At 37.2% G+C, this 114,453-nt stretch overlaps 18 protein-coding genes and 1 pseudogene across 24 annotated transcripts; 12 read left to right on the forward strand and 7 right to left on the reverse strand.

The window, feature by feature from the left end:
- Positions 1-413: 413 nt before the first annotated feature.
- LOC132784911 (esterase B1-like) lies at positions 414-2,994 on the reverse strand. Of its 2 annotated transcripts, none has more exons than XM_060790812.1 (3): positions 2,582-2,994; positions 1,893-2,359; positions 414-1,829 (listed from the first exon to the last, which is right to left on the reverse strand). In XM_060790812.1, the coding sequence occupies exons 1-3, from the start codon at positions 2,626-2,628 to the stop codon at positions 643-645; spliced, it is 1,701 nt and encodes a 566-aa protein (XP_060646795.1). In that variant the 5' UTR covers positions 2,629-2,994; the 3' UTR covers positions 414-642. The 2 variants fall into 2 exon arrangements, with proteins under 2 accessions (XP_060646795.1, XP_060646796.1); XM_060790813.1 differs by lacking the exon at positions 2,582-2,994 and adding an exon at positions 2,436-2,550 and having other exon boundaries at positions 415-1,829.
- Positions 2,995-3,813: 819 nt separating this feature from the next.
- LOC132784917 (esterase B1) lies at positions 3,814-5,897 on the forward strand. Of its 2 annotated transcripts, XM_060790819.1 has the most exons (4): positions 3,814-4,041; positions 4,103-4,379; positions 4,435-5,331; positions 5,383-5,897. In XM_060790819.1, exons 1-4 carry the CDS (start codon positions 4,034-4,036, stop codon positions 5,836-5,838), a joined length of 1,638 nt encoding a protein of 545 aa, XP_060646802.1. In that variant the 5' UTR covers positions 3,814-4,033; the 3' UTR covers positions 5,839-5,897. The 2 variants fall into 2 exon arrangements, with proteins under 2 accessions (XP_060646802.1, XP_060646803.1); XM_060790820.1 differs by lacking the exon at positions 3,814-4,041 and having other exon boundaries at positions 4,225-4,366.
- A 796-nt stretch (positions 5,898-6,693) lies between these two features.
- LOC132783960 (uncharacterized) lies at positions 6,694-16,013 on the forward strand. Its single transcript, XM_060789291.1, has 8 exons — positions 6,694-6,801; positions 6,866-7,142; positions 7,203-7,353; positions 7,410-8,577; positions 13,275-13,548; positions 13,609-13,759; positions 14,623-15,356; positions 15,414-16,013. The coding sequence occupies exons 1-8, from the start codon at positions 6,788-6,790 to the stop codon at positions 15,864-15,866; spliced, it is 3,222 nt and encodes a 1,073-aa protein (XP_060645274.1). The 5' UTR covers positions 6,694-6,787; the 3' UTR covers positions 15,867-16,013.
- LOC132784910 (esterase B1-like) lies at positions 8,370-12,537 on the reverse strand. Its single transcript, XM_060790811.1, is given in 5 exon segments — positions 8,370-11,488; positions 11,547-11,592; positions 11,594-12,017; positions 12,086-12,321; positions 12,479-12,537. Coding segments are annotated over 4 exon segments (1,704 nt in total). The 5' UTR covers positions 12,139-12,321; positions 12,479-12,537; the 3' UTR covers positions 8,370-10,307.
- A 52-nt stretch (positions 16,014-16,065) lies between the features above and the next one.
- LOC132784913 (esterase B1-like) lies at positions 16,066-18,534 on the reverse strand. The gene is given in 5 exon segments (XM_060790816.1): positions 16,066-16,742; positions 16,744-17,019; positions 17,021-17,349; positions 17,680-18,146; positions 18,351-18,534. Coding segments are annotated over 5 exon segments (1,692 nt in total). The 5' UTR covers positions 18,398-18,534; the 3' UTR covers positions 16,066-16,169.
- A 1,244-nt stretch (positions 18,535-19,778) lies between these two features.
- LOC132784914 (esterase B1-like) lies at positions 19,779-21,981 on the reverse strand. Its single transcript, XM_060790817.1, has 3 exons — positions 21,845-21,981; positions 21,166-21,632; positions 19,779-21,019 (listed from the first exon to the last, which is right to left on the reverse strand). The coding sequence occupies exons 1-3, from the start codon at positions 21,889-21,891 to the stop codon at positions 19,842-19,844; spliced, it is 1,692 nt and encodes a 563-aa protein (XP_060646800.1). The 5' UTR covers positions 21,892-21,981; the 3' UTR covers positions 19,779-19,841.
- Positions 21,982-24,030: 2,049 nt separating this feature from the next.
- On the reverse strand, positions 24,031-26,307 carry LOC132783961 (esterase B1-like). Its single transcript, XM_060789293.1, has 3 exons — positions 26,261-26,307; positions 25,573-26,039; positions 24,031-25,216 (listed from the first exon to the last, which is right to left on the reverse strand). Exons 1-3 carry the CDS (start codon positions 26,305-26,307, stop codon positions 24,036-24,038), a joined length of 1,695 nt encoding a protein of 564 aa, XP_060645276.1. The 3' UTR covers positions 24,031-24,035.
- A 2,432-nt stretch (positions 26,308-28,739) lies between these two features.
- On the reverse strand, positions 28,740-31,235 carry LOC132784916 (esterase B1-like). Its single transcript, XM_060790818.1, is given in 4 exon segments — positions 28,740-29,470; positions 29,473-30,078; positions 30,435-30,901; positions 31,094-31,235. Coding segments are annotated over 4 exon segments (1,689 nt in total). The 5' UTR covers positions 31,141-31,235; the 3' UTR covers positions 28,740-28,901.
- A 968-nt stretch (positions 31,236-32,203) lies between these two features.
- LOC132784912 (esterase B1-like) lies at positions 32,204-34,163 on the forward strand. Of its 2 annotated transcripts, none has more exons than XM_060790815.1 (3): positions 32,204-32,604; positions 32,666-33,559; positions 33,619-33,770. In XM_060790815.1, exons 1-3 carry the CDS (start codon positions 32,260-32,262, stop codon positions 33,646-33,648), a joined length of 1,269 nt encoding a protein of 422 aa, XP_060646798.1. In that variant the 5' UTR covers positions 32,204-32,259; the 3' UTR covers positions 33,649-33,770. The 2 variants fall into 2 exon arrangements, with proteins under 2 accessions (XP_060646798.1, XP_060646797.1); XM_060790814.1 differs by having other exon boundaries at positions 32,205-32,604; positions 33,611-34,163.
- A 478-nt stretch (positions 34,164-34,641) lies between these two features.
- On the forward strand, positions 34,642-36,760 carry LOC132784909 (esterase B1). 3 transcript variants are annotated; one of them, XM_060790808.1, is made up of 4 exons: positions 34,650-35,061; positions 35,117-35,199; positions 35,281-36,022; positions 36,076-36,760. In XM_060790808.1, exons 1-4 carry the CDS (start codon positions 34,717-34,719, stop codon positions 36,529-36,531), a joined length of 1,626 nt encoding a protein of 541 aa, XP_060646791.1. In that variant the 5' UTR covers positions 34,650-34,716; the 3' UTR covers positions 36,532-36,760. The 3 variants fall into 3 exon arrangements, with proteins under 3 accessions (XP_060646793.1, XP_060646791.1, XP_060646790.1); XM_060790810.1 differs by having other exon boundaries at positions 34,642-35,061; positions 35,117-36,022; positions 36,084-36,286; XM_060790807.1 differs by having other exon boundaries at positions 34,653-35,061; positions 35,117-36,022; positions 36,076-36,759.
- A 906-nt stretch (positions 36,761-37,666) lies between these two features.
- LOC132784907 (esterase B1-like) lies at positions 37,667-42,604 on the forward strand. Its single transcript, XM_060790805.1, has 6 exons — positions 37,667-37,857; positions 40,220-40,532; positions 40,604-40,754; positions 40,813-41,376; positions 41,436-41,599; positions 41,936-42,604. The coding sequence occupies exons 1-6, from the start codon at positions 37,811-37,813 to the stop codon at positions 42,407-42,409; spliced, it is 1,713 nt and encodes a 570-aa protein (XP_060646788.1). The 5' UTR covers positions 37,667-37,810; the 3' UTR covers positions 42,410-42,604.
- Positions 42,605-46,499: 3,895 nt separating this feature from the next.
- LOC132784908 (esterase B1-like) lies at positions 46,500-52,261 on the forward strand. Its single transcript, XM_060790806.1, has 6 exons — positions 46,500-46,644; positions 49,728-50,040; positions 50,106-50,256; positions 50,315-50,878; positions 50,942-51,105; positions 51,788-52,261. Exons 1-6 carry the CDS (start codon positions 46,598-46,600, stop codon positions 52,259-52,261), a joined length of 1,713 nt encoding a protein of 570 aa, XP_060646789.1. The 5' UTR covers positions 46,500-46,597.
- A 190-nt stretch (positions 52,262-52,451) lies between these two features.
- On the forward strand, positions 52,452-53,027 carry LOC132784918 (ubiquitin-conjugating enzyme E2-18 kDa). The gene is given in 2 exon segments (XM_060790822.1): positions 52,452-52,637; positions 52,639-53,027. Coding segments are annotated over 2 exon segments (459 nt in total). The 3' UTR covers positions 52,912-53,027.
- Positions 53,028-55,354: 2,327 nt separating this feature from the next.
- LOC132785746 (esterase B1) lies at positions 55,355-62,469 on the forward strand. The gene is made up of 4 exons (XM_060792009.1): positions 55,355-56,043; positions 60,097-60,409; positions 60,477-61,361; positions 61,430-62,469. Exons 1-4 carry the CDS (start codon positions 55,997-55,999, stop codon positions 61,943-61,945), a joined length of 1,761 nt encoding a protein of 586 aa, XP_060647992.1. The 5' UTR covers positions 55,355-55,996; the 3' UTR covers positions 61,946-62,469.
- Positions 62,470-66,543: 4,074 nt separating this feature from the next.
- Positions 66,544-77,305, forward strand: LOC132784617 (esterase B1). The gene is made up of 5 exons (XM_060790339.1): positions 66,544-67,217; positions 74,419-74,731; positions 74,790-74,940; positions 75,000-75,736; positions 75,806-77,305. The coding sequence occupies exons 1-5, from the start codon at positions 67,174-67,176 to the stop codon at positions 76,268-76,270; spliced, it is 1,710 nt and encodes a 569-aa protein (XP_060646322.1). The 5' UTR covers positions 66,544-67,173; the 3' UTR covers positions 76,271-77,305.
- Positions 70,716-72,065, reverse strand: LOC132786542 (growth hormone-inducible transmembrane protein). The gene has a single exon (XM_060793089.1). The coding sequence runs from the start codon at positions 71,945-71,947 to the stop codon at positions 70,862-70,864; it is 1,086 nt and encodes a 361-aa protein (XP_060649072.1). The 5' UTR covers positions 71,948-72,065; the 3' UTR covers positions 70,716-70,861.
- A 54-nt stretch (positions 77,306-77,359) lies between the features above and the next one.
- LOC132784615 (esterase B1) lies at positions 77,360-85,420 on the forward strand. Of its 2 annotated transcripts, none has more exons than XM_060790337.1 (4): positions 77,360-77,480; positions 83,356-83,668; positions 83,737-84,448; positions 84,510-85,420. In XM_060790337.1, the coding sequence occupies exons 1-4, from the start codon at positions 77,386-77,388 to the stop codon at positions 85,130-85,132; spliced, it is 1,743 nt and encodes a 580-aa protein (XP_060646320.1). In that variant the 5' UTR covers positions 77,360-77,385; the 3' UTR covers positions 85,133-85,420. The 2 variants fall into 2 exon arrangements, with proteins under 2 accessions (XP_060646320.1, XP_060646321.1); XM_060790338.1 differs by lacking the exon at positions 77,360-77,480 and adding an exon at positions 80,059-80,328.
- A 1,768-nt stretch (positions 85,421-87,188) lies between these two features.
- LOC132786453 (uncharacterized) lies at positions 87,189-89,444 on the forward strand (annotated as a pseudogene).
- A 3,004-nt stretch (positions 89,445-92,448) lies between these two features.
- LOC132786452 (esterase B1-like) lies at positions 92,449-95,791 on the forward strand. Its single transcript, XM_060792984.1, has 4 exons — positions 92,449-92,674; positions 93,891-94,203; positions 94,272-94,983; positions 95,045-95,791. Exons 1-4 carry the CDS (start codon positions 92,628-92,630, stop codon positions 95,659-95,661), a joined length of 1,689 nt encoding a protein of 562 aa, XP_060648967.1. The 5' UTR covers positions 92,449-92,627; the 3' UTR covers positions 95,662-95,791.
- The last annotated feature ends 18,662 nt before the right edge of the window (positions 95,792-114,453 follow it).

Below are 114,453 nucleotides of genomic sequence, written 5' to 3' on the forward strand. Positions count from 1 at the left end.
AACTGGGTAAAAAAAAGTTCTTAAAAAGAAATGTGTGCAGATGTATGTATGTATATACTTTATTCAAAAATAGTTTCAATTAGATAAGTGTAATCAAAATCCTCCTTGCTTCATTTGTTTCAATAAATGATTATATTTTTTTGCCGTCACTGACCAATGTGATGATGTATAAGCTTGTTTATATACAAAATTACATATTTTTTTATAAATAAATAATTCATAAATAATAAGCGAGCCCCTCATTCATCACTATCAGTTGGGCTTCGTGTGTGGCTAAATATAATATTATCAGTTGTTTTGAAAATTTCATTCATTATAAATATATGTAAAGAATAATGTTTAGATTTCACTTTCAAGATTATTATATTTTTTAATTTGTAAACAATCTTTTAATTCTAATTTGTGTCAACGAATTACGCATATTTTAAATGAAATTAATCTAAAATCATATTATTTAATCGTCTACAAACTAAACATTTAAGTTTTTAGAAATTTATTTACAATTTAATTTGATTTTGTAATCGCAATGCACTTATCAATACACATTAAGGTATACATACATAGTTTAAATATACAAAGAATTTACGTTCTACAATGTATTGGAATTGAGATTCGATCATCGGTATTGGAATATATTTGTGGTTAGTAAAGGGACTCTCGTTCATAGAAAGTATCCCAGACCGCTAACGCTTTGGCCTCAGGCAGTGCCATCATTTCCATATCATTGCTGATATTGTAGCAATTGTGAGCTCCATTCGAAGTTGGCTCCACTTTAGACCACTTCGCCGAATCTGTGACATAGCAATTTGGATCACTATTGGCAGCAAAAGCTGTCCACATGGCCACCATTCGCTCGATTGTGATATATTCTTCTGACGATTTGTTCAGTTTAGTAGCCAGCACATTATAGAATAGATAGGAGAGCTCGTCAGCATGGGAAACCCCTCGCACCCGATTGCCACAGACGAGCCAGCGAAACTGATTGAAGTGCGAAGAATCGAAGTCAAAGCGGTACAAATACGTTGCTGAGGATGGCGCATAGCTGAGTCGCGCCATCACCATTCGATGAAGGTCATGCCAGATTTGTCTATGCGAGAATATATAAAGGGCTTCAAGCAGCTCCATGCGTTCCCGCTTCTCATCTCCAAAGTATACCTGCTTCAGCCGACGCACTAGCTGCTGCAGTTGCTCCGGTGTGCAAGCTTCGCTCACTTCATTCGGTATTATGTTATCAAAGTGAGTCATGACCCACGGATCGTTGCGCACGAGCTGATAAGAGAACAGACCCTCAAAAGAGTTGCCGCCTACGATAACTGGAATGCTGTTGCCCCAGGCACTGGTCAGCATATCTTTGTGTGGCTTTGGGACCACACAATGTGAAGTCTCGTATGGCTCCACGACGGGCCCAAAGGCGAACAGATAAAAGCTGCGCATCTCATCCTGCGTGACGACATCCTGATCAACGGAAGCAATTTGCCGTGCAGATGCCTTGCTCAGATACCGCAGCACATCTGCATCCGCCTGGCTACCCTTGTATCCCATCTGCTGGGCCAGACGATACGCCCAGTTGCGATCTGGAGTATCTGCCCAGGCGGACAATGCACAGCCCGATTGCAATATGGCCTTATGGAAAAGACCTCGCGTTTGCTCGGTGGTCATCATAATGTGCGTAGAAGCAGCACCAGCACTCTCGCCGAACAGTGTTATGTTGTTGGGATCGCCGTTGAAGTGTGCTATATTCTGGCTGATCCATCGCAATGCCTGCACCTGATCTTTGAGGCCAGCGTTGCCCGGCACATCCAGTTTGGGATCTTTCAGACTGAGGAAACCTGTTCAATAGAAATAGAAATTGCAACTAGGAAATTCGAGTGTGAAAGAATCGAACAACTTACCCAGAGCGCCAAGACGATAGTTAATGGTCACAAGAATAACCGGCTGTTTCATGAAATAGTCGGGACTGTAGAGATCTCTAGAAGCTTCGCCCTTTTGAAAGCCACCGCCATAGATCCAAACCATGACGGGCAGCGGCTTTGCGGACTCCATGCTCTTCGCGTATACATTAAGATACAGGCAATCCTCCGAGCCCTCCATCAGGCCCATTATCATGTTCCGTTGTAATGGCTTCTCATTGTACGTGGTGCAGTTGCGGACTCCATCCCAAGACTCCGGTGGTTGTGGTGCGCGGAAACGCAAATCACCCAGCGGGGGCTTGGCATAGGGAATCCCCTCAAAGGCGTAGTAAAGCTCTCCATCGTAGATGGTCTTCCGCTGGAGGCCTCGCACTCGACCGTATTTCGTTTCCACAATGAATGTATTACTAGTAGACAAGCGATATTGCTGTACCTTATGGCCGACGAATCTATGGGGTGATATTGGATCAAGGTTACAGATTACATGCGACATGACTGATAAGGCAGCACAAAAGGTGCACGCACTGATTACGCGCAGCTGTGGTCCAGCTTCTAAATTCCAGGTCCAATATTCAAGTTCAGAGACAACTTTTGTGCCATTCACGATGATACTGAAAAGTATCTGTCATTCCTTCCTCTAGGAATCCCCCCTTTTTGGGTTATATACTCACTTGGCGCCCATCTGCAGCAGCTTCGGAAATCCAACGTGCACTTCCATTTTTAATTATAGACGAGTCTATAAGTGGATTCCACTTTTTTCGTATTATTTTGTTCGAAAAAATAAATCCAAATATTTTTAAAATGTTTGCTCTGCTTGCTCCAATTCTGTTGGCCGTCGCAATGCAATTAATCGAATTTCGTCCGTACCCGGTAAATTTAAGCGATTTCGACCAGTTTGTATATATGTACATACATATGTGTTCCTGCTTTCGCGCCTATATATATTTTGATTGTGGTTTTGGAAACACGCCTGTGTGTGCAAAGTACGCTGATCGTCTGGTCAAAACTTATCTAGCCCATTCCCTAGAAAGATTATTGTATCATCGCAACAACAAAAATAGACTAGCTAACTGTACGAATAACATTACGCGTAGTTCTTAACAGCGCATGTTGTTTAACAGTACAGAACTTAGCAGCTGTGGTTGCAAGTTTCCTAAGTTTCAATATTTTGATAGAATGATACTCGCTAGTTAATAGTGCTGTGTTCATGCTTACAATGCGAAATGAATTTTTGATTGCTGATTTGAAATATCACGATGAGTAGTGTCATTTAAACGATAAATATTTCACCTACTTTCTTAATTGAACTCAGATAATATTCTATGTTATTTTTGTAATATTTTTGAAACACTTTTATTTATTTTTGAATACTATCATAAAATAAGTATTTTTATATTTACAGACATTACTAGAGTAATATTTGTTTAAATGTCCACTATCAATTCTTTTTAACAGAAAACCTAAAATCCCTTCTTATCTAAATTGTTATTGCTTCGCTTCAAAGCGTTGGTCTGCGATAATCTAATCTAAGGTAAACAAACTTTTATCAGTGAATTTGTTACACATGGAAGAAACGTCACAACCTTATTTTTATTATTATGCTATGCGCTGACACTTTATTCTTATTTTCCAATAATTTTGTCAGGGCTGGAAAAATACAAAAACAAAGGGCTACAAAGGGCTACAAAGGGCTCAAATGATTCAAACACGATGTATTACGAGTAATATGCTTATCAATTTTATATATTACATTGCAAACTGCTTGTTTAAAACAGTGAGTCACTCACTGCATGTGCATGTGTAGATAAACGTTCGCAGAGCTTTTCATGCATTGCTGATTAACGAGTGTAACGAGAATATCAACAATGACGAACTGTTGTTGGCATTTAAAATTCACTCAAATCGGCGACGCAAAATAAAACTCAAAATCAGCTGTCAGACACTTTTCTGGCTCGGCTCTTGCAGCACACATTATTCGTATTTGTCGTTGTTTTGTACCTACCAGATAAAAATTTGCCATAAATGTGTTTTTACAGTAGATAAAACCCACAAAAAAAAGATAAAACAAAAGCAGCAATAAAAAGACGAAAACGAGATATACTCAAGTCATTTCACACCGCGACATGAGCAGGTGAGTAACGCGTCAAGATAGCAAAGGTGTCTCTCTGCTAAATTCACAATTATTCGCGTAGCCCAAAGCCTGAAACCACCGTTAAGACCAAAAGTGGCACCATCGCTGGCAGCCAATGTACGAGCATCTATGGCGATGATTACATCAGCTTTGAGTGCATTCCATATGCACAGCCACCGCTGGGAGCACTCAGATTCAAAGCTCCGGTGCCAGTGCAGCCCTGGAAGAAGACGCTGATGTGCCGGCAAAAAGGCGAGAAACCACTGCAATTTAATCAATACACAAAACAGCTGGAGGGCATTGAGAACTGCCTGTATCTAAATGTGTACGTCAAGTCTGTGAGTCCTTATAACGAATATGTTGAACATCAGTTAATCAGTGATTAATCCACAGATGAAGACGGAGAAACCCTTGCCGTTGATTGTGTTCTTCTTTGGCGGCGGCTTTGAAAAGGGCGATTCCTCACGAGACTTGCACAGTCCGGACTATTTTATGATGCGCGATGTCGTTGTCGCTACGGTGTCGTATCGTGTGGGACCTTTAGGCTTTCTTAGCCTTGAGAATCCAGCTGCTGGTGTCCCTGGCAATGCGGGTCTAAAGGATCAACTTCTTGCCATGAAATGGATCACGCAGAATGCAGCCAGTTTCAATGCGGATCCCGCAAATGTAACCGCATTTGGCGAGAGTGCTGGCGCCGCCTCGGTGCACTATCTAATGCTGAATCCCAATGCCGCTGGACTCTTTCACAAGGCCATCATGCAGTCTGGAAATGCGCTGTGTTCCTGGTCTCTGTGTCCAATACCCAATTTGGGTCGTCGTCTCGCTGAGAACTTGGGAATGAAGCATGTGCAACAGGCATCGGACACAAAAGTGTTGGAATTTCTGCAGAGCGTGCCTGGTGACAAACTAGTGACACCGTATCTACTCAGTCAAGCCGAAAACTTAGACGATTGTGTCTTCCAGTTTGGCCCTGTGGTCGAACCTTATAGCAGCGAGGACTGCGTGCTGCTCAAGCCTCCCATTGAATTGGTGGAAACAGCTTGGGGCAATAGCATTCCAGTTCTAATGAGTGGCACCTCGTTTGAGGGTCTTCTCATGTACGCCCGCGTCCAATTGGCGCCTTATCTGCTTACCAGTCTCAAAGGTCAACCGCAGCATATGTTGCCACTGGAGCTGAAGCGTTCGTTGCCCCAGGCATTAGCGCTAACGCTAGGCAAGCGGCTGAGGCTGCTGCACTTTGGAGACAGGCCCATGGATTTACAAAAAGACAGTGTCGTTGCCTATTGTGAGGTAAGTTTGTAATAGAGAAACGAGAGACGATTATACAACCGTATTTTGCAGTATGCTAGTTACAAGGTCTTTTGGCATCCTATTATGCGGACTATCAAGGCACGTCTTCGAGCTTCTGCGGCACCCACATATCTATATCGCTTTGACTTTGATTCATCCACATTCAATCATCAGAGACGCAAGTATTGCGGTGATCAATTGCGCGGAGTAGCCCATATTGATGATCATTCTTATATTTGGTACGGCGACTTCTCGTGGAAATTGGACAAACATACAGCCGAGTTTCAAACCATTGAACGTATGATTGATATTCTAACCACATTTGCGGCCACATCAAATCCGAATTGCGGTAGTGTTCAATCGAGTTTACCCAAGAACACCCATTGGCCACCGTTGTCTAAGAAGTTCATTGTCTGCCTTAATATTTCGGAGGAAATGAAAATCATCGATCTTCCCGAGATCAATAAGTTAAAGGTCTGGGATAGTGTCTACAAAGCTCAGGCATAATTTAAATAGTGAATAGCTTAAAACAAAATGAGGCCATTAAATTATAAGTACTTTTTACATTTCAAAATGTTTCTATTTATATACAAATAGTTGTATAAATGCCCATGTAAGTCTCTTGAACTCCAGGTGAAAGCTATGCATAACGTTATATAATACCATATGTATATAGAGATTTCACAACTTTATGAGACAATCAACATAATTGCTTGAAAACATTTTTAGAAAATTCTTAGAGAAAGTAAAATATATTTGTGACTAAATTCCTTGTTTTTATAATTGTTATTGTATTCAATTGAGTTGCATAAACTTGTTTTTATTAAAATAAAAAGCAATTCAACCACTTACCAGTGTTTATTACTTTTTATATTGTACAATCACGACGGCTTTAGATTTGATTACTCTGCGAGTTTAGATATGATTAAATACAAAAGGAAAACTTTTCATTTCAAGATTACTTATCAGGTGCATGGCTAAAATATGTGCAAGCTAATTAAAAGAAATTTTAAGAACGATTAATGTGAGTAACTTTAAAATTCGAAAAAGTATTCATACAATCTTTTTATTATTCCATATTCTTTTCTAGATACAGTAAGTGGAAGTTTCAATACGTAAAAACATTATTTTTGTAATTTTAATTTGACCTACATACGCCAGTAACTACAAGCATATTCTGAAAATATTAAATTCTACTACAAATCAAAAAGCCCCCCGTTGATACACATCTTTAGGGGAAAAATTATCTTGTTTAGTTGCATTCTTAATCTAGGTCTTAGTAGATACTTAAGAAATTTTTATAGTATTTACCTGTTTTTAACCTTCATTATTTTTCGTTTATTTTTATTGTTCTACCAATCTTTTAGCAGATAAGCTTTTGGATTGATAAGCTTTTGATAACCCATATAAAATACAAATTTCAGAGTCTTTGTTATTAGTAATATCCAGACGAATAATGACCACAGACTAGTGAGTTGTGAACGGAATAATAGTGTTATTTTACAAGTCAAAAAATTCAACTGCATAATTTCAGCAAGGAACCGTCACTAGTTGTCAAAACAACGCACGGACTTATCAGGGGCGCTCTTGTGAACTCCATCTATGATGATCCATATTATTTATTTGATGGCATACCGTATGCCAAACCACCTTTGGGTGACCTGCGTTTCCAAGAGCCACAGGATGTGGCGCCCTGGGAAGGTGTACTTGACTGCTTGAAGCCAAGGGAAAAGTGTCTGCAGATAAACAAAATGTCCTTGGAAATTGAAGGCTCCGAGGACTGTCTATATCTGAATGTAGCTGCCAAAAGAGTAAGAGCAATCAGTGTAAGACTCTCCGCAAATAATCTTTTCTTATATGTGTATGTATAGTTGAAAAGTGAAAAGACTTTGCCGCTGATGGTATACATTTATGGAGGAGCCTTCCACCGAGGAGACGCAACACGACGCTTGTGGTCGCCAGAGTATCTGATGCGTGAGGACGTTGTCTACATCAGCATTGGCTTTCGAACTGGACCCTTTGGTGAGTAAAATAAATTTGCACTGAAAAGAATAAAGGTTCAGAGCAACATCCTACAGGATTTTTGAGTTTTGCGGATCCTGCTGTTGGAATTCCCGGCAATGCTGGCTTAAAGGATTGCATTCTTGCCCTCAAGTGGATACACGCTAACGCGGGTATCTTCAATGGTGATGTAAACAATATAACTATCTTTGGCCACAGTTCTGGAAGCATGATGTGCCAACTGTTGTCCGTCAGTCCACAGGCAGCGGGTCTATTCCATAAGTACATTCTCTTGGCTGGCTTTTCGCATGAAATGAATCGCTTACCCAATATTGAGTATCGAGTGGCGCAGCAGTGTGGCTATCAAGGCAAAAATATTGATGCACAAGTTTATGAGTTCATCAAAAATGCTGATCCCAATCAGCTGGCTCGAGCAAACATTCTGGTGGACGAGGAGAAAATTCACAGCTCTTCCTTAGTCACATGTACACCAAATATAGAGCACTATGAAACGCCAAATGCTGTGATACTTGAAGAGCCCCTGATACTGCAGCGTACAGCGTGGAGTAATCACTTGCCTCTATTGGTGGGAACCACCACTGGAGAAGGTCTCGGACTTAGTCCCAGCGCCGTTGAGTTGTGTAAGAAGCAACCTTGGGTACTGCTGCCCAGAACACTTATATTTCGCGCTGATTCCGAACAACGCACTCAACTGGGAAAAACACAATTGGAATATTTCTGCAAGACGAGCCTTGATGAAATAAGTGACGCCCACTTTAAAATACTATGCGATATATGCACACAGAATCTAATGCATGGCCTGCATCGTCTGCTTAATGCTCGCCTGACTTATGGTCAAGCTGAAAATTATTTGTATCGCTTCGATGTCGAATCACCTGATTTTAATTTTGCACGCTTACGCTATAATGGCAAGTTTGGAGCTTATCATGCCGAAGAATTAAGCTATCTCTTCAAGCTGCCAGCTGCTTTCAAATTGGATGAGTCGAGGTCAGAATATTCAACCATTTTTCGAATGGTTGCCATGTTCACTGAGTTTGCGCGTCGCTCGAATCCAAATGCATTGCTCACCAAACCTCAAGTAGAATGGAAGCCGATTGTATCAAAAGAGGGACAAAGAATGTGTCTAAATATCAGTGACAAATTAGACTGTTTCCCACAGCCCGAGCTAGAGAATCTACAGTTCTACGATAAATTGTTCGAGCAGGCAAGAGTGGAGTTAATATAGAATCCAAGTTAAGACCTTAGATAAGTATAATTGCAGTTTACACTCCGTTGAGGCAATAGTGATTCTGCATTTTGAATATTTTGTTATCACTTGCTAACAATAAAAGAGTCTTCATAAAGAAGTGAAATGATAAGATAAAAGCAAGCGAGTTTTATTTTATTTAGTCTATTAGTGCTATGCATGATTCTCATTTTCCAAACTGAGCCTGATGGACCTTGCACATCTGCATTTAATTTCATTTAATTGACGAAGAAAAAAGAATGCATTAAATATTTTTTTAATGAATAATGAATTTTGTTTCAAACTTGCGCTGCTAAGTCAGTGGTCGAGAAAGATTTAAGGAATCGGTCCGTTCAATAAGTTGATTATTATTATTATTATTAATGGTAGGCACGTGTTTAATAATTGTTAAAGCACGTACAGATTTAATGTACATCTCATAAAATGTAATTAGTATTTGGTGAAGCATTAGTTTAACAAAATTACTGCCTTCATGAGAGAAATGTATTTATGTGGATTTCACAAATTTGTTGCCACCATAATTATTGATGATCATCATATCATATCATATTCCCAGCCTCCTCTGGCTGATTTATCAATTGTACAGTGTCACGAAGACTCCAAAGACTCAAAATTGGTAATAACATAATTGCATCAACAGTTGCGAAGTGGTTATCACTTACATCTCATGTATTACATTACTGGACTTTGAAGATCTTTAAAGACATAGCCTGTAAATTAAATACTTGTTCAATCCTTAGTACGTTTCTTATTTTCGTTTAGAGATGCAAGCAGCATAATTCTCTTCGCTCACAAGTCGGGTAGCAGCTTGTTCATTTGTTGTCAGTGAGGAACTTTTTCATAAGTACATACTAATGTCCAGTTTTATGCAAAAAGTAACTGATTTTGATTCTTTGATTTTTGTGTTGCTGTATTGAGTTATATTAAACTAAGGAGAAGTCTTTCTAATGATGAGAAGAACCGGCAGATGAGTTCATGGCTAACATGTAGCCACAGTAAACCCTGCAAACTATGTATAAAGTCATTTTGGGTATAAAATCAGATGAAATTACATTCATTCTCTATTTTTATGGTAACAGTTTCCCAAGCACATAGTAAGTATGTTCATATTATTGTAACTTGGTTGTAATATTTTTTATTTTAAATTCCAAATGAATTTCTGCGGTTCCACAGTTTCCATTATTGTTATTTTTCTTTACGAGAAAATGCCTAACACGATTTATATTTAATTGTTTTAAATTATCCATGTTTAGGTTTGTGTTCACTTTGCCATCTGTGAAACAGCTGATTTGACATCAATTTTTGATAGGTCTTTTTTTATATGAAGTTGTGCGTCATCTGTGACGCTTTACAAAGAAAATAGGCAGCGTCTTTATTTGCAAGATTTGCATAAAATAAACAACTTTTAACTATAGTCTAAGCATTGAAAATACTATACACAAGGCAATAGATTAATAAAGATCCATTATTTTCAAGAATTTTATATAGTAAACAAAAGTTTAGAAAATAAATGGAAGAATATCTTTTATGATTGAACATTAAACTAAAATCGTGCGATTAAATAAATTCAATACCTCTTTTAGTTTGGCCAGTATACAGAGTCCGGTTGGTGGTGGTTAAAATAAGCTGTGATCCATTGCAGTTCTTTATTTGAAAGATTTCCAGAAAATGAACAACTGTTAACTATTGTCACCCATTCTCATGAGGCTCAGAACAAATTTATATTGTCATAGAAGCTGTCCCATAGCTTCAATTCCTTTGCTTCAGGTAGCTCAATAAACTCTAAGCGCCTACCAATATTTAGGCACATCTGAGGAACATATGGCTTAAGAGGCTCCCAAGTGATTGGCGCAGTCTGACCATAATTGGGATTTCCATGTGTTGAAAACGTAGTCCACATATTGATAATATGTTCGATGGTTTGGTATTCTGGAGAGGTGTAATTCACTTTGAATGCTGGAACACCGTAGAACATATAGAAGAAATCATCGGCATGTGCAGCACCTCTCTGATCGGGACCACAGAGAAGAAGCCGAAAAAAATTGAACGTAGGTGAATCAAAGTCAAAGCGATAAAGGTAAGTTGGCATTCTGGGAGCATAGGCCAATCTAGCGAGCGCAGTACGATGAACTGCATGTCTAAAGTGCTTCATGGAAAGCAATTCCAGGCATTCGTTGAATTCCATGCAATCCCGCGAAGCATCCTTAAAGCTATGCAGTTTGAGTTGCTTGATATGATCCTCTAATTGCTCTTGGTTGCAGGTTTCCCTTACCTCTCGAGGTATCATAGTCTTGAAATCTGACAAAAAGTGCGTGTAATCTCGCTTAACATACTGATAAGAGAACAAGCCCTCAAATGAGGTGCTGCCAATGATAACGGGAATTTCATTGCCCCAGGCCTTTGAAAGTGTATTCACATTGGGCTCTGATATCACACACCCTTCAGTGATATATGACTCTACAGTCGGCACAAATGGAAATAGAAGGTAGTCTCGTTTCTCTTCCTGGCTCAAGATGGCATTGCATCTGGCTAATTGTGTACTTGAAGCACCCTGCAAGAAGTGCAAGACGTTTTTGTCATTGTTGGTGCCCTTATAGCCAAGGTAACAGGCAAGTCTATATGGCCAGTTGTACTTCATATCGTTGGCCCAGTGGCACAATGATGAACCGGACATCAGGATTGCCTTGTGAAAGAGGCCTCGTGTCTGTTCCGTAGTCATCATAATTTGCACTGAGGCAGCACCCGAGCTCATGCCCATTAGCGTAATGTTGTTTGAATCGCCATTGAAGTTGATAATATTCTTGTGTATCCAACGAAGAGCCATCACTTGATCCTTAAGTCCGGCATTGCCTGGTACATTCAAATCGGGATCCGATAGGCTGAGGAAACCTGTTATGGGGAAAAAAAGTATTATTCTAGAAACTATTAAGTAATTTGATTAACTCACCTAAGGCTCCCAACCTGTGGTTAAATGTAACCAAGACAATGTCTTTTTTGCATAAAATAATCCGGACCGTGCATATCTTTAGAAGCTTCGCCCACCTGAAATCCTCCACTATAAATCCAAACCATTACTGGCAGAGGCTTCTCAGACGATAGCTTCTTAGTGTACACATTGAGATGAAGACAATCTTCAGAGCCATGTGCAATATTTAATATACAATACATCTGCGTCGGTTTTGAGCGTGGATAAGTGCAATCTCTGACACCCTCCCAGCATTCTGGTGGTTGTGGAGCGCGGAACCGCAGATCTCCTAATGGGGGCTTGGCAAAGGGGATTCCTTCGAAGGCAAAGTACAATTCCTGATCATTATGGAGGGTGATACGTTGTCTGCCCCGCACTTGTCCAAACTGCGTATTAATAATAGTCGTCGTGCTGGTGCCACGAGAGTATTGCTCGATCTTATGGCGTATAAATCTGCAAGTTAACACTAGATGAATTATTTAAGATTTTTAAATTGGTATACTAAAATAAAAATTACTTACTGGCAAGATATCCTAAAAATGTCGAACAGACTCATATCCACTTCCAAACTCATTGCTGTAAGTCGTATAAGTTTTTAATATTTTTCCAAAATAATTGTGTGATTGCACTAGCAAAACTTCCGACTGAGTCAACACCAAAGCTGCAACTGATCGCTTTATGGATTTGGGTATTCTACCAACGCCCTTATTATCATCTCATTGCAATGCATATTGGTTGAGGCGAAAGGTTATGCTAGCTGAACAGCCGAAAAATGTGTACTGATTAGTCTAAGCTTCACAAAGTGTACTTACAATGGAGCTTCTGGTGTTTGATTTGTATATGTATACAAATCTTGCATTTATATATGTATATGTATATTGAAAAGACCATTTCATTTATCACTTTTCATTTACCGATTTACTTTTTGATTCATTAAGTCTTTACACGTTTCCTCCGTGTTCTTTAGTCAAACGATAAAGGAATAATGTTAATTTTAACAGTTTCTGTTGAGTACTCAAATTGTACCGAAACTGCTAAATTTAGGTACATTTTAAGAGAGCGCTCTTATAGAGAAATGTCTGATCGCTTTAGCAGCATTCTCTTATTTATTGCTAGCATCTCTACAGCTGATTCTCTTGTGCTGAGTGTGAGTGAGAGAGCGTAGAGCTTTAATAATAATAAAAATGAAAGCGATAGAGCGAGTAGGGTTATGTATACATATAATATGAGTGAGCTTTTGTACAAACAGCGGCAAGTTGAACTTCTAATCAATTGTTTTTGTATACAAACAATTTTAAAATGAGTATTGAAGAATAAATACCCTGTATTGCAAACGAAATACATATTCTGTCTATTCTGCTCTTTAGCAAATTAAGTAATTTTACTTGCATTCTCATTCGATAACATAAATTGGATTATTTAAGTTTAATGCACCACATATTGTCTACTTATCAATTCTTATTTGCATTGTCATTAAAGTTTGTATCGCAGTACTTTGTATGGAGACTTGTGACAATGGACAGCACTGTATATCGTTGAGCTTTGGCCTGTCGATTGATAAACAAGCAAACGGCTAGTTTCAGTTGACGAACGACTCTCATTCCGAGCAGTAGACTACCATAATTAACACTATGTCGGAGAGGTGATTACAAATGAATACTTGAATATTAGAAAAGAAAAACATTAATAAGAGTTTGTTACAATTTTAAGTCTGGAGACATATGAAATCTCCCTGCCACAGGGTCAGATCAAAGGAACAAAGCGTAGCACTCTCTATGACAACGAGTACTATAGCTTCGAGCGACTGCCATTTGGTAAACCGCCCCTGGGAGAGTTGCGTTTTAAAGCACCACAACCGGCCGATCCATGGACTGGAGTTTTGGACTGTACCCATTATGGGGAGAAGCCGGTTCAGAAGGCCATGCTAACGGGGACCATTGATGGTGGTGAAGATTGCCTCTATCTAAATGTGTATGCCAAACAGGTGACTATCGAAACAGATTGATTGATTGACATGAAACTTAATTATCGATTATTAATTTAGCTTAAAACAAAAAAACCCCTCCCGGTGATGGTGTATATATTCGGTGGTGCATTTACCATAGGAGAGGCTACACGGGAACTTTATGGGCCAGATTATTTTATGACCAAAGACGTGATTTTGGTAACGCTCAACTATCGTGTAGATTGTTTTGGTAAGATTCTAGTTATCACAACTACTGGAGTTCAAAGTTAGATAGATCTATTGATAAGCTGTTATCATTGCGAACTTAAGTCATGATGACTGCGCGAAAAGCTTGTAAACAACATTTTTTAAAAGCTTTTTGTGACATTTGTTAAAACCAAAAAAGCAACATCTCTGCTTCTTTAAAGTATAATTTTTATACCTGCTACCCATAAGCTAAAAGGGTATCATAACTTTAAGTCTGCAGGACAAATATTTACCATGCAGAAGGAGTCATCTTCGACTTCATAAAATATATATCATATGTACATATATTCTTGAACAGAGTCTGTTCCTCTGTCTGTCTGTCTGTTTTGTCGCCCCGTATGAAACGCAGTATTTCAGAGTCTTGTTATTTTTGCACGTAGATCAAATTCTAAATTACATTTTCGCCACTCCCACTTACGCTCCAGAAACCGAAAAAAAAAGAATAGCAGGCGTAATTTTGAAGCGATTTTTGGTACTTTTAACATTTTAATAATTAAATATATATTGTACTTAAATTTTCGAATTAATATTCCCAATTCAGAAACATTTTTTTTAACACATCGAAATTTTTTTTTGGCATTTCAAATTATTTTTTTTATCTTCTACAAATTGTATTTGATCGCTACTAAAAAGAAGTGAGAAGTGCTGTCAAAAAATTATGACTGTGTCTCTAATAGTATCTCAGACTTAGGTTTTAATAAGGATAGACCGACATGTCTATATACTACATATACATATGTATACTTTATACACTTACTATCCTATGGGTAACAGATACAAAAGTTGGTCATAAGGTTTAGAGTTTTACGAACTTTAAATAATTATTTAATATGTTTTGCATAACAGGTTTTCTGAGCCTAAAGGACCCAAGTTTGGATGTACCTGGTAATGCAGGCCTGAAGGATCAAGTATTGGCTCTTAAATGGGTTAAGAAATATATTTCGTACTTTAACGGCGATGCCGACAACATTACTATCTTTGGAGAGAGCGCAGGAGGTTGCTCCACCCATTATATGATGTGCACGGAACAAACACGCGGACTCTTTCATAAGGCTATTGTGATGTCCGGCTCACTTCTTAACTATTGGTCCGACACACCACCCGCAGACTTTGCGTATCGTCTGGCTAAGTTCCATGGCTACGAGGGCGACAATGTTGATCGCAAGGTGTTGGACTACTTGCAAGGTGTGGAGCCATATAAGCTGGTCAATCATAACTTGGTTACACCTGAAGAGCGTCGCAACGGATTTCTTTATCCGTTTGGACCCACTGTGGAGCCTTATGTGACTGCTGATTGTGTGGTGCCAAAGTCTCAGCTGGAGATGGTGCGCGATGCTTGGACTAATGAGTTGCCTGCAATGCTAGGAGGCGTTTCCTTTGAGGGTCTCTTCATGTATCCCGCCCTAAAGGCAAATCCTAAGAGTATGGATACCTTGCCTCAAGATCCGCATCGAATCACGCCCTATGATGTTCGTTTAGTCAACACCGATGAACAAATTCTAAAGTTCAGCGACAAGTTAATCAAATTATATTTTGGAGATGAGACTCCCAGCTCCAAGCACTTAATGACTTTCCTGGATGTACGTAATTGAAATTTACTATTTGTACATATTCATCAAGTATGATTTTTCTTGTAGTACTATTCACACAAAATCTTTTGGCATGGCATGCATCGCACTTTAAAGGCTCGTTTGGCCTACTCGAAGGCTCCAACATATTACTATCGTTTTGACTTTGATTCGCCTGATTTTAATTTCTATCGTAAAAAATTCTGTGGGGATGACATCAAGTCTGGAGTTTCCCATGCCGATGAGTTGAGTTATTTGTTTAGAAACTCACAATGTTGGAAATTGGAGAAAACATCGGGCGAGTATCTCACCATCCAACGCTTGGTGGGTATGTGGACATCTTTTGCAAGCAACTCCAATCCAAATTGTGAGGAAATTAAGCATCTTATCTGGGAGCCGTCGACAAAGGACCAATTACAGCGTGTTATTAACATAAGCAATGAGGTTACGATTATCGATTTGCCAGAATATGAGAAACTACTTGTTTGGGATACTTTGTATAACCCGGAGGCGCTATTTTAAATTTCTTAAGCTGAAGTTGTATTTTCACATAAACTGCAATGACGTTAATAAATATTTGACATATAAAAATTTTAAATTAACATTGAATTCTGGCAAATATTTCATTTTGTTTAAATAAAATACATATTTTCTAGATCGAAGATAGAAGATTTGCTTTATCAATAAACCACAGTGTTAATAAAAAAGTGACAACTGAAACTAAGATTTATAGTGTAACTACACTAACTTTTATATGTATTTTGATTTACAGTAAGGTCAGCAAAATCAATTACATTTTCACTATGAGTTTTCTAGAAACAAAACTTAAAATAATTTCAATTTATCATAGAAGCTATCCCAGAGTTTTAGTTGCTTACGTTCAGGAAAATTTACGAACTCAAGTTTTGTGCCAATGTTTAGGCACTTGAGAGTTTCGTTAGGTTTAATCGCCTCCCATCGAACCGGTTCAATCTGAGCACAGTTGGGATTTCCTTGTGTGGCAAACGAAGTCCACATGTTAATCATGTTCTCAATAGTGCGGTATTCGGGAGAAGACTTATCCAGTTTAAAGGATAAAACATGGTAGAAAAGATAAAAAACATCATCTGCGTGCGAAACTCCTCGTTCATGGTTCCCACAGTTCATAATGCGATAAAAATTGTAAGTAGGGGAGTCGAAATCAAAGCGATAAAGGTAAGTAGGGATTTTTGAAGCATAGGCCGAACGGGCGAGAACAGTGCGATGTAGACTATGCCAGATGTGTTTGAAGGAGAGCAATTGCAAGCATTCTTTTAGTTCCATTTGTTCCCTTGTGGCATCTTCAAAGCTGTCCTCTTTCAGTCGAAGTACGTACTCCTTGATTTGTGCTGGTGTGGAAATTGCACGCACCTCTCGGGGGAATTAGCGATTCAAAGTTCCTTAAAACATAACTCGAGTCATGCATGGCAAACTGATAAAACAACAATCCCTCAAAGGAGGTGCCACCAATGATAACTGGTATTTCATTTCCCCAAGCCGTCGATAGAGTTTCCTCGTTGGGCTTGCGAATAACACAACTCTCACTATCATAGGGTTCAACAACTGGTACAAATCCAAATAGGACATGATCTCTCTTCTCTTCTTTGGTTAGAAGTTTGTTGAAACAAAGTTTTTTTGCAGAAGTCTTTTGTAAAAAAACGGAAGACTTCCTTTTCGTTGTTGCTGCCCAAGTAGCCCAGATGACAGGCAAGTCGATAAGGAAAGTTATAATCGTACTCATTCACCCAGTCACACAGTGATGAGCCTGACATGATGATCGCCTTGTGGAAGAGTCCTCGCGTCTGTTCTGTGGTCATCATAATCTGTGTTGAGGCTGCCCCAGCGCTGGTGCCCATCACCGTTATGTTGTTTGGATCTCCGTTAAAGTTTGAGATGTTTTCGTTGATCCAGCGAAGCGCAAGAACCTGGTCCTTGAGACCCGCATTGCCGGGCACATCTAAGTCGCGGTCGCGTAGACTGAGAAAACCTGTTGAAACGATGTTGATATAGTTAAAAATAATGCAATTGTAATAGTTTATAGAAACATTAAATATTCCCGCTACCCATATTGTAGATAGGTACTCTTTCTAAATGACATGTTTAAGCTGGTCAGAAGCAGCCATCAAACCACATACATATGTAAAGTAATATATTCTTGATTAGTCAACAGCCAAGCCGAATTCTGGTATTTCTTGTGCATATCGATATATTTTGAATGCAATAGTATATCGATATATCAAATATAGCCTTCGGTATATTTTGATTTATTTCAAGAATATGTTTTGCTTTTGTATCTCTCAAACTTGTTATGACTTACCTAGAGCGCCAACTCTGTAGTTGAATGTGACGAAGACGATGTCTTTTTTCATAAAGTAATCTGGGCTATAATAATTCCTGGAGGCTTCACCGATTTTAAATCCACCGCCATAGATATAAACCATAACTGGAAGCGGCTTTTCTGATTTCAGGTGCTTAGCATACACATTGATATAGAGGCAATCCTCGGCGCCTTCAAAATATTGCAATATGAAATTAGTTTGGGCGGGCTGTGAACGAAAATAAGTGCAATCCCTAATTCCCTTCCATGGCTCCGGAGGTTGTGGCGCTCTAAATCGCAGCTCTCCCAGTGGCGGTTTAGCATAGGGAATTCCCTCGAAGGCAAAATATGGCTCCTTGTCGTATACTGTCTTGCGTTGTAGTCCTTTAACCAATCCATACTTGGTGGGAATAATGGATGTGTATTTGGTCGACAGATTGTACTGCACGATCCTGTGGACGATGAACCTTGCATTCGAGTAGACAGAGATAATAATAAAATATACGTATATTTTTGTTATTTATGATCTGTTAATCCTATCGCTAATTAGAGATGGATGGTATTAACAATGGCATTAACTGCGATTAAAAATCCACATAGTATGTAAGTAAATGAACGCAGATTATTGCACGTAAAGCTACTATTTAATGGAAGTTTATGTTTCCACCTACTTGCTGAATAGTGCCAGTAGATTTGGAATATCCATTACTACATCCATGATAGAATAGTCGTGAATTAAAGTCGGGATTCAGAATCGAAACGCTTTTACTATTAATTCCGTCTCAGCCAATCGACAAGTTGCAACTGATAGTTCGTATATTTTAGAACTGCGCAATCCGCAAGTACTCGCACCTAATGTTATGTAGTAAAGTGAAACGCTTCTAATGTAACATATTGTCAAAATTCAACTTTTCAAATAATCTCTGTTGATGCTTTAGACAAAACTGAGAGCTTATCTTTATACATGTCAATCAAGTCAATCTTAATAATTCGATGTGATGCAACTCAATGCTATGTAACTCAATTTGACGTAGCCATTGATTAATGATTTAATCGTTAATGTAATAATAAATTATTTGCTCTTGTTGAAGCAATTATTTTCTAACATGCAAACTCCCAACTTTTCAATTAAAATGACTTTGGAAATTCCTTTTATTATTTCTTTAATTTTTTTTCTTTTGTATTTTGATGAAATTTAATAAATTATTTTACGTGTATATTGTAAGAAAAACGGTGTTTTGCTTTTATTGAATTTGGGTAGCGGGCATCACACAGCCGAGCACACTCTTTCTGACTTGTGTAAATTGAAATAATCATAATTAAATGATCGTATAATTTATTTTGTACATATACATTATAACGCACATATGGAGACACGGTCATGCTGATACGGCACGTAAATGCTTGGTTGAAATGTTAAGTAAAAACCCAGCTCAGCATTTAGTAATCAAATTTTCTTCTGGTTAACAGTAACGAGTAATAGATGAACTGTCCACAACCATGCCCAACGTCAACACATGAATTTCCGGTAGGGAAAAATAAAGTACAATGTGCACACAAGGCAGCTGTTACTTAGTCCGCCACGAAAATACAAGTGGAATGTTCGAAGAAAAATGGGGATGGGTAGACTTTGAACAGAGCGAGTAAACAAAATCTTAAAAAATCTGTAAACTAGGAATTTTAGGTCATAACGAGGAACGAACTCCTGCCAAAACTTGTCATGAGTGAGTACATTAACACAGCATTTAACTAACAATAACATAAGGTGTCATGACCTGACATGTCACGCATTAGTGCACTGAACAGTACGGCAATTAGGACCATAGCGGTACGCAAAACTCAATTGGGTGGTAAAGAACAACATTTATTTTTATTTCTCGATTGCCGTGCGGAGCCTTTAGTCAAAGTTGAGCAATGCGATAGCCGCATTCTTAAATTTCACCACGATCTCTCTCTCGCTCTTTAACCCTAAGCTTATTTTCTTTCTCTCGCACAGGGTTGATTAGAACTATATCGGCAGCTCTGATTTGTGTTTGATTTTAAATATATACATATATATTTGTATGTGTGTCAGCAATTAAATTGACGCAATTAAAGTGTAATTACTATAACTTGTTTGTGCTTTTTATTTACAGTACGATAAACAAAGAGATATCATAGACTTAAAATAATTTCAGTTTTTCATAGAAGCTATCCCAAAGTGTCAGTTGCTTACGTTCCGGTAAATTTATAAACTCAAGTTTTGTGCCAATGTTTAAGCACTTGGGAGTTGCGTCAGGATCAATCACCTCCCATCGAACTGGTTCAATCTGAGCACAGTTGGGATTTCCTTGTGTAGCAAACGAAGTCCACATGCCAATCATGTTCTCAATAGTTTGGTATTCGGGAGAAGACTTATCCAGTTTGAAGGATGAAACACAGTAGAATAGATAGGAAATATCATCCGCATGAGAAACACCTCGTTCATGTCTTCCACAGTTCATAATGCGATAAAAATTGTATGTAGGGGAGTCGAAATCAAAGCGATAAAGGTAGGTTGGTGTTTTTGGAGCATAGGCCGATCGAGCCAAAACAGTGCGATGTATACCATGCCAGAAGTGCTTGAAGGAGAGCAATTGCAAGCACTCTTTGAATTCCATTTGTCCCCTGGTAGCGTCTTCGAAGTTGTACAGCTTTAGTCGACGTACATGCTCTTTGATTTGTGCTGGGGTGGAAATTTCACGCACCTCTCGGGGTATTAGCGACTCAAAGTTACTAAGAACATGGGAGGTATCGTGCAAAACAAACTGATAGGAGAACAAGCCCTCAAAAGATGTGCCACCAATGATAACTGGTATTTCATTTCCCCAAGCCGTCGATAGAGTTTCCTCGTGAGGCTTGGAAATAACACAACTCTCACTATCATAGGGTTCAACGACTGGTGCAAAGCCAAAGAGGATATGATCTCGTTTCTCATCTTGGGTTAGTATTTTGCTGAAACATATTTTTTTTGCAGAAGTCTTTTGTAAAAAACGGAAGACTTCTTTTTCGTTGTTGCTGCCCAAGTAGCCCAGATGACAGGCAAGCCGATATGGCCAGTTGTAATTCGGTTCATTCGCCCAGTCACACAGTGATGAGCCTGACATGATGATCGCCTTGTGGAAGAGTCCTCGCGTCTGTTGTGCAGTCATCATAATCTGTGTTGAGGCTGCCCCAGCGCTGATGCCCATCACCGTTATATTGTTTGGATCTCCGTTAAAGTTTGAGATGTTATCGTTGATCCAGCGAAGGGCAAGAACCTGGTCCTTGAGACCCGCATTGCCGGGCACATCTAAGTCGCGGTCGCGTAGACTGAGAAAACCTGTTGAAACGATATTGATGTGTTTAATGCAACTTTAAAGCTCATAATTAACTTCAACTCGTGCCATTATTAACTAGTTTTGCAATATGATTAGATTGCTCTACTATATGATTAAGCGCGATCAAAGTGTACTTGAAATCACTCACCTAGAGGGCCTACTCTGTAGTTGAATGTGACGAAGACGATGTCTTTTTTCATAAAGTAATCTGGACTATAATAATCCGTGGAGGCTTCACCGATCTGAAATCCACCGCCATAGATAAAAACCATAACTGGAAGGGGCTTTTCTGTTTTCAGGTCCTTAGCATACACATTGATATAGAGACAATCCTCGGAGCCTTCGAAAATGTGCAAGAGGAAATGATTTTGGGCGGGCTTCGAACGAAGATAAGTGCAATTTCTGATTCCTTTCCAAGGCTCCGGTGGTTGTGGCGCTCTGAATCGCAGCTCTCCCATTGGTGGCTTGGCATAGGGAATTCCCTCGAAGGCAAAGTATGGCTCCTTGTCGTAAGCTGTCTTGCGTTGGTGTCCCTTAACCAATCCATACTTGGTGGGAACAATGGATGTGTATTTGGTCGACAAATTGTACTGCACGATTTTGTGGATTATTAGACTTGGATTTAAATAGAACGAAACAAGCAAAATAAATATATTTTTCTTTTATGATCTATTAATTAGGTTGCGCTTATCGCTTAATGGAGCTCCTAATTATAATTGTAGATAAGCGATGTCCATAGCTGCGATTAAATATATGTATATCAGTAAATTCTCTCAGTTAATTGCACTTAAGTCTATTGTGAAAAGAAAGTGAATATTTCCACCTACTTGCCGCCTAACTTCAGAAGATCTGAAGCACCTATTTCAATTTGCATAATAGTAGCTGCGGGATTCGAAATACTCGGGAATCAATGTTGTGATCCAAAACCAGAACGTTTTTATTCCGACTCAAGCAATTGACAATTTACAACTGATCGTTCGTACTATTCAAAACCGAGCTATCAACAAGTACTCATACTCGCAACCCAATGTTATGGTGCAGTGAAACTTCACTAATGACATTAAGCCGTAAAAAAAAATATAATGCTTTTAATAATTCATAATATATAAACTTGTGCTTAATTGCTAGTTTTTATAAAAATAATGTTGTATTATTACTATTCAATTTTCGTCTTAGAATGTGCTTACTGTACATTCGACGTATTATAATCTCTCTTGCTATTCTCAGTTCTCTGTTGATGTTTTAATCAGACACGACACAACAGGGAGCTTATCTTTATGCACGAGTCTCGTATTTTCATTGAAAAACATATGGCAATGAGAGCGTGAAAACTGTATTGATAAAGCACCAGAGTCGAAGCGGTGCTGAGGGTTTTGCTCTTTAGAGACAGCTGTTTTTGTTGATAATATGTAGTTTCCATTGTGCTGTTATAATTATTGTCGCCAGTACAGAAAATTTAATGAACTCAAAAGTAGTTAAGTACTCATGTGCAATTGTGCAGTTGGGTTAAACGATCATAGAAATAATCGTCTGTTAACATTAATTGGCATAAACATTTCTTAAAGTATGTACTGTAATCATTCGTAGTAGCAATTAATTATTACTGATAAATGTCGAGTCTATGAAGATTACTTTATATAACGAAAATATAAATAATGAATAATACTATAACTTTTAGAGTTCAATGACTTTTTACTTCTCATAATAAATCTGTTTTTAGCATTCTCACTTTTTTAAATATTTTATAGAATTTTTATGAAATCATATATGTGACCACTTTAATTAAGGAATATGTTTACGAAATTCAAATTATTTGAATTGTTTTCGTATTTATTTTATTTCACAATAAATCCTCTTTCACATAGTTTTGTTTTTATATGTATAAAATAGGAAGCGGGTATCTCACAAAGAAGTTTCATTCTTAATATTAATACTTGAGTTATTTTTGTATTCGCGATCACATATAAAAAGAAGTTTATAAAATCAATTAAGACGGTTAAGGACATTCGCTTCCCTCGTTTAGTAGGACGAGAGCCTACATTCACACACACACATACACACACAGATATTATCTTGACGCTCTCTCGGCTATCCCAACTCTCTCGATATTGGCTCTCTTTATCGATTCTCTCATTACATGTCACATTCTTTGTTATACATATAGTAATTTAGCAACGCGGGCAGTCTTGATCAAGAAGCACAATAAAACGGACGTTACGTCACAACTCGCGTCAGTTTCTTTCGTGTATTTATCTACCACACTAGTGACAATTGTGCCATTCGAAGAACGTATGGACCATACTATCTGAATTCCGAAGATGTAGTCTTTTTAATTTCAGCCACCGGCTATGTACATTGGGCCTTCTCAGCGTCAACAGTCCATAGTTCGGTATGTACTAGGTTGAACACATGATTAGCTTAAATTAAAATTATCACTTTATGTTTTTAAAGGGCTATCACGGTTTAAAAGATCCCCATTAAAGTGGAAATTTCAGATATATCATAAAACTGATCATTTTTCTAACTTGTATTTTTTTATCTAACAAGCAAAAATATTCATTTTTATTTGTAATTTGAAACAATTTGAAATAAGCTATTGAATTAGTTACTTTACATTACAGCTATTAGGGCCACCTTCCGAGTCAAGCAATTAAAAACAGGTAAGTGACAAGTTATGGGATACCTTTGGAGCTTGCTGCACAGTGGTTGATTTTGCTAAAAAAAGTGATCGTATAGAATATGTAATGTAAAAATGGTAAGTAGTATAAATGAAAAACAAAAACAAAATTTGTTTAAATATAGCTAAAATACATAATAATAATAGGGAAATGAAAGTTATCATAAATGTATGTTTTTATTTTAAAAACGTATGCAGTACTAATAAACCACAGTGCAAAATTAAATGTCATAACTAAAGGCAAGGTTTATTGTGCAACTGCACTAACTTGTGTGTTTTTATTTACAGTAAGATTAACAAAATCATGTACACTTGCTCTGTGAGTTGTCTAGAGAGTAGACTTAAAATAGTTTCAGTTTTTTATAGAAGCTATCCCAGAGTTTTAGTTGCTTACGTTCAGGAAAATTTACGAACTCAAGTTTTGTGCCAATGTTTAGGCACTTGAGAGTTTCGTTAGGTTCAATCGCCTCCCATTGAACGGGTTCAATCTGAGCACAGTTGGGATTTCCTTGTGTAGCAAACGAAGTCCACATGCTAATCATGTTCTCAATAGTTTGGTATTCGGGAGAAGACTTATCCAGTTTAAAGGATAAAACACAGTAAAATAGGTAGAACACATCATCCGCGTGCGAAACTCCTCGTTCATGGTTCCCGCAGTTCATAATGCGATAAAAATTGTAAGTAGGGGAGTCGAAATCAAAGCGATAAAGGTAAGTAGGGGTTTTTGAAGCATAGGCCGAACGGGCGAGAACAGTGCGATGTAGGCTATGCCAGAAGTGTTTGAAGGAAAGCAATTGCAAGCATTCTTTTAGTTCCATTTGTTCCCTTGTGGCATCTTCGAAGCTGTCCTCTTTCAGTCGAAGTACGTACTCCTTGATTTGTGCTGGTGTGGAAATTGCACGCACCTCTCGGGGAATTAGCGATTCAAAGTTCCTTAGAACATAACTCGCGTCATGCATGGCAAACTGATAAAACAACAATCCCTCAAAGGAGGTGCCACCAATGATAACTGGTATTTCATTTCCCCAAGCCGTCGATAGAGTTTCCTCGTTGGACTTGGGAATAACACAACTCTCACTATCATAGGGTTCAACAACTGGTACAAATCCAAATAGCACATGATCTCTCTTCTCTTCTTTGGTTAGAAGTTTGTTGAAACAAAGTTTTTTTTGCAGAAGTCTTTTGTAAAAAAAACGGAAGACTTCCTTTTCGTTGTTGCTGCCTAAGTAGCCCAGATGACAGGCAAGTCGATAAGGAAAGTTGTAATCGTACTCATTCACCCAGTCACACAGTGATGAGCCTGACATGATGATCGCCTTGTGGAAGAGTCCTCGCGTCTGTTCTGTGGTCATCATAATCTGTGTTGAGGCTGCCCCAGCGCTGGTGCCCATCACCGTTATTTTGTTTAGATCTCCGTTAAAGTTTGAGATGTTTTCGTGGATCCAGCGAAGCGCAAGAACCTGGTCCTTGAGACCCGCATTGCCGGGCACATCTAAATCGCGGTCGCGTAGACTAAGAAAACCTGTTGAAACGATGTTGATGTAGTTAAAAATAATTCAATTGTAACAGTTTATAGAAACATTAAATATTCCCGCTACCCATATTGTATATAGGTACTCTTTCTAAAAGAAATGTTAAAGCTGGCAGAAGGAGCCATCAAACCAGATAAAGTAATATAATCTAGATTAGTCAACAGCTAAGCCGAAATCTGGTGTTTCTTGTGATTTGTGGTATATTTTGAATGCAATAGTAAATCGATATATCAAATATACCCTTTGGTATATTTTAGTTTATTTTTAGAATAGATTTTGCTCTTGTTAAAAATGGTTAGCAACTTAAGCACAATAGGTTGTACCTCATCTACTTGTTATGACTCACCTAGAGCGCCAACTCTATAATTGAATGTGACGAGTACGATGTCTTTCTTCATAAAATAATCTGGACTATAACAATCCCTGGAGGCTTCGCCGATTTGAAATCCGCCGCCAAAGATATAAACCATAACTGGAAGTGGCTTATCTGATTTCAGGTGCTTAGTATACACATTGATATAGAGACAATCCTCGGCGCCTTCAAAAGTGTGCAATAGAAAATGAATTTGAGCGGGCTTCGAACGAAGATAAGTGCAATTTCTGATTCCCTTCCAAGGCTCCGGTGGTTGTGGTGCTCTAAATCGCAGCTCTCCCAGTGGTGGCTTGGCATACGGAATTCCTTCGAAGGCAAAGTATGGCTCCTCGTCGTATAATGTCTTGCGTTGCAATCCCTTAACTAATCCATACTTGGTGGGAACGATGGATGTGAATTTGGTTGACAAATTGTACTGAACGATTTTATGGAGGATAAGTCTTTGAATCGGATAACGCAAAGAAGAAGAATTTACACATGTTATTACATATATTTATTCATTCACGATTTGTTAATAAGGTTGCGTTAATCTTATCACTCAATAAAATTTCTAATTATAAGTGTATGGCTTTCGATCCATTAAATATCTACATAATAAAAGAAATACTTCGTTCATTGCACGTAAAGCAATTAAGAAAATAAAGTCTATGTTTCCACCTACTTGCCGCCCAACTTCAGCAGATCTAATGCACTTATTTCCGTTGTCATGTTGGTAGTAGTATTTTTGAGGAATATGTACTCGTGTCAGAATGTCGTAATCCGAAGCCGAAATGCTTTTGCTTTTGTCTCGACCAATTTGAAAACTGATCATTTTTACTTTATAAAACCTTGCTATCAACAGGTACCCAAAGTCGCACGCAATGTTATTGTGCAGTTAAACATCACTAATGTCAACGACTTTAAAATTCAGCATTTAAAAAATATTAAAACCTTTATTCTATGGTTATATACATAATTGTATTATTATCTTCAAATATTCGTAGTCACAGTTCTCTGTTGATGTTTTAATCAGAAATGACAAGAATGAGAACTTATCTTTATACACGCCACTCGAGGTAGTGTCGTGGTTGTTATTGAAAGGCAATTGGAGCATGAAAACTGTATTGAAATAGCATCACTTAAGGCTATTGTGAAAAGGAAGTGAATATTTCCACCTACTTGCCGCCTAATTTCAGCAGATCTGAAGCACCTATTTCAATTTGCATAATAGTAGTTGCGGGATTCGAGATACGTTTTTAATTCCGTCTCAACCAATTGACAATTTACAACTGATCGTTCGTACAATTCAAAGCCGCGCTATCAACAAGTACTCGTACTCCCACCCAATGTTATGGTGCAGTGAAACGTCACTAATGACATTTAGCCGTAAAAAAAATGTATTATGCTTTTAATAATTCATAATATATAATAATTCATAATAGCATAATTGCTAGTTCTTATAAAAATAATGTTGTATTATTATACCCGCTACCCATAGGGTAGAAGGGTATTATAACTTTGTGCCGGCAGGAAATGTATGTAACAGGCAGAAGGAGTCATCTCCGACCCTATAAAGTATATATATTCTTGATCAGCGTCAACAGCCGAGACGATCTACTCATGTCCGTCTGTGTGTCTGTGTGTCTGTGTGTCTGTCCGTCTGTCCGTATGAAACACTGGATCTCAGAGACTATAAGAGATAGAGCTATAATTTGACAGCATTTGTTATGTTTGCACGCAGATCAAGTTTGTTTCAAATCTAATAACAAGCGTAAGCTAGAGCTGCGAATTTTGGTGTATACAATAACAACATTAGTATATATGATTTGGTTGCGATCAGATAAAAATTGTGAAAGTTATCAAAGAAATACTTTTTTTTACTGGGGGTCTTAGATGTTTTGGCCGACAATTTGATATATTGTGCTGTCTATGTTATTTTTTGAATGTGGAGCTCGATGTACCAAATATACCATTTGGTATATATTTTTGGTATTTTTGTAGTTTTTTCGGTATATTTTGAAAATAATACCGCAATATTTTGCTTTTATTCAAAATGGGTAACGGGTATCTCACAGTCGAGCACACTCGACTGTAGCTTTCTTACTTATTTATATTTGTAATTTAAAACAATTTGAAATAAACTATTGAATTAGTTAGTTTATATTACAGTTATTAGGGCTGCATTCCGAGTCAAGCAATTAAAAACAGGTAAGTGACAAGTTATGGGATACCTTTGAAGCTTGCTGCACAGTGGTTGATTTTGCTAAAAAAAAGTGATCGTATAGAATATGTAATGTAAAAATGGTAAGTAGTATAAATGAAACAAGTAAGAAAGCTACAGTCGAGTGTACTCGACTGTGAGATACCCGCTACCCAATTTGATTAAAAGCAATATATTTTTCGGTATTATTCTCAAAATATACCGAATATACTGCAAATATACTAAAAATACTAAGAATATACCAAATGGTATGTTTGGTATATCGATACAGCACACCATTCAAAATATACCACAGACAGCACAATATACCAGATTGTCAGACAAAGTAACTAAGACCCCTAGTAAGTAGGCGTTTTTGCCCATACAAAAGTATTTCTTTAATAACTTCCACAATTTTTATCTGATCGCAACCAAATTTTCAGGAATCATAACTACTATAATAATTATTGTATATACCAAATTTCGCAGCTTTAACTTTAAAGTTACGCTTGCTATTCGATTTTTTTGATTTGCGGGGGCGGAAGTGGGCGTGGCAAAAATTTGAAACAAACTTGATCTGCGTGCAAACATAACAAATGCTGTCGAAAAAAAATTTATAGCTCTATCTCTTATAGTCTCTGAGATCTAGGTGTTCATACGGACAGACGGACAGACGGACAGACACACAGACGGACAGACACACAGACGGACAGACACACAGACGGACAGACGGACATGGCTATATCGTCTCGGCTGTTGACGCTGATCAAGAATATATATACTTTATAGGGTCAGAGATGCCTCCTTCTACTTGTTACATACATTTCCTGTCGGCACAAAGTTATAATACCCTTCTACCCTATGGGTAGCGGGTATAAAAAAAAACAAAATTTGTTTAAATATAGCTAAAATACATAATAATAATAGGGAAATGAAAGTTATCATAAATGTATGTTTTATTTTAAAAACGTATGCAGTACTAATAAGCCACAGTGCAAAATTAAATGTCATAACTAAGGGCAAGGTTTATAGTGCAACTGCACTAACTTGTGTGTGTTTTTTATTTACAGTAAGATTAACAAAATCATGTACACTTGCTCTATGAGTTGTCTAGAGAGTAGACTTAAAATAGTTTCAGTTTTTCATAGAAGCTATCCCAGAGTTTTAGTTGCTTACGTTCAGGAAAATTTACGAACTCAAGTTTTGTGCCAATGTTTAGGCACTTGAGAGTTTCGTTAGGTTCAATCGCCTCCCATCGAACGGGTTCAATCTGAGCACAGTTGGGATTTCCTTGTGTAGCAAACGAAGTCCACATGCCAATCATGTTCTCAATAGTTTGGTATTCGGGAGAAGACTTATCTAGTTTGAAGGATAACACACAGTAAAATAGATAGAACACATCATCCGCGTGCGAAACTCCTCGTTCATGGTTCCCGCAGTTCATAATGCGATAAAAATTGTAAGTAGGGGAGTCGAAATCAAAGCGATAAAGGTAAGTAGGGGTTTTTGAAGCATAGGCCGAACGGGCGAGAACAGTGCGATGTAGGCCATGCCAGAAGTGTTTGAAGGAGAGCAATTGCAAGCATTCTTTTAGTTCCATTTGTTCCCTTGTGGCATCTTCGAAGCTGTCCTCTTTCAGTCGAAGTACGTACTCCTTGATTTGTGCTGGTGTGGAAATTGCACGCACCTCTCGGGAATTAGCGATTCAAAGTTCCTTAGAACATAACTCGCGTCATGCATGGCAAACTGATAAAACAACAATCCCTCAAAGGAGGTGCCACCAATGATAACTGGTATTTCATTTCCCCAAGCCGTCGATAGAGTTTCCTCGTTGGACTTGGGAATAACACAACTCTCACTATCATAGGGTTCAACAACGGGTACAAATCCAAATAGCACATGATCTCTCTTCTCTTCTTTGGTTAGAAGTTTGTTGAAACAAAGTTTTTTTGCAGAAGTCTTTTGTAAAAAACGGAAGACTTCCTTTTCGTTGTTGCTGCCTAAGTAGCCCAGATGACAGGCAAGTCGATAAGGAAAGTTGTAATCGTACTCATTCACCCAGTCACACAGTGATGAGCCTGACATGATGATCGCCTTGTGGAAGAGTCCTCGCGTCTGTTCTGTGGTCATCATAATCTGTGTTGAGGCTGCCCCAGCGCTGGTGCCCATCACCGTTATGTTGTTTGGATCTCCGTTAAAGTTTGAGATGTTTTCGTGGATCCAGCGAAGCGCAAGAACCTGGTCCTTGAGACCCGCATTGCCGGGCACATCTAAATCGCGGTCGCGTAGACTAAGAAAACCTGTTGAAACAATGTTGATATAGTTAAAAATAATGCAATTGTAACAGTTTATAGAAACATTAAATATTCCCGCTACCCATATTGTATATAGATACTCTTTCTAAAAGAAATGTTAAAGCTGGCAGAAGGAGCCATCAAACCAGATAAAGTAATATAATCTAGATTAGTCAACAGCTAAGCCGAAATCTGGTGTTTCTTGTGATTTGTGGTATATTTTGAATGCAATAGTAAATCGATATATCAAATATACCCTTTGGTATATTTTAGTTTATTTTTAGAATAGATTTTGCTCTTGTTAAAAATGGTTAGCAACTTAAGCACAATAGGTTGTACCTCATCTACTTGTTATGACTCACCTAGAGCGCCAACTCTATAATTGAATGTGACGAGTACGATGTCTTTCTTCATAAAATAATCTGGACTATAACAATCCCTGGAGGCTTCGCCGATTTGAAATCCGCCGCCAAAGATATAAACCATAACTGGAAGTGGCTTATCTGATTTCAGGTGCTTAGTATACACATTGATATAGAGACAATCCTCGGCGCCTTCAAGAGTGTGCAATAGAAAATGAATTTGAGCGGGCTTCGAACGAAGATAAGTGCAATTTCTGATTCCCTTCCAAGGCTCCGGTGGTTGTGGTGCTCTAAATCGCAGCTCTCCCAGTGGTGGCTTGGCATACGGAATTCCTTCGAAGGCAAAGAATGGCTCCTCGTCGTATAATGTCTTGCGTTGCAATCCCTTAACTAATCCATACTTGGTGGGAACGATGGATGTGACTTTGGTTGACAAATTGTACTGAACGATTTTATGGAGGATAAGTCTTTGAATCGGATAACGCAAAAAAGAAGAATTTACACATGTTAATACATATATTTATTCATTCATGATTTGTTAATAAGGTTGCGTTAATCTTATCACTTAATAAAATTTTTAATTATAAGTGTATGGCTTTCGATCCATTAAATATCTACATAATAAACATTTAAAAGAAATACTGTATGTTTCCACCTACTTGCCGCCCAACTTCAGCAGATCTAATGCACTTATTTCCGTTGTCATGTTGGTAGTAGTATTTTTCAGGAATATGTACTCGTGTCAGAATGTCGTAATCCGAAGCCGAAATGCTTTTGCTTTTGTCTCGACCAATTTGAAAACTGATCGTTTTTACTTTATAGACCTTGCTATCAACAGGTACCCAAAGTCGCACGCAATGTTATTGTGCAGTGAAACATCACTATGGTGAACGACTTTAAAATTCAGCATTTAAAAAAGTTATATTTACGTAATTTTAAAACCTTTATTCTATATTGATACATAATTGTTACTTTTTATAATAAGAATATTTAATAATATCGTCTACTATTCAATTTTCGTCTTAGAATGTGCTTACTGTGCATTCTACGTATTATAATGAAACGACAGAAATGAAAACTTATCTTTATACACGCCACTCGAGGTAGTGTCGTGGTTTTTATTGAAAGGCAATTGGAGCATGAAAACTGTATTGAAATATCATCAGAGTCGAAGCGGTACTGAGGGCCCTGCTCTTTAGAGACAGATGTTTTTATTGATAATATGTACTATAGTTGCTTAATATACTGTTATAATTATTTCCCCCAGTACAGAAAATTTAATGAATTCTAAAGAAGTTATGTGCGCATGTGCAATTATGCAGCCAGGTTGAAAGAACATAGTTATAAAAGCCGTTTAACATTTAAGAACATAAACAATAAAGTAAAGTTTCTGTATGTTCTGAAATCATTATCTTTAACTAAGTTAATATGTATATTCGTTCTTGCGCAGTCGTTGTGCTGGGCAGCAATGTATTTGTGATTAATGTTAAGTCCATTAAGATTAGAGTCCATCGACTTTGTACTTTATTATTAAATCCGATTCTTGCATGCGTACTCTTAACATTTAAATGATATCTGATGGGCGATGAGAATTGAAATTATAAACAATTTACATATAAAAGGCTTACATTAATCCACCGTTACCAATTTGATTTTTAATTCTATTTCTATTTTTATTGAATGTGCTCAAAATATAACGAAATGCTTTGAAGACCATTACCAATTGTAGAGGTAAAAATTGTAATATTATTAAAACTTAGTGATTTTAAATCATCGCAGTTGCCTTTGTGTGGCTTTGGATGATTCGTATTAATTGGATAATGAAATGTTAAAATTTAGCCGAAAAAGCAAAATTAAAATTCTGCATCTGTTCTTCAACAAGTTGTACTACTCGCAATGCAATGAGACGAAGACCGTCCAGCTGCCCATAGGCAATGTGAAGGGAAAATATGAGACTGGACTTTGTGGGATAAGCTTTTATAGTTTCGAGGGCATTCCCTATGGCAAGCCACCGATTGGAGAGCTTCGATTTCGTCCACCGCAACCGGTGGATCCATGGAAAGAATTGGATTGCCTTCAGGAAGCCGATTTGCCCGTACAAAAGGGGAGCCAAACTGGGGAGGTGTTCGGAAGTGAAGATTGCCTTAAATTAAATGTATACACCAAGCATGTATGGTTAAACTATTTTAAAATATTCATAATCTATTATTAATATCCGAAAATTTGTTCAGTTTGATACTCAGAAACCGTTGCCTGTCATTGTCTACTTTAATGGAGGAGGATATCGTGAAAATGGTGCTAGCCGAAGAAGGTATGGGCCGGACTATCTGATGCACAAAGATATTGTCTTTGTACTCTTTAGCCACCGTCTGTGTACGCTGGGTTTTCTCAGTTTCAGCAGTCCAGAGTTAGGTATACCTGGCAATGCTGGAATGCATGATCAGGTGCTTTTGTTGCGTTGGGTGAACAAATACATCTCATATTTCAATGGGGACGTAAATAACATTACTATATTGGGCACAAGTTCTGGGTCTACATCGGTACATTTTATGATGTGCTTGCCACAGACTTGTGGTTTATTTCATCGGTGCATCATGATGTCTGGTTGTATGCTTAATCCATGGGTTAATTTACCCAACACCGAAACTTTTGCTTATCGTCTTGCGAAGTTCAAGGGCTACAATGGATCTGCAGCAGATGCAGACGTATTAAAGTTTCTTTGCTCACTTCCCGCTGAGGAGTTAGTAGACCATCATCTATTTGGATATACTGATTATTGCTTTGGACATTTATATCCCTTTGTGCCCGCATTGGAGTCTCAACCGAGTAACACTGATGGCCTTCTTAATCGTCCTTTTGATTTGATGATGAAAGAGGCTTGGTCATCGAATGTCCCTCTGCTAATAGGAGGCTCTTCGTGCGAGGGATTGTACATGTATCCCTACTGCAAGTTAAACAATGGACTCTTGATGGATCATCTCATAAAGCAGCCGGCTTTGATACTGCCATATGATCTGTATGTGTGCTCATCCGATGTTGAACGAAACAATATGGCTGAAATGTTAATAAAATTCCACTACGGACCCAGAAAGATTTCTAAATCCGATGTGATGCAGACTCTGGATGTGAGTATCCTTGCGAGCTACTAGAATATTTATTGTATTCCTTAACCTTAGCATTTTAGTTACAAACTCTTTTGGCATGGATTTCATAGAGTGGTTCTCTCCCGTCTGGCCTTTGCCAAGGCTCCCACATATCTTTACCGTTTTGATTTTAACTCCCCCAAGTCTAATTTGCTGCGAGTTGCCTTATGCGGCGAGGATATTCTGAGTGGAGTTTGCCATGCTGATGAGTTGGGCTTCATATTCCCAAGAAGACGTGAGCATCTGTGTGAGGCTGGGAAATTGACTATCCAAAGATTAATTGGAATTATTACGACTTTTGCTCGCACTGGAAATCCTAACTGTGTGGAAACAGAGTCAGAGATGTGGGCACCCGTAGACCGAAAAGATCCTTTTAAAGTTATGAACATCGGAGATAAACTTGAGATACAAACACAACCAGAAAAAGAGGGTATTAAAGCGTGGAATAAACTTTACAATAATGACGCTTTCTTACTATATAACGGATAGTTACAGTAAAAACGTTCGAATTTTCCAAATTTATTTCAAGTCGAGTAACTTATAAGTAATAAGTAATAAATAAAAGTCACCTATTTAAGTATTTTTTATCAAGTGCTATCAAAACATCGAAATACTTTAAAATTTGTGCATTCTGTGAAATTGAAATACAATCCAATGACTATTTAGTCATTAAAAAAATAGAATTCAGGGCTTACATTTCTACCCAACTAACATCGAGTGGTTCAAACATCAAAAGCCCTGAGGCAACAGTTTAAAAAAATCGACTTAAATATTTCGGAATAAGCTAAGTTTGTCAATTGTTTGATGCGCTTGGTTTCACATTTAAATTTTTTTTTTTTATTGGGCAACCAAATTAATCAGAACATAGACAGTATATAATAAAACAAAACGAAAACAAAGTTCATTGACTAAGTCTCCGGTTATAAGATGTGTTTTCTTACCTGAGTTCATTGAAAGTAACATAGATTAACCTTACTATCATAGACGTACTTAATTAAATTGATAAAGTATTCGAGTATTTTATTACAACTTTTTATGAAACATCAACAAAAAGCTTTAGTGAATAATAATGAGTAAATTAAGTTGATGCATCCAAGTTGCCTTTGCCTAACTTCGATTCGCAATCATTCAGTAATGACATGTTGAAATTTGGCCGAAAAAGCAAAATCAAAATTCTACAGCTTCTGGGCCTCAAGTTGAATTATTCGAAATGCCCAGAGACCAAGGTCCTTAAGCTGCCCATAGGGAATGTGAAGGGCAAGTATCAGACCGGATATTGTGGCAATAGTTTCTATAGTTTTGAGGGCATTCCTTATGGTAAGCCACCCATCGGAAACCTTCGTTTTCGACCACCACAACCGGCTGAGCCATGGAAGGAATTGGATTGCCGTTACGAAGCTGATCCGCCTGTTCAATTTATAAGAGATACAGGCGAAGTGCTCGGGAAGGAAGATTGTCTTAAATTGAACGTGTATACCAAGCATGTAGGTTTTAAAGTTAAAAAAGTACGAATTTTGTGTAATTCGAATTTACTTATAGTTTGATACTACAAAGCAACCACTGCCAGTAATTGTCTACTTTCATGGAGGAGGCTTCCGAGAAAATGGTGCTATACGAAGCAAGTATGGACCGGACTATCTGATGCGCGAAGATATAGTATTCGTAATTTTCAGTTATCGCTTGTGTGTTCTGGGATTTCTCAGGTTGAGCGATCCAGAGTTGGGTGTTCCGGGTAATGCCGGTATCCATGATCAGATGCTAGCACTACGATGGGTCAACAAGTATATTTCACATTTCAATGGGGATGCAAAGAATATCACAATAATGGGCACAAGTGCTGGTGCTGGCTCGGTGCACTTTATGATGTGCTTGCCACAGGCAAGTGATCTATTTCAAAGGTGCATCATGATGTCGGGTTGCATGATGTGTCCTTGGGTGAACGTGCCCGAAACGGAGACTTTTCCTTATCGACTTGCTAATGCCAAGGGCTACAAAGGATCTACAGCAGATGCAGATGTTTTAAAGTTTCTTTGCTCGCTTTCCGCGGAGGAGTTAGTAAGCCACCATCTATTTGGGCCTAAGAAACGCTGCTTTGGACATTTATATCCCTTTGTGCCATCGTTGGAGACTCAACATAGTAGCACGGGCGCAAGAGGTGGTTTGCTTAATCGTCCCTTTGCACAAATGATGAGAGAGGCTTGGTCGACAAATTTACCATTGTTGATGGGTCATACTTCGTTTGAGGGATTGGTCATGTACCCTTACTGCAAGGTCAACAACGGACACATGATTGATCTACTTATACAGCAGCCGGCTTTGATATTGCCGTATGATCGGTATGTGAGCCTATCCAACGACGAACGCGTTGAACATGCTCAAAAATTAATTAGCTTCCACTACGGACCCAGAACAATTTCTAAGTCGAATGTTATACAGACTTTGGATGTAAGTAAGCGTCAAATTATCTGTGTATATTTGGTATTTTATTCTATCTTTAGCATTTTAGCTACAAATGTTTTTTGCATGGAATGCACAGAGTGGTTCTTTCTCGACTGGCATATGCCACTGCTCCCACATATATGTTCCGCTTTGACTTCGACTCACCCAATTCCAACTTAATGCGCCTCAAATTATGCGGTGATGATATTCTACGTGGAGTTTGCCATGCTGATGAGCTTGGTTTCATATTCCCAAGAAAAATGGAAAAATTGAATGAGGCCGGAGTTTGTACAGTACAAAGAATGGTTAGCATCATTACAACATTTGCTCGCACTGGAAATCCTAATTGCGTCGAAACAGAGTCCGAGCTTTGGAGTCCGGTTGATCGTAAGGATCCCTTTAAAATTATGAATATAGGAAATGAACTTGAGGTTACAACACTACCTGAAAAAGAGGGTATCAAAGTGTGGAATAAACTTTACAACGACGATGCTTGCTTACTTTACGGTGGATAGCAATACAAAATCCCCTTGGGAATCCACGAAATTAGATCTTCAAAGACACATTGGAAGTCAACCCATGTAAAAAAAAATCTAAACCATGGACGCCATCACAAAATAATCTTCTTCATAGTCGATCGACCGAATTGCATTACAGAACTGGACTATAAGGACATTATTTTTATAACTAAGTTTGATAAGAGAAAAAAAGCTTGTTAATATTATTTAAATAAAACTATTTTTAATACGTTTTTATTAAAAGCTTACTTATTAATGTTTTTGATAAGTTATTTAAGTTCAACTATATGTTAAATGTTGCATACTAGAAATCTATAAATTGTAGCCAGCTGAACAATGCGCATTTAAGAACCCAATAAGTATGTTATGGTTATGGGAGCAGTAATAATATTTCGATACCTCACTGTTGTTTGCCTAAAAGCTTTGAGCTTAAAGCTTTATGTTAAAGCCGCTATATAAGCTTTTTGCGCAACACCCGAGACTTCAGAATCACTCAGCGTGCGGTGTTTGTTTATATTGCCGGCACGATCAAGTGTGTCTGACCCACTGAGAGAGAATACTCCGCCTCCCGCTGGCGACCAAAGTAACATAACATAGTTAATGACATTCAAACTTGTATTTGTTTACATGCGCTGAAAAGTTGCTAATAATGCAGTTTGGGCTTGTGCTGTTGGCAAATCAATTGATTAATTATTCATCTGTTTTAGGCGAGCCACTACAACTCGCTACTGCCATAACCAGAGGCGCCACACTCGCATTCGCACTGGCAATGTTGACGGCCCACACTTTTTTTCTCTACTCCTCTCTTTCTCCTCTACACACTCTATACTCTACACGCTCCACGCTTAACGCTCTTCGTTCTACGCTTTGCGATCCCGGACTATCTATGAGCTTTGACTGTGTATCTGCGCCAGCCGCTGTAGCGCGCACTTGAAATTCTTTTTTTTTGTTGTACGAGTATTTTGCTATTTTTCATGCCGCTTTTTTTGTTGTTCGAGTATATTTTGTGTTCTGTTATTTGCCTTATTCTACATAATATATACTTACATTTTATTCTTTCTTTTCTCACTTGTTTCGCATGTGTTTTTGTTCGCCCAACTCGTCGACATCAGAATAAAAAAGTTTGTATTTCAGTTTCAGTTTAGCGCTGTCGCGTTACAGTTCATACTACTATCGTTGAATCGAAACAAAACGAAAAAGAACTTTAGCAGTCTCGACGGCATTAGCCAGATACTCGTATTTCAGAAATATATATGGTTTGTTGTTTGTTCTCAAAATGAATAAGAACCTCGGTTTTGTGGAGCGCATGCGCTGGCGTCTGAAGTGAGTGCCATCATTTAATCTAAATAGATCAATATTAATTTTTAAGTTTATTCAGAAAACATAATATATTTTATCGTGTGTTTAGACGAATTAATTCATATTTCATACAATTAACGCTGCGAGTTTGGATGTGTTGCGAAGTTCTTAAGAACATATTTATTGCTTTGAATGACCTAAGTTCCTATTGGGTCATAGTAATTTCAGTGAGCTAATCAAGTGCTCGGGTATGACAAATCATATCTGTGCAATATGACATGCCGACACCTCTAAAAATACACGTTCATGAAGCCATACGCGAAGTGTTCCATATTAGGTTTACTTGTAAATGACTAAGAAATCAAAAGAACATATAATAATAATATTTTTTATTGCGCCGCAATACTTTGTGCATAAATTCAGATAATTACAGAAAATGATTATTCAATATTTGTTGGGGAATTTTAGCTTATCATTGTTTCAAATTATTTTTATTATTGAAAGTTCTCCTACACATATAAAAATAGCATACTCTAGATATCATTCACATTGCTGGGGTCATCTCTTTACAGTAAATCAATAAAGTTTTTATGCTATTCATAAAAGTGTCACATAATCCCTTAATTTATATCCCCATAAGCATTCGATTAATTCGTTCATATACGTCGTCTATTTATCGCTTAATCAGTTTAATAAGAAACATATTTTCTGTTTACGACCTTTCATTAATGCATAGTTTGCCGTTACCGATGGATATGCCACATAAACTTAATTTGTTTACATAGACAAATATAATTAAATCATTAAAGTCGTAACTTATATAGCTAGTATACAATATTTATTTTCGTGGGGTTAAATATTGATTCATGTTTATATACAAATATTTTTATAATTACTCTATCAACATGCTGTAAGCGTTTCATTTCAATTTGAACGTGCTTGATGTGTACTCTGAATAACGTAATTATTCTATGGTTTATTGCCAAAGCCTAAGATTCCATTATTCATTATATACTGTATTATATTCTCGTGTCTATTGGTTTATATATAAATATACCCAAGTAGTCTATTTGTCGGCAATTAGTTTATTTTCAAATACTTCTGTGTTAATTGAAAAATTAACTTTTCTAGCACGTCGACAATTAAATGAGTGTTATTCATTACATTTAATTGTATAACCCAATTAAAATAATATTTCGAGCCTATAATTGTTTCAATTAGTTGATGACACTTTCTATCATTGTTCACATGACAACTAAAAGCTAATTATAAATAAAAATAATCTATTCATTTTTATTTACTTTACAATTGATATACTGTTTAATTAAATTGCGTTGTTATCACATACTTTTGATGTCAACGTAGGTTTCATAAATATATAATATATTTTTTTTTTGCTTCTTATCACTTAAATCTGATAGCATAATAAATATCTGAATGATTTTGTATGTCTAATTTTTTTACAATATTTTATTTTCTTATATATTCTAATAAATTACGTTAGGAATTACTGTATTAAAGCAATTAGAAATATATAAAAGACTATCGTCGAGTATTTTCTTTATATAAAAATAAAACAATAGTCTTCATATTTTTGTTTACACATGACGCGACAATTTTATAATATCCATAGATAGCGTATACAGAGATTGAACCTAAGTACTCTGCTTTGGGTATGTTAATTTTATGTACCTATTTGTTTTATTATTTTGGTTGCCTTTGCTGTGGCGAGAGAAAGAGAGTGATAAGTGGCATTACTCTGAAAATCATTGTATAAATAATATGGGCTTTATTATACAAGTAGATGTTGCTGGCTTATCTGCAGGCTCGTTTGTCTCATTGTATTCGCTGGTATACAAGAGATACTCCGAAAGGGACAAAGTTCAACACTGAATGCTGCAGATTTAAGAGCTACTTTAAGTGCAAGGGGAAGTTGTGAGGGGTGTAGGAAGTCGAAGAGCTGAGTGCATTGTGGCGTGACTGGGTGGGTTGTTAGTCTCTAGTTGTGGGTGAGTATGGGTGTGTGTGTGTTCCGTGTGTTCATTTATCACTGACAGACGTGCCCAGTTAGGTGAATGTGGTCCATACTGAGTGACAATGCAATGAACTAGCTCTGAGCTGGATCTGTGTCCAGTTGACGGCCTGACGACATGGTAAACAGCACAGCAACGACAACGACAGTTGCAACAGCATTCAAAGCAGCAGCATCAGCAAAATAATTTCAATTTACTGCGTTTCATGAATGTCAGATGAATATGGCTAATTAAAATAATTAATACGCATTCACGGCCGACAAAAATATCATATTAAATAGGTCTGTTGTCTATGCCTATACGAATTGTTTTGCTAATTTTTTATTCAATTCCACATTTCCCCATCTCTACAGAACCATCGAGCATAAAATACAACAATATCGCCAGACGACCAACGAGTCTGTCATCGCCGATACGGAATATGGCAAGGTGCGGGGTGTTAAGCGGTTGTCCACTTACGATGTGCCCTACTTTAGCTTCGAGGGCATACCCTATGCCCAGCCACCCATTGGAGAGCTACGTTTCAGGGCGCCGCAAAGGCCGACGCCATGGGAGGGTATCCGTGATTGCAGTCAGCCCAAAGAGAAGGCGGTGCAGGTGCAGTTTGTGTTCGACAAGGTGGAGGGTGCCGAGGATTGTCTCTACTTAAATGTCTACACCAACAATGTAAGTTGACTGACTGTTGTGTCCATTGATGCTGTGACCTGAAAATAACCTATTCTCATCTTATATGACAGCTAAGTCCTGCCAAGCCACGTCCGGTCATGGTCTGGATTCATGGCGGCGGCTTTATCATAGGAGAAGCCAATCGTGAATGGTACGGACCCGACTATTTCATTAACGAAGACGTAGTACTGGTAACCATTCAATATCGCTTGGGTGCTTTAGGTGAGTAAAAAGACTCTCCAGAAAATGAACTACTAATTAATCACTTAAATTCATAAAGGATTCCTTAGCTTGAAGACACCTGGATTGAATGTGCCCGGCAATGCGGGTCTCAAGGATCAGGTGATGGCACTCAAGTGGATCAAGAATAACTGTGCCAGCTTTGGCGGAGATCCTGACTGCATCACAGTCTTTGGCGAAAGTGCTGGCAGTGCCTCCACTCACTATATGATGCTGACAGATCAGACACAGGGTCTCTTCCATCGTGGCATCTTACAGTCAGGAAGCGCTATCGCTCCTTGGGCCTACAATGGTGACATTACTCATCGGGCTTTCACAATTGCAAAACTGGCAGGATACAAGGGTGACAATGATGACAAGGATGTTCTGCAGTTCCTACAAAATGTCAAGGCCAGAGATCTGATACGTGTCGAGGAGCATGTCCTGACGCCAGAGGAGCGCACCAATAAGGACATGTTTGCCTTCGGACCTTCCTTAGAACCGTTTGTCACGCCCGAATGTGTGGTGCCTAAGCAACCGCGAGATATGATGAAGACCGCATGGGGCAACTCTATTCCCATGATGATTGGCAACACTTCCTATGAGGGTTTGCTCTGGGTGCCAGGTAAGTGTTCCTGGAATGGCACATGAATCGAGATTTACTATCAAGATTGTTTCTTTCAGAGGTGAAGCTAATGCCACAAGCAATACAGCAATTGGACGCTGGTACGCCGTTTGTTCCAAAAGAACTGTCAGCAGTCAGTAAGGAAAAGATAAGCAACTGGGCTGAAAAGATAAGGAAAACGCATGTTTCTGGAGAAAAGGCGACTCCGGATAACTACATGGATGTAAGTTGATTTATATATATTCGTGGAATATTCATTATATTAGATTACCACTTACTCACATTTCAAACAAAAATGTGCCTGTCAAACAAAGTCTTAAATGAACTGGAAAATCACGAAAGTGATAACAATGAAATATTTGAATCCGGTTAAACTTAACTGGTTTTCTTAACATATGATAGGAAATTTTTTTGTCAAGTTTTGATTTCGATTTCATAAATGCAAATGAATAAAATCTTCTTTTAAGTTTATTGAATTAAAAAAAATATTTTAGGAAAACTTCTTTTAAAGAAAATTATTCATAATAGTTCTCTGATTTTGATTTCTTTATATTTACAGCTGTGCTCTATGTACTATTTCATATTTCCGGCTTTGCGAGTGGTGCGTTCCCGTCATGCTTATGGAGCTGGTTCACCCGTCTACTTCTATCGCTATGATTTTGACTCGGAAGAACTAATATTTCCTTATCGCCTAATGAGGTTTGGTCGTGGAGTAAAGGGCGTGAGTCATGCCGATGATTTGACCTATCTGTTCAGCAGTTTGCTGGGTCGTCGATTACCCAAGGAAAGTCGTGAGTATCGCAATATTGAGCGCACAGTGGGCATCTGGACACAGTTTGCGACAACCGGTAATCCCAATAGCTCCAAAATTAATGGCATGGATATGATCACTTGGGATCCTGCGCGGAAAACCGATGATACAATCAAGTGCTTAAATATCAGCGATGATTTGAAATTTGTTGATTTGCCAGAATGGCCTAAGGTTAAAGTATGGGAAAGTCTATTTGTTGATAATCGGGATCTACTATTTTGAGAATGAAATTTAAAATATTTGCTGTATATAAGTGAAGTCAATATAAATACCTAAGAATCAGGTGTCTATAAATTTGTTAATTGTAAATTTAAGCTGTCAACTAGCTTGTCAAAGACATTTAATAATACCAAAATATATTTGTACTTAGGATTTTAACAACTGTTGTCTAAAAATAAAAACAAAACAAATAAGAAAGTTTGCTCGACTGTGAGATGCCCACTACCCATTTTAAACCAATCAAAGTATTGCGATATTTATTTTAAAATTAAATGAATATACCGCAAAAATATTAAAAATATACCAAAAGTTACTTTAGGTATATTGATGCAGTGCATTCAAAATATACCATAGTGTGCAAAATATGTGAGTTTTTCAGCCAAATCGTCAAATTATTAAGTAAGTACCAAACTTTCAGGAATCATAATGATTATAGATATTACTGCATTTTCCAAAATTCTACTAGCTATAAAAGTACTTGTTATTCGATTTTTACCGAGTTGCAGGGGCGGATGTGGATATGGCAACAATTTGAAACAAACTTGATCTGCGTGCAAGCATAACAAATGCTGTCGAAAATTATAGCTCTATCTCTTATAGTTTCTGAGATCCAGGTGTTCATACGGAAAGACGGACAAGATACATCGGACAAGCCATATCGTCTCGGCTGTTGTTCCTGATCAAGAATATATGTATTTACTTTATATTGTCGGAGATGCTTCATTCTGCCTGTTATAAATATTGTCTGTAAGCACAAAATTATAATATCTTATTAGTACAATTATCATATGCTTGCTGTTCATATCTTCGATTTGGGTAGGCATATATTTTTTTCGAATTTTACAAATAATTGCAAGTAAATTGGTGGATTTAATATACCATATACATATATAAGTTGTTAAGCAACAAAGTCAAATTTAATAAGTTTACAGAAAGTTATAATTTTTTTGTTGTAGTTTTTTACTTACTTAATGGAATCATTACATTATAAATAGAAACATCAGTTTGCTGACAATTTGATAACACTTAATTCAATATAATTATTAAATTGAATAGGAAGATTATATATACAATTACAATAGAATAAAACATGAATTATATGTGTTAATAGCTTATCATGCGAATTACATAGACAACTGTCGAGGTCAAGCTTATTGACGCAATAATTTCATTCTTGTTTGTTATATTGTATAACCTATGTATAATTCTGCTTGAATAATACCCTACGATTAATTTTTGACTTTTTCGAAGTGTGTTCTCGGAAAGGGGCGTGGTCAGAATAAAAAATAAACTTGATCTGTATATGACATTCATGAGTATGGGAACCAACTTTGTATCTCTAGCTTTATAGTCTCTGGATTTAGGTTGACAGACGGACATGGCTATATTAGTACGATTGTTGATGCTGATGAGGAGTATGTATACTTTTGATAAATAGTGATGAAGAGTTATTGACAGGGTGAGGCCCCCTCTGATAAGGATAGATGCGTTCATTAGTCGGTGTTTGCCTAGACCTTTCATATCGATCCGACTCAAAGGAGTTACTTGCTGCCGATCTTTTAGAGAATATAAAGATATTGAATTGCTATTTAGGAATTTCTACACATTGCATACAAAAAACGTCAAAGCCACGAACGACAACATAATAAAATTGAACGATAACCAAACTAGTAAGTAAGAAAGTTACAGTCGAGTGTACTAGACTGTGAGATACCCGCTACACATACCCGCACACCGGAATTAAAAAAATTTTGAAGCGTTGACACTACTACGACTCAACATGCATAGTAGCATGGGATTTGTGGAGCGTATGCGCTGGCGGCTGAAGTGAGTGTCAATAGTTAGCTGTTTTTATACCCGCTACCCATAGGGTAGAAGGGTATTATAATTTTGTGCCGGCAGGAAATTTATGTAACAGGTAGAAGGAGGCATCTCCGACCTTATAAAGTATATATATTCTTGATCAGCATCAATAGCCGAGACGATCTAGCCATGTAAATACTGGATTTCAGAGACTAGAAGAGATAGAGCTATAATTTTTTTTCGACAGCATTTGTTATGTTTGCACGCAGATCAAATTTGTTTCAAATTTTGCCACGCCGACTTCCGCCCCGCAAATCAAATCGAATAACAAGTGTAACTTTAGAGCTAGTGCTGCGAATTTTGGTATGTACAATAATATTTATAGTAAGTGTTGTTGCGATCAGATAAAAATTGTGGAAGTTATTAAAGAAATACTTTAGCATGGGCAAAAACGCCTACTTACTAGGGGTTTTAGTTGCTTTGGCCGACAATCTGGTATATTATGCCGTCTATGGTATATTTTGAATGTGGTACTATATCGGTATAACAAAAATACCATTTGGTACTAAAAATATTTTAGTATTTTTGGTATATTTTTAAAAAATACCGCAATATTTTGCTTTTATTCAAAATGGGTAGCGGGTATCACACTTTCTTACTTTCTTACTTGTTATACCCGCTACCCATAGGGTAGAAGGGTATTATAACTTTGTGCCGGCAGGAAATGTATGTAACAGGTAGAAGGAGGCATCTCCGACCCTATAAAGTATATATATTCTTGATCAGCGTCAACAGCCGAGACGATCAAGCCATGTCCGTCTGCCCGTCTGTGTGTCTGTCCGTCTGTCCGTCTGTCCGTATGAAACACTGGATCTCAGAGACTATAAGAGATAGAGCTATAATTTATGAGCGAATTATATATTTTTTGAATTGGACAGTAGGTTTCCTTCTTCATAAATTATATTAATTTGTTATTACATTTTCTTTCTGAGAAAGCTTTAATAAATAAATTTAATAGTTTAGATTTCACAAAATATTATGTTATTAGTCATTTTTTGGTGTAAAACGATTAGTATCTAGTTTCTAAGATATTATGGTGATCTAAAATACGTACATATAAAGAAAATAATCGAGATTTTTCTATATTAAAAAATAGACTTCAGATTGCTATTAATGCCCAACACCATAAATTTTACAACCCTTAGCCAAAGATTAGACATTTGTGCTTTACTTGTAGTATGATAATTTTAAGTACATCTATACCTAATTATTATCTTTTTAAATATTTGATCGATGTGAAAAAGAATTTCATATGTGATGAAATACATGGTATGTTGAATTATAGCACAGTGTGATGAAATAAAGTGTGGTGAAATAAACCGTATGGCGGTATATGTATGTTATGTATAGTTTGCACTATGATAGCTGCGTGCAGGCGTAATATGATTGCCCAAAGGATCCTTCAGTATCAAGTACTATGAAGTACGAAACTGTGGAATCAATTAGAGTATTTGGGTACAATAAGTGTCACGACAATAATGGCGACCAAACTCTTTTTTGTACGGCTCACTCTCTTATCTATACACACTTACCACTCAACGATTGACGATCTATACTCAACGCTTTGTTTTGGCTCTTAATTTTCGCTGGCTACTTTATCGCGCAATGTAATTCATATTTATACCCAACTACATTCATGTGGTAGAAAGGTATTTTTGTTTAGTGTCAACAGGGAATGTGCGTAATAGATATTCGTAAACATTCTGGATCAGGGTCATTATCGCAGACGAAATAATAGAGGCAAAAGAAGATATAGCTACCTTTCCTGAAAGTTTTATTATTCAGCAAAAAAAATATTTCCTTAGGTTTTGCAAAAAAACAACCGAATAACAAGAGACTTTGAGCTACAGATTTCAATTTTGGTAAACTAATTACAACTTTACTTCTAATGATATCTAACTGAAAACCATAGTTGTTATAAAAAATCCTATGTAGTTGAACTTTAGTTGCTTGGAAATATACTTATTATACTTAATGTTGCCATATTTGTAGTCGTTTTTTTATATTTTTGTTCTATAATTTATTACTATAATTGTTTTGTTTTTACTTAAAATGGATAACGGGTATTTGAAAGTCAACCACACGATACTTTATTTTTGTTGCATATTGTGTTTTGATATTTGGTTTATTCTACATGGTATAGATTTGCATTTATACTTTCCATTATCACTTCTTTGGCCTGAGTGCTTGATCGTCGATATATTAACAAAAGAAATATTTTCATTTTAGTTTAAGTTTTGTTCTGTCGCGTAGCAGTTCATTTTGCTAACGGTTAAACTAATAAGGGAAACAAAAAATTTAGAAGCCTTGACGCTACTACGACTCAACATGCATAGTAACATGGGATTTGTGGAGCGTATGCGCTGGCGGCTGAGGTGAGTGTCAATAGTTAGTTGTTTTTATACCCGCTACCCATAGGGTAGAAGGGTATTATAATTTTGTGCCGGCAGGAAATTTATGTAACAGGTAGAAGGAGGCATCTCCGACCTTATAAAGTATATATATTCTTGATCAGCATCAATAGCCGAGACGATCTAGCCATGTCCGTATGTCCGTCTGTCCGTGTGAAACACTGGATCTCAGAGACTATAAGAGATGGAGCTATAATTTTTTTTCGTCAGCATTTGTTATGTTTGCACGCATATCAAGTTTGTTTCAAATTTTGCCACGCCGACTTCCGCCCCCGCAAATCAAATCGAATAACAAGTGTAACTTTGGAGCTAGTGCTGCGAATTTTGGTATGTACAATAATATTTATAGTAAGTGTTGTTGTGATCAGATAAAAATTGTGGAAGTTATTAAAGAAATACTTTAGCATGGGCAAAAACGCCTACTTACTAGGGGTGCTAGTTGCTTTGGCCGACAATCTGGTATATTATGCCGTCTATGGTATATTTTGAATGTGGTACTATATCGGAATAACAAAAATACCATTTGAGACAAAAAATATTTTAGTATTTTTGGTATATTTTGAAAAAATACCGCAATATTTCTTACTTGTTTTAATTGGGTTAATCTAAGTCATTCCTTATTAGAGTTTTCCAAAGAACGATCAATTTTCAAGTAACGAAATGTCAACAATGTACGTGACTTTGAGTCGTTTCATACTAAATAGCATATAAACTGCGAATATGCTATGCACTTAGTAACTCTAATGAATACTATACTTACTGGAATAATTGATAGAAAAATACTAATGATATACATAAGGTTTCATTATTATCTTATTAACAAAAATATTATAGATGAGCAAATTATATATTTTTAGAATTGGACAGTAGGTTTCCTTCTTCATAAATTACATTAATTTGTTATTACATTTTCTTTCTGAGAAAGCTTTAATAAATAAATTTAATCGTTTAGATTTCGCAAAATATTATGTTATTAGACATTTTTTGGTGTAAAACGATTAATAACTAGTTTCTAAGATATTATGGTGATCTAAAATAAGTACATATAAAGAAAATAATCGAGATTTTTTTATATTAAACAATAGACTTCGGATTGCTATTAATGCCCAACACCATAAATTTGTACAACCCTTAGCCAAAGATTAGACATTTGTGCTTTACTTGTAGTATGATAATTTTAAGTACATCTATACCTAATTATTACCTTTTTAAATATTTGATCGATGAGAAAAAGAATTTCATATGTGATGAAATACATGGTATGTTGAATTATAGCACAGTGTGATGAAATAAAGTGTGGTGAAATAAACCGTATGGCGGTATATGTATGTTATGTATAGTTTGCACTATGATAGCTGCGTGCAGGCATAATATGATTGCCCAAAGGATCCTTCAGTATCAAGTACTATGATAAGTGTCACGACAATAATTTTGTTGACCAAATTTGTGAATTTCATGTAACATAAATTTATTTTTCTTGTGTGAAATGAAAAGAAAATGAATGTTGCTGGTTACTCGAAGCTCGCAAAAGTAAAATTGAAGTAGACTAAGTTGGGGAAAAGTTGCCCCTAAGATATAAATAAACTTCGTTTTATTAGTATGCTTATTTTATTCAGATTAAAAAGTTAATTTAGGGATGAGGTGATGTCTGGGAGATATGGAAAGTAAGGAAGCTTGCAACATTTTAGTGGGACTGGGTGCGTTGTTAATCGGTAGTTGTGTGTGTTAATATAAATATGGGCAATTCTTGAAAAATGGTAAACCATGACCGAAGAAAAAAATCTTCACATTCATCGTATTTTTTTGTATAATGTCATAAAGAAATATCCAAATTTTTATAATACAATGGATCCGTAGCATATCTCCGTTGTTTTTATAAAAAAATTTGCCTGCAAACTGAAAAAATGTAATTTTTTCAGTTTGCAAGGAAAACATAAGATATGTTTGCATTTTTTCTACCAAATCTCTTAAAAGCAATCCAATAATAAGATAAAAAATGCAAAGTGAGCGAAAAAATGTTCAATTAACTGTTTATTTTTATTTTGCTTCTTATCTATGTTCAAATCGTACGTTCGCGACCGAAAACATCATTTTATTGTAATTGCTTCGCATTAAGTGCAAGCAGGTGAATGAAACTTCGTGTGTTAAATTATTTTGGTATATATATTTTAAATATAAAAAATCGTTGGGGTTACTCAAACCAATCTTTTTTTATTGATTGTCAAAGTAGCGTACGTTCGCGACCTTACCTATAAGCATATGTCGATTTTACTAGCGTCGCATGGATTAAAAAAACATTTTTTGTTTTTGTTTTGAAAACTATGTCGTTTGCAGTTACTTATTACTTGTTAGTTATTACTTATTATTTATTACATATTTTTCTTGCTATTAATAAATTTCAGTACATATTTCATTTTTAATAAAAATTTATTTTTTTTGCTTTTAAATGTTATTAGACACATTAAATTGAGTTAAATCCGTTTGTTTTTATGAAATATGAAGTTATTAATAAAAAAAAGTTGTGGTAAAAATAAAAATTTAATAAATAAAACAACATGGAAAAATCGTACGTTCGCGACCGTACGCTCGCGACCGGAACTTAATTAAATTAAAAATAAATAAATGGAGATATTTTCTTGAGAGTAGACTTAATAGAAAGCTACATGATTCTATTTTAAAAGTAAAGTTATTTCATTAAAATATTCCGTCTCAATTCGCAGAGTTTTTGCATTTTACTGTATTAAGCCAAAGTCGACTTTCGTTTTGCGTACGTTCGCGACCGATAAGCCCCATAATTTACACTAACCAAAGAGCTAAACAAATGCTATCGAAGAGTAAAAAAAAAGTTTCAGGAAACGTTTGTTTTCGATTTTATTTTTTTAATTTATCTCGTACGAACGTACGTTCGCGACCCTGAGAAATGCCCATATGTAATTTTTGTAATTAATATCTTCTACATTCATGTGTTCAGGATTGATAAAAATAACTAGTTCTGTTGCATATGTCTACACGGATTATTATACGTATTATAATAATAATTTTCACAGTACCATCGAGCATAAAATACAACAATATCGCCAGACGACCAACGAGTCGGTCATCGCCGATACGGAATATGGCAAGGTGCGGGGTGTTAAGCGGTTGTCCATTTACGATGTGCCCTACTTTAGCTTCGAGGGCATACCCTATGCCCAGCCACCCATTGGAGAGCTACGTTTCAGGGCGCCGCAAAGGCCGACGCCATGGGAGGGCATCCGAGATTGCAGTCAGCCCAAAGAGAAGGCGGTGCAGGTGCAGTTTGTGTTCGACAAGGTGGAGGGTGCCGAGGATTGTCTCTACTTAAATGTCTACACCAACAATGTAAGTTGACTGACATTTGTATCTATTCGCTCCTGAATGTGATCACTTTTTATCCTACATGACAGCCAAAACCTGCCAAGCCACGCCCAGTCATGATCTGGATTCATGGCGGAGGATTTCTTGCAGGCGAAGCCACTCGTGAGTGGTACGGCCCTGACTATTTAATTAAAGAGGACATAGTGCTGGTGGCCATCCAATATCGCTTGGGTGCTTTGGGTATGTAAATATACTCTCAACGAAACTTTCTTCTAATTATTCACATAAATTCAAAAAGGATTCCTCAGCTTGAAGACACCTGGATTGAATGTGCCCGGCAATGCGGGTCTCAAGGATCAGGTGATGGCACTCAAGTGGATCAAGAATAACTGTGCCAGCTTTGGCGGAGATCCCGACTGCATCACTGTCTTTGGCGAAAGCGCTGGCAGTACCTCTACTCACTATATGATGCTGACAGATCAGACTCAGGGTCTCTTCCATCGTGGCATCTTACAGTCAGGAAGCGCTATCGCTCCTTGTAGCTACAATGGTGACATTACTCATCGGGCATACACAATTGCCAAACTGGCGGGATACAAGGGTGACAATAATGACAAGGATGTTCTGCATTTCCTACAAAATGTCAAGGCTGGAGATTTGATACGTGTTGAGGGAAATGTTCTGACTCCACAAGAACGCGCCAATAACGATTTGTTGGCCTTCGCACCCTCCTTGGAACCCTTTGCCACGCCCGAATGTGTGGTGCCCAAGCACCCACTCGATATGATGAAAACCGCGTGGAGCAACTCTATTCCCATGATGATTGGCAACACTTCATATGAGGGTTTGTTCTTTATGTCAGGTATGTGTCCACTTAAATACCTCGAAAATCAAGAGTTTTTCATTTTCTTTTTGTTTCATTCAGTGCTTAAAGCAATGCCACAGATTACAACGCAATTAGATGCCGGCACTTCATTTGTTCCGAAGGAGTTGGCGGAAGTCAATCAAGAAAAGATTGAAGAATGGGCTAAAAAGATCAGGAAAGCACATGTTACAGGTGAAAAGGCTTCGCCCGATAACTACATGGATGTAAGTTGTCAAAAGGCTTCAAATGCAATGTTGATTTCGATGCTCTCATTCAATATCGTCAAGCTTCATTTTGCTAAAATAATAATTCAATTAAGTAGTGAATCCAGGAAATGTAGGTAACAGGTAGAAGAAGACATCTGCGAACCTATAAAGTATATATATTTTTGATCAGCGTCACCAGACGAGACTATATAGCCATGTCAGTCTGTCTGTCCGTTTAAGAGTTGTAGAAGTTATTTAAGAGATACTTTTGTATGGGAAAACGTCTATTTACTAGGGGACAAAGTTGCTTTGGCTGACAATCTGGTATATTTTGTACTCAATGTAAATGGTATTATATATTTTTTTTTGGAACACTTAAATTAATGGCGCACTATTTTGTTTTATTCTAAATGAGTAGTGGGTATATCACAGTCAAGCACACTCGACTTTCTTAGACTGTTTTTTAATGGGTAGATTGTTATAAATGTTGACACAATCCATATTCATTCAGGGAAAATGATTATTATTAGTTCCATTCAGGAATTATGTGGATAATTTGTGGTTTCGATTACATAAAAAGGTTAAATGAGCGAACGTTAGAAATACTTACTCTCAAATTTAGACATAATTTTTTTTTGGGGCAATGGAATATCCTTCTTTAGCAAGTTTTTCTAATATTTTCTTTTCTTCGTATTTACAGGTGTGCTCTATGTACTTTTTCATATTTCCGGCTTTGCGAGTGGTCCGTTCCCGTCATGCTTATGGAGCTGGTTCACCCGTCTACTTCTATCGCTATGATTTCGACTCGGAAGAGCTAATATTTCCTTATCGCCTAATGCGGTTTGGGCGTGGAGTAAAGGGCGTGAGTCATGCCGATGATTTGACCTATCTGTTCAGTAGTTTGCTGGCTCGTCGCTTACCCAAGGAAAGTCGTGAGTATCGCAATATTGAGCGCACTGTGGGCATCTGGACACAGTTTGCGACTACCGGTAATCCCAACAGCTCCAAAATTAATGACATGGATATGATCACTTGGGATCCTGCGCGAAAGACCGATGATACAATCAAGTGCTTAAATATTAGCGATGATTTGAAATTTGTTGATATACCTGAATGGCCTAAGCTTAAGTTATGGGAAAGTATGTTTGATGACAATAGAGATCTGCTATTTTGAAAATGAACTTTACAATAAAAAAAAACCTCAATATGAGTTTATAAAAGGGGCCTTAAAACTGCTAACTATTTTTAAGCACACAATAGGCTTGTCAAAAGCTTTTCAATAATACCTAAATTTGTTTGTACTTAGAAAATTAACAACTGTTGTCCACAAAAAAAGTTTAAAATACAAAACCACAACCAAAAAAATGTCTGCTTCACGTCGTTTGAGTCGCGAACTGAGCGATATTTTAGCTTCCAAATCGAAAATTCTGCGCAACATTGAAGCCTCGGACGAATCGTTGCTATTGTGGACAGGACTTTTAGTGCCAGAGAAAGCACCTTATAATAAGGGCGCATTTCGCATTCAGATTAGTTTTCCAACTCAATATCCGTTTTTTGCCACCAAAGATACTCTTTAAAACGCAGATCTATCATCCCAATATCAATGAGAAGGGCGAAGTCTGCCTCCCAATTATCACAGCCGACAACTGGAAGCCAACCACAAGAACCGAGCAGGTTCTTCAATCTTTGATTGAAATTGTGCATAGTCCCCAGCCCGAGCATCCACTGCGTTCCGATTTGGCGGAAGAGTACGTAAAGGATAACAAAAAGTTTATGAAAACGGCTGAGGAGTTCACCAAAAAGAATGCCGAAAAACGTCCTTAATAAGACAAAACAATACAGTACAAATTTTAAATCTTCTTTAGGGTAAGACAGACAGGCCGGGCTGTACTTCAAAATTGTACATAAACCAATATTAATTAAACTGGTTTTTGTTTTTATGCTGTTCACATTATTTTTAATGCATTACTAAGATAACCAGGAGTAAATTGGGTATAGCTCTTTGATCTTAATATAATCCAACTTAAATGATGTTCTAAACTGGCACTAAAATGGAATCTAGCATCTGCCAAGTTATTTACATGCCAAGTGCTGCCTGTTTGGTCATTACATAATTCACAGTTAACACGGCAACATGGTAAGGCAAGCTACCAAGTTGTCCAGAACGGAATTTACCATGGAAACTAGCTAAATTTAATGTCACACACAATGCTTATTCAGACTCTTAAGAGATGTTGCCGCTTGTAGTCTTGATAATTAATTTAGAGGCTATTAATATAATTCAAGTTCAAGATGACGACAGGCCTGATAATTCTAAGAATGTAATTACAAATACAAAGAAAAACTAGCATACTTACGTATTATAAATAAATATATTACAAGTATTTTAGCATAGTTTTCCATTTGCGATCTTCCACATGATTGCAGAGGAAGTAATATTTGAAGGCATTTATATTTAATCAAGAATTTAATACAATTAAGCAGCGATGTAATTGTTTGAAGTACACCATTTGCAATTCTAAATAGATACATCAGATTGTTGCCTAGCTAATTGAGAATAATTTTTAAATTATATAGGCAGATTAAATATACAATTACGAGTGAATAAAATGTGAATTATATGTGTTAATAGCTAATCATACGAATTTGAAAAACGGCTGACGAGGTCAAGCCCATTGACGCAATAAGTTTATTGTGCTATGCCGCATTGTTTTCAGTATTATTTCAGAATAATATTGTTAAAGTTGTTAAGCTTTTAGCGTGCAGCCCTCAGTAAAATATTCGTTATAATTACAGTAATTATATTAATCATCAAATTGGAAATCTGTAAAGCTTAAGCTACTTTTTACCGGAATATCAATTGCGATTATAGCAGATATGCTAATATCAACAAACAAAAATCAATATTTGCCAAGAGTAATGCTTTTGATATTATTTGATTAAATGCCAGGAAACCGTGTAATTTTAGGCGAATTGATTTGTAATCCTATCCTGCATTTATTACTATTTAACAAAGGCTTCAGAGTTTATATTAATGGAATATTTATAAATTATGCAAATATGCATGGGTTTGGCTGAATGTTAAACTTTAAAAAGTGCATTACAATTGAATTGTGTTTGCATGCAATTACTACTTTATATATTCAAAATGATGTCCAATTTATATTATTGATAGATTGGTTTGTTGTTGCAATCAACATTATCATTATAGGCATTCTCACAACAGACTTAATAGCAACGAATTCACCGTTTTAATTACGGTAATTGCCGCAACTAATGTCATGCCATATTGTGTATTAAACACAAAAAATGATTAACGGTGTAGTAATCTCGAGTGGACTGGAAATTGTAATAGATAAAACAAGTTGAGTATGTTGTTTCATTAGCTGGAAAGACCTCGTCGAGAGATTCTATCTAGATGTGCAATGAAATAAAAATCAAAAAAAGTATTATTAGGATTTATTTGCCAAGCAGTCGAGTCCGTTTAACATTTTCAATGGTAAATAATAATCTAGGGCATTGGTAGTGCTTTATAATTGCTTACACACCTCTCTAGCGATTTGAACTATAAACTTGTCGCAAACTGTTGATTAACATTCCCCGAAAACCAAGCAAAGGACACACGTTGAGCATACGCCATGTGTGACAGTACAAAAAGTGCAATTTACACACATAAAAGCCCAAAAAAGAAAAACAACAATGGAATTTCAAACCCAAAGTCAAACACAGCAAACAAACAACAACAAGTGACTGGCTGCAACAATAGCAGCAGAAGCAGCACCAGCAGCAGAGCAGTAGTTGAAACTATTTTGTGTACATGTCTGTGCACATGCTATAAACAATAAACAAAGGCAACAACAAAAACGATAACGTTTAAACAAAACAACGGCGCCCAGCACAGGCAGCAAGCAAACTCACTCGAGCAGACAATGCCATGGGCATTTGAGTGCGAAACATGGCAGTGTACACACACAACTCACACTCACATATAACTGTGCACAAATACATGAGCACAGCTAGAATATCACTCATACGCTAGCTAGGCCCGTAAAGAGTAAATGAGTGGAAACCCCAACAGCAGCAATAGCACCAGCAACAGCTCGCATGTAAATTTCAGAGTGTGTTCGATTGTGTGTGTGTTTGCGATTGTGTATGAGAATGTGTGCGTGTGTATGTGTGTTTTTAGCGTGCTCATGCGGCAGTCCGAGCGATGAGCGTCGAGCGTCAAGCGTCGACCGTAGACCGTTGACGACCACTAAACTTAGCCGGCGCCTACTTCACATGCTCAGTAGACGAGCAACCCCTGAGTAAAACGCAACAAGCCAATGCCCAAAGCCGGCGTTTTAATAACTAAATAAAGCAGCGCTTTCAATTAATTTAGAACAGAGCATCGCGAATGCAACGCGCTTCAATTGCCGGCAAGAAGTGGAACGAGTTGAGTTGAGTTTTATGGTGATGATCATCATGTGGTTGTGTCTAGAAATTTAACGCAATTTACTTAAATCAAACTGAACAAGAGACAACGTAAATTGTCGAAATTATTATTTCAAATAGTTAAAAAAATTGAAGCAAAATCATTATAAAAATCAAAATAAAATCAATCAAAAGTGTTAGCAAAGCCAAGGATAAAAAGGCAAGGCTGAAAAGGGCGATTGACACGTTTTGTGTTGCGCATACGCCGCGTAGGCGGTATTAATTTTTTTTACGCTATTCTCTTGGCAAAGTGGCCTTGTCGTGTGTTTATTTTTACTGGGATTTCAAGAAACTCGCCAATCGTGCTTTCTCTGTGGGCGAGAGTGTGTGTAACTGTGTGTGTGTGTGTATCTCAGATTGACGCCAGTGCAACTAATTGCCAAGTGGCAAGGAATCAAATCACGTTTACTTTGCGGTAGCGTGGAAACACATCAAGATGTCATTCGATATTGCCATTGCCGATCAGATGCGTATTGCATTAAGGTAAGTGCTTTCGCATTGAATTGCATATTCAATTCATATTATTATATAATATGTCTAAAGCCATGCGGTATTAAGTATAATTGAACAAAATTGCGAGTTAAATTAAGTGATTTTTAACTTGCAATTTGAATATATAAACTCCATTTATTTAATTGGATGCAACGACTCATTTCCGTGTATGTATCATATTTGCTTATTCACTCAATTTCTAGTAAACTATAAATAAATAAATATTTTTAAGCTGTATCGCAATTCGTTATTATACAAAAATAAGAAAAAAATTAATCACAAAAATATTCGATACTTTTGTGGAAATGCGTCGACATTATTCCCATAATTCATTTTGTATCTCGATAAGAAATCAGCATAGAACTCATAATGGCTTGTGTAATAAAATCATAGAACAACAATTTAAAAATGAGTCTAACACTTCCACGTTACATCGAGGTTAAGTTTGCACGAGCTTAAATAGATTGCAATTAGAAATCAAAGCGAAACCACAGCCAATGATGCCTCGGTATTGAACTTTTTGACATTTGCTATCGATTCACAAACATCAATGAAGAGCTGCAATCAAATTGTTGTGAAGTTCAAATGTCAGCCGGCTGTATGTGGCTCAGTAACGTGACCATTTCTTATCGCAGTGACTTGAGAAATCAAAGTTATAAAATAAAATATGTATGTTATTATGACAGCCGCGTCAGAAGCGAGAGCCTGAGAGTCTCTGTTCTTATCAACAGCGTGCCAGGCCTTCATAGGTTGCTCAGAATCCGGTTCACTTTACAGCTGGAGGTCTTATAAATAGAAATATATGTTATTGCATCCGCGTTGTCTGCATTGTCGACTCACCTTATTGACTTTAATGTGCTGTCTGGAAATGTGGCTTGTACTCTGGACCTTACCCATCCATTGAAAGTGATTTCACATATGTATTTTCGCAAGTGGTTGACAATGGCTTGCTTTTTTTTAAGACTTATGTTCGCATGAACTCGCTATCAGTTTAAGCGTTCTGTCTACTGTTAATTCTAAAGTATCAATATCAAATAAACTGATAAGATTTATTCGAGTTTGTAGAGAGACTACTGGAAGCGTGTGTCATTATCGACACTATGTATATAAACATTTTTTGTTGGTTTTCTAAATGCGTCATTTTTGGTTTATGCCCCTCAACTACATAAATTATATGTTTACTTAGCTTACCACATGACATCGACAATTTCATTATCACCTGCAACTTTCGCCAATTAATATGAAATTGTGACTAGCTGGCCAATGTCAAGATTAAGATTTTATTGTCACTTTGAAGTGAACCCACAAAAGATCACGTTTTGCGGTGACTTTACGGAAAATTCTGCAAATGTCACAAGTCACATGAAGAAACTCTTTGAAAGAAAACAAAATTCCGAAGTTGTGCCAAAATTGCAATAACGTCAACCTGAAGAGTCAATAAAATATTTGCTTTAAAACTGGTCTTTTCATGAGCTTATGACTTTTTGCTTATATTGCATTAGTGGCAGACACTTCTGTGAATGATAAACAAAACATTGAATTAAATAAAATTAATATAACTATTGATTGCAAAAATCTCCACAATTATTTCTTCTTGCTTAATGATGATTTCTTTTGCACTCTAATTAAACTAGAAATGCAATATTAAATATATCATTCAAATATGATTGTACTAAATTATGAAATTTTATAATTATGAACAGCACATTTATGAAAATATATTCTCTCTTGTATTTATTTACGAGTACTTCAGATGAAAACAAGTAATTCCAAATTAATTTGCAAGCAACAAAAATACATTTTTCCTTGCAATATTTATAAATTGTTGGCAATATTTCTGGATTATTCTTTTATTAGCCAAAATCTATCATTGGCTGCTAAAATTGCATTTCTTTTTGGCATTTGCATTGCCTTACACTTCATTGCACGATTTTGATAAATGGAAAATTTTAAACATTTTGGAAGGCAAAATAAAATTCGCTCGAGCGAAATGCCATTGACCTGCATCGTTGACGAGGATGCTGATGTATTCAAATATTGATTGATTTTTCTTATCGTTTCTGCAGGAATTATACAATATTATTTATATTTCTGGCATTTTTACTTTACACTCTTGCAGTTCTCGACAATTTGGTAAGCAAGAATTTAGACTAATTGGCATCCCATAAATGAGGAACGAAGTGTCGTGTATTTGGGTTGCAGCTCGAAGAGCACATTTTTTTTATTGTGAGAGGGTTATAGAGATTTTTCAAATCGCTTTTAAGGTCAGGCATTAAATTATTAAATCTTTATTATAGCTACCCTTGGGCTAGCTTGGAATAGTTGTCCTGTTGTACTCTTACTTTTCTATCACATAATATTAGAAATCTTTATTTGTGGTAATTTAAAAATTACCCACATGAAAACTTATTAAGATATGATATCTATTAAAAACAGGGTTGGCTGTTATCATACATATTTTGCACCTAAACACTCCTATGCAAGGTTTTTTCCATATTCTTTCTTAGGTAGTTAAAAAAAATAATTGCGTTAAACATTTATTAAAGAGTTAACAAATTTAACTTCGTGTTGTAGACTCAAACCGTCTTCCGTTGATTTTATGTTTGTAGTTGCAATTAACATATTTTAAATTATTTATATAGGCAGCTTCGTATACAATGTCAATGTCAAATGTGTTGATTTTGTTGTTTGTTATTTGTCTCTCTTGTGGATTCGTTGAGCATTCAAATCGCTTCTTTTCGCATGTGATAGACGCAGAAGCAGATGCTGCTCGGCTTCTTTTTTTCCGCATTGTAAGTCGAGTGCGACTCTATTGTGTCCACAATATATTCAACCCGAGCTCACTCATAATATAAATTGGTATTGAGATTAACTGCTGATTGGAGAAACCAGTTCTATATAGATGTAATTTTATTGCTCAAGCTGTTGGCTGGTATATTTTATATAAGTAAAAGTGGCAGCAGCTTATTTGCTTAACAAGATCTCGTAGAAAATTGTAATTAACACTTTACGAATATACTATAAGCATAATTTACACAAGTTACTTAGAGCAATATTTCGAGAAATACCCCAAGGTTACACTCACTGACGAGCAAGAAGAAGCTGCCAGCTGCTAATTAATTGCGGCTCTTACTACAGCGAGTGCTATGCTCAGTAAATATATGTATATGCGATGATTTGCAGCCGTATAAATGTTGTCGAATATCGAGTGTTTTCATTTTTATTTAACCATATTTGAAATCTATATTGACGATCAGCCCGTCTGCTGTAGATCGACTCACGCATCGTATAACTCGCCCGCTTCTGATGCCTTAAACACACTTGAAATATTAAATGGGGCAGCGCCGAGCGTGTTGCTTTCGTCTTCCCCTGCAACTAATACCCTGTTACATAATATACTAGACTGGGTGTTAACGGCTTAAGGAACGTAATAAGAATACGAGCACTTATCAAATTATCTGGTAATCGTTATCATTTATTTTTAAGTTTTAAATTTCCGTTCGATAATAGACATTGCCAGTTCGAACCAGTCTAGCTGGAATTAGAAATAAGCACGTGGAATGTGTAAAACTCGGAAATACATTATTTTGCATAAATTACAATAATTTATTAGGAATAATAGAAGTTGATTGCCAATTTTCCATAGCAACTAAAATACTTAGATATTCTTTTGGATAACCAATTTTATTATTTAATTTAAATGTGTTTCTGATGTTTAAACGTGAAGTATTTCCCGTTTGTCGACATTTTTTCAATTTTTTTTATAGGATATCCGCTGTTTATATACCACGAACCAATCTCATCATTTAAATTAGCCGATTGGCATTTTGTTTTGTTTAAGTAATGAACGAAAATATTGCGAGTGGCACGCCCAAAAGTCTGGGCAATGTTTACAAACAAAAAGTCTGAATGTTTATCCAAACACTTGGCACTTGATTGGCTTTAAGTGCACTCACCTGTCTCGCTTGATTTGCAATAACATTTACAACTCAACACTATTCTCACCCTATCTATCTCTCTCATTTTCTATGTTTCGTTTATTAGCTATGTCAAGTTCAAGACAAAACAGCAGCGTTTGAGGAGCAACGATAAGGTTATTGCCGACACTGTTTACGGAAAGGTAAAAGGCGTCAAATGGCGTTCGATTTATGGCAACAACTACTACAGTTTTGAGGGAATCCCATTCGCCAAACCGCCTGTGGGGGAACTACGCTTTAGAGCGCCCGTTGAGCCCGATCATTGGACGGAGGTGAAACGCTGCACACGAGAGCGGTCGAAGCCATGTCAGGTCAATCTGGTGCTGAATCAGGTGCAGGGCAGCGAAGATTGCCTTTACCTCAATGTGTACTCCAGAGAAGTGAGTTCAATGTTCAACATTACCTTTATTGATATTCCAAAACCTACAACTTTCTTCATAATTACAGTTGCATCCACAAAAGCCACTGCCCGTGCTGGTTTGGATCTACGGCGGTGGCTTCCAAATGGGAGAAGCTTCGAGGGATTTATATAGCCCTGATTACTTTATGATGGAACATGTTATGCTGGTGACCATCGCCTATCGCCTGGGTCCACTGGGCTTTCTAACATTGGACGACGAGCAGCTCGATGTGCCTGGCAATGCGGGTATCAAAGATCAGGTGCTTGCTCTGCGCTGGGTGAAGAGAAACTGTCATTTCTTTGGCGGTGATCCTGATAATATTACAGTGTTGGGCGAGAGTGCCGGAGGTGCCTCAACACATTACCTGATGCTCACTGAACAGACACGCAATCTCTTTCACAAGGCTGTGCTCATGTCCGGCTCCGCCATGTCTCCTTGGTCCATTACACCCAAACATAACTGGGCTCATCGTCTAGCTCAGGCCACCGGGTATTCGGGTGAACTGACCGATCGTGAGGTGCTGAATCATTTGCGCCACACAAAGGCGAGCAGCATGTGTCGAATGGCGGAGGAAATTGTAACGATGGATGAACGTCATCAGCGTAAAGTAATGTTCTGCTTTGCACCCACCGTTGAGCCATACGAGTCCTCGCACTGTGTGATTCCCAAACCCCCCATTGAGATGATGCGCCATTGCTGGGGCAATGAAATACCCATGGTGGTTGGCGGCAATTCCTTTGAGGGACTGCTCGTCTTTCCCGAGGTGCGCAAGTGGCCCGAACTGCTTCACGAGCTGGGCGACTGTGCGTATCTGTCGCCCGAAGATGCCGGTTTGGATGCGGATCAACGACGCGCCTTTGGCAGACTGCTGAAGGAGGCTTACTTTGGCGATAAGGAGATAAGCCAAAAGACATTACTCGAATACAGTGATGTAAGTTAAAGCTGAAGTAGAAGCAGAAGCAATCAGTATAGAAATAATTGTTATTGAATTACTTACAGCTCTGCTCATACAAATACTTCTGGCATGGCATCCATCGCACTTTGCTTTCGAGAAGCGTGAATGCGCCCAAGGCGCCGACATACCTTTATCGCTTTGATTTCGATTCAGAGCACTTTAACATGGTACGGATTATAACGTGTGGTCGCAAGGTGCGCGGCACGTGTCATGGCGATGATTTATCCTATTTGTTCTATCACGGGGCTGCCAAAAAGCTGAAGCGACGCACGGCTGAATTCAAGACCATTCGTCGGCTGGTCTCCATGCTGGTGCATTTTGCCGCATCCGGAGATCCCAACATACCACTGGTCATGCAGGAAGAGCACTATACACCGCTGGGCGACCCGACAGATGCCCAGCCAAAAGCACAAGCACAGCCGTGGCTGCCCATCTCCCAACAGGATGCGGTGTTCAAGTGCTTGAATATTTCACATGACGTTCAGGTGATTGATTTGCCGGAGGCCGACAAACTGCGACTCTGGGATAGCATGTACTCGGATAAGCGATTATTGTATTAGTTATATGTATGCCTTACCTAAATATATTAGTAGCCATATCTATATATGTATATAAACTTACATATATTCATATATCTATACATAGCATATATTCGACGAGCCTCGAGCTGGCCCTAAATGCGCATCTCCAATGTAAATTTGTTTGCGCAGGCATCAAGTGTACACATGTAAATAGGGATTTTTATAGCCTAGCTATTAAATATAAAGAAAAACACACTCACACTCACACTCGCACACACACATAGTCACACATGATTGAGTAAATAAGAGCATACGTTTTTTATGATGGCCTTGGGCTATTTACGCTTCTGTTTGAATTGTTATCAAATGGCAATATGCAAATATCTCTGGATCAAACAGTAGTCCAGCTATATTTAATCAATATTTTAACATTATGTTAGGTTTACTACATATTTGTAGTCAGCAAATATCCTTAAGCTAGCATGTACATCAAAATTCTAATTGTGACAGTGATTTTTAATAAACGGAATGAGCATTGAATAATTAACACAAATATTAAAATGCAAAATATATGTATGACCGTGTATCTTTAAACAACATGTTTCTTATTTAAGGAGGGGTATTGATTCTTGAATCGATAACTGGATGGGGTCTCCCGTAAAATCTGCTGCCTTCAAACATTTTTAAAATTCTCAGACTGGCATATGTAACACTTGCACATACTCCCAGAAGTTAAATTCGTTGGGAAAACGACTTTCGCATATCCTTACAAAAATTAGACAATCATGCTTTATTTTTTACGCAAATACCATGAAAGAGCACTGAGGATACAACTGCTTAAAATACATTATCAATCTGTGGCTTCATGACAAAGTTATACCGCCTTTTGTTTGATTTAATTATTGAGAGTCCTTGCGGTGTTTCATGCAAAGTATAAACCATTATTAATGTGCTTATGCAATTTTTGTGGGTAGCAACTTGAAAGGTCGCTTTGTCTGGCATATATATTATGTAATTTACCTCACCCTAACGTGACCCTCCCCTCAGTTTTGGTATTAATTGTAATTAACAACTTACACGTGCTTCACATTTACTTAGTCTTGTGACCTTCCCCACACCGAAGATAACAGCGAGTTCACTGTGTTAAGCATTGTAACTCGTATTTTGCCTGTAATATTTTAATTATTATTTACAGTTGCTTTGTAATTTTCCTTTAAATTATTTCAATTCCTCTGCTGCTGGTTAAACATGACTGAACAGCTTTTAGGCTCCCAATGAATTTCATGCGGCGATTTATAAACACAGCCTAAAAGTATGTAACGATTTTTGCTTTAATGAGTAGCAGTGATTGAGTTAGTTTGTACTTTTAGCGAATGCGTAACATAAATTATATTTTACTGTCAAGAAATTAAAAGTCTGAGCTTTCAAAATATGAATTTCAGTAATTAAATAAACGTATAATAAGGTTTCTTTACGGTTTTTGTAATTTTAATTTCTTACAAGTGTAATTTTTTTTATATATGTCAAACTAACTTAGTAGTGCAATACAAACTTTAGAATGTAATTGTGTTTGTCGATGGATGCTCGAAAATGTACTTGTCATCAATCAAGTAGTTAATTGAAAATTAGTTGTAAGTGCGCTTCAAGTGTTTCTTTTAACTCAACTATATAATTTCATATTGTTTGTATGTATTGTTTAAAGTTATCAAAGTTCCCTTTCTGCTTTATTTTCTATCGAATCGAGTTAAGCAGGCGTGCGTTTGGCTTTAACTATGTCGGAAGCTTCTGAATTTTTTAAATCGCAGACAATAGTTTTCTGTCACGTGTGGAGTTTGAGGGGTGGGCGAAGCACTGAGCAACGTTGGGGGCAACACTAAAGTATTCCACAAATCCCTCTCATTTTGCTCAAGCGCCACTGCCATCGACAATGAGGATAAGAGTGAGAGAAGCAGGACGAGTCATATTACCCATGTGCGCCGTAATCGAGTCACGGAATGTCTGAGAAAAAGTCACGCGAGATTGTTGAACTGTCTGAAAATTATGACTCTGGGGGTTGGCCGTTGCGATATGAGGGGGCGTGCCGAGTATCCTTATGATTTGATTTTAAAAAATTCATGAGGCAATTGTTGAGCGCGCAAAAAGATTTTACCTTCCACTTTCCCAACGCCAAGGCTTCAACGTTTTCTTGTGTGACAGCTGGCATTTCCTTTACAGGAGATACTTTAGAGCTGCTGCAGCTCCGAGCACATAATAGTTAATCAGAAAGAAGTTGACATATACTTCTTATGAATGTTTAAAGAGCAAGCCTATAAACTTGTATAGAGAAAACACGTTCAACACATTTTTGTAGAGAACAAATTATGAGTCAAAGCAATGGTACTTTCCCTATCTGGAAAACTAAAAAGAAAAGAATCGATTAGCAGAGTCTTGAATCATATTCATACAATAAATATTAAACGAACAGATCAATTATTGTTCCATTCTTCTCTGTAATCATCTTTCACTGTTAAAATTTAATTTTCAGTTGAATGTTTACAAAAACGTCCAAATGCTGCAAAGTTCAAATGAATTTTAAACAAACTTAAAGACAAATTAAACAAAAATTAAATACAATTTTGACTCTATGATGCATCGACAGATGGAAACGATCAGAGGCAGAATAAAAAGAATAGATAAAAGAAATAGCAAGTCAGAATATAAAAAATCATAACAAGGAGAATGGTAGAACTTTAATTTCATTAATAAAATTCATTTAAAAGCTAACAATGTGCAAACTGAGCTGACAACTGAGCCAGAAATAGACGCAAATTTCAATTGATTTAAATGAATTAGTGGCAAAAAACGTGCCGAGCGTCGGAGCACGAGATTGCGCTTTGAGAGCAGAAGAGCGAGAGAAAGAGAGATAACGAACGTGCAAACATGTTCAGTTGAGCTGTTGCTCTTGAAAAGCTCTCTGAACTGTCGCTGAAAAAAGCACATGAGAGCATAAGGCACGAGAGTTTATGCTTTGATAGATCGGATACGGTGTTTGCTCAAGGTCATACAGTCAACGTGCTAATGAAATGAAAACAAAGCGGTAGATAGGTCTGAGGATACAGATACGAGAAAGTACACATTAATAAACACATGCAAAAGTGAATTATGTGTACAATGATTGCATACAGTTGTGTATGTACATAATATATTAGAAGGGTAGATTGCTTTTATTGAGCTTAATCAATTTTGATTTGAGGCAGCGCATTGCGTGTGGACATGTGTGGCATGGTCAGTGATTTTTCGATTAGAAGCGCTCTTTTGTTGCGTGCCTAGGATAAGTAACCAACTAACGGTAACTGGCCATAACTAACTATAATTGCCTAGTCAAAGCAATCAACTGACCCATTTTGAAAAATTAAATCGTACAAAAGCGCAACACAAGAAAAGCTTTACATCGAGAGCTTTCACATGTTTGCACGACCCACAAGTTTGAAACTTGAAGCAGCAACAGGAGCTCATGGTCGAGCCCTTCAGTCAGCTGTTTTCAGTGTTTTGTTTACATTGGCTTGAAAAGCTTATTTTATTATTATTTTGGGGGGTTTTTTTTGTCAATAAAGCATAAAAAGCACAAGCACATGTAGTGAATGACTTTTGTTTTCATTCTCTGTTCTAATACAAAGTGGTTAAGAATCAACGGAACAATAAGCAAGTGAATACGTCAAGTTTTTCATAAAAACTTAGCGATGAAAGTTAAAAATATTAATTGTAGCCGTGGAGTTAATAAATATTTGCAGAATTCGAACTTTACCCCAACCAATTTTATATTGTCACCAAGATAGTTGTACAACTTGCAATATTTCATTGGTTGATAGGTCTTCCCTGTACGCCCGATGACTCACATACAACCGAAATAACTGACGCACTTCGCCTTATCAATGTCATTTATGCCCCTTCCATGATTTTTTTTTAATTTTTGAAAGATTACCAATGTTTAACAACGCAGGCAATACCGCGAAATCAGAGCCCATACCGAACTCATTACCATTCATCAATATCGATCTATTTGGTCAGCGATAAGGGCGCCATAACCATAAGTGAGGTCCGTTATGAGTCAGTTAACCTATGATTCAATGGAAAAAGCACTGTTCAACATCGATTGGGGCGCATAGTTACGAGGCATCATATTATATATTAATTAAGCGAAGATAAAGCGCTGTCAGCAAGGCTCGACGTTATCGTCGCGACACCTAAAAGATATATACTAAAGTAGTCGACGAATTACTTCCCTAATTTAAATCTGCGTTTTAATATTGTGCTTTGTTAAATTATAAATAAAAAAATAATTCTGCCTGTAGGTAAAAACCCCAATTATAGTATACTTGAGATGACGTAAAGAAAATAAAAGTAACTTTGGATCAGATGTAATTTTACGGAATAAAATCATTAAAACGATAAGAAAATTCCTTGTAATTCTATATAAACCTTTCAATTCGTTGAATCATATAGCCGCGGAACACATAGACGTCAGGCGCGCTTCAGACGTAATGTACAGTTCGCGCGCTCTTTAGTTATGCTCAGCGGGGGAAACACAAAAGCTTTCAGTGCTTCGGCCATGTGCTTAGAACTTTTGCGCGGTGCTTTTTGGTTTGCTGCTTTAAAAACAGTTGACGAGTTGCTTTCATGCCCAACGGACGTTGCAGAAAGCGAAGAGAACTGAACTGAACTGAACGAATGTAAAGCAAATGACAGACAGAATCAACAGCTAGCTAATAATACAACAACACAATACATTATAAACTATAATAGAATTAAATTAATTCGCTTTGCTTGGCAACAACAATTCAACTACACCATATTTCGCGATTCGTCTTCTCTTTTACGGTTCGCGCATTGAAAGCAAAAGTTATGTGATAAGCAATTTATGCGTGTGCTTTTTTCGCAGTGAATTTATCCTGCGTATTTGTGCGTGTCTAAACGTGTGTGAGTGCGTGCGGTAGTGTTAGTGTTTGTGTGTGAGCGCCAATAACTGCGCAGGACGCGACGGGAAAAGCTCCTTTATCAGTGAAGAGCTGCTGCACAGCAGCCTGTTTGTAATCAGACACATCAAGACAAGGTCAAGAAAACAGCTGGCACGATACAAAATTCAAAATACAAACCATTCTATAAACACGATTCGGTTTGTGAAAGGAATTGAATTATAATTGGCGAAATTTATTAAAAATAAAAGAGCTACGTAATTGTGTATAATTTTTTTATTTGACGACGACGCAACAAAGAGCACAAGCAACAAAATGTCTTCCATGGCTGCATTTGATCAAATCAAAATTGGACTCAAGTAAGTCACATGCAAAAGTAAACAAAAGCACTTGAGCTATCAAACTGCCTACTTAGTAGGCAGCTGAACTAAAAGATATTGTAACCAGAGATGTGTGCAGATCATTAAATCCATCAATGGCGTAAGCGATTGTCTGAATTTGGTATTAATTGAAGAATAGGTAGCTACTTTGTACGTACTCGTCGTAGTTTATTATTTCGATGCCAATAAAATTACTTAAGCATGAATGACATCAGCTGATTGTGTCATCAACCGCAAAAACTTACTTACTTATAATAAATGCTTACTTTTAAGGGCTACTCTAAAGAGGGGGAGTTCCAAGCTGCGTTAGAAAATATAGATTTTCAGTATGTTTATTCATATATGTATATATTTAGTTATGTGTGCTGCGATAAGAGACAGACATGTTAACTTGAGCAAATCGGCGAGATTAAATATTTATTTGGCAAACAGAAACCCGTGTTTGCCTTTGTCTAACAAGCCCACGAATCTGTTCGTGTATATAAATTAAATGATTTCTTTTTTGTTCGTATTTTTCACCAAATTACTGCAATCTGGTGGAACAGCTGGGTCCTTTGGCAGGTCCTACACCTGCAAATGAGTTGTGACGGCAACAAAACAAACATGTTCACGCCAGGAGCCTCAATTTACTAACAGCTTTGACAGGCTACCTTACCCATATCTCTCTCACTCGCTCACTCACTCACTCAGTCGCTGGCTCCCTCACTCTTCTATTGATTCCCAGAACTCTGTAATTTGTCTACATAACGAGCAAGCATAAATGACAAGCTGACAGCGCCCGGAGCCCGGAGCCCCAGCACATCTGTCATTAGAGGCGCCCATTGTGAGCGGTTCTTTGGTCTCATTTTCCATGTTTTCATATGTATGCGCTTGTGTGCCGGGCCGGCACTTAAAATGCGCAAATAATTAGGTAGAAACTGCTGCTGAACTGTTCTCAAAGCGCCCCGCAGCTGTCGCAAAAAAAAAAAGGCACACTATTTATGTAAATTTCGTCTATTGTAGAAGCTCAAGCTGAGTCATTTGTGTCATAGCAAAATGTTTGAGAGAATAGGAAAGAGATTGTGCCATGAGATCAGCTAAGAGCAACAGGTTTGGGTTGCCATATAAGCAATCCATTTGATATAATCGCACATGCGATTCGTTTGTTAATGCCACATCAAACACGAAGAACTCGTTGTACAGTCCAGAAAGCCCAGCCAAACATTTTGGGCTTAAGCTGTATCAGAAGTGCGTATTATTTTATTGGTTGATCAATCCGTTCAGTTTAAAACGAGCTGGCAACTTATTGCCATATTCTGTTCACAAAAGGCTTTAGATGGCGCTTGTATTCCCTTTCCAATTAATATGACACTCTCTCACATACACACCCATAAATTTATTTTAATATTTATTTTTTGTTTGTTTTCGTTTATTTTTTATTACTTTTCAACTGCGTGGTTTAGTGCAACATTTTTTGATGCAACATGCTGCCAGCTGTTTTTTATTTCGCACAAATTTGCATATTCATTGTTTGTGCGGTGATTTATGCCGATTCATTTGAGTAGGGCACTCGTTGTCATTTATATATTCATATAGTATGTATATTCATTGAGCATCAAAAAATCAACAATCAAACTTAAATTGTCAATTCAATTGGGTAGTAATTTAATTCCTTCGACCGAAATCAATTTTTAAACGAAGCATTTATTACTATTCTCGTAGTTGTATCAATTCGCAGACGCCAATAGGGAACATTTGTCCGACACACGTGCTGACATCGCTTACATCTTAATTTACCTTGAAATTGATAAATGAAATTCTTCAAAGAATTCTTAGCTCACGTTTGGCATTCTCTCAAATTAAGTCGGATGTGGCCTTGTAGTTGTAACATAAATGAAAACAAATTCGTACTCTTAATGTCCCAATGCAGAAATTTGTAACATTTTCTCATCATAAAATTTGTGTTTGTAGCTTCATGCATTCCGAACATTGAGTAAACATAGATTTCCTCATATTTGCGATGGCTGCCAAATATATATTTTGTTGTTCTTCTATGTAGTTTATTGTTTTTGTCTTCTGACATTGCTCATACGCCGCATGTGCGTTCCACACTAAATACATTTGTCGCCGTCGCTCTTGCTTAGCTCATGCTGATCGCCCACACGCACGCATACGTACACAAACTGAGTTATAAGTATGTGTGAGCTCGTCAATTTCATTTAATTTTGCCGCGTTTTGTTCGCGTTTTGTGTCATTTTTGTAAGGCTTTTATAGCTAGCGAAAAAGTGGCTTGAATGAATAAAGAATGAAAGATTGAGCGCATGAAAGATTGATATCATATACGAATACAAAAGCATAGAATAATAAGTATATTTCTCCTATAGATTCGTGTATGGCAATAGAATATATTCATTGACACTTTGTGTGCTACCTAAATGGGTTTAACGTCATCAAATTGCGGCATATAAATTGGTGAATTGTGGCCAACCATTTGTCTGTGTTTCCCAATTTGCTTCAATTTCAATTTTTGATTTCCTTTTCAATTGTCTCTTTCCCTCTGTCTCTCCATTGTTTGGTGTAAATATTTAGCCATATTGTGGTAGAAACACGCCTTGACCTGCTGACTGACTTCAGAGACCTTACTTTGCAAGTATCACTTACCTTGTGTTTTATCCTTGCGCTACTTGTAAGCTTTTTCCCATTCATACGCCAAGAGCTTTCGAGTGAAGCTTTTGCGAGTCCTGGACTGGCGTGCCTTGCGTGCAGCCTTGCCAAGGTCAACGGGCTGTGCGACCGACGGAATTATGGACATGCAAAAACTAAGCATTAAGTGTCTGCCTTTTTTTATGTTCGAATAAATACGATGGACAGTTCCCTCTCTAAGGGAATTCGCATCCATTCACACACACATTCCTTTTTTATGATTATAATATGATTATAATATAAATTGTGGCTGTGGCAAAAACTACACAACGAGCAGTTTCTGTTGCTATTTGTTTAGACTTCGTGCGAGATTCGTCGACTGTCTGGCATGTTGATAAGCGAGCGTGAGGGGGGCGCTGTAAGGTTGAGAATTGTGTTAGGGGCTTAATACGAGCAGCACGTCTGGGCATGGAAAATTAATGCAATCATTACGACATAATCTGTTACATTCTCTGCTTATCATATGGGGCCACATGCGAGGGTGATCAGGGAGCGCACATGAGAAATATTTGCACTCGGAGAGTGAGATTATTTTAGAGTGTTGCAGCTGCAGTTTCACATTTCGGACGAGGTGTTGATTGTTGTCCTTCAAATTTGAGTGGTAATAACATCAGCTTAAAAAGGCTTAAAACATATGTAAAACAAATTCATTTCATTTCGTTAAGTTTTGAATGTAAAGAGCTAATCTCTTAGTCTCGTCTGAAGCGAGTGTAAATTTACTAATGAACAAAAAATTAGCTATTATTATGTTGATAATTTTATAGACAGAAATTTATAAAATCACTTTGTTTAGTGTTCTGTTTTGGATTCGTTGTTGCCGCTAAACTTGAATTTTGATTTATTACCACAAACTGCCAATTAACTAGTCATTGCTTAAACATGTATTGCTAAGAAGCCGAGTGCTTGTAATTTGATTTGTTGTCTGTTGTCACCTGCGATATCTATTTCTTGCGCTGATCACTGGATGACAAAATGATGGCGATGCGTATGAAAATGTTAAGGGCATCCATATAGATGGCCAAGGCGTGGTTGATGGGATCGAAATTGTACGGACTGCGCTCCGGATGCATTTCAGCCGCCTTCACAATGCGCTGCGTGTCGTAGAGCAGAAATCCGCTGAAGAGTATGAGGCCTCCATACAGCGAGACGGATGCGAGGCCAGCGCCAATTGCTGTTGTGGGTGGCAGCCACATGGAGGCCAGCGATGAGGCGAATATGATGCCCAATCCAATGGCCAGCGGTCCGCCAATGTTCAGAAACTTCTCGCTGGGCGCACACGCGGCCACCGTGGAGAGAGCACCCACAATGCCGCCCGTGTAGAGCAAAGCTTTCACCAGAATCGGACCACCCATGAAGCACATAGGCGCAATGACGGCACCCAGGACTGCGCAGTGCAATGCCCAGGCCAACTGCTTGATTCCAAGACCGGGCTGATACTCAATGGCTTGTGTCAAGGCGCCCGTGCCCATGACCAGACCCAGAGTCACCAAGGTTGCCAGCCAGCCACTGCGCATTATCAGACTGAGCAGCGCTTCCGACTGGAACACAGCTGCCGCCGAGGCCGCTGTCACGGCGCAGGAGGATCCAAAGTAGGCGTAGGTGGCATGTATGCGACTTTTGACGTACTGCGGCCACATCACCGAGCGATCGTAAAGACTCGGTTGATCCGACAGTCCCAAGCCATAGTAACAGAGTGCCACGAGACCCATCAAAGCGGCTCCGGCTGCAGCTCCTTTGCCCATCGAATAGGCATTCTCGCTGGGCGGCCCCATTAGCTTCTCTTTGAGAGTGGGTCCTCGAGTGCGCTGCTCCAGATGGGATCGATTGCGATCCTGTGAGTCCTCTGCGAAATTGCGCTTGAAATTCAGACGAGTTGGCAGCGCTGATTTCTTGTTTACTGGCATGGTTGACCTGCCTCTGGTGGCCTGCAACATTGTTCTCCATAATCCTGCTGCGTTGTTGGGAACTCGGTATAACAAACACGCCGAACGTGCAGGCAGAAGATGCGCCAGTCGTGCCGCAAGCATTTTCCCAGATCGAAAGTAGATATTTTTCAGAATGTACAGCACAAAATTTATAAAAATGTTTGTAGAGCTCGAAAAATGCTTTAAAATAAAACTTTAGTGTCAAAGTTGATTAATGAAAGTGTTGAGGTTATTTATTTTAATAATTATATTATTGGCTTCAACCACATATTATAGTTGTCATAGTAAATAATTTAATTTAAATTTTATTATTCAAACAAATCAAACTACAATACTTAAACTAACCAGCTGTAATAATAGTCAAGTTTTTACTCGAGATTCAACAGTATTGCACCTTCTGTGTTCTTCTTGAAAATTTGAGCACAATTCTTTCATTTGACTAATGGATCATTATATCATTTGGATGAAATCTAGTTTATGCCAGCTTTAGTCAGATGAATTCCGCATTTTTCTCTACATGTTTGGCAATGTCAGCAATTGTGACATACAAATAATAAGATGCTCAACTCCGAGAAATGCCACATTGCAAAAAATCGGAAATGTGTCTCATATGCTGTATATAGTAAATAGTAGAGCATGATGTGTTTGTTAATTATGAATATCTCACGATATATTTGCCTCTCGTTTATCTGTCTTTTATGTTAATTTCGACTGCTGTCGTCACTTTCAGCGAATGAAACAGGAATTTGTTTGTTTTTCTTGAAATTTATTTTCGAATCTATAGCGAAAGACTTTTGTGCCAAGACAAGCACATAAATCAGAAAATTAAACTCAACGTCATTTCGATATATGCGATCATTCGAATGGAAGTCGTAGCAATGCCCCCTTTAAATACTATATTCTGTTTGTGTATCTTATTGAAACACTGGGGGAAAATCCAAGAGAAATATAGGACAATACATATATATACATATATTGTCATGACATTTCGCCAATTCCCATGTAAGGTATTTTTCCTACAATTGGCAAAATTCGCCATGTTAGGTGTGGCCCCTGGGCAGCAAAGCGAAATGGTTTTGACACACGCAAAGCCGGCATTAGAAATTTTTTTGTTGACTTTTTCTATTTATTTAGTATAGTATACAATTTTTATATTTTTTGTGTACATTTTTTTTATGACACGCGTCCCGTCATGAACATTATTTATATTGACCTTTACTTTTATAGCCGACTGACCATTAGCTAAAACGCTGGGATAGCTTCCACCAAAATTTCTATGGCAAAGTTCAGGGCTGCGTTGCGATAGTCGAAAAATCACAATCATTGCCCCAGACTGTGAGTACTTATGGTATGAGTATGATAGCCAAGAGGCAGATAATAAATACAACAGCTCGACTGGCTATTAATAAGCATAAATATGACATATTTTCGTCGCTTTTGCTGACATTTGCAAAACCTAAAGAAACAACGAAAACGCATGTGTAGGTTGTTGATTATATTTTTTTTTATTATTGGTATTGTGATGTCGTTAAGTGTTGAAGATTTGTTTGAAAATTAAAGCACGTTTCATTCGATGAGATCGCAATTTGCATTGCCCAAAACTATGTCTAAACCTAAAATACTTTTTGATAAACACAAATGGCAAAACCAGAAATAATCATGTTGGAAACTTTTGTGGTTTCTTTTTGCGGAATTACAGAGATCAATCAAGTACGTTTCCGGAAATAGCAAACCTATACGCTCAAAAACAATTCCAATTTGATAGTTTGGGCCAATTTAAATTGAATTATTTACTCTAGTATTGTCGGCAATTTTCGTTCTTTTTACTTTTTTTGTGCACCTTTAATACAACTTTGAAATTATGCGCAATTATGCGATGACCTTGAGTCTATATTTGAAACAATGCTACGTTGTGAAATAACATTCTCAGAATGGTAGAGATATGATATAGCGCTTATAATAAAAAAGCACTTCAAAGAAATGTTGTTGCTTGGGAATACGAATATTCTTTTCTCCTTATTAACCTCTCACAAAGTATTTGATATAGACTGATTTGTATTTTTATTTTTACTTGTCTTTTGTATTTAATCTAAATTTAACTTTTAATTTTCCCAACGGAAACTCGCGTTTATCTTTTCGAACCCAAAACGAAGGCAAGTTGAAATTTAAACGAACAAAAAATAAATAAAATGGCAAACGGAAATACACTTTTAAGCTGAAACAGAGACGAGTGGGGACGTTGAGATTTTGGGCCTGCACTGATAAATTGCGAAATGGCGAGCACCTGGCTCGCGTCGCTGATAAAGCATTAGCTTTATCGCAGTGTGGGCTTATACATATATGAAATTATATAGAATTGAATGGGGAAAAGACGTCGCACCGATATTAATAGAGATAGTGCAAAACGTATTGTTTATATTGTGATTGATTGATGGCGGCTCTCGAATTAAGGGCCAAAGTGCGAGTCATGTTTACCATTATAATGAACTACGTAGAAGCATATGCTGCACATAAATCCTGCCAACTAATGCTAATAATTTACCCCCTCTCCATCTATCTCCTACTATCTATAGAATGGTCGACTTCAAGGTCCAACAGCGTCGTTATCGCACAAGCGAAAAGACTGTCGTCAGCACCACATATGGTCCCATCAAGGGGGTCAAACGCAAGTCCATCTATGGGCAATCCTACTTCAGCTTCGAGAAAATACCCTTCGCCAAGCCGCCCATCGGTGAGTTGCGCTACAAGGCGCCGCAGCCGCCAGAGATTTGGACTGAAGTCAAGAGCTGTACCTCTCAGGGCCCGAAGCCTCTGCAAAAGCACTTTGTATTTGAGATGACAGATGGTTCCGAGGATTGCCTCTATCTGAATGTCTACACAAAGAATGTGAGTATATTAAACAATTTGTGCTCCTTAACTTTATTTAAACCATTTCTTATTGCAGTTATATCCCACAAAACCCATGCCTGTGATGGTCTGGATTTATGGCGGTGGCTTTCAGTTTGGCGAGGCCTCAAGAGAATGTTATAGTCCCGATTACCTGCTTCGCGAGGATGTCGTTGTCATCTCCATCAACTATCGCCTCGGTCCACTAGGTAATTGTTTATTAAGCGTAATCCAAGCGAAACATCGAACTAATCATATTGTTACTCAGGTTTCCTTTGCCTCGAGGATCCCGAATTCGATGTACCCGGTAATGCAGGACTCAAGGATCAGGTGCTGGCTCTACGCTGGGTCAAGGCCAACTGCTCGCGCTTTGGCGGCGACTCCAGCAACATCACGATCTTCGGGGACAGCGCAGGCAGTGCCTCGGTGCATTACATGATGATCACGGAACAGACGCGGGGTCTGTTTCACAAGGCCATCTGCATGTCCGGGAACACGCTCTCGCCCTGGGCCGTAACACCGCAGCGCAATTGGCCCTATCGCTTGGCTGTCCAGGCTGGCTACACGGGCGAAAATGTGGAACGTGAGGTGTGGGAGTTCTTGAAGAATGCCAAGGGTTCGGATATCATCAAGGCGAACGGCGAACTGTGCATCGATGAAGAGAAGAAGGAGCGCATTGGCTTCTCCTTTGGACCCGTGATTGAACCCTACGAAACCAGCCATTGTGTGGTGCCCACCAAGCCTATTGTCATGATGCGAACTGCCTGGAGCAATAGCATACCTCTGATACTGGGTGGTGTCTCGAACGAGGGGCTGCTGCTCTACTCGGAGACAAAATCGAATCCCAAATGCCTCAACGAGCTCGACGACTGTCGCTTCGTGGTGCCTATCGAGCTGGGCATGGATCGGGAGAGTGCGCTGTGCAAGGAATACGGCGAGCAGCTGAGGCAGTGTTACTATGGCGATAAGACGCCCAGTCTGGACACGTTACACGAGTACCTGCAGGTAATAGCAAACTATTCTTCCGTATATTGAAGTGTTCGTATCGCTCATCCCACCATTCACTTCTTGTAGATGGTCTCGCACGAGTATTTCTGGTTCCCCATCTATCGCACAGTATTGTCGCGCATGGAGCACGCACCTGGCGCACCCACCTATCTGTATCGCTTTGACTTTGACTCGAAGCACTTTAATCATCTGCGCATTCTCAGCTGCGGCAAGAAGGTGCGCGGCACCTGCCACGGCGACGATCTCTCCTATCTCTTCTACAATTCGCTGGCGCGCAAACTGAAGAACCACACAAGGGAATACAAGTGTATCGAGCGACTCGTAGGCTTGTGGACGCACTTTGCTACCTTTGGCAATCCGAATTTCGATCCCGATCAGTCTGAGCTGTGGCAGCCCGTCTCTGGTGCGGCGCTCGAGAAGCATCAGCTGAAGTGCCTTAATATATCCGACGATCTCAAGATCATCGATGTGCCCGATCTGCGCAAATTGATGGTCTGGGAGAGCTTCTTTCGCCGCGACGAGCTGCTGTGAATAATCGAGTGCATTGATTGTTATCATCTGGGGGTCTTTACTTAGCACTTACCACTTAGCACCTATCATTATCGTAACCATTAGCTTTATGTTTAAAACCAATGCAAAGCTTAGCTTTAGAGCTTTACCATCTGACAACTGATGCAGTTACAGTCACAGATACAAATACAGATACAGATACATCTACTATACGTGTTGTTAAGTTTGTCCATGATCAAAACTCTATTTAAGCCTGTTAAAGTTTGAACAGCGTCTCTAAGATCATGTTGAAATCCACTATTGATGTTAGTTATAGTACATATTGAATTGATTTCAAGTAAGTCGCAACAAAAGTACCTTTTGATAGAGCCAACAGCAGGGGAATTCTCCTTTTCAAAAATGAAAAAAATCAAACTATTCATTAATGTATCGCGCACAGTGCTAAAAAGTCTGTCAAGGTCGACATTTTATAAATTATAGTTCATATAACAGTTCTCTCTCATACGTATATATAAGAAGACATTAAAAAAGTTCGTAATGATGCGTTGGGTAGACAACCCCTCATTAGCTTTAAAGTCAACCTGCGAAGGCTTTTGAATAAATGTTTAACCATTTTTGTAATTACATAAGTACGATATAATTTTTGGAAATGTATTTTTTTTAGCAAAACTCGTCCAAGTTTTACATATTTAGGAATATGATTCTTGTTAACAGAGAACGCGATATACTATGCATATATGTATATTATATATGAATAACTAAACGCCACAAATTTGTATAGGAAACTAAAACTAAAACAAAAAAGAAGATGATAAAGATGAAGAGAAACTTTGATTATCTGTTCGACACCTTGAAATGTTATTGAAAGTGCACAACATAATCTTAAATGTTTCGAATTGTTTTTTATAGATTCCATAAATGAGCATAATATTTCGAGCTCGCTAAATTTAATTCCTATAAGCTTCGAAGTAATGTGATGCCACAAAATAATACTAAAAAAACTAAAATCCATATTTTACTAAAAAAAAACATTTCAATGGAATACTGAATATATTTCAAATAAAAAATTGGAAACTGAACAAAAACTGTCATTTATTATTGGCTACTTTGCCAATGTTATCAGTACAATAATAATAATGACGGCGAGGAAAATTGTGTTTGTGTTAACAAAACTGAATTTGATTAAGAGACGAGCACCTGGTGTTTTTACGAATTATGATTATTTACAACAGTAAGTACAGCATTAATTGAGAAACCTTTCGATATCTCTTGACTGACGCAACACTGTCTGTAGTTTGCGCTACTTGAAATCTTATCGCGATCTTAAATCTGAATCATATAAACTCGTGTGCCGCTCTCGGAAGGCACGCGGTCTTTCAACCACAGATTATAATACGACTACAACAAAAATCGCGTATCAGCTGACGTTTGACAAACTCGAGATTATTACAATCATAACAAACAACAAAAAAAAAACAATCATAATTTAAAACGTAGCGTGACTAATTCAAGTGCAAATGGCAAGTTGTTAATTAGCTACGAATTACTGGTCTTTTTTTGTTGTTGTAGATTTGGAGGTGCGACTTGCTTGTTAATTGTTGCCGATAAATATTTATGGGAGCGTTATAAGAAATTATCTGAATATCTTTATGGCGACTAGATAAACGCTTATACACTTCATATTTTTATGAAGCCAATAAATATATTTCAAGAATTATGAGTAAGAATTTCTAAGCCTAAAAACTCGAACTTAGATGTAGATGTAGCTAACATATCTATTTCTTAAAATTTATGAAAGACTATCATTGTCAATGCTTTTATTTATTCTTCCACTGAGATACCGAAATTGTTTACACCAATTTAAATTTGTACACAACTTATAGGTTTATTTGCCAAATGTCTAGTGATTTCGAAGGACTGTTTGACGCATTCTTTGTTGTTTGACGATTCAATTAAGGATCAATTTTACTAGTGCTAAACGCATGCTAATATGTCTTGTAAACAGCTGATTATATATATATAGCTTATCGTTAGTTGACTGCAAGTTAGTTGCATATGTGAATTTCTCAAGTGAAGTCAAAATGTTCTCCAAGCTAGGATATACTTTACTACTACTTAGGTACTTCGAATTTCGCTAATACATTTTACAGAATTATCATGTAAATCATTTATTTATTCAGCTTCTTGGCCCTCTTCATACGCCTAACAATATGCGAACTGCCCGATCCTGAAGTCATTACTGAAGGCGAGCCTGAGCATACAACACCAAATGACTATCAGTATTGAGTGGAAGAGTCAAGAGACGAGGTTGATGCCAAGCGGAAAGAAATAATAATTTCGGGTTAATAAATTTGTTAAATAATGCTAATAGAAACCACAAACTGGCTGCGTTTCGTCTGTGATACAGACTCATACTCAACAAACACCAGTCATTGACGTATCATTAGACTGTAGACAACTAAAACTGGTTTAGTATAGTACCTCATACTATGTACGTAACATTATTTGAACATATTCAAGTTCAAAACCGCATTCGAATCGTTTCTACAGTTATCTGTTTCTTAACTGTTGTGCTACTTAAAAAATGTCGTTTTCAGGTCTTTGCACTCCACTCATTATGTTTGCTTCGTATCATGAAAATGTATTTTAGTTATACTTCGCTAGGGTTTAATAACATGGGCGTTTGCTTTATATTCCATTTCAAGTCTACGTTCAAGGTGGATTGTTATTATTATTTGCATTTTGTGGCTTTTTGAATGGGCTGTGTGTTTAGCTCGAGGTTATTGCTGCTTATAAAACAATTCCATTAAGTGTATTAAGGCGAAATATGTATTCTGATTGATTGAACATTTTGGTTCTTAGAATTGTATTGTATCCAATTTATTGTGATTGTACTTCTTTCTTATATGCACGACTTGTTCACTTAGAACTCACAAATTTACAATTAGAACTCTCGAATATTCATATAAATATTCAGCAAAAAGAGTTTCCTTTTTTTAGGTAATTAGAAAAAAGACTTATTTCCGGAAAAAAAATAGAAAAACAAGAATCTTACATACATACATATGCATTTATTGGGTTGTATGGTTTCGATAATCGGAATCAGATTACTTAATTTTCTTATACATATGAAATAACGTATAAAATACATTTTTTGAAAAATAGCTGTTTTTCCGTTTATGATTTATCGAGTTTAAGCTTTAAGTACATAATGGACTGCAAAAAAATTTGATTTGAATGTGGTTCTAATACGCCTTTATTTCTTTTCTTTTTTTTACATCCGGCCTTAATAATTATTTGCTTGTAAAATAACTGTATTCAATTTATGGTGATTATATTTTTTCTAACCAAAAGCTTACATTTAGGCCAAGAAACTGAAATTCGTTCTTCGAAGTTTTCAAAGTATCGCTAAATATCGAAGTATCGAATCGAAGCTTTTAAAAAATATTTAACAGCGATCTAGCAGTAGAAACGTAAAGCTTTCTGCTAAATCGCTGTATGCTTAAAATCGACAGCGTTGCCAGTCAACAAAATGTCAACCGAAAGCTCTTTCAAATCGAACATACAGTGCTGGCCGAAATTAATTGGCTTTAAGCAACCGGTTGACTCAGCAATACAAACACACCTGTTGAGAGCAAGAATACAGCGCACCAGTGAGAGAGAATGTGAAACAAATATTTTTTTTGAGAGCCGCTTCCATAAATGTTTATGTTGTCGCGGTCTGCTTCTCAGCTGACTCTATCTCTCTCTGACTCCCTCTCTGACAAAGCACAGCTGTCGTTAGCGGCGCGATCGTTTCGCTTCAGTCAGTTGTCGGCGCGCTCTTGTCTGTGGCGCTTTACAGAACGGTTCGACTTAAGTGTTTACTTATCGGCGTGTTTGTTGCGTGCGTGATAAAAACATTTGTAACTTACTCGCGGTGCTTTGTGAACTTTCCCTGCTTCAACCGCGCCCAAAAGCAAGCGAAGGGCCGTGAATTTTCTATTTGTTTGTCATAATTTTCATTAATTTGGTGTTAAAAGCAAACTAACTATAACAATGGCTGTGCGCGTCTTGGATATGCTAAAACTCACCTTTAAGTAAGTTTTCACAAGCTTCGTTGCTGCTTTTCTGTCTTTCGCTTATTGCAGCAACATTGCAGATTGCGAATTTGTTCGATCATGTTGTTATTATCCATCTATCTCGCTTGCTCTCTTGGACTACTGCGAGTATCACCATGTTGCGTTTGGTGAAATTGTTGCGCAAGTTTCGCTGCTGGTTTTTTGTTGTATTTGTTTTTTTGTGTTTTGTTTTTGTTTTTGTTTGCATAAATTGATCGGTTTTTGTTTTCTTTTGTTGTCTTTTGCCCGACTCATTCGCCAGTGTTGTGATTTTATTTCTTATTACTTGCACGTCTTAGTCGGAGCCTACATTTGAAAATATTTATTGGCCATTTGGCGGCAAGTAATTTACAGTTTTTTCTTACTATTAATTATGGTAAAGTCTTGCAAAATGCAAACTCTATAATTCAAACTTAAAACACATTTTAGATTTCTGGTCATATTCTATCTTTTTCACAGACTCTTAAAGTTTGAAAGTCCCTCATGTATAAACTTTTTTTTATTTTTCTCAGATATGCTTTTATATACTACAGTTAAAGTATTTTTATTCTTAGAATTTCTTCAATGTGGCTTAAATTTTATCGCACCATTAATGTGAATAATACTTAAAGTAGTAAACGATTTTGGTGAATGTGCGTATGGACATGTATAATAGGGAGGCGACCTAATAAAGTATAGTTCAGACGAATGTCAGTCTGTCTGTCACTGTAGGCTCGTTAATCTCAGAGACTAAGGGGCCTATACATATGTTATATGCAAAATTATTATTACAATCGTCTACTTTGGTAAAAATATTATCTTTACTAGCAAAATCTGTAGAAAAATAATATAAAAATAAGTTTATTGTATGTGGTTTGATTCAATGGATGTGTAAAAGTGTAAAGTCAGAAAGCACTGGGTACTTAGCAATCGAGCACTCTTGACTGCTTTACTTGCTTTATTATTTTTCAGTGTGTATACTTGCTCACCTATGTGTTTGATAAAGCGACCGCCAGGTGCATAGTTCACTTAGATTTCAGATTTGCTTTATTTTTCCTTTGTCGTGCTGAGCGGTTAATTTGCTAAACAGGCATGACAGCGCAAGTTTACGGTATATTATAAATATTCGACATTAATTCGAATGCTAATTAAGGCTTTGACAGTATAATTACAAGTTTTCCACTTAATGACTTTGTGATTTCAAAGAGTGTTTTGTGTTCTCACAATTGTAACATATTTTTGATATCGTTTGAAAGTGGTTAGTAACTGAAATCAATATAACTATAGCTTATCAGCATTTAATAAACAGCTTCGTTATCTATAATCAGCTTGGGCAAACTTTTCGCCGAAACATTTAATTCACAATTCTGATGTCAAGGCATATCTTCTATAAAAACAACATGCGATACACAACTAAAAGTCCAAGCATTAGTTTAGTAGATAATCAAAGAGGTTTATTATGTACTTGTCTCTTTTATTAAATATTTGATCCATCCATTTCTATTACTTTACTTTTCTAAAATAGATCAATATTTAAAGTCAATAAATTAACAGGAAAATATTAATAACTTTAGTTTAACAATGATATCTAGGTTTAGTAATTAGTGTATAAATTATCATGAGTGATTTGACAGAAAAGATTCTAGTTTTCTAACCGCTATTATCGTCTACATGCCCTATTAGTGACTAGATTTAATTAATTGCAACTTGTAAAAACACGTTTTGTTACAATAAATTAGCATTGTTGAATGTCACCTGTTGATCTTTACTCTGTAAAATTATTATTTTTAAGTCAGCACGACTAATTCTGCGACATTAAAAATATGCACTTATCTTAATTGCCACTTAGATTAGCAATGGAAAGTCGAAGTCTAAATACCCTCTAGTAAATATATGGACACTTCTTACATTAGGTGTAATTGTTTAAATTTTAAACTAATTAAAAAAACCAAAACTTAACTTACAATTTTTTTTTTAATACTACTTTCTGAAAGAGTATAAAACAAGTTTGTAAATTAAATTTCTACTCTCTACCTCTAAAGAGCTGAGTTTCCCAACTTTGCGGCAAGCACGTACACGATGATAATCTTTATATCAGATCTCTCCTCTTTCACTGAGTCTGCTCTCAATGATCAATTTGTATGCAGTTTTTTCAGCTTTAAACTATGTCAGTGCATTGGGACAATGCGTGTGAAATATAAAATGTTTGATTAATTTCCGCGCAACTGCGCAATTTGAAGGCAACAAAAATGCCATAAAATGCATATGCCACACACCCGCAGGGCAATAAAAATTGAATGCAAGAAATCGAAAACAAAAATAAAAAACAAAAACAATTATAAACGCAAAAGTCGAGCTTTGACTGTAGTAGACCCTTTAATTTTTATTCGCCTTCTACAAATGTTGCTTTCATATGTGATTGATAACCTATAATGCTTTGCTCTCAAATTGTCTGCAGAAGTATGTGTGTGTAACCTTTCGCTTGCACTCACACTCATGTTTTGCCATGCACTTTTAGATTGTATTCCAGCCTTAACAAATTTCATATTATATTTATGGCCCGATCGCAATATAATATCTATAATGAATACAAACATTTGACGCTTGTAATGTTATAAACTAATATCTAGCAGGAAATTTGGATTTTTTCAATCTTAATAGACTCTTTTGAAGTTTTTTACAAGAGAAGGGTCTATAAAAATCAAAACAAATATAAATTACAATAATGAAAATAGAAATAAACAGTAGAGAACTTGTCATGCATATTAAGCGTTAAGCATTGAGGCTGGTCAAAAGACTCTGACAACACAACAACGGCAACGACTTTCAAAACACAAAAGACCGTAACGCAACCACTGAGCAACCACTTGGCAGCGGCATTGAAACCACCTTGCCGGCAATTTGTTGGCCCGGCTGCGTGACTGATTTTGGGCCACAAAAGCAGCGGCAAAAAAGTGGCGACAACTTGTGCCTCATAACTAATCGGAAACTATGTTCCGCTCTCTCTATCTTTCTCTCGCCTTACAGGGTACTCAGCTATAAGTTTGAGCAACGAAGGCTGACCACGACACTCTATTCGGTGGTTAAGACGAAGCTTGGCTCCGTTCGCGGCGTCAAGCGGAACACAATTTGGGGCGGCAGCTACCTCAGCTTTGAGAAAATACCCTTTGCCAAACCGCCAGTGGGTGAGCTGCGTTTCCGAGCCCCAGAGCCGGTTGAACCATGGGATCACGAACTGGATTGCACATCGTCATGTGAGAAACCGATGCAGACTCACATGTTCTTTAGCAAGTTTGCCGGCACCGAGGATTGCCTATATCTAAATGTTTATGCCAGGGATGTAAGTATCCTAACAGCAAGTGCTTTTCAACATGGTTGTGTAATAGTTTTTTATTTGTTCAATAATAGCTGCACCCGGAAAAACTGCGTCCCGTGATGGTTTGGATTTACGGCGGTGGCTTCCAGGTCGGAGAGGCCACGCGAGACATGTACAGTCCGGACTTCTTCATGTCTAAGGATGTGGTGCTTGTCACCATTAATTATCGACTGGGTGCCCTAGGCTTTCTAAGTCTAGATGATCCCGAGGTCAATGTTCCTGGCAATGCGGGGCTTAAAGATCAACTGCTGGGACTGCGCTGGGTGCAGCAGAACATCGAAGCTTTTGGCGGTGATCCCAAAAACGTGACTTTGTTTGGCGAGAGTGCGGGTGGAGCTTCGACTCATCTGCTCTCACTGAGCCCGCAGTCAGAGGGATTGATTCACAAGGCGATTGCGATGTCAGGCTCGGCGCTGTGTCCTTGGGCACTTCCACCCCGGAACAATTGGGCACTTCGCTTGGCCGAGAAGATGGGCTATACGGGCTCTCCTAAGGATAAGGAGATCTATAAGTTTCTGCGTGATGCCAAGGGTGGTGACATTGTTAAGGCAACGGCCCTGGTACTTAACAAGGACGAGAAACATAAACGCATATTGTTTGCTTTTGGTCCGGTCGTCGAACCCTATAAGACCGAGCACACTTTGATTGACAGCCAACCATTTGAGCTAATGCAGCAAACCTGGAGCAATCGAGTGCCCATGATTATTGGCGGCACCAGCTTTGAGGGTTTACTCTTTTATCCAGGTGAGAAGGGATATTTTTAGCAACTTATTGGTTAACATAATGGCTCATGTGATTTTTGCAGAGGTGATGCGACGACCGGCTACGTTGGATGAGGTGGGCAACTGCATAGATGTGCTGCCCCTTGATTTGGGTGGCAGTCTGGATCCAAAGTTGAGAGAGAACTATGCATTGCAACTGAAGCGAGCTTACTTTGGGGATGAACCGTGCAATAAGGAAAATATGATGAAATTCTTGGACCTAGAATCCTATCGCGAATTCTGGCATCCCGTCTATCGTACAGCTCTTTCTCGACTAAGACATGCCAGTGCTCCCACTTATGTGTATCGATTCGACTTCGATTCCAAGCTTTGCAACGCCATACGCATTGTGCTCTGTGGCAAGGATATGCGTGGTGCGTGTCATGGCGATGATATGTGTTACCTTTTTAACAGCATGCTGTTGCATCAATCGGAGGTAGGCTCACCAGAGTACAAGATCATCAAAACCATGATCGATGTCTGGACGAGTTTTGCGGCCAACAGTGATCCCAATTGTGAGAGCATTAAGGAGCTTAAGTTTGCACCCCTTGGGGATGAGACAGACATTCAATGCCTGAATATTAGTGAGCCGATCGAGGTAAAGACATTGCCCGAGCAGGAGAAGTTGCAGCTCTGGAATAGCTTCTATTCCAGGAATAAACTGTAAGGCGCGGATAGACTTAAGCTCTCAGTCTTTTTTTGGTTTTATAGCTTTGGCTTGCACTCTTAGGGCCGTCTTTTTCGCATATACTCTACTCGTATGTAAATATTTTGTTGTAAATGTAAATATGTTGTTTTAATATGTATTTTATTCTGTTAAATTCCAGCTTAGTCTTATTTATTATTGTTACCGAGTTGTATTTTGTGGAAGGTTGTCCACGTGGTTTGGTTTATCAGCTGCAAATATACGTAAACTTTAAACAAGCAAAATAAAATATAAATTTAATTTAAAGTATATATTTCCAAGTTATCTGTGCGTTAAATACGATGGCTTAATTTGAAGTGAAACAATGAATACATACGTTGTTGCAAAGTATTTAAAAAACAATATACCAACATTTTTTGGAAAGAATACTGGTAAATAAATTGTACTCTTAGCGTACTTTTAGGCCATGCATATAAAGTCTCACTTAAAGCCATTAAGTTAGAGGTGGCAAAAACATCAATATTTTTAGACATATGGGTATTTCTCTGGTAAATGTCGCGTGTGAACAGCTTTACAGTGACAAAAAAACATAAACTAAAACAATTTTAAAATAAAGTGAAGGTTTTTCTTAAAGCCTTGGATTAGCACTATTTTTAGAGCTAAGATTGATTTTAGTAACTTATTCTGTTTTACGATAAAATATATATATTCGTTCATTTTTTGGTTTTGCGTACGAATTTGTTAATTTTTGTAATTATCACAACAGAAAACAAAACAGAAAAAAAATTCCAAGCCCATTCTTAGCTCTAATTAAAGTACTAATCTAGAGCTATAAAAATATCCTTTACTTATTTTTAAAATTGTTTCAGAATAGGTTTTTTTACCCATATTCAGTTTCAATGTTTTTATACCAGTTACCATAGGGTAGAAGGGTATTATAACTTTGAGATAGAGCTATAATTTTTTAGACAGAATTTTTTATGTTTGCACGCAGATCAAGTTTGTTTAAAATTTTGGACACGCCCACTGCCGCCACCGCAAATTGACAAAAATCGAATAACAAGCGTAATTTTAAAGCTAGAGTCGAGTTTCAGTATATTTAATAATGACTTTAGTCTTCGTGATTCCTGAAAATTTAGTTGCAATCAGAAAATAATTGTCGAAGTTATTAAAGAAACACTTTTGTATGGGGAAAAACGCTTACTTACTAGGGGCCTTAGTTGCTTTGGCTGACAATCTGGTATATTTTGCACTCTGTAGTATATATTAAGAGTTGTACCATATCAATATACCAAATATACAACTTGGTATATTTTTGGTATTTTGTGGTATATTAATTAAGTATATGTTAAAAAATACTGCAATATTTTGCTTTTATTCAAAATTAATAGCGGGTATCTCACAGTCGAGCACACTCGACTGTATCTTACTTACTTGTTTCTTTCCAGGCGGTTGCTGGCTGTATTATTCTATCAATAACTTTGCTAATTTCTTGAAAATTCAAAGTCTGAAAGTGTGCAGCTTCGTAGAATTATACAAAATAACCTTTAAGTAAGTCTTCAACAGATTCTTTGTATTCTATAAATATTAATATGGATATAATTGAGATTATTTAATAAGAAACAAATACTGTACGATTTTTTGTTTCTCAATTAAAACTGGTAGGACGATGTGCATCTATCTAGGAAACACTGCAGTTACATCTTTGTGAGAATCCTGTTTATTGCGACTTCTATTACGGTACTTAAACATTCCTTTTATAAAAAGCCTCATATAATCCCTTGTAAATATCGTGTCCAACTTGAATATTAACCAACGAGTCGTTCACAATAGGCTTTGGATTTCTATGGATTTATCAAAGACAATGCTGTTGATGCCAGATGATGGCAGGAGTGACCACTCAAAACAGCTGACAGTGTGGTCGCGATCGATTGATATCGATAGCGACAAAGTTAGTATACTGTGCGTGTGACCTTGTCACACGCGCAGTCACACAGATCTAGTTTATCCTCATGTTGGTCACCCTGCCCACTTTTAGTGCTTTTTTCCTGATAACATATGTTCTACTATTCTGACCGGCACAACAAGTGTATTTTTTCAAGTGTGCAATAAAAGTAATTGTAAAGTTTACAATTCTACAATAATTCGAAAGTGCAAGTGTTATTATTTATCTGGAAGACGCCCCCCTGCACATTTTGGTCCTTCGAGCCGGATCGCGACATCACTGTCAGCTGTTTTGAGTGGTCACTCCTGCCATCATCCTGGCATCAACATCCTCCCCCCCTTGCAATGAGTTGCAAACGGATTTATTGTCCACATAGACCGGACAGAATCCAACTCAATGTGGAATTCTGGGCCATTGGCAAATCGTTGGTGCTCGGCAGGATGCCATGTTGAATGATGTGAGGATACACATCAGCGCCGAGCACCAGGGACGGAGGGGGCAAGGATGTGAGCGAAGTTGGAAACTCCCCAGAGGTGAGGCCTGCTCATGGGGGGACGGCGATCGGGAACGTGGCCGTGCTGGAGTTCAAGATCGAGTTGTTTCCGGCTGGTCGTCGCGTCGTCACTGACGACTTGGCATTCACGTATTTGGCTGGTTCCACCAAATAAATTTCTGGTACTTGGGTCCCATGGCAGCAATCATGTAATAGAGTTGAGGCCCATCCACACGGAGAAGGGCATACAACATGGAATGAAACAAGAACAAATGATTATTACAGTAGCTTCTTCACAGTATAGGACAGCACAGGACGACGAATAGAGAAACGAAGTAGGAGGTTATTCGTCTTTGTGTCGATGCCTATCTGGTTTGGATGAATGATGAGGCAGATACAAATTAGGAGTGGTGACGGGCTTCCGGAATGGAAGAGTCCCCCGAGATCTGCCACATCTGCTGCGTGAAGTTGTGTTTTCGCAGCTAACCAGCTTCGACGGAATAAATGCGAAGCCATTTTATCTGCTAATCGGTCTATTTAGGAACAGTGAATTACGTTTTTGTATAAAAATCGAAAATTGTTAAAAAATTAAGAAAAAAAATCTACAAATTAATTAAAAGATGTTTCAAATATTAATATTAATATTAACATTTTTAAATGAGCTCATGCCAATATTTACATGGCTCTAAGATGCATTTGGCAATAACGTGTCACTTACCTTAGATCTAGACATTCGCAATGCTTAGTCATTGTTTGGTCTAACCGGTCTAACCGAACTTATTCAAAACAAGTGGGAATGTTTTTGTTTAGAGTACTCTACTAAAGATGTGTCTCCAATTTGAATATAAATTAAATAGAATTAAATAATGCAATTTGACATTTTTTTTTTAAACTTACCGCATTCTAAGAATACTTTATATGTTTTAGAAATGAAAAGTGAAAACACATAAAATTTGAACTGAGAATTCACTAAAAAAAAGTTTTATATAAATAAAATATTTTAAGTGAAGCACAGAGACTATAAGTGATAGATTTACAATTTGTTAATAAGATTTGTTAGGGTTACTGATAAAGGAGATGAGGGACGCATAAATGAATAGCGAGCGTAATACCAGTTACCCGTAATTTAGAAAGGAATTATAATTTTGAGTCGTTAGGTAATGCAGAATTTACCACCAGCACAATTACTTATCTGGAGCAATCGAGTGCCTATGATGATTGGTGGCACTAGTTTTGAGGGTTTGATTTTCTATCCCGGTAAAAAGAGATATTCTTGAAACCGCGCTCTACAACTAAATTGGACGAGGTGGGCAGCTGCATGAGTTTGCTGCCTGCAGATTTAGATAAAGATCTGGATCGACAATTGCGTGTAAAGTATGCATTCATGTTGAAGGACGAATACTTCGGTAATAAGCCTTGCACCATGGACAATATGATGAAATTCTTTGACCTGGAATCCCATCGTGAATTCTGGCATCCTATCTATCGTACAGCACTATCTCGTCTGCGACACGCTAGTGCTCCCAGTTATTTGAATCGATTTGAGTACGACTCACCGTGATGCAATGCCGTTCGCACTGCGGTAGAAGAATGCGCGGCGTATGCCTTGGCGATGACGTTCACTACTTGTTCAACAGCTTTCTAGTAGATCAATCTGTAGGTTCACCAGAGCATAAGGTTTTCGTGAGCATGTTCGATATTTGGACAACCTTTGCGGCAAACAGTGATCCCAATTGTGAGAGCACCAAGTGCTTTAAGATTGATCCCCTCGAGAATGACAGAGATATTGAATGCCTCAATATTAACAAGGTGCATCAAGTAAGGAGGTTGCCCGAACTACCGAAGTTGCAGATCTGGAACAGCTTTTATCGCAAGAATCAACTTTAAGTTCTTCTTTTTAGGCCAATACATTTGTAAATACTTTGAATTTTGAATTTTGAATAAAAGCAAAATATTGCGGTATTATTCTCAAAATATACCAAAAAACTAAAAAAATTATAATTTGTATATTTGTTATATCGATATAGTACAACATTCAAAATATACCATAGGCGGCACAACATACCAGATTGTCGAAGTTGAAGCAACTAAGACCCCTAGTAGGCGTTTTTGCAAATACAAAAGTATTTCTTTAATAACTTCGACAATTTTTATCTGATCGCAACCAAATTTTCAGGAATCACAATTACTATAGTTATTATTGGAAGTACCATAATTCGACTCTAGCTTTAATATTAGGTTAATTGGTAATGACATTCCGGTTTCTTTATTGTTTTTTGACGACGTTTAAGTGCTATATGTACTGTTGTCTTCGATGATTTTCTGCCATTTTGATGGTAACTTGTATATGCCTCTCCTAAAGAAGTCCTTATCCCTACTGGCAAAAAACTCGGCGATTCGATTTTCACAATCCTCCCTTGAACTTAATTTTTGTCCATCGAAAAAATTTTGCATGACCAAAGCAGATGGTAATCGCTTGGGGCAATGTCCGGACTATAAGGTGGATGCATTAACACTTTCCAACCAAGCTCCCGTAGCTTGTGACGCGTCACCAAATATGTATGGGGTCTGGCGTTGTCATGATGGAACACAACGCCCTTACGATTCACCATGGCTGGCCGCTTCTGTTCAAGTGCAATCTTCAATCGCTCCAGTTGTTCACAGTAGAGGTCAGGATTGATGGTTTGGCCATAGGGCAACACTTCATAATGGATAATTCCTCTGATATCCCACCATACACTCATCAACACCTTCCGAGCCGTCAGACATTGGTGGCTTTGCCACCGTTTGAGACGACTCATCGTGCTTCGACCAGGATCTTTTACGCTTTATGTTGTCATATGTGATCCATTTTTCATCACCAGTGACTAACCGATGAGAAATGAGTCAAGTTTATTACAGTGCAATAAAGATTCGCAAATTGATACACGGTCGAAAAGGTTTTTTTGTGATAACTCATGTGGCACCTATACATCGAGCTTTTTTGTTAAATTTTTCGACTTAAAATGCCTATGGACGGTTTCCGTATTTACCTCTGCGATGGTTCTAATAGTCACATGACGATATCGATCCACTATTTCCATGATTTTATCCGTATCAACGGTCACTGGTCGTCCGGAAGGCTTGGGTGTTTCGGTATCAAAATTGCCACTTCGGAATCGCCTAAACCACTGTTCGGCGGTTTGAATCGAAAGTTTGTTATCTCGTAATCTGTCTGCTAGATTCCGAATTTGACCGAATTTCTGCGTTTGTGAACTCAATTTCAATCGATTGTAATTTTTTAACGTGGAAGCTCATATGTCATTTTAAAGGTGATGCCAATACCTTTCAAACGATATACAGCATTGCCAGATACGATTATATTTGACTTCACAAGCGAAGCGCAAAATTTGAATGTAAAAACCGGTATGTCATTACCAACAACTTAACAGATACTTAAATTTTTCTATTGGCTATATGTATATCTAGGTAATGTTGAGAGTAATACGGACGTATCCAGTATCAACTGGATACTGGAACAGAAGGCCGATCAGAGCATTGAGCTTGTTATTCGATTTTTGTTGATTGGCAGGGCGGAAGTGGGCGTGGCAAAAATTTGAAACAAACTTAATCTGCGTGCAAACATAATTAATACTGTCGAAAAATTATAGCTCTATCTCTTATAGTCTCTGAGATATTGGTGTTCATACGGACAGACGGACCGAGAGACGGACATGGGTAGATCGTCTCGGGTGTTGATGCTGATCAAGAAGATATGTACTTTATCGGATCGGAGATGCCTCTTTCTACCTGTTCCATACATTTCCTGCCGGCACAAAGTTATAATACCCTATGGGTAGCGGGTATATAAACCCTTTCTATACAACAATTTCAAAGAATAAAGTTTTTTTAATTTGTATGTTGAGTCTACAGCTTTTTATTGTAGCAACTAAAATGCAACACGAATTTTACTTTAAGTTTGTTCTATATTGTTTAAAACGTTTTAATCTTGCAACTAGTGAAAATACAAGTTCAAATAATTAGATACAGTAATTGAAATTACAATATTCAAACTGCAGCAAGCTGAAGCGGCCAACAAAAGTAGCATAAAAAAGGCTGGCAAATTAAAAGCGCCGTGATTACTACTAATTAACCAAGTTTTGTATGTATCAAACATTTTTTTTTGTAATCATAAAAATTTGTTGTCGTTTAGAATTTGTCTACTCAAATGCATACTTTTAGGCAATTAATATAAATTCTCACATAAAGATTTTATGCTAGAGGTGGGGAAAATATCGATATTTATGTCGGAATACGTTCAGTATCGACTTTAAGATTTTCCATTGCTTTAAAAAGCGATCTGCGGAGCGACGTTAAGCTTTCCGATGAACGCGCTATAAGCTTAATCTTGATAGCATTGCAAACGTATAAAATCTCAACCAAAAGCTCTTCACGTCAAGCAAACAGTGCTACCGAAATTTATTGACTTCAATCAGTAACCTGTGTAATCAGTAGCTACGGTAGTACGGTACAACTCCCAAGGATTCGTACAACAATAATAAGTAATCGAAAACAAAGTTTGTTATTTTATAGTATCTAAAAGTATAAAATTAACATAATTAAATAGAAATAGCTTAAAGTAATAAAATAAATTGTATAATAAATATTTAACAAAATTAATTTGACAACTCATAACGTAAGTGGCACGCTGTATTTACTCCGCTTTGAATATGATTTGCTTGCTGGCTCTTCTATAAATACCCCTAATTTTGCTAATTTCTTGAAAATTCGAAGTCTGAAAGTGTGCAGCTTCGTAGAATTATACAAAATAACCCGTTATGAACAAGAATGCGTCGCACTAATAAATGAGAGGGAGTGCAAATATACATGGATGGCTGCCGTCATCCGCTTTGCGATCATTTGCTTCAGTCAGTTGTCGGCGCACTTTCGACTAAAGCGCATTGCAGATCGGTTTGTCTGTGTTTCGCATGCGTGATCTAAACATTTGAGAATCACACTAAAAGACTGTTAATTTTCTTGTTTTATGTCAACAATTTTCTTTAAATTTGGTGAAATAAGCAAACTAATAACTTAAAACAATGTTTCTGCAAGTGGGTATTCTGGAGAAGATACGACTCACCTTTAAGTAAGTCTTCAAAAAATTCTTCGTATTCTATTGGTATTAATATGGATATAACTGAGAGTATTAATTAAAAAAGAAATGTTTTGCAAGTGGGTATTCTGGAGAAGATACGACTCACTTTTAAGCAAGTCTTCAAAAAATTCTTCGTATTCTATAGGTATTAGAGAGTATTTATTAAAAAACAAATACTGTACGATTATTTTCCAAATACTTTTTCTTCAATCAAAACTGGTAGGACGAAGTGCAACTATCTAGAAAACATTGCAGGCACAACTTTGTGAGAATCCTGTTTATTGCGACTGCTATTACGGTCCTTAAAAAATTCCTTTTCTATAAAGCCTCATAGAATCCTTTGTAAATGTCGTCGCTAACTTGAATAATTTCCACCGAGTCGCTCACAACAGGCTATGGATTTCTATGGTTTTAGCAAGTTCATTGCAAGTCTGTTTAATCTGCTGTCCGGTCTAACTTATTTAAAAACACAGAAGAACGTTTTTATATAAAGTTCTACAAATTGGTCAAAAGCAAGGAAGAAAAATCTACAAATTAATTAACGGATGTTTCAAATAAAAATGATAACATTAACATTTTTAAATGAGCTTATGCCAAAATTTACTTCTGTTTTGAGAATATTTTTAATAACATCGCTCTAAGATGCATTTGGCAATAACGTGTCACACACGTTTGATCTATAGATTCGCAAGGTCAATGCTTAGCCATTGTTTGGTCTAACCGGTCTAACCTAACTTATTCAATACAAGTGGGAACATTTTTGTTTAAAGTAATCTACTAAAGAAATGTCTCCAATTTGAATATAAAATAAATAGAAGTCGTTTTTAATTAATGCAATTTGACATTCTTTAGTAAACGTGCCGTATTCTGAGAACATTTTTAATGTCTTAGTATTGAAAAGTGAAAATACATAAAATTTGCACTAAAAAAAGTTTTGTAGAAATAAAATTTTTTTAAGTGAAGCAACCCTTGCGTGCTTCAGCGCCAAGAGTCGGTCAGTCAGTCTGCCCGTACGAGCAACCAAATCATTATGATTCTTTAAAATTTGGTTTCGATCACATTAAAAACATTGAAGATTCATATTCTTGATGTGTAAAACTGATCATAATAGTCTGTCACCCGATGGATATCGGTTATAATAAGCGCAAACTCTCAACAAAACACAAACACTTGCTCACTCTTTCGCTCCCTCTAACTGGCTTTACAGAACGATTGGTTTTAGGATTCATCAATTTCGCCAGACTACGAAGATCTATACTACAGTTTACACGAAACTTGGCGCCGTTCGCGGCGTCACGCGCAATACAAATTGGGGCGGCAACTACCTTAGCTTTGAGAAAATACCCTATGGCAAACCGCCAGTGGGTAAGTTGCGATTCCGAGCTCCAGAGCCAGTTGAACCATGGGCTCACGAACTAGATTGCACATCGTCAGGTGATAAGCCGTTACAGAAGCACTCGCTGTTTAACTGGTCTGCCGGAACCGAGGATTGCCTGTACTTGAATGTTTATGCCAAGAATGTGAGTAACCAAACATAAACTGATCTTGACCATGTTTATCTGATAGTTTTGCCATTCTCCATTAATAGATTGTACCGAAGAAGCTTCGTCCCGTGATGGTTTGGATATATGGCGGTCGCTTCGAAAGTGGAGAGGCCACGCGAGAAATGTACAGTCCGGACTTCTTTATGTCCAAGGAAGTGGTGCTTGTGACCATCAACTATCGACTAAGTGCTATCGGTTTTCTCAGTCTAGATGATCCTGAGGTCAATGTGCCTGGCAATGCGGGGCTCAAGGATCAACTGCTGGCACTGCGATGGGTGCAACAGAACATCGAAGCTTTTGGCGGTGATCCCAATAACGTGACTCTGTTTGGCGAGAGTGCGGGTGGAGCTTCGACTCATCTGCTCTCACTGAGCCCGCAGTCAGAGGGATTGATTCACAAGACAATTGTGATGTCAGGGTCGGCTCTGTGTCCTTGGGCACTTGCACCGAGGAACAATTGGGCACTTCGCTTGGCCGAGAAGATGGGATATACGGGTCCTCCCAAGGATAAGGCGATCTACACGTTTTTGTGTGATGCCAAGGGTGGAGACATTGTCAAGGCAGCAGCGTTGGTCCTAAACAAAGAAGAGAAACACAATCGCATTTTCTTTCCATTTGGACCCGTAGTGGAACCCTACACGACAGCGCACACTTTGATTGACAGGCCACCAGTGGAGCTAATGCAGCAGACCTGGAGCAATCGAGTGCCTATGATGATTGGTGGCACTAGTTTTGAGGGTTTGATTTTCTATCCTGGTAAGAAAAGATATTTTTGATAACGCGATCTACAACTAAATTATTTATTTGATTCTTGGAGAGGTGACGCATCGTCCGGCTACGTTGGACGAGGTGGGCAACTTTATGAGTTTGCTGCCTCCTGATTTAGATAAAGATCTGGATCCAAAATTGCGTGAAAAGTATGCATTTAGGTTGAAGGACGAATACTTCGGTAATAAGCGTTGCAATATGGACAATATGATGAAATTCTTAGACCTAGAATCCCATCGCGAATTCTGGCATCCCATCTATCGTACAGCACTATCTCGCCAGCAACACGCTAGTGCTCCCACTTATGTGTATCTCTTTGATTACGACTCTCCACGATGCAATGTCGTACGCAATGTTTATTGCGGTAAAAGAGTGCGCGGCGTATGTCATGGCGATGACGTTTACTACTTGTTCAACAGCTTTCTAGTAGATCAATCGACTGTAGGTTCACCCGAGCATAAGGTTTTCATGAACATGATCGATATTTGGACGAGCTTTGCAGCCAACAGCGATCCAAATTGTGAAAGCACCAAGTTCTTTAAGGTTGATCCCCTCGGGAATAACAGAGACATAGAAATCCTCAATATTAGTAGTATAACTAGTATAACGAGATTGCCATATCTGTGGCAGGTGCAGCTCTGGAATAGCTTTTATCGAAAGAATTAACATTAAGTTCTTCTTATTAGACCAATACATTTGTCAATTAATAATGTTGAATTTCATTTGTTGTACATAAGGTTTGGTTTAACAGCTGTCAATATTCGGAAAAATTAAACAATTAAATAAAATAAACATTTCCAACAATAATGGTTAGGTAAAAAAAATTCTTTTATATAGAGACATATAAATTGACCTTAAAATGCGGGATCATATATTATGGTCTTTATTTTTAATTCTGGGAATAAAGTATTGAAAACGTTTTTATATAAAAATCTAATAAATGCAATGCTTAAATATCATCAAAGCAAAATTATTCATTTTTTCTAGCACTTGATTTTGAATTTGTCATGTGCTCAGCAAGAGTAAGCAACGTCGCGCTAAACGCTTTTAAATTCTAACGATTTTAATAATTTACTGTGGTTAGAATAAGTTTTCATGCGCGATGACGTTTTAGTTTTTCAGTCAACTGGCTAGCCTTTAACCTGTGTGGTCTTTTTCCCTCCAATTCTCAATTCACCGAGTGTTTGAGTGTGTGCAGATGTTTGCATGTGACATTTATGTGTGTAAGCCGATGCTTGACAATCAAAGGGAACAACGACAACAATTCCGGCAACGCAACCGCCAACAACGACCCTAGAGACACCGAGTACCAAAGCGTGATACGCAGAGAGTGAGAAAGAGCGAGGAAGAGAGAAAAGAGAGAAATAAAATTCCATTAAAATTTTTGCAAGTTTTTTAATCCATTTTGTTGTTGTTTTATTTTTGTAGGTGACATGCCGAAATGTTTGTGTGGTAAATCCAAAGGGTTCCTCACGTCGACCGTGGTCAAGGCGTGTGTCCTGTGTGACGTGAAAATTTCATTTGTCGACGCGCCGCGCCGCGAACAAAGTCGAATCGTTTCTAGCAATCCTTTTTTTTATTTTCTGTCGTTTTACATATTTGTGTTTTCAATTTCTCGTTTTTTAGTTGTAGACCCCCTGTTAAGTTGTGGCCAGGGCACTCGGGGGGCGTGTTCGCTGAATTTTGACCATGTGCGCAGCGTGTAAAAATGGGCGTAAACTCAATAAATTAGAATTTTTCACTGCCCCAAATGTTTAGGGAGCTTCTCTTTTTTAAGTGAATATTTCACCCAGTTATATCTTCAGTGTGTAATTGTTTTATATGGATTGCTTTACCATTTGATTTTTTGCTCATTCTTAATTTAAGTTTTCAACATCAAATCGAAATTTATCGAAAGGCATTTTGATTGAACTGATAATCAAATTGCAATACAATAAATATTTCAAATGAAAAATAGAATTTTTACAGATATTTGAATTTTTACCGGAATTAAAGTAATTAGATATAGTTAATTCAATTAAATTTTAAATGAACTAAATGCTTGTGCTGTGTGTAGAGAAGATATAATTTTTATTTGTATTCTGCAATACAATACGTTTTAAATTTAAAATATAACTTGTAATAAAACCAATAACTAATTCAAAAAATTAATAAAAAACTTGAACTAAAAAAAAAAGTTAAAAAAGATATAATATATATTGCAAAGTTGTAGATTTAACAATATGAACATTATTTAACTGACAGAAAGTGGTTTTTATGCGCTTCAACAAGTATAACTGCGTTTATTTTTTTTCAATAACTCAAAATATGTTCCATATGCATGTGTTGTTTGTTATTTTTGTTTTTTGCGCATTTTGCAGTGTTGCCACATAATGAAAAGTTGGTTAATTAAATAGGTGTTTTCTCGCGTGCTTGATACGAGATTTGAATGCACTCTTTGTATTTTAGCTGAGAGCTGTATAAAGAGAGGGCACATTTTTTGTGGGCGCTTAAAAGTATGCAACACTTTTTCGCTTCAAGCCTTTTTTGGTGTTTGCATGTGTCATTTTGCGTGTATGTGCGCATATGCATGCTGATACGTATGTATATATGGTTATATATGCACATACAAACATGTTACTACTTGCTGTTGCTTTTGCTGGCATCAGCCAACAGCCAACCTGATGTCTGATCATATTTGTTTGCGGTTTTCGTTGTGGTCGCCATTTAACAAAAAGTGCTCCACATTCGCATTCACACACACAGAAATACATACACACATACATAGATGTAGGGCCAACCACAATTATAATGGCCTAGACAGCTTTGGCACTTATTGAAGTTCAACTTTTATCAAATTAAATTTGCCGGATTACAGGTATTTAGAGCTGAACAGTCTGTGGTCTAGCGCCCGGGCAATACAAGTGGTATTAGCGGTTGTAATTGAATTTCAGCTATGAACAAAATGTTATTTTTTTCTTTATTATTTACACTGACTTAATTGAATTTACTGCACATTTAAATAACAAAAAAAAAGACAATACCAATAGCAATAAAAGCGCAAATGGAAGAGCGTGGATTTTTATGACGTATGTAGCTGTCACATTGGATTCTCCTTGGCGTTTTTTTGTGTCCAGTGTTTTTTTTTTGTAAAGATTATCTAATTGAATGATTGCGACAGAGCTTTGTGCAATATAAACTGTCAGTCAGGGTTGGTAAATGCCAAATTGAATCAATGACAACAGTGTAAAGTGAATTAAAATCAAATAGATTCTAAAAAGTACAAATTAAATGTTGTGAAATTATCAAATTGCATTTTGGTAAATTTTGTTAAAGTCATTGCAAAATGCCATTTACTCGATTTTTCTTGGCGCCGTGCACTTAGCTGACCCAAAAGGGCTTAGCACGCAACTATGCGCGTTCTTGTAAGTTGTTCGTGTACTAGCTGCAACTCAATTATGTTGCAAAACATAAATTATTTACTTAAGTGTCTTGAATTACCTGCAGAAAGGATGGCGCAACGTTGTTTCGCTGCAAAATCTTTTCGTGAAACAAACACGAACGCAACTCAATTTGAGCGTAAATTTCATTCGGTTTAAGTAAAAACAACAGAGAAGAGGTAAGAGACTTTAATAACAAACACAATATAAGTGCACATAAAATGACTGGTCTGGCAGCTGAAATATCCATGGGCACTCCCTTTTTTGCCCCATCTACGCCCCGATTCGCACTTGCACTCTCGCACAGACGCCAAGGAATTATGTACTCCAAGGATACGACCCGCATTTTATGCACTCTCCAGTAAAGTTATTGAGTAATCAGCTTTAAAATTCTGAGCTAGCTGCTGTTGCCTTGCATTCGGGGCAGTTGTGTGTTCGTTCGTTCATTGGTTTGTTTGTTTGTTTGTTTGTTTCTTGGCCACAGTAGCCAGCACTCTTTGCAACTTGCAGCTTGCAGTCAGCAGCATGCCCCATAAAATGCGAGAAATGTATGCCCAGGCACGTGGCAGCTGAAAATGATTGCGCGACATGCTTGCTTTATGCTTTTTGGGTCCAACGATTTATGCGGTTCTTCCCACTGCCAATGCAGAGTGCTTCTGCTGGTTCCAAGATCCTCTCAACCAGCTGCTGCTATGGACTTTGCTACTGCTTAGCATATCGCATTGCTTGCAGGCAACGTGACGTATGAGCGTTAATAACTTTCTACACGTCAGACCAAAAATCAGTTGCAACAGAAGCTACACTCCGACAAATATTGCGCTTGTTTGCAACAAACTAACTACTAGTAGTAATTAATTATGTAGATACATATTTAAATTGCTTTACAATTAAAGCACAATTTAGAAATTTTAATATATGTTTTTGTTATGCGAAACAAAAGTTAGGTTTGAAATTAAATAAAAATGAAAAATATAATATACTGTATTTATGTAAAAAGCTTCTACATTCTATAATTTTTTATTGCAGAATATAATTAACTGTAAATTGTAAATTAAATAAAAATGAAAAGTATAATATACTGTATTTATGTAAAAAGCTTCTACATTCTATAATTTTTTATTGCAGAATATAATTAATTGTAAATATGTTTTTATTTTAAAAAGTTATTTAAAAAAAATATGTATCTAAAATTCTATGTTTTAAAAAATCTTATTGACTAATTTGTTAATTTAAGAATTGCTTAAATTAAAGCTATTAATTATTATTAAAGTTTTAATAATTAATGGTTACAATACATACATATTTATTTAGATCACATGTTTTTGTAAACTTATTAATAATATTGTTAATATTGTAATATTGTTATTTAATAATATTGAAAAGGTAATAAATATTATTGGTTAAACAAGCATTTCTTGTAGCTACAGGGTATTTGCAACTAAAATTTATCATTCACTGACCAGCGCCAACATAAATAAGACGCAGACAATGAACAATGTAGTGAACCTTTTTTGCATGCTTAACATTTTTTCTCCACCACATTTTTTCTTTCTTCGCTGTTTTTGCAGCATAGTATTTTCACCGAAGAGGCAGACTCATTAAGCCCAGTAATGACACTTTAGCGCTGTGAGCACGTTCTAAGCGCTAGCAATAATTCATGCCACTGAGTGATTTGTGGTAGCAGACCGAAACAGAAGCCACCATCGAAGCTACTAGTCAGTGTCGAAGTGTGAACATTATTTGTATTTGTTGTCGTATTTTATGGTAAATATGCTGCCCGTTTTAGGCCACTTTACTGTGAGCAGCTGCCTTTATACAATATTCCAAGTTATGCGCCCACTTTTGCCTCGAAAGTGTGCTGAAACCAAGCTATGTCATGGTAAAGGTGATTTGGCAAGAAGCCCACTTATGAGTGACTGTTCAAATATTAAAATGGAAAATTTAAGAGGAGAGTTCAATAATTGCACTCGCAATAGTGATCAACTATGTTAATTTTGGGAGAATGAGAAAAAAAAATAGACCAAAAACCAAAACTTTAATGGGCCAAACCAAGTGCACACGCATAAAAGCCGATAGTGCAAATGTTTATATACATACATAACATATACATATATAGTATGCATGCGTATGTGATGTGGTCAGAAAACACTATAAACAGGCCAGCAGTTAGCACTGCTGTGGGTGTGGCAGACGAAAGTCCATGAGGCCAGGACAGGCAAAGCGGCCACAGCCAGTAAACCGCAGCAAACTAATAATAACCAGTAAAGCCACATAGAAAAAAAGTGAAATGTACAAGTGATGTAGGGGAAGAGGAATATGTGCTAAGAGCGGCAAGTGTGATGCTGGCATGTGGCAACTGCGGAGGGAACCAGAGTAAGGGGCAGATGTAGAGACAGAGACAGAGACAGAGAAAGGGAAAGAGAAAGGCGTGGCGGGCAACTAACAACACAGCAAACATAATTGCAACCACGAAATTTACAAATAGCTTTTAGTGTCAGCGCAAAATACACACTATACACTCACACACACACACACTCACGCTGGCACACACACTCACACACTCGTAATGCAGATGCACTCAATGCATATCAGCCTTTGGGTCAGCGCATGTTGCATACTTTTGTGGGCGGAAATGTCGTAAAACAACGACGCACAGACACAGACACAGGCAAAAAGGACTCGCTGCTGGGAACATTACATTTTTGTCTTTTCTCATGGACACTCGAGAGCTCATCTAATTTGTCATGGAACTGTGCAGCAAGAAAAACGCAGAAACTTGCAGCTAGAGTTAAACTAGAAAAGCCAAGCCAAGCCAGTAGAGAGAGAAAGAGTCCTGACCAGAACGGCTGTTTCGCCTTGGTCACTAATTAATGCGGCTTGTTTGGCCTGGCATGTCCTTGTGCCTTGTTGCCAGCTCTTGTAACTGTCCTGGTTACTCCTCTTGATCCTTTTCACTTACCCTTGCCTTTTCTGCAAGGTTCGTCTGTCGAAAATTCACGCTGCATGGCTGCTGTCTGAAAAATTCATTTTGCCATCGCGGGTTGTTGCCAGCGCAACGGTGCTGCAGCTCTCAATTCAGCAAACTTGTTAATTTGCAAGGCTAAACGAATTTAGCAAAAACTAAATAAAAATAAAACAGAATGTCGCACATGGCGCGTATACGTGATTTTGTGTACAATCAGTTGCAAGTAGTTATATTTATATTTTAATCTCTTCGTAAACTCGAATATAATAATGATTTTAGTTCAGCAAATGCATTCAGAGCAATACTATTGTTTGATAGATATACATGCCAAATCCCAAATAAGTATAATTGAAATACTTTTAGTTGCTTTTAAAGCAATATATTTATAATATTTTAATCTGAAATCATGGCATCCAAATTGTGGAATAACTTGAAACCTTTTTAGCTTTTATGTCAATATTATTTGTATAATCTAATTAATACGAAAATCCTAAGCAACTAAAATTTATATAAATGACAATAAACAGTCAAGAGAGAAGAAAAACAATTATTTTCTATGATAAAACTTTTCCCATTACGAAAGTATTTAAAAAACCTAAAATATAAACAAGAAACACAGTTGCTGCCTGTGCAAACTAACAACAACATTTTGAATAAAAGTAAAACAGAGTCAAATTTTTTGTTAGTATCCCATTGCATGTGGAGTGCCAACATTTATTGCCAAATAAAATTGCAAGCGAAACATGAAACTATATGATAAAAGTTGCAGCATCTAAAAACGGAGCACACAACACAATAAAAAAAGTCACCCGACTGAATTGAAAGCAATGCATAAAAGAAAGAGCTAACAGAATAACATACAATCAAATTAGCTAAATATGGAGAGTTCTGTGTACTTTTTGAATTTTTAACAAGCATATTCCTTCAAAGATTTATGGCATAATTTGATTGTTAAGCACAAGTAACCATACCATTTACCAAAAAAAATATTGTGTAGTTTATATTTGGTATATCAATCAGTAGTATATTCAATATATACCAGAACAAAATATACCAGATTGTCAGACAAAAAGACTTTTTAAAAAATTCTCAAATTTTAAAATTTATAAAAAAATGTAAAAAAAAATGTAGCTTTCTTTGGACTGAATTGAAAGGTTCTTCTAGAAGACCAACATGGAAATGAAATGATGGTTCCTTAACTTTGCAAAAAAAGCACACCTACATCACCTGTATCTTTACAAAAGGGGATAGGATAACAATAGTTACAGCATGTGAAGAACTGAACTGAACTTAGGCATTTTCAAACAAAATATTCACACCGTCCTAATAGTCGTAAACAGCTGATTGGATCTTTAAACGAGAATTGCTAACAATCTTTGATTGTTAGGTATCAGACAATTTTACCATTTGTTTAATTAGAATAGAAAGATTTTATGCTAACTGAAATTTTGTTTTTTATAGTTTCATTACATTGCAGTTTAATTGAAAATTTTAAATTATTTATTATCGCAAATTAATAAAAAACACCGAAAAGAGATTTTTGATTATCCAATGTGCTAGATTTTATCACATACAACACAAAGGTTTTTGTCGTTTGGCGATTTCCCAAAGCACTTGTGATTTCTGTGGCACCCCTGAATATCTCCTGTGTTTCATACGGACGGACCGACAGACAGACAGACAGACAGACAGACTTGGCTATATCGCATCAGACGTTGATGCTGACTTCCTCTGCCTGTTGCATACAAAGCACAAAACTATAATATTCTTCTTCTTTATAGTAGGAAAATGAATATGTTGTCAGGTAGGAGCATAAAGTGTTTGTTCCTTTGAAAGTATACTAACTGTAGTTACTCTTTTTACATTTCCTTTGCTTAATTAATGGCTAAAACTGCATTCCGCATGCCAGCAGCCTAAGGAAATTAAAAATGTTTTTAATTTCAACAGGTAAAAAGGGGGAAAAATAATACGTTTACTAGACAAAGTTGTGCTCTTCAAATAAAATATTTAAATAAATTCGAAGTCAAAAAAATAGTGGATAACACAAAAGCCTTTAACGATCGACTTACATTTTGGAGTGCGAGAACAGATGCCTGCTTGGCAGATGCAACAAATAAGCCAAGGAAGCGTCTTGCTTTCGATTATCTGGTAAACACATTAAATGGTGTGGCAGACAATGGCAGCAGACACGGACACAAACACGGACATGGACAGGGACATGGATACGTGCAGTTACACAAAGGAGAGAGACGGAAAAGAGAACATCTCGAGGCTAACAACGAAAAGAAAATCGCGTGCTCCACAAAAATATTTATTGGCTTGTAGCGGAGCCTTGGCAGAGTTAAAATAGAAATAGAAATCACAGCTAAGGAAATGCTAAAGAAATGCTAAAGAAATAACGGAAATACAAAGGTATCAGGCCAGGAAGCGCATATCGCGTATGGCAAATGCAATAGCAACAGCAACAGCAACAACAACAGCAACAACAACAGCAACATCTACAGCAAGAGCTACAACAATAACTGCAAAACACGAACAACGTCAACAATAAGAACCACAACAATGCCAGCAGCTCGTAAATAAAATGCAATACAAATGTGCGCTGCCAGAGTGCAAACAAACCAAAAACTGATACCAGAATCTGTGACAGCTCTACAGTGGTAATTGGCAGAGCAAACTTTCGAGCCAAACTTTATGAATTTACGATGAAAACACTTTTTTTTAGAAAAAATCCATATAATAAAATGCTAGAAATTCATATTAAAGACATTTTGGATGAATACATAATTTTTAAAAAATCATTAAAATTTAATCAAATTAAAGAATAGAAAAAATGTATATTTAACAATAAACAAGTTAAAAGTTTTGCCTGCTTCAAATAACTGAAGAAACAAATTCAACGATTGTGACTTTGCAAGGCAAATCAGTTTTAAGCAACAACGCATGTTATGCTTTGCACTTAGCGAATGCACACTGTGATAATGTGTGAAATACGCAAATAAAATAGCAGAAAATCAAATGGGCACCACTTCCACCAACCGGCATGTGGACAACCACAAACTGTAGTAGGTCTTCATGTGCCATGGCGTAACTTTATTTTCGGCGCTTGGGAAATTGGAAAATTGCAAATCACGTAGAGCAAAGAAATAGAAATGCGCGTTTTGCGTTCCTGATAAACAGACGCTGGGAACATTTAATCTCAGCTCGTTGGGGGCGTGATGGCATCGTGGATTGTGGATTGGGTCATAAAGACTGCGTTTTTATTGCTGCCTCGGTGAGCTTATGTGTGTTTAAATTGGCAAACTAAGTCAACCCAAGCGCAGCGCAGGGCAGGCAGGTATGATGTGGGATGGTGACATTGAATGGGGTTTCCCTTAGATGAACTGCAGCTCATTTGGTAAGCAATAAAAAAAAACTTGTTGCCAGGGCAACAATGTTTGTGCTCAGCCCTTTTGCATGGCATCCTTACATTGTTGTTACTGCATAAGTCAGTGGGAATTTACATTTTCAAAATCAAAATACTTTTAACATGGCCTGCAGAAGCCAAAGATAGCGACGCACCTAGCAAGTCACTCCCCCCCCTCCCGCCACAATCGCTTAGAGTCTTTCTGTCGTTCGCCTTGCATGTGTCAACAACAACGGCAAACACAACGTTAACACAACGCCAACTTAACAGTAACTGTGTGGGCTGGGCGCACGCCTAAAAGTATGCAATGTTTGCTTAGGCGCCTTTGCAAACACTCCTTCGCTTTCAGCTTGCGTCATTTCTGCTGTTGTTTGCGACTCTGTGGGCGATGCTGGAGCAAACTTTATTGCAATCTCTTTTCTTGCTTATATTTAAAAAAACACACACACTAACACACATATACACATACACTTACAAAACAGAGAACCCACTGAAACGAAACAAAGTTAATGGGCGTGGTCGAGGTGAAAGTTTTTACCTGGCTGGGGCGTTCTTCGACTCAACTACAAGTACAAGCAATAACGCTCACCTGTTTACCCTACACACGAACCTCAACTTACCGCAACGTGACCGCTGAACGGCCCAAATGTTGGTGAAAAGTGACCAAAATGTCGTTAACATTTACCTTGTTTGCGGATAAATAAAGCAATAGCAGGATTCGTGCGACAATTATTGTCAAATTTTTGTTTATCATGCAGAAATATAAATTCTAATATCAATATTGAAAATGTGCGGTAGTTGCTTAATTTTGTAACATAACATAACATAATTCTAACTATGGAAATATAAACATTTCATCAGTTTTGACAAAGAAAAAAGCATGACCCGCTGCTTATGCTTCTTAGTTTTGGGTGGACTTGCAAAACGGAGGGCAAAAACAATATAAATAATATTGATAATTTTATATTTACAATTTATTAATAACATTTCAGGTCAATAGTTTAGTCATTATATGACATTATTATTATTAATTAAAGTAGTTTTGTTAAATTAATACAATATTCAGTACCCAATGCCTATTGCATCAAAGTCGTAGAGCCTGATAAAAATTTTAAATCATTAATACAGAAATATAATAACCTGCACTAATTAAGGTGCAATCAAAAAAATGAATTTCTTAAATAAATTGATGAGTGAGTTAAATGACAATCACTTTCAAAATCAACAGAAACTTACTGACCGATATTAAATGCAAATAACTAACTTTAAACCAGAAATCAATTCGAAAGGTAAGAAAGTTAAGGTTGTGCAGTGATAAAATACGAACACCAAACATGTTTCAAAATAAAGTCATAGTTCCCTTAGTGAAAACAAAGATAGTTCATTGTGTCTCGCATATGGAACCTTAATCTTGATGGACCTTCATTCAACGATATCAAAATTAAACTTAAATCGAGGGTGGTCATAGTTTTAAGAAATTTTTTGAGATTTCCGTAGGGAAGTTTTTTTTTGACTTGACACTTACTGACAAAGCCCCCGCTTCAAAGGCTGTATAATTGTGTATAGTATGTAGTCTTTGTTGGGACTCGCTATGCTGGGTACAGTATCTTTGCAATTGTTAACCAGACTGAGTTTTATAAAATAACAGAGATTTTTTCGCTACTCAGATAGGTACAATTAAATTAAAGCAACTTGTGTAAAGTCACTTTGTTCTAGTTGGTTGTGCTCCTCTTGCTTTCCTTTGACATTATTGTAATCTATTGGTAAACAATTATACTTAAGTTTCGGCAATCTTAATGAACAGGATATCAAAAACCAACAATATTTGCACAATTGACACTTCCTTAAGTTGAGCAAAGGCCTATTATAGAATAATGTGAACAATACTCAATGAAAAAAGTTAATTTATTAATAAGAAATTTAATTCTTTAAAGTTTCCACATAAATAAGTAGCACATACTTAATTGAATTGTTAATCATATTTTTATTTTTTATAATTGCAATTTTCGAATCTCCGCATTTAACTTATGTTTGTGGTGCGCTGATGTAGCTAATATATTCATGTAACAGAGGCAGAGGCTTGTCGATAAACCCTGTCGATATCGGTTGGCATTATCAAGTCGGTAGACACTAAACTAGAACAGCAGCAGCAGTCAGCTGTATTGAAGTCAGTTCAATAAAACTGTACTACATATTACATACATATACTATCCCACATAATTAATGTTGGAACACAAAGGATGTCTCTATAACCAAAATTACATTAATATATGTGCATATTGCTTTGAAGTCAATATTCTTGTTCTTAAAATAAAACATTACTTAAATGAAGTTAATTAATAGAATACTCTCTATGTTTAAATATTGATTTTAATATTGAGCGAGCTGGAATGCACGACAGCTAATTAGAGCTAAATGAATCGCAAGAGTTGAGTTGATTTGAGTTGATTATTAAATTATCACTCACCACAGTGCTTTGCACTAATTTTCGCATTTTCAAAATCACTCCAAGCAAATAAACTATTATTTAGAGTGTTATCAGCACATTCATAGGCTTATTAGTATGATTATTAATATATCTAATATTAGTTGAACTCAGTTCAACTGAGACTGATAAACTGATATTTTCAGTTCAATAAACATGCACAATTTCATTTAGTTTTCCAGCAGCGTTCACAATAGAATTTTAAATTGTGCCCTGCTTCAGCGTTTTCAATTAAATGTATTAATGTGTGGCAATTGAATAGAGTCTCATTACATTTGCGTTATTTATTAAATTTACCATTTGACTGCACAGTTCAGGACATCGAATTTAATTAACAATAGAAAATGCGTGTAGAATCCATGAAAAGTTCATTGATTAGCGTTTGGTCACTTTGTTTAATTATTGGCACAGCGAAATGCAATTATTTGCATATTAAATGCAAATTTATTGCCCCAGTCAGGTTAGTCTCATCTAAATCGGGTTTTAATGTTTCCGAATTATAACCGCGAAAGTGACAACAGAAAACTATGTTCAGTTCGTAAATAAATGAAATGGTGACAATTATTGTTGCTGTTAAATATAATGTTGAGCTATGCGGTTAACTAACAAGCGAAAAAGCTACAGTTGTGTCTGCTCGACTATGAAATACCCGATACCCCTTTTGAATAAGATCAGAGCGGCGGTATTATTCTTAAAATATATGAAATTTATATACCAAAACGATACAAAAGAATACCGAAGACTATTTTTGGTATATCGATATATATACTATAGAGGACAAAATATACTAGATTGTCAGTAAAAGCAATTCGAAATAAAGTACTGTTTAGTTGATCAACTCTTCAATTCAATATACAATTCATTTTTAATTTTAATGATTAACGTGAGTGTATATCTTTTAAATTACCAACTGCTGGTGACAGCTTAATGGTTTTAACTAATCTTTCAATTAGTATTCAGCGTTCATTCATTTGGATTGAATTATTTATTCAACTCACATTTAGTTTGTAGTGTGCGCTTTATATTGTGAACTCGTAATTTCTTTATATTACAGTCCTTGGCCGCGTTGTGTCAGTTTTTTGCTGGACCCATTTTGTAAGCACACAACAGTAGTTGGTTACATTTTAATTACACATTCAGTTGGCGCAGAGACGTTGAAATTATGACAAGAAGGCAACAAAAAAACACACACACATGAAACACATTTTGTTTATTCAAGTTTCTCTCTTTTAACATATATTTAATATTTGTTTTGTTGTTTTTATAAAGAAGAAAAACAACAATTCACTCGAAATTCGAAAGTTTTCGTCGACTGAGTTGTTAAAAGGGATAAAAGCTGCATAAATGTTTGATGCTTCATGTGGTTGAAGTTGTTCCTGTTGATGTTTGTGGCCCAGTCAAGTTTTATGGCACCCCAGATGCACATAAAATCTTAGCAATTCCCGAATCGAGCATAAAAACTAGTTATGTATAAAACACATGCATATTGTCATTCCCATTCCCAATCCTAATCCTGCCAGCGTCCTTCGCAAAGTCTTCGAATAAAACATTTTAAGTTGAATGGCAATTAACCTTTCGCGTTGCAAAATTAAAATCATGAGCCTAAAATAACCCCTGAATGCGGGTCCACATAAATTCCGAAGCTCGCATCCGTGCCTCTCGTATGTGGGTAAAAGAGTAGAGTGCGTGGGGGAGAAGGCAAAGGGCTAACAGACATGACACGTAGTATTTATAGCTAGCCAAAGACCTCAGTTGGGCATATTACTAATACGCCATGTTGGCTGCTCACTTGCGTGGCTTTGTTTTATATGCGCACACACAGCCTCTCGAGTGCCAATCGAGAGAGAAAGAGAGAGAAAGAGAGCGAAGGCTTGAGTAAAAGACAACGCAAATGTCTGCCATTGCATACACACTCTATAACGCATTCCCACCACTTTCCCCTGCTCACACACATTTATACAAACTATCTATTTAGTCTTTTTGCAGGCGATTGTGCTGAGGATGTAGCAGTTGCAGTTGCCATCGCCATCGCCATTTCTGCAGCTGCATCTCGTAAATTGAATAAAAGTTCAAATGTTGGCAATTAATATAACGAAAAAGTTAATGCCGCATGTGTGTAACTGTATGTGAATGCCGCAAAGCGTGTGTGGGTTGACTATTGTAGTGTAGCTTCAATTGCAATTGGCTCATGAAAGAACGACAACCAACTGTGGCTTCGTGGTTAAATGCAAAATGCAGATGCATCTGGGACGCAGTTTAAACTACTTATTCAATAGAGAAAACCTTGACTTGCACTTGAGGTGAAATACGTTTCTTTAAAATGTCATGAAGCTTATTAGGTTTCAAAAACATATTTTTAATCAAAATTTGTTAAAAAATTTGAACTTAAACATAACATTATTAATAATGATACTTTTTTAACTTTTACTTTTAAAAAGAAATTCATATTAAATACAGAACTCATAAGCAAATAGATGGGCAATTTTAGATTATAAATAAAAACAAATAAAAACTAAAAATTAATGTCAACTACGAACAGACACAAGTTTGGAATTTCAAGCTATCAATTGACAATTCAATTAAAAATTCAAATATTATATATTCATTTTAAATTACCAAATCTGGCTATGCAGAATATAATTAAGCTTTATACACTTCCAATACGAATTTTATTTTCAGAAAAACTAAATTTAAACAGTTTGAAACAGTTCTTGCTACAAAAAGTACAATGTGCATGCCAGAGAACTATTTATTTACACACGCACACAGACCCACACATCCATACACACATGGGGCAATTCATTTGTTCAAATTGCGTGTGTATGTGTCTGTGTGTGTGTACTTGTGCTGGCATTTGCAGTTTCCTTTTAGCCTTTTGCCGAGATTGTGGCACACGCTAATTGCTCGAAACGTTTGCTTCCCATATCTCCATTTTAGCACTTTAGAGTCGTGCCGTCGTATACGTAATATGCTCACATATGGGGCTGGGGTTGAACAGATTCTTCCTGTGTCCCCTTCAGAAATGCATTGAAGATTTGCTCCATTTTCAAATCGCTTCACTGGGAGCCCTAAAACAATGCCTCGTTATTTTCGCAAAAGTTATTGCACATTTGCTGCAGTTAACACTTGTTCTGATTTTATTCATGTAATTTAATTGTTGTCTAAGTATGTTTTTGTTCCATTGTTGCTGCCGTTCTAATGCCACAAGCACTTTTGTCTGCACGTTTCCCAGCAATTTTATTGTGTTTTCTATTCTATTTTTACTACAAATTCACCAGAAGCTCGGGAACTTTGAATATATATACTTCGTGACTATACTATATTCATAAATGAACGCATAATAGGGGAAATTATTTTTTTTACCTACAATTAAAAGTTATTGCATTAATCATAAATCGTAATTAAAATCATAAAATGCAAAAACTTATTTTTGTTTTTATTATCTGATAAAACAAATTATTCTATCAGCTGCTCATTGGTACAATTATAGACATTAAGTATGCTAATAATTTACGTATATGTATCATGTTATTAATCTTTTCTTTTTGCTTAGCTACAATTTGTGTGGTTGCTTAAGCAAGTTCTTAATGGCTTTTGTTTGCGCTTTGGTCTTACGAAATGTTGAACAATCTTCAAATGGCTTAACAATTATTGCGTATCATTAAATAAATAGCCGAAATTTGCAAATTTAAGGCAACTTCACTTAGCCAAAATGCTTTAGTTAAATCACTTAACTGTTTCATTCATCAAAACGCAATTTGCATAATCTTTCCCTCTCCATCTCCATCAATGCCCTTTCGGCTCTTCGTCTCTCGCTTCTTTTGAGCCACGCACACGCACACATTTGCACGCATGTCTAAGTGTATGTGTGTGAGCAATGGGAAACACGTTTTTAATTCCCAGTCGTCAACAAATATGCGATTTGCTGTAGCATTCGTTTATGTTGCTGCTGTTGTTTGCCCAGACTCAAAGCGCACAAGGCGAAAGCAAATCTAATTTCTAACATACAAAAAAAGATTACGCAAAAAATGAACGAAAGCGTACAACAACAAAAACAACAACATCAGCTATACCAACAAAATAATCAACAAGAAAAAGCAGCAGTGGCAGACAGTTGCGCCCCAAAAAGTATGCAATGCATGTGTGTGGCATAAATCAAAGCTAGACAATTTTGGCAAGAGAAAACACGAGCAACGAAGCATAAGTAAAAAAAAAACATTTAAGAATAGTCAAATGGAAGATACCTCTTAATCGAAAACTGTTGAGTGTTAGTGACTAAAGCAGTTGTTGTAAAAAAGAACGAAGAATAATTGATGGAATGAAATTTGATATTTAAAAAATGATTTGACTAGTTTTAAGACTTATTCTATATTCGAATAACTTTTCACACTACTTCAAAATGGTCTTTGCATTAATCTTGTCGCTACAGGGTATCGAAAAGGGAACAACAGGCGCGACGAGACGGGAAGGAAATCAAAAGTAAGTGACAAGCAGACAGGCAGACGCACATAAAACACATGTGCACCGCAAACAAACAGTATGGCAGAACTTCTGTCGACAGAGTAATGAGTGTGAGGTAGGCATCAGCATCCAACTAGAAGCTGTTGTTGGTGTGTGTTGTGCCAGTGACAAGTTGCCCTTTGAATATTTACAGGGCTCCAAGAGGAGCTCCTGACGCGCCTAAGTACTTTAATTGTTTGTGCCGAAATGTTGACAGACATCAAGAGTGGGAGTGCAACAAGGAATATCAGATGAGTGGTTGGAGAATAAAAAAGTGGATCTAGAATTGATTCCAAAAGCCAGTCAGTTGAAAAGATTTAAGAAGATATGAAGAAACTAAACCGAAAACAGAAAAATAAAACTCATTTGCTGGAGTGTTCAATGGTTGTGATTACATGAGTATATGTAAATTATATCTCGTATCTCTTTGGATTTACACCCCACTGTGAAGCCTGTGGAGCAGCTTCATAGGCTTTGTGCTGGCTTGCGAGAGTTGAGTTATTTTAACGTTTCACTAGGCTTATTTTATAGCCCAAGTTGACATTTTTAATCACCATGCGGTTGGAGCTTCCCGCTGTTCTGCAGTTGGTCCAACAAAGCATTTGTAGAAAAGAATACCAGAACAATTACTGCAAGCGTTCCGCCTAGACAAAGTCTAGACAACGTCTGTTTCTGTCAGCCAGATGACTGCTTGTCACAGGACAACAGTTGGCTTTTGTTGCCAGTTAGCTACAATGGAACAAGTTTTCCTAGTCAAATTATACGCATTATTCGATTGGTGGTCAGATCGTGGGGATTAATGTGCAGAGCGTGTGTGTGTGTGAATCCAAAATGGCGGGACCGATGTGCAACATCGACTTGGTTGCTATTGGAATTTTGTGTGTGTCTGTGTCTGTTTGTTGTTGTGGGTTGTAGATACCTCGGGACAAACTGTTGGCCAGACAACATGGCAAACATGTGCCTATAAATTCAATAAATTTGAACGAACAATGCCCATGGATGAACAATTATAATGCCAAATGGTCAACAATTGCATTTCACATTGATTGCATTCCAAACACAAGCCATTATCAGTTGGGCCATGTTTGTGGCAGCACTTGGATAGTTGGTTGAATCCTCAAATCAGACATCTACCAATTCGATGGCATTAAAGCGTTGCTCTAACTAATTTCAAAACTCGTGTCTAAACAAGGAAATTGTTGATGGATAAGTGAGAGGAAACCACAAGAGCGAACATCTCTCATCGGGATAACCACTTAGTGGACTAATGCAGCTAATACGCATAAATAACAAGGATTCACTGCATGCCAGGTTGCTGTCGCTTAATATTTATTAATGGTTCGGCGGAGGAAAAGTTAAAAGAAAGGGCTCAAAACCAAATTGAATGCATCAGCGAACCAGTTAATATTAAATTGCCGCATCGATGAGCACCACAACAACATGAATAACAACAAAAATAAGAAAAAGGGCAACACAAAATTATAGCAAAACTATGCACAGATTTTATCTTGAGGTTGTGTTTTCCTTGTTGGCTTTTTTTCCTTTGAATGCGCAAACATCAAAAGCTTCATAAACGCGCAACGCAGCCCAAAACTTATGACTCCCGGGGGAGACACTTGAGTGACTACAACAATAGCAACAACAACGGGAACAACAGCGTATAGCAATGGAATCGAAGCAACTTAACTGGGAACCTTGCACAGCAGTAGACCCGTTGAAGAAAATAAAAACAAGAAAACAAAAACGAGAACTAAACTGAACCAAGGAAAAACCGAAACTATTTCTTTGCGCAGCGTTGTGGAAAATTAAAAACGCCCTCCCCAGCCATCTGCCATACGAATACTATATGTGCTGAGTCTTATAGACAGTTGAGAGAGCAGCTTACCCTGCATCGGGCAGCAAGCAGTAAGCAGAAAGCGCCAAGCGCTGAGCACTGAGAACCGCCCGCTGATTATTAATAACTGGGCTGCATCAAAAGAGTTATTAGACTAACACAGTTAGCTCACATATCAGCAGTTTGTATTCGCTATCCTGAATTGTGTATGCGGAGTACGGTAAGTATCTTTGCTCCCACATGTCGGTTGGCTTGTCTGCGGCACAGATTTCCCAAGGGCTATTGAACTACGAGTACTGTCGACATCGTCTAATGAAGAAAATATGCACTCTAAACACTCACACAAGCACACACAAACGCACACGCACACGCACACTCAGACAGAAGCTCGGCGAATAAAATTCTTATCTGTTTGATTGCTGTTTGCTGCTGCTGCCTCTAATCAACTCCCAGCTTCGACATTACGTATACGCAGTTACAAATTTTCCAATTGATTTGCATTTGCTGGGCATTTTACGAGTACATGCTCTCTACATCGAAGGCCAATAGACGTGCAATTTATAGCATTTTTGAATTTGCATAAATTACACAACAACAATGTCAATACTCGTAACATTTGATTGACAACATGTCGTATGCGTAATATTTATACTTTGATGCGCTAAATAAAAGTTTATTTTAATAGTGTACTCTGTTTAGACTAGCTGCAATGTTGATTTACCATTATCATGCACACATATTTTCAACCAGTTTCAATTTAAATTGCTTTCAATATCGGACTTTGCATTACTACAATTTTCCAAAAATTAAAATGAAATAATATAAAATATACATTCAAATAAGATTAAA

This window comes from Drosophila nasuta, chromosome 2R, assembly GCF_023558535.2.
Source record: "Drosophila nasuta strain 15112-1781.00 chromosome 2R, ASM2355853v1, whole genome shotgun sequence".
Lineage (NCBI taxonomy): Eukaryota > Metazoa > Arthropoda > Insecta > Diptera > Drosophilidae > Drosophila > Drosophila nasuta.

Excerpts from the sequence above, each read along its gene's own strand:
- LOC132784911 (XM_060790812.1), bottom strand. The coding sequence starts at position 2,628 with ATGGAAGTGCACGTTGGATTTCCGAAGCTGCTGCAGATGGGCGCCAA. Across the intron at positions 2,360-2,581 it reads CTGCTGCAGATGGGCGCCAA|ATTCGTCGGCCATAAGGTAC; the intron begins GTGAGTATATAA and ends ATCACCCCATAG. Across the intron at positions 1,830-1,892 it reads CTATCGTCTTGGCGCTCTGG|GTTTCCTCAGTCTGAAAGAT; the intron begins GTAAGTTGTTCG and ends TCTATTGAACAG.
- LOC132784917 (XM_060790819.1), top strand. Across the intron at positions 4,380-4,434 it reads TAAATGTGTACGTCAAGTCT|ATGAAGACGGAGAAACCCTT; the intron begins GTGAGTCCTTAT and ends ATTAATCCACAG. Across the intron at positions 5,332-5,382 it reads GTGTCGTTGCCTATTGTGAG|TATGCTAGTTACAAGGTCTT; the intron begins GTAAGTTTGTAA and ends CGTATTTTGCAG.
- LOC132783960 (XM_060789291.1), top strand. Across the intron at positions 7,354-7,409 it reads CTTTCGAACTGGACCCTTTG|GATTTTTGAGTTTTGCGGAT; the intron begins GTGAGTAAAATA and ends AACATCCTACAG. Across the intron at positions 13,549-13,608 it reads TAAATGTGTATGCCAAACAG|CTTAAAACAAAAAAACCCCT; the intron begins GTGACTATCGAA and ends TTATTAATTTAG.
- LOC132784914 (XM_060790817.1), bottom strand. The coding sequence starts at position 21,891 with ATGCAAATTGAAATAGGTGCTTCAGATCTTCTGAAGTTAGGCGGCAA. Across the intron at positions 21,633-21,844 it reads CTTCTGAAGTTAGGCGGCAA|TCTAATAATCCACAAAATCG; the intron begins GTAGGTGGAAAT and ends TTTAAATCCAAG. Across the intron at positions 21,020-21,165 it reads CTACAGAGTAGGCCCTCTAG|GTTTTCTCAGTCTACGCGAC; the intron begins GTGAGTGATTTC and ends TCGTTTCAACAG.
- LOC132783961 (XM_060789293.1), bottom strand. The coding sequence starts at position 26,307 with ATGACAACGGAAATAAGTGCATTAGATCTGCTGAAGTTGGGCGGCAA. Across the intron at positions 26,040-26,260 it reads CTGCTGAAGTTGGGCGGCAA|ACTTATCCTCCATAAAATCG; the intron begins GTAGGTGGAAAC and ends TCCGATTCAAAG. Across the intron at positions 25,217-25,572 it reads TTATAGAGTTGGCGCTCTAG|GTTTTCTTAGTCTACGCGAC; the intron begins GTGAGTCATAAC and ends TCGTTTCAACAG.
- LOC132784912 (XM_060790814.1), top strand. The coding sequence starts at position 32,260 with ATGTTAAAATTTAGCCGAAAAAGCAAAATTAAAATTCTGCATCTGTTC. Across the intron at positions 32,605-32,665 it reads TAAATGTATACACCAAGCAT|TTTGATACTCAGAAACCGTT; the intron begins GTATGGTTAAAC and ends AAATTTGTTCAG. Across the intron at positions 33,560-33,610 it reads ATGTGATGCAGACTCTGGAT|CATTTTAGTTACAAACTCTT; the intron begins GTGAGTATCCTT and ends CCTTAACCTTAG.
- LOC132784909 (XM_060790807.1), top strand. The coding sequence starts at position 34,717 with ATGTTGAAATTTGGCCGAAAAAGCAAAATCAAAATTCTACAGCTTCTG. Across the intron at positions 35,062-35,116 it reads TGAACGTGTATACCAAGCAT|TTTGATACTACAAAGCAACC; the intron begins GTAGGTTTTAAA and ends ATTTACTTATAG. Across the intron at positions 36,023-36,075 it reads ATGTTATACAGACTTTGGAT|CATTTTAGCTACAAATGTTT; the intron begins GTAAGTAAGCGT and ends TTCTATCTTTAG.
- LOC132784907 (XM_060790805.1), top strand. The coding sequence starts at position 37,811 with ATGAATAAGAACCTCGGTTTTGTGGAGCGCATGCGCTGGCGTCTGAA. Across the intron at positions 37,858-40,219 it reads CGCATGCGCTGGCGTCTGAA|AACCATCGAGCATAAAATAC; the intron begins GTGAGTGCCATC and ends CCATCTCTACAG. Across the intron at positions 40,755-40,812 it reads ATATCGCTTGGGTGCTTTAG|GATTCCTTAGCTTGAAGACA; the intron begins GTGAGTAAAAAG and ends AAATTCATAAAG.
- LOC132784908 (XM_060790806.1), top strand. The coding sequence starts at position 46,598 with ATGCATAGTAACATGGGATTTGTGGAGCGTATGCGCTGGCGGCTGAG. Across the intron at positions 50,041-50,105 it reads TAAATGTCTACACCAACAAT|CCAAAACCTGCCAAGCCACG; the intron begins GTAAGTTGACTG and ends CCTACATGACAG. Across the intron at positions 50,879-50,941 it reads GGGTTTGTTCTTTATGTCAG|TGCTTAAAGCAATGCCACAG; the intron begins GTATGTGTCCAC and ends TGTTTCATTCAG.
- LOC132785746 (XM_060792009.1), top strand. The coding sequence starts at position 55,997 with ATGTCATTCGATATTGCCATTGCCGATCAGATGCGTATTGCATTAAG. Across the intron at positions 56,044-60,096 it reads CAGATGCGTATTGCATTAAG|CTATGTCAAGTTCAAGACAA; the intron begins GTAAGTGCTTTC and ends TTCGTTTATTAG. Across the intron at positions 61,362-61,429 it reads CATTACTCGAATACAGTGAT|CTCTGCTCATACAAATACTT; the intron begins GTAAGTTAAAGC and ends AATTACTTACAG.
- LOC132784617 (XM_060790339.1), top strand. The coding sequence starts at position 67,174 with ATGTCTTCCATGGCTGCATTTGATCAAATCAAAATTGGACTCAA. Across the intron at positions 74,732-74,789 it reads TGAATGTCTACACAAAGAAT|TTATATCCCACAAAACCCAT; the intron begins GTGAGTATATTA and ends TTCTTATTGCAG. Across the intron at positions 75,737-75,805 it reads CGTTACACGAGTACCTGCAG|ATGGTCTCGCACGAGTATTT; the intron begins GTAATAGCAAAC and ends CACTTCTTGTAG.
- LOC132786542 (XM_060793089.1), bottom strand. The coding sequence starts at position 71,947 with ATGCTTGCGGCACGACTGGCGCATCTTCTGCCTGCACGTTCGGCGTGT.
- LOC132784615 (XM_060790337.1), top strand. The coding sequence starts at position 77,386 with ATGACGGCGAGGAAAATTGTGTTTGTGTTAACAAAACTGAATTTGATT. Across the intron at positions 77,481-83,355 it reads AATTATGATTATTTACAACA|GGTACTCAGCTATAAGTTTG; the intron begins GTAAGTACAGCA and ends CTCGCCTTACAG. Across the intron at positions 84,449-84,509 it reads GGGTTTACTCTTTTATCCAG|AGGTGATGCGACGACCGGCT; the intron begins GTGAGAAGGGAT and ends TGATTTTTGCAG.
- LOC132786452 (XM_060792984.1), top strand. The coding sequence starts at position 92,628 with ATGTTTCTGCAAGTGGGTATTCTGGAGAAGATACGACTCACCTTTAA. Across the intron at positions 92,675-93,890 it reads AAGATACGACTCACCTTTAA|AACGATTGGTTTTAGGATTC; the intron begins GTAAGTCTTCAA and ends CTGGCTTTACAG. Across the intron at positions 94,204-94,271 it reads TGAATGTTTATGCCAAGAAT|ATTGTACCGAAGAAGCTTCG; the intron begins GTGAGTAACCAA and ends CTCCATTAATAG.